Genomic DNA, 144,179 nt, shown 5'->3' with positions numbered 1-144,179 from the left:
CATGAGGGCAAACCTTCTGCCACCCTCCAGACTCTTTTTTAGAAACTCGTAGCCATAAACTCATTTCTCCTTTCCATTTCCCCCTTACTTTAGGTCAAACAGCATTTTAAAGTCATGGTATTTTATGTAGACATGGATATTCTGCTGATCCGCATTGAACCTTCCGTATAAGGTCATTTTCCAGTTGCATCATCAGTTGGTAGTTGATAGTGGTCCCTCGTTGCCAGGGAGGCTCATCCCCGGGTGTCATGTCCCACGCTGGGGGGAAGGCATTGCATTTACATGCTGAGTTTGGCTTCGAGACTGGCCACATTTGAGTAACATGAAGGCTGACAGAAGGAAATTCCCAGGCACAAAGTTGCTCTAAGCCTTGTTCTTATTTTGGGTTTATCAGCTCACAAGCATAGTCATTAGTATCAGGGGCTCACTGTTGAACCCTCACTCCCTCCCGGTCCCCACCACTGTACCTGGGAGACTGTCGCTGCTCCCCTAGGGACCACGACAGAGCACCACTGGCCAGGAACCCAGTACCCCCCCTACTGTGGTTTTTAATTGTTGCCACTATGAGTATATCCAAACATTACCATGCACCCTGGACATATGTTCTGTACAGCTCCCTGTCAGTCATATATCACCTGTCATTGGTATCCCATACCAGTATCCCTCCATTGCCATTGTTGAAACACTCTGTGATCCAGAACTCCCCGAAATTTGAAGCCCAATATAATGTCATGGTCCCTTACTAGGGAATGGCATATAGCGATGAGTTTAAAGGATAGATAAAGAACTTGGATAAAGTTAGATAAAGAACTTAGATAAAGAATGTTGACTTGAAAAAATTCCACATCCTATTTTTTTCTTTTTCTTTCTTTTTTTCCCCCCCCTCCCCCCCTAATTATTCAGCTTTTCTTCACAGGAGTCCTAGACCACAGCAATGTATATATATAATATACAGCACTCCCACACATCCACCACAAAACCTTTTCCCTTCCACAGTGATACTCTTACGCCCTATTCATATCATATTTACTTAAAGTGATGTACAGAGTCTGAGACATTAGCTTTCTAACAAGGTGACATCTGTGCTTACATTATGGTGCATACTTTAGGATACACAGTTCTTTACATTTTTAGTTATCCTATGTTTTACATTATGGTTTACATTATCAGTCTGTCATCTCCTATATGTTATGGTGTAATATTACATGTTTTATATCCATCCTTGTGTACTCTCAAGAAACTCCTCTCTTACCCCCCATTTACTTTGGTTCCACACATTTAACGTCCATTTTCCCTTCCACCTTGGTGCCCTCAGTGATAGCCAACCTCCGTTTCCTGAGGAGCCACTTCCAGAGATAGATGGAATAGTGTTCAGGGCCTAACTTGCTCAACTGCCCCAATGCCCTGGGAGCCACCCTTTCTCTCGAGGGATACAGTTCCCTCTATTGGATGGCATTAGTCCTCCCCAGGATGTGGGTCCACCCCCACTCTCACTACTTGGGTTTCTACCCCATGGTGTCACCTACTCTGGCAGAATGAGCATTTAGACATTCCCCAGGAGCCCGTCCTGCATCAGACCCTCCCCTCCGAGCATTCTAAACAGGTAACCCTCTTTATTATATTTTGATATGATTTTCTCGGCATTTTACTCTCCACCAACACCTGACCCTCTCCTGTGTTCGTATGCTACCCCTCCCTCCCCCCACTTTTGGGCAACGTTACCCATCCGTCCCTCCCCAGCCACCCTCAAACCCGCAAAGCCCCAAGCAAAGGCAACCCCTTGCCCCCCTTTTATCTCTTCTTTGTGTTCATACTTACCACCATCTCGTCTTAAATTCCACCCCTGCAGACATCGGCTCATATCCTTCCTCCACCCTCCGATTTCCTGCAAGCCTATCGTTCAGTCTCTTGCTATCTAGGGCAGCTTGTTTATTTCATATCATTGAGGTCATGTAGTATTTGTCCTTCAATGTCTGGGTTGCTTCACTCAACATAAGGTTCTCAAGATTCATCCATGTTATCACATGTGTTTGTAGTGTGTTTGTTCTTACAGCCGAGTAGTATTCCATTGTGTGTATATACCACATTTTATTGATCCACTCGTCTGTTGATGGGCATTTGGGTTGATTCCAACTTTTGGCAATAGTGAACAATGCTGCTATGAACATTGGTGTACATATATTGGTTTGTGTTCTTGTTTTCAGTTCTGCTGGGTATATTCCCAGCAGTGGTATTGCTGGGTCATATGGCAAATCTATGGCTAGTTTTTTGAGAAACCGCCATACTGTTCTCCAGAATGGTTGGATCCTTCTGCATTCCCACCAGCAGTGGATGAGTGTTCCCCTTCCTTCACATCCTCTCCAGCACTTGTATTCTTCTGTTTTTTCATAGCTGCCAATCTTATGGGTGTAAGATGGTATCTCATTGTGGTTTTGATTTGCATTTCCCTGATAACTAGAGATTTGGAACATTTTTTCATGTGCTTTCTTGCCATTTGTATTTCTTCTTCGGAGAAGTGTCTGTTTAAGTCTTTTTCCCATTTTTTAAATGGGTTGTTTATCTTTTTATTTTCAAGATATAGAATTCTTTATATATGCACGTTATAAGTTTCTTATCAGATATATGATTGCCAAATATTTTCTCCCACTGTGTGGGCTCCCTTTTTACTTTCTTGACAAACTCCTTTGAGGTGCAGAAGGCTTTAATTTTGAGGTAGTCCCATTTATCTATTAGTTCTTTTGCTGCTCGTGCTTTTGGTGAGATATTCATAAATACATTTCCTATTACAAGGTCCTGTAGATCTTTCCCTACACTGCTTTCTAAGGTTTTTATGGTCTTGGCTCTTATATTTAGGTCTTTGATCCATCTTGAGTTGATCTTTGTATAAGGTGTGAGATGGTAATCCTCTTTCATTCTTCTACATATGGCTATCCAGTTCTCCAGACACCATTTGTTGAATAGGCCACTCTCTCCCAGTTGAGAGGGTTTGGTGGCTTTATCGAATATTATGTGGCTGTATATGTGAGGTTCTATATCAGAGCTTTCAATTCTATTCCATTGGTCTATGTGTCTCTCCTTATGCCAATACCATGCTGTTTTCACCACCGTAGCTTTGTAGTATGTTTTGAAGTCAGGTAGTGTGATTCCTCCAATTTCATTTTTCTTTTTCAGTATGTCTTTGGCTATTCGGGGTCTCTTTCCTTTCCAAATAAATTTCATAGTTAGTTTTTCTAGTTCCTTAAAGAAGGCTGCATTGATTTTTATTGGGATTGCATTGAATGTGTAGATCAGTTTTGGTAGGATAGACATCTTAATAATATTCAGTCTTCCTATCCATGAACAAGGAATAGTCTTCCATTTATTTAGATCTTCTTTGATTTCCTTGAACAATCTTGTATAGTTCTCGGTGTATAAGTTCTTTACCTCTTTAGTTAAATTTATTCCTAAGTATTTGATTTTTTGATTTACTATTGTGAATGGTATTTGTTTCTTGATTTCCTCCTGATCTTGCTCATTATTGGTGTACAGAAATGCTACTGATTTTTGTGCATTGATCTTATAACCTGTGACTTTAGTAAACTCATTTATGAGTTCTAGAATCTTCGTTGTAGATCTCTCAGGGTTTTCTATGTATAGGATCATGTCATCTGCAAATAATGAAATTTTGACTTCTTCCTTTCCAATTTGAATGCCTTTTATTTCTGGTTCTTGCCTCAGTGCTCGAGCAAGTACTTCTAAGACAATGTTAAATAGGAGCAGAGACAGTGGGCATCCTTGTCTTGTTCCTGAGTTTAGAGGGAAGGAGTCTAGGATTTCTCCATTGTAAACAATATTGGCTTTAGGTTTTTCATATATACTCTTTATCATGTTCAAAAAATTCCCTTGTATTCCAATCTTTTGGAGTGTTTTTATCAAGAAAGGGTGCTGTATTTTGTCAAATGCTTTTTCTGCATCAATAGATATAATCATGTGATTTTTTTCCTTCAATCTGTTTATATGGTGTATTACGTTGATTGATTTTCTTATGTTAAACCATCCTTGCATACCTGGGATGAATCCCACTTGGTCGTGGTGTATAATACGTTTAATGTGTTGTTGAATACGATTAGCAAGTATTTTGTTAAGTATTTTTGCGTCTAGATTCATTAGAGAAATTGGTCTGTAATTTTCCTTTCTTGTGATGTCTTTGTTTGGCTTTGGTACTAGGGTAATGTTGGCATCGTAGAAGGAGTTGGGTAATGTTCTTTCTGTTTCAATTTTTTGGAATAGTTTCAGCAGGTTTGGTGTCAGTTCTTTCCGGAATGTTTTGTAGAATTCACCTGTGAAGCCATCTGGCCCTGGGCTCTTCTTAGTTGGGAGATTTTTAATAACTGATTCTATCTCTCTGCTTGTGATTGGTTTGTTAAGATCATCAATTTCTTCTTTTGCCAATATGGGCTGCTTATGTGTTTCTAGGAATTTGTCCATTTCCTCTAGATTGTCATTTTTGTTGGAATATAGTTTTTCAAATTATCCTCTTATGATAGTCTTTATTTCTGTGGGGTCAGTGGTGATATCGCCTTTCTCATTTCTTATTTTGTGTATTTGTATCTTCTCTCTTTTTTTCTTTGTTAGTGTTGCTAAAGGTTTGTCAATTTTGTTAATCTTCTCAAAAAACCAGCTCTTGGTCTTGTTTATCTGTTCAAGTGCTTTCTTATTTTCTATTTCATTTAGTTCTGCTCTTATCTTTGTTATTTCCTTCCTTCTTCTTCCTGTTGGGCTACTTTGTTGTTGTTTTTCTAATTCCTTTAAATGTGCAGTTAGTTCTTCAATTTTTGCTCTTTCTTCTTTTTTGATATATGAATTTATGGCTATAAACTTCCCTCTCAGTACTGCTTTTGCTGCATCCCATAAATTTTGGTATGTTGTGTTATCATTATCATTTGTTTCAAGGTAGTCATTGATTTCTTTTGAGATTTCCTCTTTGACCCACTGTTTTTCTAAGAGTGTGCTGTTTAATTTCCAAATCGTGGTGTGAAATCTGGGCTTCTGTCCCTTGCAAATCTCCAGCTTGACTCCACTGTGGTCAGAGATAATGTTTTGTATGATTTCAATCTTTCTGAATTCGTTCAGCCTTTCTTTGTGGCCTAGCATATGATCTATCTTGGAGAATGATCCATGTGCGCTTGAGAAAAATGTATATCCTGCTGTGTTTGGGTGTAGCGATCTATATATATCCATTAGATCCAGCTCCTCTAATATACTATTCAGATGTTTTGTTTCTTTGGTGATTCTCTTTTGAGATGTTCTGTCCAGAGTTGATAGTGGTGTATTAAAATCTCCCACTATAATTGTAGATGTATCTATTCTTTCACTTAGTTTTTCCAGCGTTTGCCTGACGTATTTAGAGGCACCCTTGTTAGGGGCATAGATATTTATGATTGTTCGATCTTCTTGACAGATTTTTCCTTTCACTAAAATGTAGTATCCTTCTTTGTCTCTCACAATTGTTTCACATTTCAAGTCTATTTTGTCTGATATTAATATAGCTACTCCTGCCTTTTTTTGGTTATTGTTAGCTTGTATGATTGTTTTCCAGCCATTCACTTTCAATCTCCATGAGTCTCTGGGTCTAAGATGTGTCTCTTGTAGACAGCATATGGATGGGTCATATTTCCTTATCCAATGTCCCAGTCTGAATCTTTTGATAGGTGAATTTAATCCATTGACATTCAGTGTTATTACTGTCAAGGAATTATTTGTGCTAGCCATATTTTGATTGGATTTGTGTTTGTCATATTTTGTTTGTATATATATTTTTTTGTCTTTTTTGTTATTGTTGTTGGTCTTATACTCTCCTCCAACTCTGCCTTTCCTGTTTTTTCCTTTGTTCCTGTAGAACTCCCTTTAGAATTTCTTGAAGGGGAGGTTTCTTGTTGGTATACTCTTTCAGTTTCTGTTTGTCTGCGAATATTTTGAACTCTCCATCATGTTTGAATGCTAATTTAGCTGGATAGAGTATTCTTGGTTGGAAATTTCTTTCCTTTAGTACCTTGACTATATCATACCACTGCCTTCTTGCCTCCATGGTTTCAGAAGAGAAATCAGCACTTAATCTAATTGAGCTTCCCTTGTATGTGATGGTTTTCTTTTCTCTTGCTGCTTTTAGGATTTTCTCTTTGTCTTGAGCATTGGATAATTTGACAAATATATGTCTTGGGGTGGGCCTGTTGGGGTTTATGACTTGTGGAGTGCGCTGTGCTTCTTGTATATGTACATCTGTCTCTTTCAGTAGATTTGGGAAGTTTTCAGCCATTATTTCCTGCAGCATTCCTTCTGACCCCTTTCCCTTCTCTTCACCTTCTGGAATGCCTATAATACGTATGTTTGAGCGTTTTGCATTGTCATTCAGGTCCCTAAATCCTAATTGGATTTTTTCTATCTTCTTATTGACCCCTTCTACTATCTGTTTGATTTCTGAAGTACTGTCTTCCACATCACTAATTCTCTGCTCTGTCTCTTCTAGTCTGCTGATATTTGCTGTAAGTGTATTTTTGATTTATTGAACTGTGGTGTTCATTCCCATCATATCTGTTATGTTTTTTCGTATGTCTGCAATTTCCCCTCCAAGTGATGTCTTCATGTTGTTAACCTCTTTCATTACTTCGTCAAATTTGTCGGTGATAAATGTTCTGAGATCTTTCATTGCTTGTGCCAAGTTTTGCTCCCCTTCATGATTATTGGTTTGTTGATTGGATTCAGCCATGTTTTCCTGATTACTGGTTTGGTTTGTAGATTTTTGTTGCTTTCTGGTCATCTCTTTATCTTGACGGATTTAATCAGTTCCTTAGCTTCTTTGTCTGCTCTTGGAGGTTAATTAGCTGTTATTTTTGCATAGGTGTTATATCTTCTCTTTGTCACTTTTTTCTTCTTATTCTAGTTTCTTGTTGTTGGTTAAGTTCACTTTAAAGGAAAGTATTAGTGTTGGGGGAAGGCAATTGTGTAAGCAAGGGAAAAGTGTAAGGTAATATTGGTGATATATGTTAGCAAAGCAAGAATATGAGATCTGGGAGGATGGAGGTTAGATTTATGTAAATTGTGTAGAGTTATAGCAGTAGGTAGAGTACCTATTATGAGGTAGGTGATTGAATATGGTAGGATTATGGTATGAGCTAAAAAGCTATTGATTTCGTGAGAGAGGGAAAGAGAAAAAAAAATGGTAATAGTTTCAAGAGTGGATAACAGACAGAAAACAAAACATAGGTATTAGAAGTTAAGACTTAGACCCTTCGTGGATCGAAGAAAGGGAGGTGGTAGGTGGATTATGGGAGAGCCAGTAGATGGTGGCGGGTATCAAGATGTAGGGGGAAGAGGATAGTGCAGGTAGACTAAATCAGTTCACACAGAAATGAGGCAGTGGAGGATGAGAAAACCCCAGCGAATGTGAGGTGTTTCCTGCCGCACCTATTTTATAATTGAGTTAAAATAAACTAAGTAGAATATGAGGGACAAGAGGGAGAGAGACAACAGAAAAAAAGAAAGAAAGAAAAAAAAAGAAAGTGGGGGGGAAGGGACGAGAGGAAGAAAGTAGAAGGGGATGGGCAAGGGGTGGGGAACAGATAGGGGAAAGAAAAAAAAAAAACAGATATGCACGACCCAGAATTAAAACACCCACTTCACAGCACCTACCACGAAAAAAAGCCTTAAATAACTGAGTAAAAGAAAGCCTTTGGGGGAGACGCTGTGAGAGAAGACTAGGGGATAATGCGGTGTTAGCAATCAGGAAATTGAAAAAAGTAAAGAATAAGTCAAAATGAAAATAAAAACAAAACAAAATGAAACGATAAGGAAAGAACGCCAACGTTGAAGGCTAGGGCATTTAAGGACCTCAGATGGACCTCAGTGCGTGATGGATTCAGGGATGGAAAGTCAGAGATATTGAGGTCTCAAGAGATGTGAGTCTCTGTGGTGTGGGCCACCAGATTTTAGGGAATTCAGACCTGGCAACCTCCAATCTGGTCTACAGGAAGCCTGGGAGCCCCGCAGTGTAATACACCCCTCTGGGATCCCCTCAGCTGGGTGCCAGCCTTAAGGGGGAAGTCAGATCCGCAAACTTTATTTTATGACTGAACCCTGCAATTCATTTACTTAGCTGGGCTCATTAGTATATTTCACTTCAGCTTTTAGACAGCTCCCGTCCTGTGATTCCAAACCTCTGCCACTAGAGGGCGCCTCTACACCGCAGCCACTTTGCTAGTACAGATCTGAAGCCCGGCCTGTGACGCCGAAAACAGATTCGAAAATCGGATTTCCCAAGCTTCGCAAAATATTCCCTAATCTGCTTCCAGACGTATCCCCCTCCCTTGCCGCAGCCTAATACAACTTTCCGATTACGTCTCTTTATTGCCTACAGCCTATTTGGGTCGGAGACCGGCTGCCGGGCTTTTGGGGGTGGGGCTTCAGGCGGAAGCACTATTGTTTATTTTCGCAATCACAAGTTTCTCCTGTTTCAAAACAAAGCACCATCTATCTTCCCAAATCCCACTGCAAAGGCGACCCGTCGCATCAACCCGTGCACAGCTCGCCCAGAGCTGGTGAACTCCTCGACAGCTCAGAGCCGTGTAAAAGCGGTGCCGCCGGGCTGGACCGCGACTCCCCCCACCCGCAGCAGGGAGGAGCCCGCGCGCTGGTCTCACCCACAGGCAATAGAACCCAAACTATATCTACTAGACCAATCCTCTCCGTTACCTTTCCACCCAATCGATGTCCAGGCACTTCTGCCCTGCAAAAGTCCCAAAAAAGCCCGGCTTTGGAGAGCCTGCAGCCGCGCCCAACCGTCTCCTCCCGGGACCTACCGCAAAGGCAAGTTCACTCAGCGACCATCTTGCCTCCCTGTTCAGGTTCACTTTAATGTTCATGATTAATGTAGGAAAAAATGGCAAATATTTTGTTCAGAGGAATGGAAAGAGTCATATTTATTATCCATTAACATAATATAGGAAATGAAATCCAGTCCTGGCTCCCAATGTATAAGCATAATAACATATATACACCAGCATTTCTTAATTAAATATATAGATGTAAATCATTGGAACAATCATTTTTATATGAATACAATATGTGAGTACAAGATTTACTTCATCACATTTAAGAACAGATCTGACCAGAAGGTAAGGTCTAGTATCATGAAATATCTAAGAAGTTTTGGACCCTAGGACTTTGAGTCCTGCAATCATGAGCAGTACCTGTGTTCCAGAACCAGTGATGCTTTTATGGCTTCCCTCCCTAAGAACATTTCCAGAGCTCCATTTAAATGTCTTTATTCTTGAGACTATAGACGGGAGTCAGCATGGGTGTGACCACAATGTACATCACCATGTCTGCTGCACTTGAATGTGTGTTGTATGAAGCAGCAGAACTAAATTACACTCCTAGGCTTATATGATAAAATAAGAAGACCATGATAGGTGAGGCGCACAATTGGAAAATGCTTTATATTACCCCCAAACTGATTAGAATGAATATAAGGACACAATCTTAGAGAATAAGAAAAGGATCCCAGCAAGAGGAACTCACCTACTACCCCAGCTGTGAAATGTATCATGTTATATTTAAGGAAGGTGTCAGAGCAGTCATTAGACCATCTGCTAAGTTCACAGAAAAATGGGGGTTTTCTGAGTGTGTGCAAAATAACAGCTGTAACACCATTAAGCTTTATAACAAGGAATGCAGGGGCCTCATGGCCCAGGGCCTCAAAATCAGCAGGACACATTGCTAGGAATTCATGATGATGGTGTAGTGTAGGGATGAGAAATGTCAAGATAGGCCAACACAACAAGGAGGAAGTTGTCCAACCCTATAAACACCATGGAAATGTACATATGGGTGAGGCAGTCTTTGTAAGTTACATCACTGCTCTGTTTATGCATATTCACTGACATCTTTGGTAGAGTTGTGGAGTTTAAACACCTGTCACAAAATGACAGTTTAGAAAGGGAGAAGAGCAAGGGCATGTGGAATTGGGAGTCAGTGATGACGAGAAGTTTCCCTTTCAATAAGAACAGATACATGGACAGGAATAGCCCAGTATGAAGGATTGTAATTCTGGTTCCTCTGAAAATCCCAGAAGAAATTCTGAAATTTTTGTATAATTGCCTGATTCCCTGTGGTTGCAGTTACCAAAAAGAATTAGAGAAAATAAATATCATGACTAATTTTTAAACAGTCTGGCATTATTAACTTTCCATAATTTACATTTGTAACTCAAGAAATTTCCATATTTTTTTATGGAACTGTTCCCCATCCTTAATTAATAATTCATGTCCTACTTTCAAAATATTCTTCTACTAGCCATGCATTCTAGGGTTTTTAAGAGAAATCCATTCATTTATTTGAGGAATGATTATTAGTGCTGATTTTGTGCCAGACACTGCCTAAGCTATGTGCATACAATGGACAAAAACAATGCTTGCAATCTGATAATGGAGAAAGAATGCTAGCTGATAAAATAATCGTACAATATTTCAGATGGTGACCAGTGCTCAGAGGGAAAGAAACCAGGAAAAAGAGTTAGTCAGCTGTTCCCCCTACCCCCCCAATTCCTTGGGCCATCTGACCCATCCTCCCAACCCTAGTCCCCTCAAGCCTGTAAAATCACAGCCAAAAGTATCCCTATGCCCCCATCTTATCCCTTCCATGTACAAATAATTACCTCCACTTTACCATAGATTTTACCCATTGTAAACTTTCTACACATTTCTCTTCTGTTACATTTACTGACCCTGTGTTTGTGCTGGGGTTGGAGTATATCCAGGAGACTTCAATCTCTGGACTAGCCAAGTGCCAGTTGGGCCCTGTGCCTCAGCAGACTTGCAGCTCCTACTCTCCTGTGTGTTGGAATTGCACATGTCAGCGAACAAGGAGGTGAAGATGGTCATCCACCACAGCGGGGAAACTAGAGTGCCTACAACTCCAAGCAGGAGAATTGAATCCATCAACCATGTAGGATCTAAGCCCCCTCTCAATATAGAGGTGGAATGGACATCACCATCCCAGGGTCCACAGGATGGCAGAATAAAATATCGATTAGAGTGAACTTACTGGTATTCAACTGTAGAACTAAAATGACTCTAGCAATTGAATAAATTGTATCATTAATGTGGAGACAGTGGCCAGAGTAGTTGCTGAGGGCAGGGAGAAGGAAGAAGAGATGTGATGTGGGGGCATTTTGGGGACGTGGAGTTCTCCTAAATGGTATTGCATGGACAGATGTTGGACATTATATATCCTGCCATAACCCACTGAATGTACTGGGGCAGAGTGTAAACTACTATGTAAATTATAATCCATGTGGTACAGTGGTGCTCCACAATGTATCCACCAAATGCAATGAATGTGCCACAATGAGGAAAGAGGTTGTGACACGGAAGGAGTGGAAGTGTAATGTGGGGTATGTGGGAACTTCTTAAATTTATTAATGTAACATTTTTGTCATCTATGTATCTTTTTAAAAAAAGACAATTTAAAAATTTAAAAAAAGAGTCAATAGGGTATGCTGTTTTCTTGCATGTTCAAGTGAAACCAGCAGATAAGATGTTATTTTAAGAAGATCTCAAGGAGGAGAAGGTTGGAGCCAAAAATAAAACAGGGATGGTGTGTGCAAGAAAAGGAATGCCAAGGTCAAATTCCCTAAAGACAGAGCTTGTTTCAGGATTCAAGGCCAACAAGAAAGATAGTAAGGTAGTGGGATGAGGAAGAGGAAGAATGGTCAGCAATGTTGAAGGATGAATTGACCTCATTAATGCTAAAACATCAAGACTCAGGAGTTGATTAAGTACATGAAGTGCCTCTTGCACTTTATTAATTTGGTTGCAAATAGCCACAAATAGTCACTCTTACTTCTGTCTATAGGTTTACATTTAGACTCTGTATTAGAGGACACAACTACTGGAATTTATTAGCTCATTTGCCCTGATCTATGATGCTATTGACCACTTAAGAAAACACACAAGGAGTTGATGTGGTTCAGTGGCTAAGCATCAGCTTCCCACATACAAGTTCCAGGGTTCAATCCCCAGCTCTGATACCGCAAAAAACCCAAAACACACAGAAACACAGAGGCATCCAAGAACACAGAGCATACAATGGCCCCTTGGGCCAAATTAACTCCATGCACTTCTCACCCCCAACTACATTGAGTTCTCTGGAAGTGAATACAATGTAAGTTGACACCAGATTGTTTTTTCCCAAAATAATTACAAATGATAAGTAAAAATTCCAGCTGTCATACCTCCCATGCACATGGAAACTAGGGTATTGATTCTGTTGTGGCCATTTTATACCATGTGTTTAAAAAAACTTAAAAGCTGATCAATAACCATAGGGAGGGAAGCAGACTTGGCCCAGTGGTTAGGGAGTCCATCTACCACATGGGAGGTCTGTGGTTCAAACCCCGGTCCTCCTTGACCCATGTGGAACTGGCCCACGCACAGTGCTGATGTGCCCAAGGAGTGCCGTGCCACGCAGGGGTGTCCCGCACGTAGGGGAGCCCCACACGCAAGGAATGCTCCCCATAAGGAGAGCTGCCCAGTGTGAAAGAAAGTGCAGCCTGCCCAGGAATGGCGCTGCACACACAGAGAGCTGACACAAGATGATGCAACAAAAAGAGACACAGATTCCCGTACTGCTGACAACAACAGAAGCGGACAAAAAACAAGAACATGCAGCAAATGGACACAGAGAACAGATGACTGTGTGGGGGGGAAGGAAAGAGAAATAAATGAAAAATAAATCTTTAAAAAAAAACAGTAGGGAGAGAGAACAATTAAATGGACATGAAGATAAAGAAAAATGTCAAGCTCAGGTCAAACTTCAGACTGTGATGAACAAAAGCTTGCTTTGTTCTGGCAGGATTCCAAAGTTACATTCTCTGGATATAAGATCTCTGGATATAAGATTCTCAGAAATATAAGATCAAAAGACAAAAGTAGTGATATGTTTTTTAGTATCATACTCCATAGAGATTGCACACTCCAAGAATAAAATAAGCAAATGGAATTCACCAACTTTTCACAAATGAGAATACAAGTATCACAAATGTGAGGAATTTTTTTACACTAGAAGTATTTTAAATTATGTTAAATGTAAAAATTCTGTGATCAGATAACTGAGGTTTTTTGTTTTTTTGTTTTTTTTAAGATTTATTTTTTATTCCCCTCCCCTCCCCCCCAGTTGTCTGCTCTCTGTGTCCATTCGCTATGTGTTCTTCTGTGACCACTTCTATCCTTATCAGCAGCATTGGGAATCTGTGTTTCTTTTTGTTGCATTACCTTGTGTCAGCTCTCCATGTGTGCAGCACCATTCTTGGGCAGGCTGCACTTTCTTTCACTCGGGGTGGCTCTCCTTATGGGGCGGGGCACACTCCTTGTGCGTGGGGCTCCCCTACATGGGGGACACCCCTGCCACGGCATGGTACTCCTTGTGCACATAAGCACTGTGCATGGGCCAGCTACACACGAGTCAAGGAGGCCCGGGGTTTGAACCGTGGACCTCCCGTGTGGTAGGCAGATGCCCTATCCATTGGGCCAAGTCCACTTCCCATAACTGAGGTTTTGAATCTCTGATTAAATGCATATTTTATAGTAAACATGGACAGGCAGGTAAACATTCTAACTTTTTTGTCTTGGAGCTTCCAGTTCTTTTTTTTAATATATATATTTATTTTTTTAAAGATATATAGATCATACAAAATGTTACCTTAAAAAAATATAAGAGGATCCAATATACTTCCATTCCCCACCCACCTTCCTCCCACATCACCAAGTTCTTTCATCAGTGTGGCAATTTATTGTATTTGATGAATACATTTTGGAGCATTACTACACAGTGTGGATTATACTTTATATTGTAGTTTACACTCTCTCCCAGTCCATTCAGTGGGTTATAGCAGGATATATGATGCCCTGCATCTATCCCTGCAATATCATTCAGGACAACTCCAAATCCAGAAAATGACCCCACATCACACTTCTTCTTCCCTATCCCTGCCCTCAGCAACTCCCGTGGCCACTGTTTCCACATCAATGACACAATTTCTTCCATTGCTAGAGTCACAATTGTTCTAAAGTAGAATACCTATAAGTCCACTCTAATCTGTATTTTATTCCTCCCTACTGAGGATGCTGGGATGGTGATGACCACACTGCCTTTAACTCAAGAGGGGGCTTAGATCCCACATGGGTTATGGATTGACTTCTCCTGCTTGCAGTTGTAGACTCTCTCAATTCCTGTTTGTTGTGGTTGACATCCCCACCTCCCTGTTAGCTGACATGGGCAGAGTTATAGGTTCTACAACTCTGCTGACGCTCATGGCCCAGACAGCACATAGTCCAGAGATGGAAGTCTCCCAAACATACACCAACCCAAATGCTAACCACAGGCTCAGTAAAAGTGACAGAAGAGGCATGTGTAGAGAGGTCACATCTGAGTCCAACTCCAACACACTCAGGGGCACAAATTCCAAAGTAGGACCCACTAACAAGGCACTAAATCCAGAGCCACGTGTCATAACCATAGGACCTAGAAGTCTCTGTAGTCCTCAGAAGCACCGCTACATGGAGTTGTATTTACTTGGCTCTCTCAGAGATCCTGCTGAGACAGGAACCCCTGTGATGACCTCCTGACTCACATTGAAGTCTCTTAGCCGTAAAAACTCATTTTCCTTTACCATTTCCCCCTTTTATTCAAGATCTTTTTCTAGTTGCATCACCAGCTGGTGATTGGAAGAAATCCCTTGGCACCAGGGAGGCTCATCCCTGGGAGTCATGTCCCATGCTAGGGGGAAGGTAATGCATTTGCAAGCTCAGTTTGACTTAGAGAGTGCCCACATTTGAGCAACATGGAGTCTCTCAGGAGGTAACTATTAGGCACCCTGCTGCTGTAGGCCTAGGTGAAATTTCAAGCACACAGGTTCCTTAGCATAGTCATAAGTATCAAGGGCCCATCACTGGACCATCCTTCTTCACTGGTCTTTGCCTTTGCACTTGGGGGATTGTTGCTGCTCCATTGGGGAGGGCAACAATGTTCCCTGGTATGGGAACTCAGCACTCTCTGTGTTGTCATGTGCAACTCTACCCATTATGTCAACACCCAACGAACATGAGAAGATATCTATATACCCTATATGCATGCCCTGAAGAACTCCCTTCATTCATCCCCCATCAATGTGCACCCCCATCAGTGCCCCTCCCCTGCCATAGTTGAACCCCTCTTTGATCCAAAACTTCTTAAAAATAAGTGTAATATGTAGCCAAATTCAACTGACAGGAAAATGAAATAATAATGATAGATTTAAAGATAAAAAGACAAAAAAAATTTTTTTAAAGAATCAGCAAGATGGTGGCAGTGTAAGAAGCTCCTAGAGTCAGTTCCTGCTACAGGGCAGTTAGCAAACACCCAGAGCTCTCTGGAACTAGCTGAAGCACCTGTTTGGGGGCCTCAGGACACCAGAAGAGCATCCAGCTACATCTTTGAAAGAGTGGAAGGAGACTGCCCATCTGCAGAGAAAACTCATAAGTAGAGTGCTCCAAGCCCCGGAGGCTGGTGCTCATCCTCCACTGGAGGCACAAGCCATCTCAGAAGCTGTTCTGTGGCTGGAATTGAAAGCTTCATTTCCCAAAAAAATAGGGGAGAAAGAGATGGTTGGGCACCAATTTCAGCTACTGATGAGTAAATTCAGCAGGCTACAGTATAATCCTGAGAACATCTAAAGTTTGAGCCAATTCAAATCAGAAAGAGGCTGGGAGCTGCCATCTTAACACTGCACCTTGCACGAGGGGAAGCAGGGCGGACTGAAAATCCCTGTGCTGGTGGGGACCAGCTTCCTTCCATCCAGATCATATTGCAGCTCGAGCCTAGGCCCCAGTGCTAATTCCAGCAGGGAGGAAGCTGCAGGGACCTGTGCCAGCCTCTCTGGGAAACTACCAGCCAAGGTGTGGAAGCCAGTGATTATCCTATTCTGGTGACATGACCTGCCCCAGGAGCTATTCTGTGGCTGGAATTGGAAGCTCCATTTCCCAGAAACAGGGGAGGAGGAGACAGTTGGCTGCTGATTTTGGCTACTGATTGGTAGACTTGGCTGGCTGGGATATAACCCTGGGAACAGCTGGGGTGTGAACCAGCCCCAGTCAGAAAGAGGCCAGTGGCTGCCATTTTGACTCCACCCCCAGCCTGAGGGGAAGCCAGGCTGACTGAAACCCTCAGTGTCAGCAGGAACCAGTTTCTTTCATGCAAATCAGCCTGCAGCCCTAGTCTAGGTTTCAGCCCACCTCTGGCAGGGAGGAGGCTGAGGAGCCCTGCACCAGCCTATACAGGTAACTGCAGGTAACTTTGGCTGGCATGGACTGAAAATCAGAAGTCTACTGGGGCAACTGCAGTCATCTTGGACCCACACTGCATAGATTGCTGCCCACACCTGCAGCTCCAGCCCTGCCACAGGCAGGGGAGAAAGGGATGTGAAGTGTCATCAGTCTCTCTGTGCAACTACAGTCTAGGGCTCCACTTGGATTATTCCACACAGCTGTGACTATGCCCCTACCCCTGGCAAAGGAGAGAGTTGGAAGAAGATTCATTGGTCTCTGGCACAATGACGGCAGCTTGAGCCTCCACAGCTTACAGCACCAACTACATGCTTGGCTCCTACTGCACAAACAGCAAGGGAGAAATGATGGGAAGCCCTAAACTAAAGAGAAAATCTGCATCCAGAAAAGATACTCCGGTAGCCAGATGCAAAGACACAAACAAGAAATTACCATCCACAAGAAACAGGAAGCTATGGCCCAGGTAAAGGAATACGATAAGCCTCCAGATGACATAAAGGAGTTGAGACAACTAATTATAGATGTTCAAACAAATCTCCTTAATAAATTCAATGAGATGGCTAAAGAGATTAAGGATATTAAGACCCTGGATGAGCACAAAGAAGAATTTGAAAACATGCACAAAAAAATAGATCTTATGGGAATGAAAAGTGCAATAAATGAAATTTAAAGAACATTGGAATCATATAATAGCAGATTTGAGGTGGTAGAAGAAAGGATTGGTGAGCTTGAAGAAATGGCCTCTGAAAGTGAACATACAAAAGAACAGATGAGGAAAAGAATGGAAAAATTGAACAAGGTCTCAGGGAACTAAATGATAGGAAAAGGCATGCAAACATATGTGTCATGGGTGTCCCACAAGGAGAAGAGGAGGGAAAAGGGGCAGGAGGAATATTTGAAGAAAAAATGGTAGAAAATTTCCCAATCCTATAGAAAGACATAGATATCCCTGTCCAAGAAGTACAATGTACTCTCATCCAAACAAATCCAAATAGACCAACTCCAAGAAATACTCATCAGAATGCCAAATGCCAAAGACAAAGAGAATTCTGAGAGCAGCAAGAGAAAAGAAATGCATAACATATAAGGGATATCCGAAAAGATTAAGTGCTGATCTCTCACCAGAAACCAAAGAGGCAAGAAGACAGTGGTATGATATATTTAAGATACCACAAGAGAAAAACTTCCAACCAAGAATCTTGTATCCAGCAAGACTGTCTTTCAAACATGAGGGTGAAATTAGATATTAACAGATAAACAGAAACTGAGAGAATTTCTAAGTAAGAGGCCAGAATTTCAGGAAATACTAAAGAGTGTGCTAGAGTCTGAAAAGAAAAGACAGGAGAGAGGGGCCTAAAAGAGAGTCTAGAAATGAAGATTATATCAATAAAGGTAACTAAAAGTGTCAAAAGAGTGGTGAAAATAAAATATGACAGATAAAACTCGAATAGTCAGAAATATAACCAACGATGTAAAGCACTTGTATTCAGAAAGCTGCAACTCAATGTTAAAACAATTTTGTAAAAAGCCCTAAATAACTGGAAGAACATTCCATTCTCATGGACTGGAAGACTAAATATCATTAAGATGTCAATTCTACTCAACTTGATATACAGATTTAATGCAATCCCAATAAAAATTCCACAGCATTAAAGAAAAAATTGAAGGTGGCGGACTTGGCCCAGTGGTTAGGGTGTCCATATACCAAATGGGGGGCCCACAGTTCAATCCCCGGGCCTCCTTAACCTGTGTGGAGCTGGCCCATGCACAGTGTTGATGCTCACAAGGAGTGCCGTGCCACTCAGGGGTGCCTCCCGCGTAGGGGAGCTCCATGCGCAAGGAGTGCACCCCGTAAGGAGAGCCACCCAGTGCAAAGGAAAGTGCAGCCTGCCCAGGAATGGTGCCACCCACACGGAGAACTGACACAGCAAGATGACACAACAAAAAGAAACACAGGTTCCCGTGCTGCTGACAACAGAAGTGGACAAAGAAGACGACGCAGCAAATAGACACAGAGAACAGACAACCAGGGGCAGGGAGGGGAAGGAGTGAGAAATAAATAATCTTAAAAAAAAAAAAAAGAGAAGAAAAAATTGAAAACAAGGTCATTACATTTATTTGGAAGGAAAAGGAGTCGTGAACAGCCAGAAACATCACAAAAAGGAAAGATGAACCCTCATCTCCAGACTTTAAATCATGATACCTACCTATAGTGGTAAAAACGGCAAGATACTGACCTAAAGACAGACACAATAGACAAATGGAACCAAAATGATGGCTCAGAAACAGACCTTCCAGGTATGGTCAAGTGATTTTTTTTTTTTTTTAATTTTTTTATTTTTTATTGACTTTGTAATAATATTACATTAAAAATATATATGTGAGGTCCCATTCAACCCCACCCCCCCACCCCCCCTCTCCCCCCCCCCCCAACAACACTCGTTCCCATCATCATGACACATCCATTGGATTTCAAACTCACACAGTTCGGGCAGAACAATCCATTCAACAAATGGTGCTGAAAGAATTGGATATCCATAGCTGAAAGAAGGAAAGAGGGCCCCTGTCTCACACCTTATCCAAAAATTAACTCAAAATGGATTTTAAAAAAATTAAAAATAAATCCAAGATCCATAAAACTTCTAGAAGAAATTATTGGAAAATATCTTCATGACCTGCTGGTAGGTGGTGGATTCTTAAAGGTGATAAGAGGACTGAGTGGACTATTGATGTTTAATGTATGTAGAAGTTTTAATTAGTTTTACTGTAAAAGTGTGGAAATGTATAGTGTGGATGGTAACACACAGTGAGTAACAGCTAGTTTATACGTGGGGATGTGGCTGAAAACAGTAGTCTAGGTATGTAAATGCCAATTGACACAATGCTAGAGAATAATCTAGGAACTGGATAGCACAGTAAACCAAGAGGTGGATGAGAATTGTTGTTGATGGTACAGATGCAAGAATGTTCTTTGTTAGCTAGAGCAGAAGTATATTACTACTGCAGGGTGTTGGGAATGTGGAGAAGCATGGGAAAAATACAGCTGGAGTTATCTGTGGACTGTGGTTAGTAGTAATAATATAATATTCTTGCATCTATGTGAAAGATGTACTGTGTTGATACTGAGGCAGTATGGAAAACATGAGCCAAATGTACGCTATGGACATGGTAACAATCAGATGATACTATTTTATCTGTAGCAAATGACACACCATATTGTGGTTTATTGATAGAGGAGTGTTGTTTGGGAATTCTCCACATGTGCATGATTGTTTTATAAGTTTAAAACTTCTGTCATAAAAAATATATTTTTAAAAAATAACAATAAGGTGGGTTGGGGTAAAACACACCAAATGTAAGATAAGGACTATGATTAGTAGTAAGATTTTGACAATATTCTTTCGACATGTGCTTGTTTCTGTTTTGTAAGTTCACAACTATTATTATACACTTATTGTTTATGTATGTGTATGTATGAGTGATATATTTCAATAATTTTTTTAAAAATGGGCAAGAGATTTGAACAGACTCTTCTCCAAAGAGGAAATACACATGGTTAAAATGCACATGAAAAGATCTTCAATATCACTAGCTATTAGGGAAATGCAAATCAAAACTACAATGAGATACCGTCTTACTCCCATTAGACTGGTGGCTATTGAAAAAATAGAGGACTACAAGTTTTGGAGAGGATGTGGAAGAATGAGAACCCTAATCCACTGCTGGTCAGAATGTGAAGGATCCAGCCATTCTGGAAGACAGTTTGTTGGTTCCTCATAAAACTAGCTATAGATTTGCCATATGACCCAGCAATTCCACTGCTGGGTATATACCCACTAGAACTGAAAACAAGGATATGAGCCATTATATGCACACCAATGCTCATAGCAGCACTATTCACTATTGCTAAAAGTTGGAATCAACCCAAATCCCCATCAACAGATGAATGGATAAACAAAATGTGATATATACACACAATGGAATACTTCTCAGCTATAAGAAATAATACAGTACTAACACATGGGATAACATGGATGATTCTTGAGGATTATGTTGAGTGAAGCAAGCCAGATACTGAAGGACAAATACTACATGGCCTCTCTGATATGAATTAAGCAAATCAAGCTGTCTAAGGCAGAGACTGTAAGATAGGCTTACAGGAAATAGTATGGGGGGGGGGGGAAGGAAGTGAACCAATGCCCATATGGGTGAAATCTGTGATAAAGTGGAGGTAAGTAGTAGAGCATGATTCAGATGGTCTAAGGAATTGGGAGGATATTGGGAAGAGCAGGTGAACATGGGAGATTGTTAAGTATGTGGATGAAGCTATAATGTTAAGAAAACTCTTTAGAAAATATAGCAAGGAAGTGTTACTGGTTTAAGGTGTTTTATGGGGGGCATCCAGCACAGGGTGCACATGGGGCAAACTTCTAGGAAGTTTGTGAGTACTCATCATGTCACAGTGTGTTTTATCAGTGGGTGGAGACCCACACAATGAGTGGGAAAGTGTTATACACCCATCCTGCGGAGGCCTGATAGTCTCAAACAGTGGGGAGGGTGTCTCTCAAGAGCATGTTGGCTCACAATTGGGAAGGACAGACTAATGCGCTAAGCCCTCAGTATTGTTGCAAGTATCCAGCAATCTTGTCCCTCAATCAGTGAAGCATGGTCATCACTGTGGACCCTGAAGGAAGGGGGTAAGAGGAATAAAATAGTTGGAAGAAGGGGTAACTGGGGGGGAATGGAGGTTTTTTGTATCATCCTACAATGATGGATACAGGTCTTAAACTTCACCAAAAATTTATAAAACTGTATAGTCTAAAATGTAAATCATAATGTAAACCTTAATGGAACCATGGTTGCTAGCTATTTTCCATATATATATGTTAGTTGCAGCAAATGTAATATCCACATGTAAAAATACCATAGCTGGGGAAGGGGTGAAAGTATTTGATGTTGGGTATATGGGGGTCCCCTATATTCTATATGTGACTTTACTGTGACCTAAAACTTTTTCGAAGATGAAAAAAAGAATGTAGACACTGAGGAAGAAATGGAAGAGATTGCCTTCCACTGTACAAACAGGGTAACACCTATTACAAGTGATGAAAGGCAAAACATGAAAAAAATTTAGCATATTATTCATTTTTAATACCCCAATTTATTTTTTACTTTATTTTAGTTTTTTTAAATTATTATGCATTCTATTTCTAATCTTTAAGCATTCTAACTCTTAACTCCTTCTCCTACATCATAGGTTTTATGGCTTTGTCATGTTAGGAGGTTGACAAAATAAATAAAAACCTATCAAAATTCTTTCCTATCAGTAAGTGACTAGTTTTCACTGGTGATAGATGAGGCTGATTTTTCTTACACTATCCAAATGTTTTTATCTTTCTTCACCTTCCTGTCCTCAGTTCCATGTTATTGTTTCATTTCCTTAATATGTCTCCCAGCAACTGTAAACCAAAGAAATCTTTAGATGATATTCACATGGACCCTGAGGGATCACAAAGGTAATCTTCAAATTCCATAATTAAAAGGAAACAATGTGGCTCAATCAATTGGGCTCCTGTCTACCATGTAGGTGGTCCAGGGTTCAATGCCCAGAGCCTCTTGGTGAGGGCAAGTAGGCCCACATGGTGACCTGACCCATGCAGAGTGCCAGCTCATGTGGGAATGTCACCCCATGCAGCAGTGTCAGCAGGTGGAGAGAGCTGGCACAGCAAGATGACACAAGAGACACAATGGAGATTAAATAAGAAGATGTAGCAGAACAAGGAGTTGAGGTGATGCAAGAGAGTAATCGCTTCTCTCCCTCTCCAGAAGGTCCCAGGATTGGTTCTCAGAGCCGCCTAATAAGAATACAAGCAGATGCAGAAGAATACACAGAGAGCAGACAATGTGGGGAATGGGGGAGTGGGGAAATAAAAAACTTTAAAAAAAGCCTCCATAATTGCCTTTATCAATGATAAGTGTTCTTCCATTGCTAGAATAATAAGTGGATAGTAAAATAATAAGAAGCCTACTTTAGTCCATTTTTCATTCCTCAATCTCGAGGATTTTAGAATGGTGATACCCACTCTGATTCTAATTAAGACAGGGCTTCATTGCCATTGGGAAGATGGATGGAGCTATCTTGCTTGCTGTTGCAGTCCCATCTCCTTGTTAGTTGTCCTTGTTGGGTCAAATGAACAGTAGACTAGGTGTTGCAACTCTGCTGAAATTCAGGGCTTTCCTGGCATATGGATGAACCAAAGTGTATGTCTCTGTGACACATATTTATCAAGTATATTGCTAATAGGGGTTCAAATAAAAGAGGCAGAAGAGCCATGCGTAAAGAAACTATAAATGAGTCTAACTCTGTTACACTGGGGAGAATAAATTCCAAAGTAGGGCCCACTGTCAGGGTGCAGAATTTCTGAGCTGTCTGCCCTCCTTATAGTTTCTTGACATCTCTAGAGCCTCCAGCAGCCCTGTTATCTGAGGCACTGTTTGCTGTGACAGTTAAAGAGATCCTGCTGAAACTTGCATAAGCTTAACCTCTGGAATGACTTCTGGAATTGCTTTGAATTCTCTTAGTCATAAAAACTCATTTGTATTTTGAGGAAAAAGAGAGGGAAGAATAGGTGTAACATGGGGCATTTTGGGACATTGAGTTTGTCCTGCATGGCATTACAGTGATAGACGTTGGTCACTGTATATTTTGTCATAACTTACAAAGTTGTCTGGGACAAAATGTAAACTAGATACAAACTGTAGTCCATTGTTAGTAACAATACTTCAATATGGGTGCATCAATTGTAGCCAATGTATCACACTAATGAAGGATATTGTTATTGTGGAAAAGCATGGGAGGGGGAGGGAGTGGTGCATACGGGAATCCCTTATATTTATTATATAACATTTATGTAATCTAAAGCTTCTTTAAAATTAAAAATTATTTTTGAAATACTACCTGTGATTCCCCACTGGACAATAAAGTCAAAACATCACTGCTTCAGTGCAAGCTTCACCTTCCTTGGCTGAGCTGCCAGTGCCCCTCACCCTGTGGTCTGCTTTCCTGAACACTGATGTGCAAGGAAATTGACTTTGTCCTTCAACAGACTTCCATAGTTTCCATACTATGTGAATTTATACAGTGTTCCACTTTGCGTCAGTCTGTCTGACAGCTCCATTTAGTATTTTTTTCACTGCCTTTCCTTCTGGAAACTCCAGCACTAATTCAGCCTCATCTGAAGTCATCTATATTTTGAAACTTATCCATAACTTCTGCATAGTAAGGTGACAAATCATTGCACAAACTTAATTTGGGATGTGGAGACTTGTCCTTGTGTTGCTTTTATGAACTCCAGTCTTCTCCCTGCTAGACTGAGTTCCTTAAGGAATGCAGCAATGTCCTATAATTTAGTTTTGGGCTAGCTTAAAATAGAAGCTGAATAAATATATATTGTGTGAATGAATGAAAGAAGGTAGTTTCACAGGTACTGGAAATGATGGAAGAAAATTAGCCCAGAAATATTAAATAGTTGTGAAGACATGCTAGGGACAAGTTGTCCACATTTGAAGATGCAAAATTATATGTGAGTCAAGAAAACATTTGACAAGAATTATAAAATAGAGTAAATAGCACACTGTAAGAAGTAGACTATCTCACTTATAGTACAGAAAAATTCAAAATCAATTCACGAATCTCTCTATTTAGCCATGTGTGTGTCTACATATGCATTCTGGGTAGCAAAATTAAATTTATTTCTTTTACTTTTATTTTTATTTGTAAAGAAGCTTTAGATTACATTTTTGAAGTTGAGGAAAGGTCAAAATTTTGGAAACCACTGTACTAAAGGCAAGGAAAGATTAAAAAGAAGACCTGGCTCTGCTAATTGGAAAAGGTCTTTGAATGGAGATACAATGGAAGAGCAAGCTTGGAGAGAGAACAGGCAGCCTGTGTGGGACCTGAGGCTCCTTTAGACTCAAGGGCCATGGACAGAGCAGGTGTTCTTGCTGCATCTGCCTTGTCATGATCTCCTCATCATTCCCTGATCTACCTGCTAGTCCTATGTCTGTACCATATTTATTTGATCACAACGGTTTTTATATGGGCCAATATAATTTGTAGTAAGTCACCATTTCACTTTTCTTGCATGATATTTTCTTCTGTTTAGTATTCTAGAGCATTGGGTTTGAATTTCTTCTTTTTTCCCCAGAGTTGCCAAAAACCTTAAATTTAAAAAAAAACAATATCTGTGAAGTGCAGTGAAGTACAATAAAATGAGGTATTCCTGTATATATCAGAATTTTTTGCATTTTCTATTTGTTACATATATATATTAACTTCTTTATTTTAAAGAAGTTTTAGATTGCCTAATTATTACATAAAAATATAGGGTGTTCCATATGCCTCCCCCTTCCATACTTTCCCACATTAACAACATTCTTCATTAGTGTGGTACATTTGTTAAAATTGATGAATACATATTGAAGAATTGCTACTAACCATGGATTATAGTTTACATTATACTTTACAATCTGTCCTGCAGAATTTTGTACATTATGACAAAATATATAATGACCTGTCCATCACTACAATGTCATGCAGAACACCTCCAATGTTCTGGAATAGCCCCGATATTACAACTATTATTCCCTCTCCCCTCAGAACCTCTGGCCGCCACTGCCTTTATATCAATGATAAACATTCTGCCATTGCTAGAATAATAATAAGTCTATAATGCAATAATAATACTTGAAAAATAAAGTGTATACACTCCAGTCCTGATTTTGTTCTTTTCCAACATGCAAGGTTCTTTCTGATCCACTGTCTGTAAAACCATGAATATGCCGCAACAATCTACGCTCTTAAACTAACTTTCTTCACAGGATTTATTGTCTCTCAGGTCATTTTGTCATACATACACTTATTAAACTTAACCTCTTACTACTCCAGGGTAATAGATGATCCAAATGAAGGGAGGACTGAACTGCTTTTTTCTCCTTTATGTCTTCCCAAAGGTAGATGAAAATATGGGCAGTCATATAAGCAGAAATTAAAGACAATATGAAATTATTAAATTAAAAATATCAGAGAATGACATGTACTAAATATAGTTGTTTCAAAACAACTTTATTTGACATAATTGAATGGAATATCTAAAAATAACTTCAGAAACAAAATAGAAAATAAAATGTTATTAAAACATAAAAATTAATAAATAAATACAGTGAAAAAGTCCTGAAAATATAAAGGCACACATACAAATACACATTTTAAAGTCAGGGACACAGTTATAATTTCCTCTCACATAAACATTTACAGATTAAGTTATCCTAATGTTTAAGAAAAGTCCATGGGTAGTTGAAAAGCAAGGAAGAATGCCTTCTATACAAATGTTGGACATTATATATCCTGCCATAACACACTGAATTACTGGGGGAGAGTGTAAACTACAATGTAAACTATAATCCATGTGGTGCAGCAGTGCTCCAAAAAGTATTCACCACATGCAATGAATGTGCCACAATGATGAAAGAGGTTGTTGATGTGGGAGGAGTGAGGTAGGGTGTGGGGAATATGGGAACCTTTTATATTTTTTAATGTAATATTTTTTGTGATCTATGCATTTTTGAAAAAGGTAATTAAATTTTAAAAAATTAAAATGATGGCAGATTGTGATGAAACTTTTAAAAATTCATTTAACCAAAAAAGGGAAAGATATAATTAGGAAACCAGAAGTATGAAAACAGATGCCAATACAATTTACAAAGTGCTTCCACAATAAAATGATTTTCTATTTGGAAAAGCAGTAAAATTAATTCAATATGCAACGCTGATTTAACTATGCAAAATTAATAAATTGTTTACTATTTCCCCAAGGACATCATAGAGACATAAAAAAACTTAATGTCAGACAACAGTCAGTGAAATAACCTGCAGTTTGTGCAGTTAAAAACAAGAATAAAAAATTCAGATCCAAAAATAAAAAGCAAAGACAAGAACAAAATTGTGCAATGAAGAAGAGACATGGTAAATAAATCCACATATATTTAATCTCACCATTAAAGACAAAAAGGCTAGGGAAATTTTAGGTATATCCCTTTCAATCCGTTAAATAAAATTAACAGTTTTCATGTGAAAACTCAAGCTGAGAGCTTCTGCCTCATGAACTTCTGTAGCAATGTAAAATCTACCCCATTGGACTCAATCTTTCCCAGTAATTCAGAAACATGCTCAAATATACCTCACTTTAAAATAAAAAATTAAATTTCCTCACTTCAATGTACCTCCCTTCACTCTGATATCCCCTTTCCCTAATTTCCTGAACTACCAACCTTTTAAACAAATGCTCTACTTTTCCTAGAGTCATTTTATACATACCATTTCACCTTCCTATTTTGGTTTCCATTCCCATCACTTAATTGTCAGCCAAGAAGGCTTTATTTTGAGTCTGATGGATATCTTTTTAACATACTAAATACTTTAATTAAGCATAATGATCTCTTGGCTCTGGGATAGACTGAACTGGCTCTCACATGACCTTAGGTAATACTTCTCACCTTGAAATCTCCCTCACCCTTTCCTGCAGCATCTTCTTGGCTCTCTGATTCAGTCAGAGAAAGGAAGGCATCTGAGAGAAAGTCCAAACTCCTCCCTGGAGAGTGGATGGTGGTACTGAAGCTCAATCTCCATACAAGACATCTGGGGGAAGGTCAGGAAAGAGTCTTTAAGTAGGTCTTAAGACCCCAAGAGAAACAAACACGATCTGTCCAGCCCAATGATGAACAAACTAAGGGACAATAGATGAGATATTTAAAGCTTCCCTACAGCATCTCATTAGTCAATTTCCTCCTGCTTCTTCAAATACTGAACCATTTCCCTGTGGGATTCAGGTATGGACAGAAAGAAAACTTTCCTTCTGATTGTGTTTCCAAGAGACCATGTTATGAGTCAGGTGAATCTTGTTTTTAGTATTCCTCTTCAGGACTCTCCTGCTTTCCACTTCTGTAACTTCCTAAAACCTTATCCCATCCTTCAAATTAAATTTTACTCCAAATTTTAAGACTCAGGATAATGGCTTAAATAGGTCCCTTTGATCTCAAAGCACTGACTTGGTTTTACAATACAGTCCTGTTGGTTTTCTTCAGAAAATATGTATTCCCTGCCATAAAGTGGATATCTGGTTTCATTTGATATAAAATAATGGACACTTCCAATCATGGCTTGATGATACTTTGCCAAAAAGTAGTAATGTCATGCTTACCACACAAATCAAGAACATCCATTTAATTCCTCATTTATGAAATATGTGTAATCACATAAATTGAATATAGATTTTTATGTACCATGAGTTACACACCTGATAGGGAATATCTTATTTGATTTTTAAGCAAGTCCATTCTACATTCACAGAAATATGTCTCAAAATTAAGTTATCTGCCCACATTTAAAACTGAGGAAAAGATGAAATTTTGGTAGAAACTTTGTCAAGATGTTTCCAATTCTTAGCTCTGGAATAGCACTCTCAAATATGTGTGACTTGGATCCCTGAGGTTTTTTATCAATGAAAGGGGATATTTATGATTGTCTCTACTGGCATGTGGTGGATAGAGGCCAGGATGCTGCTAAACATCCTATGACATACAGGATAACCTCCACCACAAAGTATTATCTAGTCCAAAATTTTAAAAAGACACCATGCTCTAGACCAAAACTTCTCTGCCTGAATATGCAGTAGAATCACCTGGCTCTTATTCAATGTTCTGGACAAAACTGGCCTGGCTCTTAGATTACCTCAGATAATAGTTCTTCCTTTGATTCTATCTCAGCATTTCCTGCAGCATCTTCTGGGCACTCTGACTCACCTGGATTGCATCTCTGTGTGGAATGTGTCTGAGTGAAAGCCCAAATATCTCCCTCAGTGGTGGATGGTGTCACTGAAGGTTATTCCCCATATAAGACAGTCATAAATAGTCAGAAATCAGTCCCCCAGCAGGACTTGAGACCCCATGAGAAACAAAATTTACCCATCCAGCCAAAGTTGCACCAGTTTTGGGAAAATAGCTTCCTTCTAGCATGTCATTAGGTGATTTCCTCCTGTTTCTCCAAATGCTGAGCCATCATTTCCCTGTGGGACACTGGTGTGGACAGAAAGAAAATTTCTCTCTTGATCCTCTGTTCCCAAAAGACCATATTATGAGGCAGGAGACTCCCATTTTTATTATTCTTCCCATGACGCTCCCACTTTCCAAATATCTAATCTTCTAGAAATTTATCCCATCCTTCTATTTTAGTTTACTCCAAAGTTTACAACTCAGGAACCCTTCTTGTCTAGGTCCCTTGGACCTCAAAACATTGACTTGTGAGAATACAGTTCTAGTTCTTGTGTCCAGAAAGTTTCTATTCTCTTCTTCAATAAACTGGATATGTGTTCATTTGATGTAAAACAATGCACACTACAATTCATGGTTTGATGAGCCTTTGCCAAAGCTATTAGCAATATCGTTCTTGTACAACAAATTCAGAGCTGTCATCTCATCCCTCATTTATGAAATATTTGTAATCAAAAGAACCATATTTAGACTCTTTTTTGAATGAAGACTTCTGCCTAGCACCTTATAGGGATAATCTCAGTTAATTTTTATGCATTCTACAATTGCAGAAATATGGCTCAAAAATTATGAGACCACAGTAATAAATAAAGGAAAAGATGGTGCCTTGACTGAAACTCTGTCAAATTGTTTCCTGCTCTTAGGGTCTGGAACACAGCATCAGTTTGGATGTTATCTGATGTTATCTGGCTATGTAGGTTATGTAGGGTGATATTTATGATAGTCTCAACTAGTGAGAGGGGTATACTCCTGGCATATGCTGATTAGAGACCAGACATTCTGCTAAACATCCTTCAGCCCACATCATGAAGCATTATCTAGTCCACAATTATAAGAAGTGCCAATATTGAGAAACCCTGCTCTACACCAGCACTTCCAAAACCAAATAGGCAGGAGAATCACCAGGCTGTCATTCAAACAGTTTCATTTCAGCAGGTCTCAGCTGAGCCCACAGGTTCTGTGTCTTTCACAATCACTTGGGTGATATTGATACATCATACCTGGGTCAGTGAATGATATGTCGATGGGCATTGCTGTCATATAGTTTGAGTAGATATTTTGGATTTTCTCCAACAAGAATCCATATTTTCTATCTTATGTGAGATTCTAGGTGCTCTGATGTTGGACTCAGCATTTCAGACTCTACCTTTACAGGTTTACTCAGCTGCTTCATTTCTTCTTTCCTAATGGGAAATGCCCCATTTAGGATGTTGCTTCCTTATCTTAGACCTGGGGGAAATGCAGCCTCCCTATGGATTTGATATGAGGATTAAGAATAGACTACTTTTAAAGCTTTTTGGAAACTGCCTGTTTCAGAGAAGATGCACATCAATAGCAGCTATTGTGACTACATCCCAGTTCAACATTTACTAAGCACTTTGTACCTCTTAAAGTTCTCCTGGAAAGTGAGTCTGGCTGTGCTTCACTCCTAGAAGACAGTAGGGTGTTGTCTCAGATGGGGAATTCCTCCAGCCCTCCCACTTAGATCACAGAGTCCAGGAAGTCAATGTTTTTAGGGTGAAAATTGGCCACCCAAAGCGACTAGATACTAAAACTTGAATAATGTAAGTGCTGATTTGTCTGGAGAAATGGTACTGTACTTGTGACTTAGCTGTGGATCTTGGCATGGATAATCAGAAAGGAATTTCAGTCCATTCACAAGTGTCATTACAAGAGGGAGGCATATGCAATCCACACAGAAGAGGAAAACACAGTGTCACCATGGAGACAGAGACTGGAGAGATGTAGCACAAAGCCACAGAATGCTGGCAGCCACCAGACACTGGAGGAGGAAGGAACAGATTTTCCCTTGATCTCTGAGGGATCCCAGTCCTGTCAACACCTTGATTTCAGCCCAGTGAAACTGATTTTGGACCTTTGGTCTCTATGGATATAACAGAAATATTTTTTAATCTTTTTCACCCCTCAAGTTTGAGGTAAACTGTTAAAGAAGTCAGACAGAACAAGTAAACCCCTTTCTCGTTATTGTTATACTCATGAACACAGTCTCTGAGTTCTTCACTTTAGCTCCAAGTAGCCACAGGAAGAATTTTAAGATTATTCCAGCATGTTTGCTTATGATCAACTCTGGGAATATCTGTAAGACTGTAGTTTTTCAGTCATTCAAATTGTTTCTCCTCCTTCAGTGTGAAACTGTAATGTTTATAATTCATAAACATGTGTTAATAACATATATAAATGTTTTATTCTCCTTTTCTCCCTCAGGTAGATCATTTTAACTTTTACTATTATTTATGTATATCCTTATGCTCTCTGATTTTGACTTGGTCATGTGGCACACTTTTTCCTATGGAATGTGACTAGATAAATAAAAGAAGTTGCAAATTTCCACCACTTCTCCAGCCTTTCCTTCCAGTCATGAGTTTGGGCATATCTCGCATAGGGGCTGCTCCCTGATCATGGGCCTGGAGCCATGCAACAACTTGGTCAGAATTACAGACAGTCTGCAGCATATATATACTGTGGGTGGGCAATAAATATATTGAAAGCCCCTTAAACTTGGGGGAGTTTCTGTTAGCACAGCAAAACTGACTAATACATTGCATTTGCAGGATAATTAAATTAATGATTAATCAGCAGCTGGAGAGATGACAGAATAAAGAATGCTAATGTCTCTATCTTCCAATGATTTGTATACAGGAATTCAAAACTCTCCAAAATAAAGTTTGAACCTTGAGCTTTAGAGAGTATTTTCCAATATAACCATGACTATATCCTTCTATTCTCCACATGCTGATTACAAATCTGTAAGAATGATGACAAGAATGATAATCAAATAATTACAAATACAAATTGTCATCTGAACTTAGACACTTCTTGCTATCCAAAATTCAATAGCTAATCAGGTATGACTAGCATGGAGTTACTTTTACTCTTCCCCCTACAACATATAAATTGCATTGACATTATATTATTTTCTTACATCCATTACCTCATTATCTCTCTCATTCTATATCTAAATCTCTCTGCCTCTCCCCTCCCCCCTTTCTTCCTCTTTCTTTCCCTCTCATTCTCCCTCTCTTTCTATCTATTCCTTCTGAAATCATTTTAAGATCATTGAAATAGTAAGAATGTAGAAATATTGAAAGTATATCAGTCCCACTGTAATATGAAAAGGCTAAGTAATCTATTAATTTTAGATATTTATTGAACCTGTTGGTGGGCTGAGGTTACAGAGTAACCCAACACACTGAAATCTAAAGAAATTTAGTGCTTCCCAAAAGAAATGAGTTGTGATGGATGGACTGCCTGGGAAGAGTGTGAAGGAGCACAGCTCCACTAAATAAGCAGACATGATTTCAGCTAAAATATTAGTGAATTACTAAAGACCTTACTGTGGTCTGTTGAGCAGGATGAAACAGAGTCTTGGACATTACTCCTCTGGACCCCATTACTAAAATTCATGTGGGTAAAAAGGGCTCTTGTCCCAGAACAAGGCAAAGAGATCCAGCAGCTGAGAGTTGGGAGGTGTGTAGGGAAGTCTCAGAAATGGTAAAGGGTCATGGGGATTAAGATAAAACACAGCATCAAATATAAAAGAGCATGTTCATATCCAAGGGTTGTTTGGGAGCCTACCAGCCTTGAATTTGCTGGTGTCAATGAACCCATTTGTGTGGATTTATCCTTTGGTGTGTGATGAGCACATGGGCATGAATGGGCACATGAGAGCCAATATCTGAGCAATTTCAGAGCTTGATTAACAAGGAAAAAGTGAAAAATAGATTTTGGTTAGCAGAAAAAGTTTCTTTTAGGGTCTTCTGGATGCTTAGACTTCCATTTCAAAATCATGAAAACTTTGAATGAGTTTAATCAGAAGAACATCACAAATACATTCATAACTGTGATCCAGTGTTAATAAATTATTTTGTATGTGATCTTGTGCATTGTTTGATACTACAATAAATGTAACTAACACACTGTGCCAGTTTGATATTATTTACTAATTCCAAAAGGAGATACAGATAATGTTTGCAAATGTGCCTCTTCCTCTGGGTATGATAAACTTTTATTGTATTAAATTTAAAAGTTTTGTGTTTACTTGATTATGTTAAGATTAGGACTTGATTCAGTCATGCCATTAGGGCATGCAGGGTTGAGTCCCCACCCCACTCTAGGGCTATATAAATGGTCACTCAATCAAGGAGAAAACAGAAGATGACACACAGAGAAAACACAGAGAGGAAGAGAGTTCCATAGATATGTCAGAGGAGAGAGCTTTGACCCCAGGGAGCCATTTGCCTGAAAGTTTTCAGCTGACCTTTTGAAGAGACCAGAGAAGCAGAGGCAGGAAAAAAAAAAAAAGCCCTACAGCCTACAGCTGAGATCAGAAAAACCTGGTTAGCCCCAGGTTTTTTTCCTTAAGAGAAAGAGGAAGGTTGAAGCCTTGCAGATATTGGCAGCCACCTTGCTTCAACACATGGCAACAGGCATTTGGTGAGGAAGTACCTTCAAATATCCTTGAGTTGAACTCTTTAGGATCTTGTAAATTTAAGCTTTTACCCCCAAATAAATACCCTTTATAAAAAACAATAGATTTCTGGTACTTTGTTTCAGCACCTCTTTGGCTGGCTAATACACACTTCATATATAGATAGAGATAAAGATATAGATATAGATATATAGTATTTTAAATTGAGATTTAACTAGGGAAGCACATGAGGTTCAAATGATTGGACTCCCATCTACCATATGGGAGGTCCAAGTTTCATTTCCTCAGGCTTCCTGGTGAAACAAGCTGGCTCACATAGTGAGCTGACTGAAATGACATGCTGGCTCACGTGGAGTGCTGGCCCACACAGGGGTGCTGGCCCATGTGGTAAGCTGGCCCAAGCAGAGAGGTAGTACAGCAGGATGGTGCAACAAAAACAGACACAGAGAGGAGAAAATAGGAGACACAGCAGACCAGGTAGCTGAGGTGCAAGAGATTGAGCACCTCTCTCATTCTCGAAGGTCCCAGGAGCAGTTCCCAGTGCTGCCTAAAGAGAAGACAAGAAGACACAGAAGAATGCACAGTAAATGGACACAGAGAACTGGCAACTAGCAACAAGAAAGACACTGAATGACAAAGTGTGTATAAAGTCAATCCCAGATAGGGTTGGGCAAATTTATATTTTTATTAAGATATCTTGTTCTAGCACCATTTAGCAAAATATTTCTTTCTTCCTTGAATTGTCTTTGTGTCTTTGAAGAATATCTGTTGAATAGGTATATGTGGGTCTACTCCCGTACTTTCCTGTTCTATTGATCTCTGTCTATTTTTTCACAATTAACACATTTCTTAATTATTGTAGTGTTGTAATAAGTCTTCAAATTAGGTTGTTTGAGAACACTAATTTTGCTCCTTTTAAAAATGTGATCTTATTTTATACCCTTTGCATTTCCATATATATATGTATATATATATATATATTCTAAAAGTGTTTATAATGTCTACCTACATAAAAACATACACCAATTTATATGAATTTCACTACAAGTATAAATCAATTTAGGTAGAACTGACAGTAAACAGTAGGGATTCTCCCAGTTTGTTAAGAAGATTTCAAATGAGAACCCCATGGTTCCTGCTCCCTGAGTATGGAAGTTGAACATTTGCATCTTTTGGGATCAGGTAGACCTGTAAAATTGATGCATTTCACTTTTATGATTGCATTACATTATATGACAATAGCAGGAATTTTTCCATTGTAATTAGGTATTAAATACATTCCCTTTGAGTTGATTAAAATAGAGTGTGACAAGACTGGGCCTAACCTTAAATTGCAAGCCCATAAGAGAGACCAGGTCCTTCCTGAAGGGTGAGTTTCAACACCTTGGAGAGATTCACCTGCTGGCCTTGAGCAAAACCTGTCGTGCAGTGAGAGGGACATATGGATAACACTTAAGATCTAGAATTTGATTGTGAGTCCCACCCTAGAGCCAGAAAAATAATAGGAACTCAGTTCTAATTAGGAACTGGAATTCTGCCAATAATTTAAGTGACCCTGGAAGAAAATCCACAGATTCAGATGAGAACATACCCTGTGGGTCTGTGGGCTTGTTTTGGCTGGAAAAACTGACCTGTGAAGGCTGTCTCTGTGGAAACCCTAATACCAAAATTAGCCCTACAGGTAAAAGCAGCTAAAGAAAATTAAAGGGGTGTTAGAATACCTAAAGGCATGACTCCACAGAAGAATAGGTTAGACATTTTGAAAGTACATTTTGTATATTCTGGGAATAAGCAAATAAATAAATATATGGTGAATAACTGAAAAAAACTAATTATAAGCCTTCTGGAGGATCTATGAGGGTAAGAAAACTCTCCTGTGGGTGAAATGAGTGGACAAATACTGCAACCTCAAAAATTATACCATATATTCAGAACAAGAATCACACGAAGAACTGAAAAAATTTAATTACCCATGAGCTACTATAAAAGTGAATATAAGTGGAACCAAGTATCAAAAGAGCTTTAACACAAAGCCAATAAACATGAAAGCCCTAAGCAAGAGAGAGAAACTGAACCCCCCAATAAACACATCAAGAATATCAGTCCACAGGAGCCACAGACATGAGCCACTAGAGAGATGACTCAGTATCACCCATTTTTGTCAAGGGAAAACACAGGCCAGAGAAATGGGGCACTCATCCCTGTCATGATGCTGGTCAGGAGTGGAGTAGGGACACTTGATACTAAACTGTTAATTCCCTGAGCCCTATCTTAGCCCAAAGAAATACTGAGCCCCAAGGCAGATGCACTTGCCTGCCCTGGATTGGGCATCTGGGAGGTTTTGGCCTGAAGTTTGTTACTGGTTGACAGGGATGGGGGCCCAAATCACAAGGCAGGTGGTAGTTACAGAGCAGTTGTTTGCTGTGAGTCTACCCGAAGATACAACTCAGGATTCCCTCAGAGGGTTTCACTTGAAGGAGTATTACTGGAGCCCAAGGGCTCTCCAGGCCACAGTACTCATGGTGACCAAGGCTCTGGTTGCACTTGGATGGCCTCTCACAGGCTGGAAGATACTGATGCCAAGGGAACCCTCAAGGGCACACCTTTTTCCTAACAGGTGACATTCACAGAGAGGACTTTATCTCAAGCAAAGGGTGGAACATAGGTAGGAAGTAAGTGCAATGTTCTAGGACATGCCAGGAAAGGACTGTGCTACAGACAGGAAGAGTCTGGGGACAATGTAGGGGACATGAGCACAGATTGACATCCTAAGGACTGATTAAAACAGAAGATTGAGATCCAGAACCTGGGATGGGGACTTCCCTTGGGTGGCCTACTCTGGCCACCTCAATCCATTGCTCTACAACACCAGCCCTATCTGTGTACATCAGGCTCTGACCCCCAAGGCAGGTAGTGATGATGCATTGACCATGTGATTGAACTGTGTGGCATTGGCATGGATGGAAGATGCCAGGTGCTCCTTGCCCTTCTTGTGGTGCTGGACCCAGATGGAGCCCAGACAATTAAAGGACACCATTTCTTGAACAGTTCCTGGGGAGGATGGGAGTGTCACCCAGTCATGTACCACCCAGATGCAGATTGCAATCCCCAAGCCATGGAACAGTGCTCTCATTTGTAGCTCTGCAGGATGAGGGTGTGACTTAACCTGGTGGGGTCTTCTGACTTTGGTTCTCTGCCCCTCAAGTTAACCAGTACATGTGAGGACAGGACACTTTCCTGGCAGGGAGATAAGTACTGTATCTCCCTCGAGTCCATCCTCACTCCTCCCATGCACTGGAGAAGGGTCCATACCCCACATGAGGAGGTAATAGCTTCTGCCCCTTCTGATATTTCCTCTGGTGTCTTACTTTTGTTCAAACATCCATCCTCTTTTGGGGCAACAACCAAGGACTTCATTTGTATGCCTGCCCTCATGTCCAGTATTCACCAGAGTCTAACACATTTTGAGGCTCTGGAGGTCTCCTGGATGGATGGGTGGGTAAGTCATGGACCAGGCTGCAGCTCTGAAAGCTCTCCTCTGCTTCCCAATGGGCAGGCCCCTGACAAGCCTTCATTTGTTCTCTCTATGATTAGTTTCCTGTGATCTACTAAAAAAAAATGGGGAGCATTAGAAACCTGCCACTTTAATCAGGATGGAGAATGGTGGATCTGTGATTTAGACTTAGGTCTCTGGACCCCAGTTCAGGGGTTGGCAAGTCTTGGAGAGCAGACTCCCAAGAAGATCCCCCCACCTCCACCCTGCTGAGCCCAGTTGCTCACCACATCCATCAGCGTCATCAGTTCTGGCTACCAGTTTGGGACGGAATGTCAGGAAGTGAGACATCACCTGACTCACCCCAATCTCCAGGGTCTCAGGTAAAGCACAGGAAGCCTCTTTAGGTGAACACTGGGTTGGCATAGATTTCAGACCCAGAGGTGGCAGTGGAGGTGAAATCATTCCTACCACCAGCTCTGGCACTGGCACTACTACTACTAGTGAAGTAACTGGCTCCAGCACTGTAGTCAGCAATGACACAACTTCTGGAGTTGACAGTGGTAATAGCAATGGAACTGCCTCCAGCCCTGGACATGGGGCCTCTGCTGGTGAAGTGGATGGCTCCAGATTAGAAGCCATCAATAACTACCTCTAGAGATAACAGTAGGGGTGGCATCAGAGTGTCTGCCAGTTTTGTAAATGATGTTACAGCTGGTGATGTTACAGGCTCCAGCTCTGGAGCCAGCAATGATGCAACCTCTGTCGGTAGCACTGGAGTCAGTACAAGAGATGCCTGTAGCTCTAGGGTAGGCAGGAGGACTGGTGCCACTGATGAAAATGGCACTGGAGGGTGGCCCTGAAGTGGTTTGTAACCTTGAGTCTGACATAGAGCAGGAAAAGGAAGAAGATGCAATAACAGGACTGGCTTTCAACGGGCCTTCCCAAATATAGGAATGATTGCATTGTCTGTACCAGCATCCACCCAAGCATGGCACCTCCAGGAAGTCTTGCCAGATTTCAAGCCCCAGGCTAATATTTTGAGTTAATCTTTACTATGGTCACTAAGACAACCTCTGGAGATTCCTTCAGGTGTGACCCAGACTCATCCCCTTCCTCCTGAGGCCCCACCCACTGGAACATGACCTCCATGAGGACAGGAGGCATTGTCTCTTCTCTGCTAATTGCACAGCACTGACACACAGTTGGAGCTTCATAAAAATGTGACCCATGAGGGACAAGAACCTGTCCTGCCACAGCCTGCCCTGGTTCCCCAGGTCCCCTCAAGCCGTTCTTTGTGCACTGAGGTCATGCCTCTTCCTATTCAACCATATTTGGAGCTCTTTCTGTTCCTGATACTGGTCTCCCACAGCCCCTCAGCAGCTAGGTTCCCAGGACTGAATATATATTGAGGAAAATTTATGAGCTGCTATTTCACCACACCTCCAGATCTGTGTCCCTGGCTTGTGGTGGGGTGGAGGGGCAAGCAGATCTGAGGTGGGCTTTTAGCTTCCAGGGGGCCCTCTGCACCCTGTGCACTAGAACCCTTCCAAAATTCTACTTGCATCCTGTCCTACTGCAGGGAATTGACCCTTAGCTTTTGTTCTCCAGTGGGAATCATGGGAGCCAGGGTTCTACTCAATGCAGAACCTCCTGTCAGCAGTCACAAACTACCCTTTCTGCTTGGGAAGAAGGAGGCCCTTACTCCTCAATCAAAGCTCACTCATTTTTTCAGACATTCCTGGCATTTTCCAAACCCATCACCAAAAATGTGGTCATCTATGTATCTAGAGGACATATGAGGGTACCACCTATAAATACTTGGGTGCATGTCCTGTTGCTTTTGTTTAGTGTTACTGCCTGACACCCTGACTAGTGGAGAAGCCCATGTATGCAGGGACTATTCCAGCTTTATTTAGAAAATTCAACTAAGGACCTTAGAAATTGCCTTCCTATAGGGATACATTCTAGATATTCACTGAATGAAGGAGACTTGAGCTGCACCATTCCTGACAAGTAATGCGGTCCCCAGCTCCTCTGCCAGCTGCCAGTGATTCTAGCTCAGACTACATCAAGTAATGAGCTGACATAAATGGACTCTCAAACTTCCATTCAGTGGGAATTCAGGACCCCTAAGGGCACTTTGAGGCAGAACTTTAAGTGGAGAGGGTATTACTAGTCAGGGACAATTCCTACCCACCAAACACCCTTTCTTCAGAGGAAGCACAAGAAAGCAACTTCAATGGCTCAGCCCATTTAGTATTGGTGAGAACCCCAGAAAATTGTTCCTGCTACCAACCCATTTTTCAGAGAAGCAGAGACTAGAGGCTTCAGTGCATCCACAGCTGGTGGGTGTAAGAGCCATCACTATGGAGGAAGGGCAGGTATTTAACTTAGAAACAGCTGTTCCAGCACATATTTGATGGAGTTGAAAGCCTGGTAATTTGTCAGGAAAATGTTTAAGTAGGTTTTGTCATCCTCCAGGATGGCAGGCACCAGGGGTTACATGAGCTTCTCCCCAGTGTCTACTTTGTCAGTGAGCACATGGGGGTTCTGGGCCTTCTTCAATGCTCCCTTGTTTCCATACTGGGAAGAGGAAGAGCAGAAGCACATGGTCAGCATTTGTCCCGTGAACTCCAGCAGCATGGAGCAGTGCAGACCTGTGTTGCCCAAGCCATCTGTGCCTTGAGGCAAGAAGTGGAACAGGAGTGCCTCTAACAGAACAAGTTTCTGGCCTCAAAAATAGCATTGATATAAGGGAAAATTTACATTGTTAGATTCTTCCCACCATTCTGGTAGCTGATGAGCAGTAGGACCTCCCTGTTTCACTGCCTGGAAAGACCATAATCCCCATGAGCCCTCATAAACCATCCCCTTCCTGAGATAAGGAATGCAAAAGTAGCTGCTTAGTGTCATGAAGATCAGAACTTGGAGCCATTCATGTTGGGAACACATGATATTCCCTCAGTCCTATGGGAGACATGGTCTGTTCCAGACATGGATGGAAAGGGTCTGCTCACATCTTATCCTCCCCACTTTGGATACAGTTCATAGAGAAGTCAGGATTATGAGAAAACCTTGGATTTCCAAACAACACAGTGATTTTTCTGTCTTTTTTATTTAAAGGGACTTCTGAGAATTTTCAGCTATGGTGATCCTTGCACCAACAAATGGACAAATGCCTGGAATGTATAGATGGGAGAAAGACCCCCACAGGGCCAAGAATCTGAACAGAAGCCTCAGGGAAGAGCAAAGCCAAATGGTTGGTTGGTGTGTTCCACCTCTAAAGGGACAATTGCAATGTAAAGCACCCAAGTGGAGTCATTTTCCCCTGCATCGGATTGGCCAAAATAAAAGAGAATGCTAACAGTTGAGTCTTGGGTTTACAGGGAACTGGACCTCTGAACTGTTTTGTTCAAGCTTGTTTGGCTCAAGCTGTTAAATTTCCCTATACATATGTGTGACCCAGCCATCACACTCTTGGCAGTCTATCCTGGCAGGCAAGGAGAGGGAACAGGTCATTAAGACACATGAAGATGTTCCCTGTCACACTGAGGAAATAACCTCAGAAAGGAATGTCTTCAAGACTTGAGAGCAGGGAGAGGCTGAACTGCTGTTATATGTAGCATCCTTATGGAATATTATTTAGCTGAATGAGACCCCTAATCCTGGACTGGAAAGTTCAAGGGGATGTGTTATGTTGGTGTGCATTTTATACATGCACATATCGTAAAGTGAACCCTTTAATAAAATGATTCCCTTTCCTTAAGAGTCAAGACCCCCTTTGAGACATGAAGATCTGTATGACTTAGGAAAGGTATGAAGGACAGTTCAGTCAACTGCTCAAGGGGACACCTGGGTTCAGGGAGTGATAATAAAAGCAAAAAAATTCAAGGTAACCTTGGCTTCAGTGACAGTTAAAACACTATTGGCATCTCTTTGCAGATATTCCTACAAATGGCTAAGAACAGGGCTTCCCAGAGAGACAAGGTAGGTGAGGGATGGAGACTCAGAAGCCCTTGGGAGTGGAACTGTGGGCCACATCAATGGCAAATCCATTAGAAGTTTCCAGAGGAAAGCACCATGTAGGATCCAGGCTGTCCAACCATCCCCAGGTGTCCCAGGATTCTGGTGTGGAGATGACACCCCATGTGTTCTCACCTAGATGCAGTACTGGCAGGGACCCTTGAGCTTCTCCTTGCTGACCGTCTGTATGGAACTCTGTAAACACAGTGCCCAATATCTAGGAAGGAGTTGTCAGGAGGCTGCCTGGTGATCACTGCAGGGGAGCCCACCATATTAACTCTGAACCAGATCAGGCACAGAAGAGTGTCTGAAAGCACTACAGCCCACTTCGATTGGGCACCAGGTCTAACATTAATAATGACCATTGACTCCCCAACCACCACTTGCCTTCCCACTAGTCATCCATGACTGATATATGAGCCCAAAGGGCTCACCATGTTTCCAAACTCTGACAACCTGGCTCCTGCCCAAGATAGTCCTGTTCCTCATGCTTCCCACACACTGAAAGGAGGGCGGATATGGGACTGTCCAGGTAGGGTGAAAGTAGTAGCATAACTTGAACTGGATGATGCTAGGCCACGCTATGTTACCTTTGTGAATATCCTGGTTAATGACCAATGTCTTCATGGTTGAGAACTGAGCCAATGTCTACATCAAGGAAAAAAGGTCATATTCCCAGTATTCCTGAGGCCAGTACTTCTGGATCAGGGGTTGCAGAAGGAGAGCATCTTGCTCTCTCAAGTGCCTCTGGCTAAGTGAGCAAGGTAGGGGGCTCTTTGTGGAATCTCAGGGCCTGGTTACCAGTATTCCAAGTTCTGTTGTGCTCTATCTCCAAGGGAGTGATGTCACCTCCAAAGAAGTGAGGTCACCACCATTACCTTCAGCCCTCATCAATAAGACCTATATGAAGTTTCCTCAGGACTATTGGCTCCTCATCCTCCTCCACCATGTCATCCTGTAAACTGGACAGAGCTTCATCTGCATATCCCTCCCCACAGTAAGAAGTGCTCAATGCAGACAGGATTCCTGGTATGAAGAGATAGAGCTGAATTCAAATCTGACTAGTACTTCTTTTCAATTTTGTAATTCTATTCTTGTCATTTTAACTCTCAGTGCCTCCCCAGTCTTCCCATCTACACAATGGGAATATGCTAGCTTCTAATTCCTTGGTCATCAAGTATATGTGAGATACTTACTGCAAAAGTCATGGGTTGATATCTCAGTAAGTAAAAGAAACTCATAGATGTAAGAATTATAAGAAGGGTTTCATAACATGAAATATTACACACAGCATGGCTGGGTGCTGGCTGTGTAATCTATTCATTTTCATGTCTTTCATGCCCATGAACTCTGTTATTTTCTATTCAGGTTTTCACTTTGTGCTCACTTGTTGTCTTCTTGATGTGCTTTATCTCTTTATTCATATTGTCTTTCAACTCATTTATTTGGTTTTGGAAATTTGTATGCATCTTGTTGATTATTTGTCTCAAACCCGGTGTCTTATCTAGGCTTTTAATATATTCCTTTGCTTGGGCCATTTCTTCCATTAACTTGGTATGGCTTATAGATTTTGGCTGATGTATAGAAATCTGGTTATGATAGTGAGTTTGCCCTGATGCTCAGTTTCATAGGATTTTAGTGGCAGGAGGCTGTGTTACTGTTGTTCTTTGATTCTTGGTTCAATATGTTCTGGGTTAACTCTTTTGTGTTTGTCTGTTTGTTCAGTTTTCATACCTCCAATGGTAATATTAAATTAACAAATAAAAATTATTAAAAGGGCTCCATTCAAATAGCCAAAAATAAATAAATAAATAAGCATTTATGTTAATATACAAAGCAGAGAGTCTGTTTTACCAAAATAGCTTTTGTAATGTAATCTTATTGTGTCCTGAAACTCTACAACAATTAATAGCCATTTGGGGTTTTTTAGAGTTACTGGAAACCCTTCATCCCTCATGTAGCTCAAATATGTATGTGTTAATCAGAAAAAGTTGTACATGGGAATGGAGGACCCCCCAGCAAGCTATTTTTTTTAAAGTAAAGAGTAATAGCACACACTCTAGCAGTAAAGGAGGTGGACCCTAACTAACCCTGTGAATTGGAAGTAGCCAGCACCAATATTAACTTTGGGTGAGATTTGTGACAAAGACAACATTCTAAGCAAGTACCCCTTAGGTTTTGGTCCCAATTGTGGAAAGGGGGCCAAATTATGATGTAGCCCCTTGAAAAAAAAGAAACAAAATATTGTGTAACATACCATGCTCCATTGCAAGTCCAGGGCTTAACCCAATAATATCCCATCACTCTTTAAACTGCCATCCCTATCCAAGGGTAAACTGTAAATACTAGAAACAAAACAGGAACAATGGACTGTTGTGGGTTGCCCACTGTGGAGAAGAAATCTATGGAAAGACATGTGAAACATATGTCAGCAATAACAGGTACCTGTCTATCATGTCCACATCCACTCCTCTAACACCCCTCTTGGAAATGTTAAAGCAGATACCCACTTGAAGATCTGTAAACTGTGCCATTGAAACCCAGAGGCAGCACAGGAAAAAGCAGACATTGTGGTTACCAGAATCTGTGGCAGCAGTTCCAGCTACCTGTTACTCACCAGCATCTCATGGACATCACCCATGACTGTCCATCATGCTCACTCCAATAACTGTAACAATTACCTCACCAGATGGAAAACACTGGCCAAGCACAAATTCCAGTAGCATGATGGCAAGTGGATTACATTGGTCCCATCCTGCTCTCAGCAGGGGCAAGGTATGCTTTCACTATCACAGACACTGCCAAGGAACTCTTGCAACCAGCAAGCTACTATTAAAGAGACTCCATTTACTGGTCACCTCACACAATCTTAGGCTATGAATCAGCATTTTGTTTAAACTTTCCATCTGCCTTATAAATCCACTAGTGTAGATCTTATAGAAAAAAATGAATAGCCTTTGAAAAGTGCAAGTAAAAAGCAATAAGGAATCTTTACAACAATGAATTAAGAAACTGTCTCTAGCCTTAACCTGTTTAAATTCAATACCTCAGGTTACAGCCCCTACTTCAATTGAAATGCTAATAGCAAGACCAATGCAATCATTGAGAATATGAACTAAAGGACCAGTAGCCCTATAGCCCAAAAGGGAAAATAATAATCATCTGTTGTTGCCTATGCCTCAAACCATACAAACTAGAAAAATGAGGTCATTTGGCTGTAGTGCTGGCCTATGCAGCCTTGCTGAATGGGAATCTTAAATCCATGGGAAATAGGAGTCACCCAAAATATTATTATAAAACCATAAGAAAATTTAATTGTATTTTAGTATTTGTAAATACCTTTACAGGATGAGTAGAAGCTTCTGCACAAAACATTATTCAATGGTAACTAAGTTCCTCCTCCAGGAAATCATCCCAAGGTTTGGATTGTCCCAAACAACTCAGTCAGAAATAATGAACCTGCTTTTTAAAAATTTATCCTATTTTTTATTTATTTCTCTCCCCTTCCCTGCCCCCCCCCAGTTGTCTGCTCTCTGTGTCCAATTGCTGTGTGTTCTTCTGTGTCCACTTATAATCATGTCAACAAGACTGGGAATCTGTGTCTCTTTTTGTTGCATCATCTTGCTGCATCAGCTCTCCATGTGTGCAGCGTCACTCCTGGGCAGTCTGTACTTTTTTCTGTGCTGCGCTGCTCTCCTTACAGGGCACATTCCTTGCATGGGGGCAGCAGGCCCTGGGTTTGAACCTTGGACCTCCTATGTGGTAAGTGGACACTCTATCCATTGAGCCAAATCCACTTCCCTGAACCTGATTTTATTTCAGCTGTGGTACAAGGTGTCAACCAATGTCTCAGAATGAAGTGAAAATTGCATGCGGCATGGAGATCTGAGTCATCAGGAAAAGTGGAAAAAATGAACTATACTTTAAAGAAAATCTTAAGTAAAAAATATTAAGAAAGACAGTTAGAATGGACAGAAGCAATTAACCAAGCTCTCCTTCAGGTTAGGATGACCCCTAGAAGAGGACTTGATTTAAGTCCTTTTAAGCTTATGTACAGAAGGCCCTTTCTAAGCAAACTGAGAGAAAAACCCAACCCACCAATAACATTGGATAGAGCCCTCAGTAGGTGGGCCTTGCAGTTGGGAAGGCTCCTCACCACCACGCATGCAAGTACAAATATGCACCAAAGTCATCCCACTAATCAGCCTCTCCACCTCTTCTTAGTAGGATATCAGGTTCTCTTAAAAGTTTGGAAAAAACAAACACCCTGAAGATCAGCTTAAGTCTAAATGGGAGGGACCTTACACAGTACTGTTAACCTCTCATTCTTTTCTTAGATTGCAGAGAATCAAGTCCTGGGTCCATTATGCCAGAGCAAAACCTTACTGCTTATGAGATCCAGCAAATGAAGGAAGTTCTGAGCAGAGATCACACCTGAAATGAAGTGTGAAGTGGAGCCAGCTGGGAGCCTATGTTTCCTATTCAGAAAGAAAACAAAAAACAGAAACAAAAACTCTAACAAATACTAATTCTGTTCTTTTACAGAATCTACCTATAACTATCACTGAGGGAAGATACTAATCATCCCTCACACTTCTTTTGCAAATCATCCAAAACTTCTACAATAAAACCAAGTGTTGGTACTGTGTAAATTTGCGCAATCAATATCAAGTAAAGTCTGGACCAGCTTACTAAGGAATGTTTCAGTTATTCTACACCTTGAAAGCAGGCCAGAACAGCCTATTTAAGTAAAATTCAACAGTCTTTTGTAAAAGCAGACCCCAAAACATGTAACACCTCAGGGGGGATTTAAAAGCCAATTGTTCCCCTTGCTTGAGAATCGCTGGAGCCACATCCTTGTACTTAGCCACCAGCCTCTCCAAAGAAGTGAGAGCATTAAGAAACTAAAAAACAAAGCAAATAACTTCATAATACATGGAAGTAATTTCTCCTCCTGGACCCGTCCAGCTTCACCAAGTGCCTGCTCCCCTTCATTAGTTATTATCTTAATTCTTTTGGCGATTGCATACGTGCTCATCCAATGCATACAATACTTATTTAAAAGCAATTGCAGGGAAGCAGACTTGGCCCAGTGGTTAGGGCATCCATCTACCACATGGGAGGTCCACAGTTCAAACCCTGGGCCTCCTTGACCCATGCAGAGCTGGCCCATGCACAGTGCTGATGCGTGCAAGGAGTGCCCTGCCACGCAGGGGTGTCCCCCACATAGGGAAGCCCCACACACAAGGAGTGCGCCCCATAAGGAGAGCCACCCAGCATGAAAGAAAGTGCAGCCTGCCCAAGAGTGGTGCCATACACATGGAGAGCTGACACAACAAGATGACGCAACAAAAAGAGACACAGATTCTCAGTTCCACTGATAAGGATAGAAGTGGTCAAAGAAGAACACACAGCGAATGGACACAGAGAGCAGACAAGGGGGGGGCGGGAGGAAGAGGAGAAAAATTAATTTTAAAAAAAGATGATACCTTCTTCCAGAAGACCAGTTGCCAGTGATCCTGGACTCCTCTGTCACATGGTGAGGCACATGGCAGCATCTGCTGGTCTCTTCCTTCTCTTTTAGGTTTCCTTGCTTTCAGCTTCTTGCTTCTGTGGCTTTCTCTCTCTTTTCATTCTCTTATAAAGGACTCTAGTAAGAGGATTGAGATCCATCTTGAATGAAGTGGGTCACATCTTGAGATCCTGATCACCAAAAGATCCTACTTACAATGGATCCACACCCACAGGAAAGGATTCACTTTAAGAACATAGTTTTCCAGAGTTATGTACAACTTCAGACCATCACAGGGCCCTACATGGAGTTAACGCAGCTCCACCTCCATTGTTCACCACCTTTCCCCTCCAGGACTCTCACTGTTGAGTGCCACTTAGAGAATGGACTTCTGAAAACAAATTACCTGAAACATGTCTATCCTTCTGAACATGCCTTTTACAGTCCAGTTTTCCTTATGAAGGAAGACTCTTTGCTTCTGATGATTTCCACTGCTATTGCTTCTAACTTATCTCCTGCCCAAAACTGCGGTCATTACCATTCAGCCATCCCTCTGTTGGGGGTGGCAGCACTACTCAACTCATTGAGTCATTTGGCCATGGTAGACATTTTCTTCCCTCATATATTTGCCTGGAGAACAAGAATAAACTATATCTAAGTCAGGGGTTCTTAGCTAGGGGTCCACTGACCCCCAAGGGGTCTGTGGAAAGATTTCAGGGGGGTCTGTGAGCTTGTATTGAAAATTCAAAAAACCATTATCCTTGCGGGGATGTGTTGGTGTGGGTGTGGCATATTTATTAAATAATACATAGTATAGTGTGGGCTTAGTAAGATATCCGTGGTTTTCCCTTGCCTGGCAAGGGGGTCCATGGAATAGAAAAGGTTGAGAACCCCTGATCTAAGTTTTCTCCTACTAAAAGGAAGATTTATTTGCTCAAAAGTCTTGTGTATAAAATAAAGATGTCCCAAGTAGGTACACTTACTTTTAAAAATTATTTTTTATTGGTACATATTAATAAAGTATACTTCAATCACATGTTCTGCAGTAACTATATCATTATTTTGCTAAACGTTACCATTTTTCCATGTGCCTGATATGGGAGGCCTGTTTTATATAAGAGACTGGCCACTGGAATCAGCTTAACTTCATACAAGTTGAGGCTTTACCTCTTATCTCCTTTATGCAAGCCTCTCTGGTGCCTCAGCTGTCCCTTCTATCGAATGGGACTGACTAGCCCAAGCCCTGACTTCCCTATTTGTCTGGGAAGCAATGAAACAATATATGGGCAGCACTCAGAAAAGCGTGAGCCACCATTCTCCACCGCTCTTTCTACCTATCCCTTCCCCTGCCTCCTTTTCTTCTCTACAGAAACCCAGAAACCTGGGGTAACCCTGATCTCCCACTGGAGACACACCTCATTGGATTTATTTTTAATTAGAGAAGTTGTAAGTTTACAGAAAAATCATGCAGAAAACAGAGTTGCTACATACTCACCACCACTCACTGAATTTTCCCTCCTTAAGAGGGATAAGCCCCGCTTCGATCTGGAACAGACTAGCACGTTCCCTTTGGGCTTTATCAGCCAATTCTGATTAGCACAACCTGGACATCTCTCACCTGGCTGGGCCGAAGTAGTGATGTCCTAAGAACCTAAACAGCTTGGCTTTGGCTGGAGGCCTCCACAGCACAGTATTTTGACTCTTTTCTTGTTTCACCACCGGGTGGTGATCTTTCCCAGCGAATGGTTAAATGCTTCCTCTTTTTCAATCAGTTGAACCTGCAACCACTGACTCAGACTCTGTTACCCAGGTTATATAGCCTACCCTGCTGTCTTCCTGGACTAAGCACATCATCTGGTGCTTTTATCTGAAAACTTTGCTGACGTGGATGGGGGTGGTGCCAGAGGTGTTTCTGTGTACTAGTGGCTTCTGTGGAACAGGTGTTGTCTGCATTTTCTGTCTTGCTAGTCTGACTCCTTCAGGATATTTTGGTTAAAGCAGGGGTTCTTAACCTTTTTTGTTCCACGGACCCCTTTGCCAGTCAGGTGAAAACTACCGACCCCTTCTCAGAATGTAGCAGGAGACTGTAGAACTCAACTAGCGTCAGGTCTAACAACGACCATAACTTCCAAGTATGGACGAGCAAAAGTGATTTTTTGAGATATCAATAACTGTAAATATGATATGAAATGAATACTACTGTCATTTATTGCATGCATTCCTAAGTGAAGGAAATGCTAATTTCAGTTAGAGGTCAGCAAAAGTAAAGATTAGTTGATTTTTTTTTTTCCATTCACTTCACGGACCCCCTGAAATCTCTCCATGAACCCCTTGGAGGTCTGTGGACCCCTGGCTAAGAACTCCTTGGGAAGCAGATGTGACCCAAGCAGTTGGGTGCCCACTCCCACATAGGAGGTCCTGGGTTTGGCTCTCAGTACCTCCTATAGAAGATGAGCATACACAACGAGCAGAGTCAGTGAACAAAGACAAAGAGCAGGCAGACAAGGGAGCCATCATGGGGGCAGGGAGTTTGAGGGAGCAGGCTTTTCCCCAGGAGTGGGGCATATTTTTTGTCTGATGGTGTTTCCAGGTTGCTGGCTTCTGGGATACATGAGACAAACCCCTCACCATAATTTATCACCACATTAGTCCTTGGAACCTGAGGTCCCTAGCTAGTCTGCCTTCTCTCCACCTTTCAGAATCTTATATACAATGTCCAGGGGTTTTATTTGTACTTAGCAAGGCGAAAATGGAAAAATTATATTTGCTCCATTTTCCCAGGAGTGGAAGTCTCAGTTGTGTATTTAGAAAGGGCTTGCTGGGTGGAATGTGGTTTTGATGGGAAGCAAAGGGGGCTGCAGGGGACTAATTAGGAGGCATTGCAAGAGTCCACATGAAATGATGAGGACACCAGACATGGATGAGTACTGGATGAGAGCTGAGTGGGACTGAGTGAAATATTCAGGTTAAAGAGAGACAGGAAAGAGAAATTAAAGTAAGTCATAATGTGCTGGACAGATGTTTGCAACTGGCATTCAAAGTGGTCAATTATAGAATAGAACTACTTCAAGTCCAATTTCTTTTGTCTGGTACAAGTGCAGATTTGCAATTTATCAAGGATGAAACAGGCACATACTTTTGAACTAGTGGGTCTCTATAATTTGTGGGAAATAGAGAACTATCCTTTTTAAAAATGAGGACCCAACCAAACAGGACCCTACCTGTTGCATCTTTAAGGTTAAACACAACCAGCAAGCATCAGAAGCAAATAGAATATTATTTTGAAATGTTCCGAAATAGAGATTCTTCAAGCTCCTTACATTTTTAATTTAGTTAAGTCTGTATCTTATAAGACTTTGGTTTTGTTGGACTTGAATAAGGATATTTAATTTTGCTTTATTACTTAGTTAAACAAAGAGGCCTGTGGACATCATAATATAATGTAAGAACAACAGAGAAAGTAAAACATAGGCACCACACCAATGCTAAGTGCCAGTAATAGGGAGGGATATGGGGTAGAGGGGTTCTCTTTTTGGGGTAATGAAAATATCCTAAAACTGATTGTGGTGATGAATGCACAACTATCTGATTATATATATTGAGAGCATTGATTTTACACTTTGGATAGATTGTATGGTATGTGAATATATCTTAACAAAATTGCTTTTAAAAAAGTAAAATGTCATAAGAAAATTATATTTTATGTGTGGTTTCAGTAAAGGAAACACATTTGAGACTTTAAATATTTAACTCCTGCAGGTGAATTGGTTTATTACATTTTTTTCCCTAGAAAAATCTTGCTTTGTTGACATCTTTCCATTTTTTAAACTTTTTAAAATCACATAATCATCCTTACTCTCTAAGTGTGTAAGTTAGGGTGTGTTCAGTTATGAGTAACAGAAATACTGATGAACAATGGTTCAAGGACACATATTTTACTTGATTAAAAAGCCCAACAACTTGCAGTTCCTGGGTTGTTGGAGAAACTGAGGCACAGTGGCCTCTTAAGGAGAGACGTGCTGTCTCCATGCTAGTGCTGTCTCCATGGCTATGCTTGCAACCTAAGGAATGTGGTAATTAAGAGTTCCCAGCAAATGGGATGAAGCTGTTAAAGTCTGAAAGAAAAGATGAGCACATACTTTTTGTAGTGAATAGAACACTTAGACTTTGTACCTTGAGATAAGATTTTTTAAAATTCCTTAGACTATGGGTAATGCTGATAGTTAATATGTGTTGCTCCTTAATGTCACATATGGCACGCTATGTTTGTGCTATGTTACGTGCTTATTGGCACATAGGCTACGTATGCCTGCTTCTTGGCACGTACACTGGGGTATATAAAGAGCCCCTTGTAAACAATAAAGTTGTCTGAGGAGTCATTACTCGCAGACCCCCTAATCCCAGCTCTCTCGTTCTTTCTCTTTGTTTCCTTTTCCCTTTTCTCTTTCTTTCATTCCCGATACCCTTCAGGTCCAAATCTCCAGCACTGGGTTAATGCAGAAGCTTAGTGATATCATCTGGCACCTGGGACTCTCCATCCTCTGCCATTCTCAGCAGGTTGGCTTTTGTTTTCCAGTGTGTTTCCTCATGATCACAGGATGGTTTTCATCAGTGCAAACATCACAGCCTCTCCTGGCCAGTTAAGAGACAGAAAGGAAGGCAGGGAAAAAAGGACTTACTCCTCATATGCTTCTTTCTCAGCAGAGTGGAAAGTCTTTCTCAGCGGTCACAGGGGAACATTCCCTGGTCCTGCAGGAACTATGCCTGCAGGAGGATTGAGGTACCCTACTTGGTAAAGACCACACTATCCATGATGGACTTAGACCAGGGTGTCTCACCAGGAGTTCCCACCCAAGGGGTACTGGAAATGGAAGTGTGGGCACTTTCACTTGTCACAAGCCTAGAGATGTGCTATTGGCATTTGGTGGGGTGACCTGGGAATGTTGAATGTTCTAAAATGCGCACAACACTTTTACACACAAAAAAAAATTTGTCTTAACCCAAAATACCAGTACCACTCATGGTAAGAAACGTTGGCTTCTTTCAGCCACAATTGATCCCCTGGTTGAAGATATTATGACTCAAACAAAATCAAGGGGCTGTTAGCAAGGAAGAGGAGAAGCATGGCTGGCTGGTGGGCTGGCTCCCAGCAGGGTCTGCCACAAGGAAGGCTGGGAGACTGTGACAATGCTTAGTCATAATGGCACACTGAATCCTTTACAGAAAGCTGCTGCTCTTTTCATTGAATGGGTGGCTGGGGGAAGAAATTACAGAGATTAAATAGGGGAATTTTCTTCAAAGGTTTCCTTTATTTTTCCTAAGGAAGTAATTTCCAAGGCTCTGGATTAGCCTTTTTCCAAGAACAAATGACTCTGAGATATCCATACCTGTTATCTCTGCTGACCAATGGATGTTCCCTGCCTCTAACAGGAGCTCAGGATATTTAAAGCCCCTAGGGAGGCATAATTTGGGAGATTAAAATCTCCCTTGTAGACCCTGTACTCAGTACAATGTGGCAGGTATCTAGTAAATGCTTCTAGGGTTATGATGAAAATACTAATTTAAAACAAAACAAAGTCTGGAAAATTGTTCAGCATTATGTTCAAGGAGGTGGGTACAATGAAATAGGATATTTAAAATTATAAGTATGTGAAAATTATGATAGAAATCTAACCAAACTATTTTTTAAAATGTTTTAGCATGCTAGTGCTAGTGTTGTAGAATTTGAGAGAGGTTCAATTATTTGTGTATAGAAAGTCCAGGACTCAGGAATGATTTTGAGAAGGAAAAATGGTTTATTGATGGCTGGCCAGACAGTATCCTGCTGTCATGGCTCCACTTAGCATGTTCTTCACACAGTGAGCAAGTCACAGCATTGCTGATCCTAGAGAGAGTTTCCAGTATTTTAACAGCCTAGTGCATAATGCTCTCTGGCACTATGGAACAGTGCCAGTCTGGAGGCAATATTCATTGTACACTTGGCTGTACTGAGTCATCATTAGCTGCTGCAGGAGCTTGAAACTGCAATGTAGATTCCATCGACTTCAGGGGCAGAACCAGAGGCTGATACAGCAAATATTTCTAATTGAGGGGTCAGTGACCAGCCTAGCCAATAACTCACATGGAGAGGCAACCTGTAATGCACAAGAGAGTTTGACAATGTTAAAGTTCATACCTTGTTTTTATATATATTTTAAACAACTTAATGCAACACATCATATTAAATGACTGTTTACTTATACAATTTTACCGTTAAGATAATAGTAGGCATTTTACTTCAGTAATAGAGGGAAAAAACTATTTTTCATTGTTAAAATGAAAACAGAAGATTCTCAATAGAATCAAGATAACTTTTTATTACCATTTGCTTAAATATGCACCTTGTGATGGCCTTCAGACAGGTTTTATTATCACGAAGTTATTCTTTGCCACCAAAGTAATCCAAGTTTTTAGTTAACAATGACTTTTAGAACTAGAACTATTTGAACATTTTCAGTTTGGAAGATGTTTTACAAACTTTTTATAATTGACACAACCACATTGACTAGTTACTTTATGTTTAAATAAACTTATTAAATTATAATTACTAACCAAAAATTTTTATTTTATTTATTTAAGAGAGCATATCTACAACCTTTCTTTTTTAGCTTAATTTCATTAATGTGAACTTACAATTTCCATTCCTCTAAAGATTTTGTACATATAATGTTAATTTATTTAATGGGTATTTTATAAATGAAGGGCAATTATACCCAAGCTAAATAAAATTGGAACCATTATAGTTATGCAAGGAACATTCTCTTTTTTTCCTTTAATTGCTAGGGAGGGAGGCTGATCACCTCCTGAGAGAACCCTAGTAGCCACAGAAAATTGGGGGGAAGCTGTTCTCTCTAGGTCTGGAAAAAGGAAAATACTGGGGAAAAGCCTGGTGTTTTGGGTTTGTCTAACTGCATGTTAGAATCTGGTACTGGTCTTATATCCACTGAAGGAGTGGAGGCTTGATTTTAATAGGAAGAATGTTTATAGGTTCGAGTCCTAACATCCTGGAAATTGGTCTGGATTTAAAAAAAAACACTTGGTTACAGGAAAATGGGTTAGCTTTTCTAGTGAAGCTTGGTCTGGGTGTAAAGTTAAACAGTGAAAAAGGTCTAGCTGGAATCTTTTGTTATGGTGCTGAATTGGGAATTAATTGTCTTTATACAAGATGTTAATGTTAAGTGTTCTCTCTAAGGTTTGTGATGGCTGTGGGGGCAGCCATGCTGAAATATATATATATATATTATATATATATATTTATCTTGTATATATATATATAACTTGTGGGTCAGATTAGTGACGTTTGTGCTTCTATCTGTGTCAGCTCAATGCTGGTGTTGGAGCTGTGTGGTTATGTAAAGTGGTGAAATTTAGTTGAACTGGAACACTCCCTTGCCATTGATAATTTAGCACCACATGAAATTTCTAATACCCAGTAATCTTTTACCTAAAGGTGTTTCTTTTTTTTACTTTGTTTTTTGTTATTTAGGAGGTATCAGGGATCGAAACCGAGACCTCATACATGGGAGGCAGGCACTCAATCACTGAGCTACATCTGCTCCCTGTATATTGGTTTTGGCTGTTCTGTATCTTGTTGACATTCCTTCATTAGCCTAGGGAATCCTTTAGCATTCTGGCACAACAAAATGCTTTCCTTGCCCCCAAACTAGAATCATTCAATTTTCCAAGGAACTCTGGATCTTTTAGTAGGAAATGGAAATTAGAAACCAAAATCTGGGTGTAGGTGTTTCATTGTTACTGAAGCATGACAAACTATCCTGGTTTGCCTGGGACTTTTCCAGTTTCAGGAGTAAAAATACAGCATCCTGAGCAAATTGGGACAGTTAGTCACTTTACTGCTTCTAGGCCATTGAAGTGCACAGAACTAGGAAATATATTTAAAATCCTATGGTCTAGTTGATATTTCCAATTTAAACTTAATATCAGAGTTTTTCTGATGTTTGATTTTGTACTTGGATCTCATTTTCTCTTCCACTGAGAGTCTTTCTACATAATAACTTTAAAAAGCCTTATTTGTGTTATCCTATGATGTAGTTTTAAACCGCAGTAACAATGTTACATTAGTTATAAACCACTGAGTACAGTTGAAGATTCCTTTCCCTTTTTTAAATTTTTAAAAAGATTTTTTTATTTATTTCTCTCCCTCCCCCCCCCCAACAGTCTGCTCTCTGTGTCCATTCACTGTGTGTTCTTCTGTGTCCACTTGTATTCTTGTCAGCAGCATGGGAATCTGTTTCTTTTTGTTGCATCATCTTGTTGTGTCAGCTCTTTGTGTATTCGGTGCCATTCCTGGGCAGGCTGCACTTTCTTTTCTGCTGGGCAGCTCTCCTTATAGGGCGCACTCTTGCACATGGGGCTCCCCATGCGGGAGACACCCCTGTGTGGCCTGGCACTCCTTGCACACATCAGCACTGAGCATGGGCCAGCTCACTACATGGGTCAGGAGGCCCTGGGTGGTAGAAAGACGTTCTATCAGTTCAGCCAAATCTGCCTCCCTATACTTTTTACTCTAGTCTGTTGTCCACCTTTTGGTACATTTCCCTGATATTCAGTATTTAGGACAGACTTAATAAATTGATTAGCACTTACTTCGTATCTGTTTGTGTACTCCCTAGCACAGTCAGCTAGACACACATAAGTGTTCCTCCAATTATTTATTTTGCTCCATTATTCCTGAGTTTTATAATTAGGAATGGTGTATTGTTTACACATCATAAAAGTGGAACATAATGATGCCCCTCAGAATGTAGCCTGAATCTTTGTCTCCACCCCAAATTCCTGCTGATTCCATCACAAGTACCATTTCATCAGGCTCCTCCTGCTGCTTCTGCCCTTCTCCCACCCCATTATACTCTTATCTTCCAGCCCACTTTACAGGTAGAGATTCTGGGATAAAATCCAAACTTATTCAGCCCCACCAAGGCCCTATGTGATCTGCCTTAGCCCTTAGTCTTCAGTTACAACCCCAGTCACTCTTCCCCACTCCCTACTGTTTCTTGAACTGTTGAACTGCTTTCCCCCTTCTGGGCAATGACAGATAGAGGCCTTTTTATATTTTGTCAAAACCTATAAATTATAAAATGCAAAGACTAAATTACAGGTCTTGGAGAGTAGCAAAGCTTTAGGATTTGTGTACATTAATTGAAAAAAAATGTCCAACACTAATATAAGATGTTATTGATAGGGGAAAATATAAGAGGGGGATAGGATGGGTTATATGTGAATGCCCTCTCCTTTCATTGTACATTTCTGTGACCTAAAATTTCTTTAAAAATAAAATTTATATGAAAATAAAAGCTCATTTATAAAGTGTAGCATATTTGAAGCAGTCTTGTTATATATATTCACAAGGAATCTTCTGACCATTCTGTATAGTTTTAAGGAGTGGGAGAAGGAACTCTCTAATTTTTTGCTCTGTTGTTTTTTCCTTGTTTTCTAAGAAATACATTTATATTTATCATAAAGAAACCAACTGCTTGACATTTTTGAGTTCCAACACAATAATCATTTTACAACATCCAAGGAAATGGAATTATTGAAATACCTATACTAAAGAAATATACATGTGTAAAGTACTACCCTAGAAATCATAGTAATATCAAAGTTCAATAAGTACATCAGTAAAATGGCAGCAGTTAATCTCAAATGAGATCCATCAAAACTACTTTTAAAGAGCAAAAACCCAGGCAGAAACTTTCCTGTAGTTGAGGACGGGCAGAATCAGCAGCTATGAAAACTGAATCAAACCTTGAGGCTGAAGATTGCAGTTTGAACTTCAGGTGCAAGAGGGCCATTTAGGAATACCTGGGGCTTCAACTGTATTCTCACCAATATTTCCCTGATGGAATCATTTACCACTTTTAGCTCCTTGAGCTTTCTCTCAGTGGACAGAACTTTCAGTCTCCTTTCTTGAACTTTTGACTCGTAGAACATAATCTGGTTGTGAAAAAAGGAATTGGTGCAGTCCAATTCTGTGTCCATGTCTTCAGCCATCTTCTTATACAGGTTTTGCTTCTGGTACATGAAGTTCATTTTTTTATATATGTCACAAAGTTTCTTCTCTGTTTCTGTGCAGTAAGATCCCTCCTCCATTGCATTTCTCTCAAGTTGCAGCACATGTTTTTGATGAACCTCAGAAAGTATTTGAAGTTCCATCTGAAGTTTTTCAATCTTCTTTTCCAGGTGTGAATTTTCTGATTGTGAAGATGCTTGCTGATTCTGCAGTTTTTATGTGCTCGGTAATCTCTTCAGTCCTTCAAGTTTCTTCACATACTTTGTTGAATGCTTTTAGTTTTTCTCCTTCCAGCCTTTTAGAGGAAACATTTAAGTTCACAATATGAATAAGTTTGTTCCAGTCAATTGCTGATGAATAGACTAGGTGTTCTCCATTTTCTGATTCTCTCTTTTTGTCAAATTCCATGTTGTCATCACCCATATAAGTTGTTCTTAAGTGGTCAGGGAAAATTATCACCTTCAGCAAGATTTCAGTGAGAGATTCGATGTGTCTGTCTTTATCCTGCACAGCCTCTTTCATGTTTGCATTGGGGTAGTCAAGTACTTTTATCTCTTCCCTCATTTCTTGCTCCCTTTGCTTCAATCCCACCATATTCTGGGCCATGATTTGTAGATTTTCCTGAAGGTGAGTGTTTCCCTCCACACCATATCTTTTCTTTTGAAATTGTTCTCCATTCAACTGAGAAACTTCTAAGGTCTTTTTTGCATTCATCATAAAGGATTGAAGGGTTTGTGCTGGCTTTGGGAGTCACTGAGTCTGTTCTTGAAGGCAAGCGATCATTATTCCATGAGATAAAAGTTGAGGCCTCCTACTTCGCTGTTCATTTTCAAACAGGTCATCAATATCATTCTCAAGTGAAGAGTTGTTTAGGTGTTGATCGACTGCTGACAAACACAGAGTCAGTAATGTCTTAGGCTCAGCCTCTACCACAGAAGACTCAATAGCTCCATTGACTGATGTCATGAGGGTAGTTTTCTCACAGACTTGATATTTTTCAGTAGCAGCAAAAATACATTTGGCTAGCTCATTATGCCTCCTTTCAGTATGAAGGCACTTCACTATCAGAATAATGGTGACTGTACATACCAGAAAGTCCCCAGGAAACCCAAGGAGCACTGGAAGTTGTCTCAGGCTTTTAGACAATATCAGCCAAGCACCACAAAGCTGCTCCAATGCCAGTTGGAAACAGACTTTGGTGGCTATCAGCAGGCTCTGCATGGTTCAGAGGTCAGCACAGCTCTGCCTGTGAGCAACAGTATCCTCTTAGCCACAAATGATGGTGCAGAATCCTGTGGAGGGTTCCGTCTCAAAAGAAAACAAATGCCTGGCAACCAGGACCCACTGTCAGTTGGGCAGGGAGGGAGGGGAACCAGCAAGGTTGTCTAAAACAGGGCTTTCTAACTTTGTCCTTTTTGTACACATAGTGTTAAATTGTACTATGCATTGAAGAAAGAGGTGTTGAGTGATGGCAGGGAAAGTTGACCAGCTCATGCCCTCTGGTCTGCCTGCCTCTGACCTTGGCCTACAGCAAACAGAGAGAGGATTCAAAAGTGCCATGACCTCACCCCTCACCTGCACAAGAGCATGACAGGGACACACATCAATAGATGTACCTGTGTCTATAACCCTAAGTGTGCTTATTCTCCTGCCTAAGAGTTTCCATCTGCCCTTGGGTAGTATGGTCCTGCCTAGAAGGGTCAAAGCAACCTCACTCTTGGCCTAGAGTAGCCAACATCTACAGTTTAGATGTTCCAATTCCTATGAAAACAAAACTAAGATTTTACACTATAGAGAATACAGAGTATTAAATCATCAGTCTCTTCACCTGAACTGGAGAGTTTGAACTCAGTCATTTTTAGAGTTCCATAGTGCCATAAAATTCAATGGAACGTATCCTTCTCATTCATGGTGACAATTTGGTGTCCTGGATTCAGATCCTGGTTCAGATCCTGGTTCCTTCTCTGCTCTAGCATCCCCATCACTCAGAAAATGTTTGGATCTTAAAGTTTTGGTGAACTCTAATAATCAATAGGCCCAGACGCTGTTCAGATAGTTGAAGTAACCCAACTTCAAACAAAGAACATGCAACAGATTAAGTGTTTTAAGTCATTTAAGGGAAGACCATGAGAGTTTAAATGAAAATTATTTGACCCTGAAATAATAATAAAATTGGACTTCTCCCAGCAAATTCCTGTCCCATGAATTGGAACCATTCCAGACATTTAGTGACTCTTTTAATTTCAACCAATCCATCAAAGGGAGTTACCAAGGATTGAACCCAAGACCTCCTGCATGGCAAGCAGGCACGCAATGAGCTACAACTGCTCTCCTACCTTTTGCTTCTTGGTATCCAGAGCCTTGCCAAATTTTTTCCCCACTCAGGCAAAATTCTCTAAAACAATATTAAAGTAGGGCTGTCTACTTTATTTACAACAATTGGCACCTGGTAAATTCAAGATATCTTTGATAAATGAATGAAAAGGTTGAAAAGTAGAGTTGTGATTTATGATTTTGTGTACCTCTTTATGTTTATATTTTTACTATGGGAATTTTAGGTGGTTATTCAGGAGATTATGACAAAAAGCATTTCATATGAATTAGAAACTAAGGTTTAATTTTTCTTAGTAAGCATTCCTAAATATCATGCCTCAGTGACAGGAGATCATTAAATTTATAAATATTGATGGAAGACAGCATTTCTATCATGCCTGTATTTGCAATTTTTGAAATATGTTCTTTATGCTAATAGAAGAGAGAATTACTTTATTGAATCTTCAGTTTTGAGATGTGTTTGTGTAATAGAAAATTCTTGCTCAGAGGACTGTAGTATTCTGATTTTCAGGGACTTAGTAATTTTTCTTACTGTGGTTAAGGCTTCAATATCAGTTTTGTTTTGTTTTTTAAGATTAATTTTTTTTTAAATTTTCCCCCCTTCTCCTCCTCCTGCCCTGTTTTTGCTGTCTGTGTTGTCTTCTCTTCTCATTTTCTCTCCTCTAGGATTCACTGGGATTTGATCCTGGAGACTCCTGATGTGGAGAGAGGTTCCCTGTCAATTGCACCACCTCAGTTCCTGGTTTCTGCTACACTTCACCTTGATTCTCCCCTTGTCTCTCTTTTTTGATGCATCATCATCTTGCTGCATGACTCGCTTGCACAGGGCACTGGCTCACCATGTGGGTACTCATGCAGGCACTGGCTTGACACACAGGCAAACCACCAGGAGGGCTCAGGGATCGAACCCAGGTCCTCCCATATGGTAGGCAGAAGCTCTATCATGTAAGCCGCATCCACTTCCCTCAGTTACAATTTATCAGTTCTCATAATTTATTTACATGTTATTCAGAAATTAGCAGCATGTAGACAGCATATTTTTCATCCATTCTTTGGCAGATGGGATTATGAGAGTAAATATTTCTCTAATAGAACTTCTTTAAGTTTTGTTCTTCTTCCATTTAATTTGAAATGTCTGTGAGAACTGTCTTCAATATTTGCTTGTCTGATTAATATATTTTTATCCTATAATTAGGATAAAACAATTAAAAGTATGAGATTGTGAAATTACAACTATATATTTTCCTTAAAAGTTTTTAAAAAATAACATTTTAATAATGTTTTTTCTAATTTTTAATGTACCTTATAATGAAAGAATAAACTTCATTAAATTAAAAAAAAGAAGTAAGAAAAAGCTCTCCCTCCCCTGCTTTTTCCAGTTTTTTGGTATTCTGTCAAGTCAGGCAAGGGCAGAGGACTTTTTAGCAGGGTCTCACCAAAAGTATCAACTAACAGACTTGGATCTCAGTCATAAGATCTCAGGAGAGAAAAATAAAATAAATTAAAATTTAAAAAACAAAACAAGAAAAAGAAAAGCCAGATCTCAGGAGAAATCAGTTTGGACAGGTACAGTCTTAAAATTACATGGAATTTCTATGGAGCTTCTTGGTGCCCCTTATTCCAAGCATTCCTGGATGGGGGGGTCTCTTTCTGGAGGTGACTGATGACCATGGCTCCTTTCCTCATGTGGTCCTGCCATCTCAGCACATGCTTCCCAGGGTTGCTGCCAGAAGTGAGTCTCCACTCACTTCTGGGAGTGGCCCTTCTTTACAGCTGAATTTCCCACCTTTTATTCCGTTAAACCATAGGAAACATAACAAGTGTTGTAGAGGATGTGGAGGAATAGGAATTTGCAGCAATGTAAAATGATGGATTTCTTGGGGAAGACAGTTTTATGGTTCTTTAGCAAGCAAAGTAGAGAATTACCACATGATCTGGCAATGCCACTACTAGGTTCATAACCCAAAGAATTGATAGCCATGACTTAAACAGATGTTTGCACACTGAGGTTCATAGTTGCATTATTCACAATTGCCAAAATATGGATGTAACCCAAGGGACCATCAAACAATGAATAGATATTTAAAATGTGATATAGAAATACAATGGAATCTTATTATATTCAGCTGTAAAAAGGATAGTTCACTGAAATAAGCCAGACACAAAAGGAGAAATATTATATTATCTCACTTTTTGAAATAATTAGAATAACCACACTAATCGAGTCAGAATGTAGAGTGTTCATTACTGGGGGTTTGTCACAAAGAATGAGAAATTAAGGTTTAAAACATAGAGTTCTATTTGGAATGATGGAAATGTTTTTGGTAATTGATGATAGTGATGGCAGCACAGCATTGCGAATGTCATTAGGAGCTTAAAGGAGGACATGTTAGATTGTATGCAAGGTAACTGAATGAAAATTAAAAAAAAAAAACACCCGTGGAATTTCACTACATGGCTTAGATATGGTAAACACTTTAGTTAATAACACTTTATTTAATAACACTTTAGTTAATAACACTTATAAAAATATGCTATCATCCACTATACTGTTCCACACCAGTACAAAATGTTAATAGGATAGTATATGGCAATTCTGTATTTTACGTATGTTTGTTCTATAAATCTACAAACCTCTAATAAAGGAAAGTATCTTATCTTGTTCATATATAATTTTGCTGGCTCCTTTTTTCCCCCATTATCCTTTAGCACTTAATCATATTTTACAAAGTTTTATCTAAAGTCTTTCTCTGGTATGTCCAAATTCTAGGCTTTTCTTTTGAGGTTTTTAAATGCTTTCATTTGTTTATTTGAATTGCCCATCAATAATTTTGTCTTTGAATGTCCTGTAATATTTTGTTATACACTGGCTATTTTAATATTTTAATGTGTTACCCCTGGAATTTAGTCCCTGACTTCTCTGTTCCTTAAGCTTGACTGCAGTTTCTGTTATGTGAGATTTCTTTGAATGCCTGGAGCTCATAACAGCAATAAATAAATAAATAAATAAATAAATAAATAAATAATAAATAAATAAATAACTCTCCCACTTTGCAGACATGATTGAGTATTCTCCTTCAGAATTTAGCCAGCCTAACAATTATTCTAAAGAATAGCTTGAGGTGAATGTGTAGGACCATCTGTGGTCTTTTCTTACCATGTGACTTGTACTCATCATGCACACATGACCTTATGATTACACCTGTTATAGAGATCCACATGCCCCTTCTCAACCCAGAAAGTGTATTACCTCTTGTTTTGATGCTCTATTAAATATTTTCAACTCAGTAATTCTTTGTTCCAGTTATCTAAAAGTTTATTTTCTTTAACCAGTTGGTTTACCTGTAAGCTACTTCTGCCAATTTTGGTTGTTGCCCAAAACTTCTATATGGAGAATGGAACTCTGGAACATCTCATTCCTCCACCTTGGTGATGTGGAAAGGTGGGAACACTTATTTATTGTTGGTGGAAATATCAAATGGTACAGCCACTGTGAAGGACTATTTGGCAGTTTCTAAAGGAGTTGAATATAGATTTGCCACATGACCTGGCCATACCACTATTGGTTCTATACCCAGAAGAACTGAGAACAATGATACAAACACCTGCACACAGATGTTATCCATGACTGCCAAAAGGTATAAACAACCAGGTGTCCATTAGCCAACGAATGGATAAACAAACTGTGGTGTATTCACATGATGGAACAGTATGCAGCTATAAGAAGAAATGAAGTCATAAGGCTCTTGACAACACAGATGAACCTGGAAGACCTTATTTTGAGTGAAGCAAGACAGACAGAAAAGGACAAATACTGTATGAATGCACTAATATGAACTAAATATATTGTGTGACCTTGTAGGCTTAATAACTTGAATATGGGTCACCAGAAAATAGAATGATGTTAGAGAATAGAAAGCTGATGGTTAACGTGCAGTTTTGGTGAAAAGGATGTGTGTTAGACTTTGGAAATGAACAGAAAAAGTTGAAAGTCCAACATAATATTTGCAACTAGCAGTACTATGTGGGTATGAAGTGGTTTAAAGGGAAAGTCTAAGGTGTATATTACTAAAAGGAATGCTAAAAAATGTAATATGGGACTATATAGTAAAATAAAACTGCATGTGAATAATGAATATGGATAAAATTGCACACTTATGACTTTCTTTGAAATTGAACAAATGTATTTTAATACTACAAGATGTTAATATCAGATGAAAAAAAATGATCTTAAGTGAAAGAAACCAGACAGAAAGTACTATGTATTATATGATTAAAATGTAAATACACAGCAGTTTATAAAGATGAAGTTAGGTTAGTGACTATGTAGAGCTTGGGAAAGTCCACTAAAGAGTGGAATTTTTCTTTTTGGAGGAATGAAATTGGTCAAAAATTTTTTCTGGTGATGAATGCATGACAGTGAGAATATACAAAAACCCATTGAGGAGGAAGCGGATTTGGCCCAGTGGATAGGGCATCTGTCTACCACATGGGAGGTCCATGGTTCAAACCTGGGCCTCCTCGACCCATGTGGAGCCATCCCACATGCAGTGCTGATGCACACAAGGAGTGCCGTGCCATGTAGGGGTGCCCCCCACATAGGGGAGCCCCACATGCAAGGAGTGTGCCCCATAAGGAGAGCTGCCCAGCAAAAAAGAAAGTGCAGCCTGTCCAAGAATGGCACTGCACACATGGAGACCTGATACAACAACTGAGTTAGTAGGTGGAATTAGATGGATAAAATTTCCTGGAATGTACTTTTTAGGAGCAATGTTTCCCTAACTCGTTGAGCAGTGTTTTGTGTTTTTTTTTAATTTTTATAAATTTGAAATGAAGTTTTAAAAAATAGTAGAATTATAATAGTATTTTCTAATCAATTTTAACAAAGGTACTGCACTAATACAAAATGTTAAAAATGGGAGCACGTATATGGGAATTTCTTCTGCATGATCTTTCTGGAAATCTACAGTCTCTCTAATAAAAAAAATGTTTAAAACAAAAGAAAAACATCTCATTATTTTCCTGGGAGCAATGAATTAGTAAGAATTGAGAAAGGGACAAAATTTGCAGGACACTAGTAAGTGCCTATGGTGAAGGGTGACATATGAGTTTCCAATATTTTGAAGGTGAGACTTAAAAACTTCAAGATAAGTCCCAAAAATGCAGTTGGTTTCACAGGAAGAAAATAAACTACATTTTAGACATATTACATCAGACCCAAAGAAGGGACATTCATGTAAAGCTACCAAAGGGAAAAGGTGGATTTCAATTAAATTGATGAAAAGCCAATGCTTAAATTGCAGTTTTGGGGATAACTATAAAAAGTACATGTAAATGTGGGTAAGTAAAAGGGATCTCCAAAGGGGGAAAGATTGGAAGGGGAAAAAGCAAAGGTAAAAAGTGTTAACCACTAATAACAAACTGAGAATATGAAGGAAGTATAAAAAAAGTAGAAGGGAGTGGATGTGGCTCAATCAGTTGGGCACCTGCCTCCCAAATGGGAGGTCCTAGTTTCAGTTCCTGGTTCATCCTAAAGAAGATGAGCAGACACAATGAGCAGACACAGTGAGCACACAAGCAGACAGATGAGGGAGCCATCTTGGGGATGAGAAAAGGAGAAATAAGGTCTCAAGAGGATATGAACCAGGGGGCTACAGAAATCAAGAAAGAGCAAAGGTTCAGGAAGAACACATGTCACAGCGATTGAAGGGACTTTTTATGACTTTGAAAGCCTGTGAATTACCATTTGGAGGAACAGTGCAGTAAAGTGTCAAGAAACGCTAGATTTTGAATCAGTGTTTGACTCTTAATCCATTACAACTATAGAATATTTTCACCAAAAAATAATACATAGATATAGATAGATGGATGACCAAAACTTCCAGTGCATAAAGTAAGTTTTATTGGATCATATCAAGGATCAATATTGTAACCTAGGGATACTTATTTATTCTAACACAATTTTTCCAATAGTAAAATTCCAAGTCCTATAAACTCATGAGCATCCAGTAAACAACCACAAAAACTCCATTGCCTAGAAAGGAGAAGAACTCAGACACATTCGGGGTGGTATTGAAGCAGGCTAGTAAGATAGGGAATCAATACACAGATATGGAACCTGTCAAGAAGTCCATGTGGACAGTAATAACCCCAAGATGGCTGCTGGAAGACCCTCCCCAAGATTCTGCATTCAGAACAAAGACTTCTTCTGGAAGCCAGGAGAAGCCCCAGATATTCCCCAAGGACTTTATCATTGGGCCCTCGTGGGAGATTGATGGGTGGGGTAAACAATCAAAACAGCAAACAACTGGAAATCCTCCCTACCATTAGCAAAGGAGTGAAATAATTAATAGTTCAAAGAGCGAGCACCTGTGGACACCTGTTCCTGCCCTCTGCATACACCTCTTGTCATTTTTCCTCTGCCACACAAGTAAAACCTGGGCATTTATAATCTATAATGGGAAACTGTAGTTATTTTCTCCCATTACTCATCCCTCCTTGCCTGCATAAATTGGTGGCCTAACTCATCCGATGTGCTCTTAAAATTCATTTCTGCACCATAGTCAAGAATCTAGAAAAAATCCAGTAATAGTATGACCCTGATCTTAAGATATCATTGGGGGAGAAGGGTTGGAGTCCTGCTGGACCAGGCTGTTTCAGGTGCTTACAGGGCAGGAGGTGTCTGTACATTGATTTCGTGGGACTGTGACAGAGGAGATTCTTGCAAGAGGTAGAATTTTGGGTCTCTTTCACAGAGGTTGGGGTTGTGGGCAGGACCCTTCCCCTGGGGCTGGTGGCCCAGTGGCAGCAATTCCTGAAGGCTTTGCTGAACTGGGGAGTTCCCAAGCCCTGAGTGGGCTGTTTTGGGGGCTTACAGGGTGGGAGGTGTCTGGAAGTCGATTTGGTGAGACAGTTTCAGAGGATATTCTTGTGAAAGGTGGAATTTTGGGTTTCTGACATGGAGGTCAGAGGTTCTGGGTGGAGCCCACCCCCCAGGGTTGGTGGCCAGGATGCAGCAATCAATGGGATCTTTGTTGTGTGGGGTGTTCCCAAACCCTGAGTGGACTGTTTCAGGGGCTTGCAGGGCAGGAAGTGTCTGTATGTCGATTTGGTGAGACAATGACAGAAGAGATTCTTGCAAGAGGTGGAACTTTCAGTTTCTGACATGGAGGTCAGAAGTTCTAGGTGGAACCCTTCCCCCTAGGGCTGGCAGCCCATCCACAGTGGTCCCTGAAATCGTTGTTGTGCAGTGGTGCTCCCAAACCCTGAGTGGGTTGTTTCGGGGGCTTGAAGGGCAGGAGGTGTCTGGATGTCGATTTGGTGAGACAGTGACAGAAGAGATTCTTGTGAGAGGTGGAATTTTGGGTTTCTGACATGGAGGTCAGAGGTTGTGGGTGGGAAACCTCCCCCTAGGGCTGGCGCCCAACTGCGGGGATCCATGAAGGCTGTCTTGTGCTGCAGTGCTCCCAGGCCTCCTGTTAACCAGATGTGTGGTTCCCAGGTCTGTGTCCTCTAAACCCTGGTGGCTCACACTCCAGAGTCTCACACACCTTGAGTCTGTAATATCACAGACTTCCCATCCCTGAACCCACCATGCCCTGAGGTCCATCTGAGGTCCTTGATTACTCTAGTCTCAGCACTTGTGTTTGTTTGGGGTTTTCTTTGTTTTTTTCTTTTGTTTTGTTTTGTTTTGTTGTCTTGGTTCTTAGTATTGCATTGTCTTCTGGTCTTTTCTCCCATTTTATCCCCCAAGGTCGTTTTCATTTATTTAGTTTTTTTTTTTCTTTTTCTTGCTTGTTTCCCCACCTTTTCTTTGCCCATCCCATTTCCTCTTCTCTTTCTTTCTTCTTTTCTCTCTTTTTCTTCTTACTTTATTTTCTTTATATAATAGGTGTTGCAGGGAGCACTTCACATTTGCTGTGTTTCCTCATCCTCCATTTCCTCTTTTCTGTGTGTATTGATTTTGGCCACTTACACTATCTGCTTTCCCCCACATCTTTCTATCCTCCATTATCTACTGTCTCTCTTACATTTCACCTCCCTTTCTTTGACCCCCAAATTGTCTCACTTTTTATTTCTAATACCTTTGTTTTGTTTTCTATCTTTTATTCACTCTTGATGTTATTGTCTTTCTTTTCTCTTTCCCTCTCTCATGAAAACACTGGCTTTTTAATTCATACTGTATTCCACACCATATTCAGTTAACTGTCTCATTATAGGTACTCTACTTACTGCTATAACTCTACATAACTTACATGAGTCTAATATCCATTCTCCTAGATGTCACATTGTTGCTCTGTTAACATTTATTACCAATACTACTTTATATATTTTCTTTTCTTACTCATTTTGCTTTCCCTGGCCAAAATATTTTCCTTCAAAATGAACTTAGCCAGAAACAAGAAAATAGAGTAAGAAGAACAAAGTAACAAAGAGAAGACATAACATTTATGCACAAACAACAAATAATTAATCCCCTAGATTAGACAAAGAAGCTAAGGAACTGATTAAACCCATCAAGGTAAAATGATGACCAGACAGCAACAAAAAACTACAAACCAAACCAATAATCAGGAAAACATGGCTGAATTCAATGAACAAACTAAAAACCAGGAAGGGGAGCAGAACATTGGACAAGTAATTAAAGATCTCAAAACATATATTAGAGACCAACTTAATGAAGTAAAAGAAGAGAATAACAGTATGAAGAAAACATGATGGAATAGAGGAGAGTATGGGCCATGATGTGAACCAATGTATATGAGGTGCAGAGGTGCCCAAAGATGTACTTACCAAATCCAATGGATGTGTCATGATGATGGGAACGAGTGTTGTTGGGGGGGGGGGAGAGGGGGGGGTGGGGGGGTGGGGTTGAATGGGACCTCACATATATATTTTTAATGTAATATTATTACAAAGTCAATAAAAAATAAAAAAATTAAAAAAAAAAAAAAAAAAAAAAGAAAACACTTGGAGAGGAAATTGCAGACATATGCAAAAGGATAACAGATATGATGCTGATGAAAACCAGAGTTCAAGAAATCAAAAATACACTCTCAGCAAATAGCAGCAGATTAGAAGAGGCAGAGGAGAGAATTAGCGACATGGAAGACAGTACATTTGAAATCAAACAGTAGAACTGATTGATAAAAAGATAGGAAAAATCCAGCTAGGACTTAGGGACTTGAATGACAATGCAAAATGCACAACCATGAGTATTATAGGCATCCCAGAAGGAGAAGAGAAGGGAAAGGGGACAGAAGAGGTGTTGGAGGAAACAATGGCTGAAAACTTCCCAAATATACCGAGAGACATGGATGTACATGTCCAGGAAGCACAACACACCCCAAACACCATAAATCCCAACAGGCCCACCCCAAGACATATACTTGTAAAATTATCCAATGCTCAAGACAAAGAGAAATTCTAAAAGCAGCAAGAGAAAAGAAAACCATCACATACAAGGGAGGCGCCATAAGATTAAGTGCTGATTTCTCATCTGAAACTATGGAGGCAAGAAGGCAATGGTATGATATAGTCAAAGTACTAAAAGAAAAAGATTTACAACCAAGAATATTCAACCCAGCTAAACTAGCATTCAAAAATGATGGAGAGTTCAAAATATTCAGATAAACAGAAATTAAAAGAGTGTGCCAATAAGAACCCTGCCCTTAAAGAAATACTAAAGGGATTTTTGCAGGAAGAAAGGAAAAAACAGGAGAGACAGAGTTGGAGGAGAGTGTAAGAGCAACAAAAAAGACAAAAAGAGCAGGATAAAAACAAACAAAATATGACAAACACAAGTCTAAACAAAATATAGCTAACATAAATAATTCCTAGAAAGTAATAACACTGAATGTCAATGGATTAAACTCACCTGTCAAAAGATTCAGGCTGGGAGATTGGATAAGGAAATATGACCTATCTATATGCTGTCTACAAGAAACGCATCTTAGACCCAGGGATTCATGGAGGGTGAAAGTGAATGGTTGGAAAACAATCTTACAAGCAAACAATAAACAAAAAAAGGCAGGAGTAGCTATATTAATATCAGACAAAATAGACTTTAAATGCAAAACAATTGACAAAGAGACAAAGAAGGATACTACATATTAGTGAAAGGGATACTCTTTCAAGAAGAATAAACAATCATAAATATTTATGCTCCTAACAAAGGTGCCTCCAAATATGTGAGGCAAACACTGGGAAAAATAAGTGAAAGCATAGATGTCTCTACAAATATAGTGGGAGTCTTTAATACAACACTATCAACATTGGACAGAACATCACAAAAGAGAATCAAAAAAGAAACAAAAACTTTGAACAGTATATTAGAGGAGCTGGATCTAATAGACATATACAGATCATTACACCCGAATACAGCAGGATATACTTTTTCTCAAGTGCACATGGATCATTCTCCAAGATAGACCATATGCTAGGCCACAAAGAAAGGCTCAGTGAATTCAGAAAGATTGAAATCATACAAAATATTATCTCTGACCACAGTGGAGTGAAGCTGGAAATCTGCAAGGGCCAGAGGCCCAGATTTCACACCAAGATATGGAAATTAAACAGCACACTCTTAGAAAAACAGTGGCTCAAAGAGGAAAGCTCAAAAGAAATTAATAAATACCTTGAAACTAATGAAAATGATAACAAAACATACCAAAACTTATGGGATGCAGCAAAAGTAGTACTGAATGGGACATTTGTAGCCATAAATTCATACATCAAAAAAGAAGAAAGAGCAAAAATTGAAGACTAACTGCACATTTGAAAGAATTAGTAAAAAAAAAAAAACAACAACAAAGTAACCCCAAAGGAAGAAGAAAGAAAGAAGTAACAAAGATAAGAGCAGAACTAAATGAAATAGAAAATAAGAAAGCACTTGAAAAGATAAACAAAACCAAGAGCTGGTTCTTTGAGAAGATCAATAAAATTGACAAACCCTTAGCTAGGCCAACAAATGAAAAAAGAGAGAAGATGCAAATACACAAAATAAGAAATGAGAAAGGACATATCACCACTGACCCCTCAGAAATAAAGACTATCATAAGAGCATATTTTCAAAAAAATGACATCTTAGAGGAAATTGACAAATTCCTAGAAACACATAAGTAGCCTATATTGAAGAAAAAAGAAATTGAAGATAGCAACAAACCAATCACAAGTAAAGAGATAGAAGCAGTCATTAAAACCTCCCAAGTGAGAGGAGCCCAGGGCCAGACGGTTTCACAGGTGAATTCTGCAAAACATTCTGGAAAGAACTAACACCAATCCTGCTGAAACTCTTCCAAGAAATTGAAACAGAAGGAACATTTCTTAACTCATTTTATGATGCCAACATTACCCTAGTACCAAAGCCAAACAAAGACACCACAAGAAAGGAAAATTTCAGACCAATTACTCTAATGAAACTAGACACAAAAATACTCAACAAAACATTTGCTAACCGTATTCAACAACACATTAAACGAATTATACACCATGACCAAGTGGGATTCATTCTGGGTATGCAAGGATGGTTCAATATAAGAAAATCAATCAATATAATACACCATATAAACAGATTGAAGGAAAAAAATCACATAACTATATCTATAGATGCAGAAAAAGCATTTGACAAAATACAGCACCCTTTCTTGATAAAAACATTGCAAAAGAGCAGAATACGAGAAAATTTTCTGAACATGATAAAGAGTATATATGAAAAATCCACAGCCAACATTGTTTACAATGGTGAAATCCTAAAATCCTTCCCTCTAAGATCAGGAACAAGATAAGGATGCCCACTCTCTCCTCTTCTATTTAACATTGTCTTAGTACTTGCTTGAGCACTGAGATAAGAACCAGATATAAAAGACATTCAAATTGGAAAGGAAGAAGTCAAAATTTCATTATTTGTAGATGACATGATCCTATACATAGAAAACCCTGAGAGGTCTACAACAAAGCTTCTAGAACTCATTAATGAGTTTAGTAAAGTCACAGGTTATAAGATCAATACGCAAAAATCAGTAGCATTTCTATACACCAATAATGAGCAAACTCAGGAGGAAATCAAGAAACAAATACCATTTACAATAGTAAATAAAAAAATCAAATACCTAGGAATAAATTTAACTAAAGATATAAAAAACTTATACACAGAGAACTACACAACACTGTTCAAGGAAATCAAAGAAGATCTAAATAAATGGAAGAATATTCCCTGTTCATGGAAAGGAAGACTAAATATTATTAAGGTGTCTACCTTCCAAAGCTGATCTACACATTCAATGCAATCCCAATAAAAATCAGCATTCTTTAAGGATCTAGAAAAACTAGCTAGGAAATTTATTTGGAAAGGAAAGAGGCCCTGAATATCCAAAGACATATTGACAAAGAAAAACGAAATTGGAGGAATCACACTACCTGACTTCAAAACCTATTACAAAGCTACAGTAGTGAAAACAGCATGGTATTGGCACAAAGAGAGACATACAGACCAATGGAACCGAATTGAGAGTGCTGATATAGATCCTCATATATATAGTCATATAATATTTGATAAAGCCACCAAACCCTCTCAACTGGGAGAGAATGGCCTATTCAACAAATGGTGCCTGGAGAACTGGACATCCATATGTAAAAGAATGAAAGAGGATTATCATCTCACACCTTATATAAAAATCAACTCAAGATGGATCAAAGGCCTAAATACAAGAGCCAAGACCATAAAGACTTTGGAAAGCAGCTTAGGGAAACATATACAAGACCTTGTAATAAGAAATGGCTTCATGAACTTCACACCAAAGGTGGAGCAGCAAAAGAACAAATAGATAATTGGGACTTCCTCAGAATTAAAGCCTTCTGCACCTCAAAGGAGTTTGTCAAGAAAGCGAAAAGAGAGCCTACACAATGGGAGAAAATATTTGGTAACCATATATCTGATAGGAGACTTACAACCTGCATATAAAAAGAACTCCTATATCTTGAAAATAGAAAGACAAACAACCCATTTAAAAAATGGGAAAAAGATTTAAACAGACACTTCTCCAAAGAAGAAATACAAATGGCTAAAAAGCACATGAAAAAAGGCTCCAAATCTCTACCTATCAGGGAAATGCAAATCAAAACTACAATGAGATACCATCTTACTCCCATAAGATTGGCAGCTATGAAAAAAACAGAAGACTACAATTGCTGGAGAGGATGTGGAGGAATGGGAACACTCATCCACTGCTGGTGGGAATGCAGAAGGGTCCAACCATTCTGGAGGACAGTTTGGCGGTTTCTCAAAAACTAGCCATAGATTTGCCATATGACCAAACATATTCCACTGCTGGGTATACACCCAGGAGAACTGAAAACAAGGACACAATCCAATATATGCACACCAATGTTCATAACAGCATTGTTCACTATTGCCAAAAGTTGGAATCAACCCAAATGCCCATCAACAGATGAATGGATAAATAAAATGTGGTATATCCATACAATGGAATACTACTCAGCTTAAAAATCAAATACACTAAAAACACATGTGATAACATGGATGAATCTTGAGAACCTTATGTTGAATGAAGCAACCCAGGCATTGAAGGACAAATACTACATGACCTCAATGATATGAAATAAGTAAACCAATCTGCCTCAGAGAGCTAGAGACTGGATGATAGGCTTAAAGGAAATTGGGGAGTAGAGGAAGGATGTAAGCTGACACCTACATGGGTGAAATCTGGTAAGTATTTGTACAAGGAAGGGATGAAATGAGGGCATAGGGTTTCCTTTGGGTGGGGCTTTGGGTGGGCTTGTGGGGGGCTAGGGATGGGAGGATGGGTAATATTGCCCAAGAAATTGGGAGGAGGGTGGGGCAACATACGAACATAGGAGATTGTCAGGTATTTGGTTGAGAGTATAATGCTGAGAAAACTTTTTCAAAAATATAATAAAGAAAGCTACCTGTTTAAGATGCTTAAAGAGGATAATCTGATGCAGAACAGGCTTCTAGGGAGTGAGTGTTCATTTTGTCATAGTGGGTTATATCATTGGATAGAGACCCATATAATGAGAGTGAAGGTATACCCACGTCTTGGGGAAGACTGATGCCCTCAAATAGAGGGAATTGTGACTTTCAAAAGAAATGGTGGCTCCCAGAGCATTAGGGTAGTTGAGCATGTCAAGCCCTCAACATTGTTGCAAGTATCTCTGAACATGGCCCTTCAAGCAATGATGATTGACTGTCACTGTGGGCCCTAAAGGGAGGGGGAAAGAGGTATTTAATAGATGGAACCAATGTAACTGTATGGGCAATAGAAGTGTTCCATAAGAGTATGCAAGGATGGATATTAGACATGTTAAATTACACCAAAAATATGTAGGGGCTGATAGGCTAAAATATAAATCACCATGTAAAACATAAGATAAATAAAAATTTAGAAAATTGTATAGTCTAAAATATTAAACACAAATGTTACCTTGTTTGAAAACTATTGACTCAATATCTGTACATCAGTTTCAGTAAATATAGTATGAATATGTCAAAAGATTATTGCTGTGGAAGGGAAAAGGTTTTATGTTTGATATGTGGGAGTACTGTATATTGTATATGTGAATTACTGTGATCTAAAACTTTTGTGAAGATAAGCTCAATAATTAGAAAAGAAAAGAAAAAGATAGGACATAGACAGTGAGGAAAAGATGGAAGTAATTGCCCTGCCAATTTGCATACAGGGCAACACTTATTGCAGTGATGGAAGGCAAAACATCAAAAACAAAGCTTTTTCATTTTTTAATTTTTTGATACCCCAATTTATTTTTACCTTAATTTTTCTATATGAATATGTATTCTATATCTAACCTTTAAACTCATCACTATATTCCATTTTACTATTAATGGAACCTGGCAATATATTGGGCTTCACTTTTGAAGAAGTTTTGGATCACAGAGATGTTTAACAATGGCAGGGGAGGAATACTGGTGTGGGATGTTATTGACAGAGGACACATGGTTGGCGGGGAGTTCTACAGGGCATATATCCAGGGTACATAAAAATGTTTGGATATTTTCATAGCGGATACAATTAAAAACAACAACTGAGGGAGTGCTGAGTTCCTAGCCAGGGGAGCTCTATCACAGTCCCTAAAGGAATAGCAACAATTCCCCAAGCGCAATGGCAAAGACAAAAAAGAATGAAGGTCCAACAATGAGCCCTGGATACTAATGACTATGCTTGTGAGCCTGTGCACTTGAAATAGGAACATGGTCTAGAGCTGCAGGGTGCCTAAGAGTTACCTCCTGAGAGCCTCCATGTTGCTCAAATGTTGCCAGTCTCAAAGCCAAACTCTGTATGTAAATGTGTTGTCTTCCCCCCAGCGTGGGACACAACTCCCAGGGACAAGCCTCCCTGGTGCCGAGGGATTACTACCAAGTACCAGCTGATGATGTCACTAGAAAATGACCTTGAATAAAAGGGTCAACTAGGACCAGCAGAATATCTCAATCTACACATAATACCAGGAGTTAAAAATGCTTTTTGACCTGAATCAAAGAGGGAAATGGAAAGGACAAATGAGTTTATATGGCAATCGAGAGGAGGGAGCCAAATTAGAAAAACACAAAGGAGATGAAGCTAAAGCCTCCCTCCTTGCAGCTGTGCTTAGAGTCCATTCTCAAAAACCCCATCCCTCTTCTTCCCTGGGGCCACCGCCTGGACTCTGCTTTAAATGTGGGAAGTAAGGACACTGGGCACATGCTGGTTCTTCTGAGGGCTACGGAGACCCACAGATTCTATGGTCATGGGAGATGGAGTTCAGTGCCATGTCAGTTGGCCCTACTTTGGAGTTTGTGTTTTTGTGTGATGGAGCTGGACTCAGATGTGATCTTTGTTCACAAGCCTCTCCTGTTACTTTTACCGGAACTGTAGTTGGTGCTGGGGTTTAATATATACCCAGGGGATCTGAATCTCTGGACTGACCATGTGATAGCCAGGCGCTGAGCCTCAACAGACTTCGGCTCCTACACTCTGGTTTATTGGACTTACCCCACTCAGCTAACATGGAATTGAAGGTCAGCCACCACACCAGAGAGCCAAGAGTGCCTATAGCTGAAAGCAGGAGGATTGTATCCAGCATCCATGTGGAATCTAAGGCCCCTCTTGATATAGAAGTGGAGTGGACACAACCATTCCAAGGTCCACAGGATGGAGGAATAGAGTATGGATTAGAGTGGACTTACTGATATTCTATTCATGAACTATTGTGATACTAATTGAAGAAAATGTGGCATATGTGTGGAGAAAGTGGTCATGGTGGCCGCTGCGGGTAGGGAATGGGAGGAAGAGATGAGATGTGGGGGCATTTTCAGGACTTGGAGTTGTCCTGGGTGGTGCTGCAGGGACAGTTAACGGACATTTTATGTCCTCCCATGGCCCACTAGTTGGAATGTGGGAGAGTGTGGGCTATGATGTGGAGCATTGACCATGAGGTACAGTGGTGCTCAGAGATGTATTCACCAAATGCAGTGAATGTCTCATGATATGGAGGAGGTGTTATGGAGGAGGAGTGGGGTGAAGGGGGTGGGGGTATAAGGGGACCTCATATTTTTTTTTAATGTAATATTAAAAAAAATAAAGACAAAAAAAAAAGAGCCACGTGGGAGCCAAAGATGAGGATGGAGAGTAAAAAAGAAACTAGGCAATGGACAGAGCTGCATGTCATGCTAAGTAATATGGACATTTATTTAACTGTAGATCAATGGTTTTCCAAGTTTTCTTCTCAGTACCAGAACCTATATATACATTTTTTAAATGGTACCTGGGGATTACTAATAAATAAAATAAATAACATCAGAAGAAAAAATCAGATGTCAGGGAAGCTGCTGTGGCTCAGTGATGTGCAGAACTTTCCACAGATGAGGTCATGGTTCAATCCGGGATGGCCAGTACCTAAATATATATATATATATATATATATATATAAACTACAAAACAAAGACCATCAAGAAAACCGCACTGCTTCATGTTTAATTTTAAAAACACACCAGGACTGGTTTCCACGTGCCAGGACATCCAGGCTGCCGCCCCACGGGAGCAGGAGCCCAGGAGCAGCATGGACTCCGCCCCAAGGCTCGGTGGAGGGCACGTTCTCACCCGCGGTCTCCATGGGTTCTGGACTCTGGACCCACAGCCTGTGGCTGCAGCGCCACCAAAAAACAAAACAGACGAAAAACCTGACAGGAACTCTCCACAGCCTTCAGGCCGCAGCCACCCCTGGCGCTGCCGCCTCAGCTCCGGCTAATGCGACCCTCTACCCCCTGCAGTTGTCCTGGGGGAGGGGGCGGGGGGATGGACGTGACTCCTCCCTAGGGGGAGGAAGGGGAGGGGAGGGGGAAAATGAGAACCTGACGGGGCGGGGCCTCTGTGGGGCTGAGGACTGAGCTCAGTTCAAACACTGAGGATGGAAGAGCTCCTGAACGGGCTTGGGTCAAAGTCCAAAAAAGTCAAACTGTCTTTATGCCAGTCTGAGCACTTTTAGTGCTACTACATACCTCAAAGTGAGTGGTAAGATAATAAAAACTCCCAATTCAGTTATTAAAAAATACCATGAAAAGAAAAGAATTTTAGCCAATCAGTTCAAAAAGTAAATTGTTTATGGGCCATGCAGACAAAACCGGGCTTGACACATACAGGTCACCAACTTGGAACGGTTATTCCTGCTTTGATCCCTCAATCAAAATCTCAGGCTTTTTTTTACAGTACTTCTGAAACATAGTTTTTAAAATCCCAGTTGTGGTTTTTTCAGTGGCCCTAATGGTTTATAGGTATATAATCAATTTCAAAAATTCTTCAGGCCCCCAAAAAATTGTATTGAAAATTTCAGTTTCTTATAGATTTCCTAAAACTCTACTCTTAAAAAAAAGTTTTACACCAGTAATGTGAATGTTTAAAACAAGCATAGTGCTTTTATATATGCTTTCTCTAGAACACCCTAGCAGAGCTGTTTGAAGTAGAAATCCTTGGCCACTAATATGTTAGAAATGAAAATTACAGGGAAGACAGATTTTAACAATCATGATCTAATTTTGCTAATCTAAAGAGCAAATGTAGAATTGTAATAGGTACATAAAATAAAACCAATGTCCAAAATGCATATTAGCAAGTTAGGAGAAAATTTTAATTTTATTTGGCAATTTTATTTTCAAGTTCACTTTTTCGTTACATACTGTGTAATATACTTTACAAATCATCTTGGGAATTACAGACCAAGATTTCTAAAATCTCATTTTTTTATTAAGAAGCCAGTAAAATAATCTGATTAAAATACCCCAACAAATGGAAAGAAAAAACAGTCAAAAGACCCACCGTCAACTATTAAATCAATGATTTGCATTGTGTCCTAGGGTAGGACACAATTGTTAAAAGGTAATTGCCTGCTATTTTTTTAAGGAGTTACCAGGAATTATACTAAGAACCTCATATTTCTGAAGCAGGTGCTCAACCACTTGAACTACATCCTCTCCCCATAATTTCTACTTTTAAATGTAGCTTGAAGCAAGAAAATCCACCAAATCGATCAATACATTTCATGTACAGAAATAACACTTTTTGGGTAACCACATATTTCCATATTTTAAGTCAGCATTTTATATTCTTAGAATTCTATTCCAAACTTATTTTCCATAAATCTCTTGACTCTGTTCAACACCTAGGGTTTACTACATTTAAAAAAATTGTGAATACTTTGTTTTTGGAGAAACTTGAAGTGCATTTCTAAAATGTAGAATAAAAAGACCTTACAAGTATTTTTATTGGGTGATTTTTTTGCTTTTTTGTAGGGTATATTTATAATATCTTACTTTCCCAGCAAAGCATAACTTTATAAATAACATGACTAAAAAGACATTTTTTTAATTATTTATTTATTTATTTATTTATTTTAATTACATTATGAAAAATATGAGGTCCCATTCAACCCCACCGCCCCCGCCCCCCACTCCCCCCACAGCAACACTCTCTCCCATCATCATGACACATCCATTGCACCTGGTAAGTTCATCTCTGAGCATCACTGCACCCCATAGTCAATGGTCCACATCGTAGCCCAGACTCTCTCACGTTCCATCCAGTGGGCCCTGGGGGGATCTATAATGTCCCGTAATTGTCCGTGAAGCACTATCCAGGACAACTCCATGTCCCGAAAACGCCTCCACATCTCATCTCTTCCTCCCGTTCCCCACACCCAGCAGCCACCATGGCTACCATTCCCACACCCATTCCACATTTTCTCTGTGGACATTGGATTGGTTGTGTCCATTGCACATCTATGTCAAGTGAGGGCTTAGATTCCATATGGGTACTGGATGCACTCCTCCCGCTTCCAGTTGTAGACACTCTAGGCTCCATGTTGTGGTGGTTGACCTTCTTCAACTCCATGTTAGCTGAGTGGAGTAAGTCCAATAAATCAAAGTGTAGGAGCTGAAGTCTGTTGAGGCTCTGGGCCTGGGTGTCATATTATCAGTCCAGAGATTCGAATCCCCTACATATATCTTAAACCCAGCACCGACTACAATTCCAATAAAGTAGCATGCAAGTCTTGTGAAAAGAGATCCCCTCTGAGTCCAATTCCATCACGCAGAAACACCAGCTCCAAAGAAGGGCTATCTGTCATGGCAGTGAACCCCTTCTGCCATGACCATAGAACCCGTGGGTCTCTTTATCCTTCAAAAGAACCAATACCTGGGGTTGTATCTACCTTATCTGTCTCTTAGACTCTGTTCAGTTGTACATAGGGGTATTCCTTCTGACAACCTCCAGACTCTTTTTTAGAGACTCACAGCCTTATAATCTCATTTCTCCTTTCCATTTCCCCCTTACATTAGGTCAAACAGCTTCCCGAAGTCATGTCATTATATGTAGACAGGTATATTCTGCTGTTCCACATTGAATCTTTAATTCAAGGTCATTCTCTAGTTGCTTCTTCAGCTGGTATGTGGTAGTGATCCCTCGGTGCCAGGGAGGCTCATCCCCGGGTGTCATGTCCCACGCTGGGGGGAATGCATCGCATCTACACGCTGAGTTTGGCTGTGAGAGTGGCCACATTTGAGTAACATGCAGGCTGTCAGGAGGAAACCCCCAGGCACAATGCTACTCTAGGCCTTGTTCTTATTGCAGGTGTATAGGCTCAAAAGTGTAACCATTAGTATCACGAGCCCACTGTTGGGCTCTCCTTCCTTCCTGGTTCTTGCCATTGCACCTGGAGGATTGCCGCTGCTCTCCCAGGGCCCACAACAGTGACCCCCCGGCCAGGAGCCCAGAACCCCCCCAGCTGTTGTTTTTGTTTCCACTATGAGTATATATAGACATTACCATATACCCTGGGCATATGCCCTGTATAACTCCCTGTCAACCATATATATCCTGTCAATAACATCCCATATCAGTATTCCTCCGCTGCCATTGTTGAACCACTCTGTGATCCAAAACTTCCCGTAAAGTGAATCCCAACATAATGTCAGCTTCAGAAGAGTCTTAGATCACCGAAATTCATATATACAATATACAGTATTTCCCCAGATCCACCATAAAACCTTTTCCCTTGCACAGCAATAATCTTTTTTTTTTTTTTACTTTTTTTTTTATTGACTTTGTAATAATATTACATTAAAAATATATATGTGAGGTCCCATTCAACCCCACCCCCCCACCCCACTCTCCCACCCCCCCCCCAACAACACTCGTTCCCATCATCATGACACATCCATTGGATTTGGTAAGTACATCTTTGGGCACCTCTGCACCTCATAGACAATGGTTCACATCATGGCCCATACTCTCCTCCATTCCATCCAGTGGGCCCTGTGAGGATTTACAATGTCCGGTGATTACCTCTGAAGCACCATCAGGGGCAGCTCCATGTCCCAAAGACGCCTCCACCTCTCATCTCTTCCTGCCTTTCCCCATACCCATCGTCCACCATGTCCACTTTTCCCAATCCAATGCCACCTCTTCTATGTGGACATTGGATTGGTTGTGTCCATTGCACCTCTATGTCAAGAGGAGGCTCAGATTCCACCTGGATGCTGGATGCAATCCTCCCATTTTCAGTTGTAATCACTCTAGGCTCCATGGTGTGGTGGTTGTCCTTCTTCAACTCCATCTTAGCTGAGTGTGGTAAGTCCAATAGATCAGATTGTAGGTGCTGGAGTCTGTTGAGGCTCAGGACCTGGCTATCACATTGTCAGTCCAGAGATTCAAATCCCCTAAATATATCTTAAACCCCAACATTAACTGCACCTCCAGCACATTAGCATGAAAGTCTTATGAAGGGAGATCCCATTTGAGTCCAGTTTCATCACACATAAACACCATTTCCAAAGAGGGGCCATCTGCCCTGGTAGTTAACCCCATCGGCCATGACCATAACTCCCATGGGTCTCTTTAGCCCTCAAAGGAACCAATATCTGGGGGTTGTATCTGCTTTATCTGTCTCTCTGACTCTGCTCAGTTGTGCATGAGGGAAATCCTTCTGCCAGCCTCCAGACTCTTTTTTAGAAACTCGTAGCCATATAAACTCATTTCTCCTTTCCATTTCCCCCTTACTTTAGGTCAAACAGCATTTTAAAGTCATGGTATTTTATGTAGACATGGATATTCTGCTGATCCGCATTGAACCTTCCATATAAGGTCATTTTCCAGTTGCATCATCAGTTGGTAGTTGATAGTGGTCCCTCGTTGCCAGGGAGGCTCATCCCTGGGTGTCATGTCCCACGCTGGGGGGAAGGCATTGCATTTACATGCTGAGTTTGGCTTCGAGACTGGCCACATTTGAGTAACATGAAGGCTGACAGGAGGAAATTCCCAGGCACAATGTTGCTCTAGGCCTTGTTCTTATTTTAGGTTTATCAGCTCACAAGCATAGTCATTAGCGTAATGGGCTCACTGTTGAACCCTCACTCCCTCCCGGTCCCCGCCACTGTACCTGGGAGACTGTCGCTGCTCCCCTAGGGACCACGACAGAGCACCACTGGCCAGGAACCCAGTACCCACCCTGCTGTGGTTTTTAATTGTTGCCACTATGAGTATATCCAATCATTACCATGCACCCTGGACATATGTTCTGTACAGCTCCCTGTCAGCCATATATCACCTGTCATTGGTATCCCATACCAGTATCCCTCCATTGCCATTGTTGAAACACTCTGTGATCCAGAACTCCCCGAAATTTGAAGCCCAATATAATGTCATGGTCCCTTACTAGGGAATGGCATATAGCGATGGGTTTAAAGGATAGATAAAGAACTTGGATAAAGTTAGATAAAGAGCTTAGATAAAGAATGTTGCCTTGAAAAAATTCCACATCCTATCTTTTTCTCTTTTTTTTTCCCCCCCCCTAATTATTCAGCTTTTCTTCACAGGAGTCCTAGACCACAGCAATGTATATATATAATATACAGCACTCCCACACATCCACCAGAAAACCTTTTCCCTTCCACAGTGATACTCTTACACCCTATTCATATCATATTTACTTAAAGTGATGTACAGAGTCTGAGACATTAGCTTTCTAACAAGGTGACATCTGTGCTTACATTATGGTGCATACTTTAGGATACACAGTTCTTTACATTTTTAGTTATCCTATGTTTTACATTATGGTTTACATTATCAGTCTGTCATCTCCTATATGTTATGGTGTAATATTGCATGTTTTATATCCATCCTTGTGTACTCTCAAGAAACTCCTCTCTTACCCCCCATTTACTTTGGTTCCACACATTTAACGTCCATTTTCCCTTCCACCTTGGTGCCCACAGTGACAGCCAACCTCCGTTTCCTGAGGAGCCACTTCCAGAGATAGATGGAATAGTGTTCAGGGCCTAACTTGCTCAACTGCCCCAATGCCCTGGGAGCCACCCTTTCTCTCGAGGGATACAGTTCCCTCTATTTGATGGCATTAGTCCTCCCCAGGATGTGGGTCCACCCCCACTCTCACTACTTGGGTTTCTACCCCATGGTGTCACCCACTCTGGCAGAATGAGCATTTAGACATTCCCCAGGAGCCCGTCCTGCATCAGACCCTCCCCTCCGAGCATTCTAAACAGGTAACCCTCTTTATTATATTTTGATATGATTTTCTCGGCATTTTACTCTCCACCAACACCTGACCCTCTCCTGTGTTCGTATGCTACCCCTCCCTCCCCCCACTTTTGGGCAACATTACCCATCCGTCCCTCCCCAGCCACCCTCAAACCCGCAAAGCCCCAACCAAAGGCACCCCCTTGCCCCCCTTTTATCTCTTCTTTGTGTTCATACTTACCACCATCTCGTCTTAAATTCCACCCCTGCAGACATCGGCTCATATCCTTCCTCCACCCTCCGATTTCCTGTAAGCCTATCGTTCAGTCTCTTGCTATCTAGGGCAGCTTGTTTATTTCATATCATTGAGGTCATGTAGTATTTGTCCTTCAATGTCTGGGTTGCTTCACTCAACATAAGGTTCTCAAGATTCATCCATGTTATCATATGTGTTTGTAGTGTGTTTGTTCTTACAGCCGAGTAGTATTCCATTGTGTGTATATACCACATTTTATTGATCCACTCATCTGTTGATTGGCATTTGGGTTGATTTCAACTTTTGGCAGTAGTGAACAATGCTGCTATGAACATTGGTGTACATATATCGGTTTGTGTCCTTGTTTTCAGTTCTACTGGGTATATACCCAGCAGTGGTATTGCTGGGTCATATGGCAAATCTATGGCTAGTTTTTTGAGAAACCACCATACTGTCCTCCAGAATGGTTGGATCCTTCTGCATTCCCACCAGCAGTGGATGAGTGTTCCTCTTCCTTCACATCCTCTCCAGCACTTGTATTCTTCTGTTTTTTTCATAGCTGCCAATCTTATGGGTGTAAGATCTTATCTCATTGTAGTTTTGATTTGCATTTCCCTGATAGCTAGAGATTTGGAACATTTTTTTCATGTGCTTTCTTGCCATTTGTATTTCTTCTTCGGAGAAGTGTCTGTTTAAGTCTTTTTCCCATTTTTTAAATGGGTTGTTTATCTTTTTATTTTCAAGATATAGGAGTTCTTTATATATGCAAGTTATAAGTTTCTTATCAGATATATGATTGCCAAATATTTTCTCCCACTGTGTGGGCTCCCTTTTTACTTTCTTGACAAACTCCTTTGAGGTGCAGAAGGCTTTAATTTTGAGGAAGTCCCATTTATCTATTAGTTCTTTTGCTGCTCGTGCTTTTGGTGAGATATTCATAAATCTATTTCCTATTACAAGGTCCTGTAGATGTTTCCCTACACTGCTTTCTAAGGTTTTTATGGTCTTGGCTCTTATATTTAGGTCTTTGATCCATCTTGAGTTGATCTTTGTATAAGGTGTGAGATGGTAATCCTCTTTCATTCTTCTACATATGGCTATCCAGTTCTCCAGACACCATTTGTTGAATAGGCCACTCTCTCCCAGTTGAGAGGGTTTGGTGGCTTTATCGAATATTATGTGGTTGTATATGTGAGGTTCTATATCAGAGCTTTCAATTCGATTCCATTGGTCTATGTGTCTCTCCTTATGCCAATACCATGCTGTTTTCACCACCGTAGCTTTATAGTATGTTTTGAAGTCAGGTAGTGTGATTCCTCCAATTTCGTTTTTCTTTTTCAGTATGTCTTTGGCTATTCGGGGTCTCATTCCTTTCCAAATAAATTTCATAGTTAGTTTTTCTAGTTCCTTAAAGAACGCTGCGTTGATTTTTATTGGGATTGCATTGAATGTGTAGATCAGTTTTGGTAGGATAGACATCTTAATAATGTTCAGTCTTCCTATCCATGAACAAGGAATAGTCTTCCATTTATTTAGGTCTTCTTTGATTTCCTTGAACAATCTTGTATAGTTCTCGGTGTATAAGTTCTTTACCTCTTTAGTTAAATTTATTCCTAAGTATTTGATTTTTTTATTTACTATTGTGAATGGTATTTCTTTCTTGATTTCCTCCTGATCTTGCTCATTATTGGTGTACAGAAATGCTACTGATTTTTGCGCATTGATCTTATAACCTGTGACTTTACTAAACTCATTTATGAGTTCTAGAATCTTCGTTGTAGATCTCTCAGGGTTTTCTATGTATAGAATCATGTCATCTGCAAATAATGAAATTTTGACTTCTTCCTTTCCAATTTGAATGCCTTTTATTTCTGGTTCTTGCCTCAGTGCTCGAGCAAGTACTTCTAAGACAATGTTAAATAGGAGCGGAGACAGTGGGCATCCTTGTCTTGTTCCTGAGTTTAGAGGGAAGGAGTCTAGGATTTCTCCATTGTAAACAATATTGGCTTTAGGTTTTTCATATATACTCTTTATCATGTTCAAAAAATTCCCTTGTATTCCAATCTTTTGGAGTGTTTTTATCAAGAAAGGGTGCTGTATTTTGTCAAATGCTTTTTCTGCATCAATAGATATAATCATGTGATTTTTTTCCTTCAATCTGTTTATATGGTGTATTACGTTGATTGATTTTCTTATGTTGAACCATCCTTGCATACCTGGGATGAATCCCACTTGGTCGTGGTGTATAATACGTTTAATGTGTTGTTGAATACGATTAGCAAGTATTTTGTTAAGTATTTTTGTGTCTAGGTTCATTAGAGAAATTGGTCTGTAATTTTCCTTTCTTGTGATGTCTTTGTTTGGCTTTGGTACTAGGGTAATGTTGGCATCATAGAAGGAGTCGGGTAATGTTCTTTCTGTTTCGATGGTTTGGAATAGTTTCAGCAGGATTGGTGTCAGTTCTTTCCGGAATGTTTTGTAGAATTCACCTGTGAAGCCATCTGGCCCTGGGCTCTTCTTAGTTGGGAGATTTTTAATAACTGATTCTATCTCTCTGCTTGTGATTGGTTTGTTAAGATCATCAATTTCTTCTTTTGTCAATATGGGCTGCTTATGTGTTTCTAGGAATTTGTCCATTTCCTCTAGATTGTCATTTTTGTTGGAATATAGTTTTTCAAAATATCCTCTTATGATAGTCTTTATTTCTGTGGGGTCAGTGGTGATATCGCCTTTCTCATTTCTTATTTTGTGTATTTGCATCTTCTCTCTTTTTTTCTTTGTTAGTGTTGCTAAAGGTTTGTCAATTTTGTTAATCTTCTCAAAAAACCAGCTCTTGGTCTTGTTTATCTGTTCAAGTGCTTTCTTATTTTCTATTTCGTTTAGTTCTGCTCTTATCTTTGTTATTTCCTTCCTTCTTCTTCCTGTTGGGTTACTTTGTTGTTGTTTTTCTAAGTCCTTCAAATGTGCAGTTAGTTCTTCAATTTTTGCTCTTTCTTCTTTTTTGATATATGAATTTATGGCTATAAACTTCCCTCTCAGTACTGCTTTTGCTGCATCCCATAAATTTTGGTATGTTGTGTTATCATTATCATTTGTTTCAAGGTAGTCATTGATTTCTTTTGAGATTTCCTCTTTGACCCACTGTTTTTCTAAGAGTGTGCTGTTTAATTTCCAAATCGTGGTGTGAAATCTGGGCTTCTGTCCCTTGCAAATCTCCAGCTTGACTCCACTGTGGTCAGAGATAATGTTTTGTATGATTTCAATCTTTCTGAATTCGTTCAGCCTTTCTTTGTGGCCTAGCATATGATCTATCTTGGAGAATGATCCATGTGCGCTTGAGAAAAATGTATATCCTGCTGTGTTTGGGTGTAGCGATCTATATATGTCTATTAAGTCGAGCTCCTCTAATATACTATTCAGATGTTTTGTTTCTTTGGTGATTCTCTTTTGAGATGTTCTGTCCAGAGTTGATAGTGGTGTATTAAAATCCCCCACTATAATTGTAGATGTATCTATTCTTTCACTTAGTTTTTCCAGCGTTTGCCTGACATATTTAGAGGCACCCTTGTTAGGGGCATAGATATTTATGATTGTTCAATCTTCTTGACAGATTTTCCCTTTGACTAAAATGTAGTATCCTTCTTTGTCTCTCACAATTGTTTCACATTTAAAGTCTATTTTGTCTGATATTAATATAGCTACTCCTGCCTTTTTTTGGTTATTGTTAGCTTGTATGATTGTTTTCCAGCCATTCACTTTCAATTTCCATGCGTCTCTGGGTCTAAGATGTGTCTCTTGTAGACAGCATATGGATGGGTCATATTTCCTTATCCAATGTCCCAGTCTGAATCTTTTGATAGGTGAGTTTAATCCATTGACATTCAGTGTTATTACTATCATGGAATTATTTGTGTTAGCCATATTTTGATTGGATTTGTGTTTGTCATATTTTGTTTGTATATTTTTTTTGTCTTTTTTGTTCTTGTCGTTGGTCTTATACTCTCCTCCAACTTTGCCTTTCCTGTTTTTTCCTTTCTTCCTGCAGAACTCCCTTTAGAATTTCTTGAAGGGGAGGTTTCTTGTTGGTATACTCTTTCAGTTTCTGTTTGTCTGCGAATATTTTGAACTCTCCATCATGTTTGAATGCTAGTTTAGCTGGATAGAGTATTCTTGGTTGGAAATTTTTTTCCTTTAGTACCTTGACTATATCATACCACTGTCTTCTTGCCTCCATGGTTTCAGAAGAGAAATCAGCACTTATTCTAATTGAGCTTCCCTTGTATGTGATGGTTTTCTTTTCTCTTGCTGCTTTTAGGATTTTCTCTTTGTCTTGAGCATTGGATAATTTGACAAGTATATGTCTTGTGGTGGGCCTGTTGGGGTTTATGACTTGTGGAGTGCGCTGTGCTTCTTGGATATGTACATCTGTCTCTTTCAGTAGATTTGGGAAGTTTTCAGCCATTATTTCCTGCAACACTCCTTCTGACCCCTTTCCCTTCTCTTCACCTTCTGGAATGCCTATAATACGTATGTTTGAGCGTTTTGCATTGTCATTCAGGTCCCTAAATCCTAATTGGATTTTTTCTATCTTCTTATTAACCCCTTCTACTATCTCTTTGATTTCTGATGTACTGTCTTCCACATCACTAATTCTCTGCTCTGTCTCTTCTAGTCTGCTGATATTTGCTGCCAGTGTATTTTTGATTTCTTGAACTGTGGTGTTCATTCCCATTATATCTGTTATGTTTTTGCATATGTCTGCAATTTCCCCTCCAAGTGATGTCTTCATGTTGTTAACCTCTTTCATTACTGCATCAAATTTGTCGGTGATAAATGTTCTGAGATCTTTCATTGCTTGTGCCAAGTTTTGCTCCCCTTCGTGATTATTGGTTTGTTGATTGGATTCAGCCATGTTTTCCTGATTACTGGTTTGGTTTGTAGATTTTTGTTGCTTTCTGGTCATCTCTTTATCTTGACGGATTTAATCAGTTCCTTAGCTTCTTTGTCTGCTCTTGGAGGTTAATTAGTTGTTATTTTTGCATAGGTGTTATATCTTCTCTTTGTCACTTTTTTCTTATTCTAGTTACTTGTTGTTGGTTAAGCTCACTTTAGAGGAAAGTATTAGTGTTGGGGAAAGGCAATTGTGTAAGCAAGGGAAAAGTGTAAAGTAGTATTGGTGATGTATGTTAACAAAGCAAGAATATGAGATCTGGGAGGATGGAGGTTAGATTCGTGTAGATTGTATAGAGTTATAGCTGTAGGTAGAGTACCTTTTATGAAGTAGATGACTGAATTTGGGAGGAATATGGTATGAACTACACAGCTATTGTTTTCATGAGAGAGGGAAAAAGAAAAGGAAGGTAATAGTTTCAAGAGTGGATAACAGACAGAAAACAGAACAAAGGTATTAGAAATTAAGAGTTTGACACTTTGTGGATCAAAGAACGGGAGGTGGGGTGTGGAATATAGGAGAGACAGTAGATGATAGTGGATATCAAGATGCAGGGGAAGGGGGATAGTGTAGGTAGCCTAAATCAGTTCACACAGAAATGAGACAGTGGAGGATGGGAAAACCCAGCAAATGTGAGGTGTTCCCTGTAGCACCTATTGTATACTTGAATTAAAATAAAATAAGTGGAAGATGAGGGACAAGAGGGAAAGAGAAAACAAAAAAACAAAAAAACTAATTATAATAAAGAAAAAAAGAAAGACAAGAAGAAAGGAAGAAAGAAAAAGAGGATGGGCAAACGGTGGGGAACGGATAGGGGAAAGACAGATACAGGTATACATGTTTCACAATTGCAACACTATCTAAAACAACAACTTCCCCCCGCTTTGCCCTAAAACCCCCCGTCTGTCTGCCCAAATGGGTCTGCAAGCACCTCCCTTCCCACAAACCCCCAATAGGCCGCCGAGGGCCCACGAACTCCCCAGTACTGCAGATGCTACAAAAAAAAAAAAAAAAAAAAAACAAAGAACAGAAACCGAGGAGGGGGCAAGATGGCGGCTGAGTGAACATCCCTGTTAGGGTCTTCTGCAGGGAGTCGGCTGGGCGGCGTTGGAGACTCTTTGGGACCGGATTGTTTCAGGATTTTAGCTGGTCCGGAGGTGTCTGGACATCGATTTGGAGGGAAGGTAACAGAGAGGATTCGTCTGTGAAATATACACGGAGATCCCAGCTACCTGTAGAGGATTCCCTCCTTGGGTAGGCGGAGACGAGGCATCTAGCCCCGCTCGGTGGGGCTGAGCCAGGCCGGGCCGCAGCGGCAGATGCCGGAGCCGGGCCGGGCTGCACCGGCGGTGAGCGGGGCCGGGCGGGGCCGAGCCAGGCCGAGTTGGGCCGCGGTAGCGTTTGGAGCCGGGCGGGGCCGGTTCAGGCCCCGGCTGCGGGCCGCGGTAGCGTTTGGAGCCGGGCGTGGCCGGTTCAGGCCCTGGCTGCGGGCCGCGGTAGCGTTTGGAGCCGGGCGGGGCCGGTTCAGGCCCCGGCTGTGGGCCGCGGTAGCGTTTGGAGCCGGGCGGGGCCGGGTCAGGCCGCGGCGGGTACGGAGCCGGGCAGGGCCGGTCCAGGCCGCGGTGGCGGGAGGTGGACGCCGGAGCCGGCTGGGCCGCTGTAGCGAGCGGAGCTGGGCGGAGCCAGGCCAGGCCAGGCCAAGGCAGCGTGAGGAGCCGGGCAGAGCCGGTCCAAGCCTCCGCGGCGGGCGGAGCGGGGCCTGCGGAGGGGTGTCTGTTGTTTTTTTTTTTTAATTTATTTTACTTAATTTTTTTTTTTTTTTTTGAGCATCTGCAGTACTGGGGAGTTCGTGGGCCCTGGGCGGCCTATTGGGGGTTTGTGGGAAGGGAGGTGCTTGCAGACCCATTTGGGCAGACAGACGGGGTTTTTAGGGCAAAGCGGGGGGAAGTTGTTGTTTTAGATAGTGTTGCAATTGTGACATGTGTGTACCTGTATCTCTCTTCTCCCTATCCGTTCCCCACCGTTTGCCCATCCTCTTTTTCTTTCTTCCTTTCTTCTTGCCTTTCTTTTTTCTTTATTATAATTAGTTTGTGTTTTTTTTTTTTTTTTTTTTCGGTTTTCTCTTTCCCTCTTGTCCCTCATCTTCCACTTATTTTTACTTTAATTCAAGTATACAATAGGTGCTACAGGGAACACCTCACATTTGCTGGGTTTTCCCATCCTCCACTGCCTCATTTCTGTGTGAACTGATTTAGGCTACCTACACTATCCCCCTTCCCCTGCATCTTGATATCCACTATCATCTACTGTCTCTCCTATATTCCACCCCCCACCTCCCGTTCTTTGATCCACAAAGTGTCTAACTCTTAATTTCTAATACCTTTGTTCTGTTTTCTGTCTATTATCCACTCTTGAAACTATTACCTTTCTTTTCTTTTTCCCTCTCTCATGAAAACAATAGCTGTGTAGTTCATACCATATTCCTCCCAAATTCAGTCATCTACTTCATAAAAGGTACTCTACCTACAGCTATAACTCTATACAATCTACATGAATCTAACCTCCATCCTTCCAGATCTCATATTCTTGCTTTATTAACATACATCACCAATACAACTTTACACTTTTCCCTTGCTTACACAATTGCCTTTCCCCAACACTAATACTTTCCTCTAAAATGAACTTAAGCAACAACAAGTAACTAGAATAAGAAGAAAAAAGTGACAAAGAGAAGATATAACACCTGTGCAAAAATAACAACTAATTAACCTCCAAGAGCAGACAAAGAGCTAAGGAACTGATTAAATTCGTCAAAATAAAGAGATGACCAGAAAGCAACAAAAATCTACGAACCAAACCAATAATCAGGAAAACATGGCTGAATCCAATCAACAAACCAATAATCACGAAGGGGAGTAAAACTTGGCACAAGCAATGAAAGATCTCAGAACATTTATCACTGACAAATTTGATGCAGTAATGAAAGAGGTTAACAACATGAAGACATCACTTGGAGGGGAAATTGCAGACATACGCAAAAACATAACAAATATGATGGGAATGAACACCACAGATCAAGAAATCAAAAATACACTGGCAGCAAATATCAGCAGACTAGAAGAGACAGAGCAGAGAATTAGTGATGTGGAAGACAGTACATCAGAAATCAAACAGATAATAGAAGGGGTCAATAAGAAGATAGAAAAAATCCAATTAGGATTTAGGGACCTGAATGACAATGCAAAACGCTCAAACATACGTATTATAGGCATTCCAGAAGGTGAAGAGAAGGGAAAGGGGTCAGAAAGAGTGTTGCAGGAAATAATGGCTGAAAACTTCCCAAATCTACTGAAAGAGACAGATGTACATATCCAAGAAGCACAGTGCACTCCACAAGTCATAAACCCCAACAGGCCCACCCCAAGACATATACTTGTCAAATTATCCAATGCTCAAGACAAAGAGAAAATCCTAAAAGCAGCAAGAGAAAAGAGAACCATCACATACAAGGGAAGCTCAATTAGATTAAGTGCTGATTTTTCTTCTGCAACCATGGAGGCAAGAAAACAGTGGTATGATATAGTCAAGGTACTAAGGGAAAGAAATTTCCAACCAAGAATACTTTATCCAGCTAAACTAGCATTCAAATATGATGGAGAGTTCAAAATATTTACAGACAAACAGAAACTGAAAGAGTATACCAACAAGAAACCTCCCCTTCAAGAAATTCTAAAGGGAGTGCTGCAGGAAGAAAGGAAAAAACAGGAAAGGCAAAGTTGGAGGAGAGTATAAGACCAACAACAACAACAAAAAAGACAAAAAAATATATACAAACAAAATATGACAAACACAAATCCAATCAAAGTATGGCTAACACAAATAATTCCTTGATAGTAATAACACTGAATGTCAATGGATTAAACTCACCTATCAAAAGATTCAGACTGGGACATTGGATAAGGAAATATGACCCATCCATATGCTGTCTACAAGAGACACATCTTAGACCCAGAGACGCATGGAGATTGAAAGTGAAAGGCTGGAAAACAATCATACAAGCTAACAATAACCAAAAAAAGGCAGGAGTAGCTATATTAATATCAGACAAAATAGACTTTAAATGTGAAACAATTGTGAGAGACAAAGAAGGATACTACATTTTAGTCCAAGGGAAAATCTGTCAAGAATATCGAACAATCATAAATATCTATGCCCCTAACAAGGGTGCCTCTAAATACATCAGGCAAACGCTGGAAAAACTAAGTGAAAGAATAGATACATCTACAATTATAGTGGGGGATTTTAATACACCACTATCAACTCTGGACAGAACATCTCAAAAGAGATTCACCAAAGAAACAAAACATCTGAATAGTATATTAGACGAGCTCGATCTAATAGACATATATAGATCGCTACACCCAAACACAGCAGGATATACATTTTTCTCAAGCGCACATGGATCATTCTCCAAGATAGATCATATGCTAGGCCACAAAGAAAGGCTGAACGAATTCAGAAAGATTGAAATCATACAAAACATTATCTCTGACCACAGTGGAGTCAAGCTGGAGATTTGCAAGGGAAAGAAGCCCAGATTTCACACCACGATTTGGAAATTAAACAACACACTCTTAGAAAAACAGTGGGTCAAAGAGGAAATCTCAAAAGAAATCAATGACTACCTTGAAACAAATGATAATGATAACACAACATACCAAAATTTATGGGATGCAGCAAAAGCAGTACTGAGAGGGAAGTTTATAACCATAAATTCATATATCAAAAAAGAAGAAAGAGCAAAAATTGAAGAACTAAATGCACATTTGAAGGAATTAGAAAAACAACAACAAAGTAACCCAACAGGAAGAAGAAGGAAGGAAATAACAAAGATAAGAGCAGAACTAAACGAAATAGAAAATAAGAAAGCACTTGAACAGATAAACAAGACCAAGAGCTGGTTTTTTGAGAAGATTAACAAAATTGACAAACCTTTAGCAACACTAACAAAGAAAAAAAGAGAGAAGATGCAAATACACAAAATAAGAAATGAGAAAGGCGATATCACCACTGACCCCACAGAAATAAAGACTATCATAAGAGGATATTTTGAAAAACTATATTCCAACAAAAATGACAATCTAGAGGAAATGGACAAATTCCTAGAAACACATAAGCAGCCCATATTGACAAAAGAAGAAATTGATGATCTTAACAAACCAATCACAAGCAGAGAGATAGAATCAGTTATTAAAAATCTCCCAACTAAGAAGAGCCCAGGGCCAGATGGCTTCACAGGTGAATTCTACAAAACATTCCGGAAAGAACTGACACCAATCCTGCTGAAACTATTCCAAACCATCGAAACAGAAAGAACATTACCCGACTCCTTCTATGATGCCAACATTACCCTAGTACCAAAGCCAAACAAAGACATCACAAGAAAGGAAAATTACAGACCAATTTCTCTAATGAACCTAGACGCAAAAATACTTAACAAAATACTTGCTAATCGTATTCAACAACACATTAAATGAATTATACACCACGACCAAGTGGGATTCATCCCAGGTATGCAAGGATGGTTCAACATAAGAAAATCAATCAACGTAATACACCATATAAACAGATTGAAGGAAAAAAATCACATGATTATATCTATTGATGCAGAAAAAGCATTTGACAAAATACAGCACCCTTTCTTGATAAAAACACTCCAAATGATTGGAATACAAGGGAATTTTTTGAACATGATAAAGAGTATATATGAAAAACCTAAAGCCAATATTGTTTACAATGGAGAAATCCTAGACTCCTTCCCTCTAAACTCAGGAACAAGACAAGGATGCCCACTGTCACCGCTCCTATTTAACATTGTCTTAGAAGTACTTGCTCGAGCACTGAGGCAAGAACCAGAAATAAAAGGCATTCAAATTGGAAAGGAAGAAGTCAAAATTTCATTATTTGCAGATGACATGATCCTATACATAGAAAACCCTGAGAGATCTACAACGAAGATTCTAGAACTCATAAATGAGTTTAGTAAAGTCACAGGTTATAAGATCAATGCGCAAAAATCAGTAGCATTTCTGTACACCAATAATGAGCAAGATCAGGAGGAAATCAAGAAACAAATACCATTCACAATAGTAAATAAAAAAATCAAATACTTAGGAATAAATTTAACTAAAGAGGTAAAGAACTTATACACTGAGAACTATACAAGATTGTTCAAGGAAATCAAAGAAGACCTAAATAAATGGAAGACTATTCCTTGTTCATGGATAGGAAGACTGAACATTATTAAGATGTCTATCCTACCAAAATTGATCTACACATTCAATGCAATCCCAATAAAAATCAATGCAGCCTTCTTTAAGGAACTAGAAAAACTAACTATGAAATTTATTTGGAAAGGAAAGAGACCCCGAATAGCCAAAGACATACTGAAAAAGAAAAACGAAATTGGAGGAATCACACTACCTGACTTCAAAACATACTATAAAGCTACGGTGGTGAAAACAGCATGGTATTGGCATAAGGAGAGACATATAGACCAATGGAATCGAATTGAAAGCTCTGATATAGAACCTCACATATACAACCACATAATATTCGATAAAGCCACCAAACCCTCTCAACTGGGAGAGAGTGGCCTATTCAACAAATGGTGTCTGGAGAACTGGATAGCCATATGTAGAAGAATGAAAGAGGATTACCATCTCACACCTTATACAAAGATCAACTCAAGATGGATCAAAGACCTAAATATAAGAGCCAAGACCATAAAAACCTTAGAAAGCAGTGTAGGGAAACATCTACAGGACCTTTTAATAGGTAATGGATTTATGAATATCTCACCAAAAGCACGAGCAGCAAAAGAACTAATAGATAAATGGGACTTCCTCAAAATTAAAGCCTTCTGCACCTCAAAGGAGTTTGTCAAGAAAGTAAAAAGGGAGCCCACACAGTGGGAGAAAATATTTGGCAATCATATATCTGATAAGAAACTTATAACTTGCATATATAAAGAACTCCTATATCTTGAAAATAAAAAGATAAACAACCCATTTAAAAAATGGGAAAAAGACTTAAACAGACACTTCTCCGAAGAAGAAATACAAATGGCAAGAAAGCACATGAAAAAATGTTCCAAATCTCTAGCTATCAGGGAAATGCAAATCAAAACCACAATGAGATACCATCTTACACCCATAAGATTGGCAGCTATGAAAAAAACAGAAGAATACAAGTGCTGGAGAGGATGTGAAGGAAGGGGAACACTCATCCACTGCTGGTGGGAATGCAGAAGGATCCAACCATTCTGGAGAACAGTATGGCAGTTTCTCAAAAAACTAGCCATAGATTTGCCATATGACCGAGCAATTCCACTGCTGGGAATATACCCAGCAGAACTGAAAACAAGAACACAAACCAATATATGTACACCAATGTTCATAGCAGCATTGTTCACTATTGCCAAAAGTTGGAATCAACCCAAATGCCCATCAACAGATGAGTGGATCAATAAAATGTGGTATATACACACAATGGAATACTACTCGGCTGTAAGAACAAACACACTACAAACACATGGGATAACATGGATGAATCTTGAGAACCTTATGTTGAGTGAAGCAACCCAGACATTGAAGGACAAATACTACATGACCTCAATGATATGAAATAAACAAGCTGCCCTAGATAGCAAGAGACTGAACGATAGGCTTGCAGGAAATCGGAGGGTGGAGGAAGGATATGAGCCGATGTCTGCAGGGGTGGAATTTAAGACGAGATGGTGGTAAGTATGAACACAAAGAAGAGATAAAAGGGGGGCAAGGGGTTGCCTTTGCTTGGGGCTTTGCGGGTTTGAGGGTGGCTGGGGAGGGACGGATGGGTAACGTTGTCCAAAAGTGGGGGGAGGGAGGGGTAGCATACGAACCAGGAGAGGGTCAGGTGTTGGTGGAGAGTAAAATGCCGAGAAAATCATATCAAAATATAATAAAGAGGGTTACCTGTTTAGAATGCTCGGAGGGGAGGGTCTGATGCAGGACGGGCTCCTGGGGAATGTCTAAATGCTCATTCTGCCAGAGTGGGTGACACCATGGGGTAGAAATCCAAGTAGTGAGAGTGGGGGTGGACCCACATCCTGGGGAGGACTAATGCCATCCAATAGAGGGAACTGTATCCCTCGAGAGAAAGGGTGGCTCCCAGGGCATTGGGGCAGTTGAGCAAGTTAGGCCCTGAACACTATTCCATCTATCTCTGGAAGTGGCTCCTCAGGAAACGGAGGTTGGCTATCACTGAGGGCACCAAGGTGGAAGGGAAAATGGACGTTAAAGGTGTGGAACCAAAGTAAATGGGGGGTAAGAGAGGAGTTTCTTGAGAGTACACAAAGATGGATATAAAACATGTAATATTACACCATAACATATAGGAGATGACAGACTGATAATGTAAACCATAATGTAAAACATAGGATAACTAAAAATGTAAAGAACTGTGTATCCTAAAGTATGCACCATAATGTAAGCACAGATGTCACCTTGTTAGAAAGCTAATGTCTCAGACTCTGTACATCACTTTAAGTAAATATGATATGAATAGGGCGTAAGAGTATTACTGTGGAAGGGAAAAGGTTTTCTGGTGGATGTGTGGGAGTGCTGTATATTATATATATACATTGCTGTGGTCTAGGACTCCTGTGAAGAAAAGCTGAATAATTAGGGGGGGGGGGGAAAAAAAAAAAGAAAAAAATAGGATGTGGAATTTTTTCAAGTCAACATTCCTTATCTAAGTTCTTTATCTAACTTTATCCAAGTTCTTTATCTATCCTTTAAACTCATCGCTATATGCCATTCCCTAGTAAGGGACCATGACATTATATTGGGCTTCAAATTTCGGGGAGTTCTGGATCACAGAGTGTTTCAACAATGGCAATGGAGGGATACTGGTATGGGATACCAATGACAGGTGATATATGACTGACAGGGAGCTGTACAGAACATATGTCCAGGGTGCATGGTAATGTTTGGATATACTCATAGTGGCAACAATTAAAAACCACAGTAGGGGGGGTACTGGGTTCCTGGCCAGTGGTGCTCTGTCGTGGTCCCTAGGGGAGCAGCGACAGTCTCCCAGGTACAGTGGTGGGGACCGGGAGGGAGTGAGGCTTCAACAGTGAGCCCCAGATGCTAATGACTATGCTTGTGAGCTGATAAACCCAAAATAAGAACAAGGCCTAGAGCAACTTTGTGCCTGGGAATTTCCTCCTGTCAGCCTTCATGTTACTCAAATGTGGCCAGTCTCGAAGCCAAACTCAGCATGTAAATGCAATGCCTTCCCCCCAGCGCGGGACATGATACCCGGGGATGAGCCTCCCTGGCAACGAGGGACCACTATCAACTACCAACTGATGATGCAACTGGAAAATGACCTTATACGGAAGGTTCAATGCGGATCAGCAGAATATCCATGTCTACATATAATAACATGACTTTAAAATGCTGTTTGACCTAAAGTAAGGGGGAAATGGAAAGGAGAAATGAGTTTATATGGCTACGAGTTTCTAAAAAAGAGTCTGGAGGCTGGCAGAAAGTTTGCCCTCATGCACAACTGAGCAGAGTCAGAGAGACAGATAAAGCAGATACAACCCCCAGATATTGGTTCCTTTGAGGGCTAAAGAGACCCATGGGAGTTATGGTCATGGCCGATGGGGTTAACTACCAGGGCAGATGGCCCCTCTTTGGAAATGGTGTTTATGTGTGATGAATCTGGACTCAGATGGGATCTCCCTCCATAAGACTTTCATGCTAATGTGCTGGAGGTGCAGTTAATGTTGGGGTTTAAGATATATTTAGGGGATTTGAATCTCTGGACTGACAATGTGATAGCCAGATCCTGAGCCTCAACAGACTCCAGCACCTACAATCTGATTTATTGGACTTACCACACTCAGCTAAGATGGAGTTGAAGAAGGACAACCACCACACCATGGAGCCTAGAGTGATTACAACTGAAAATGGGAGGATTGCATCCAGCATCCAGGTGGAATCTGAGCCTCCTCTTGACATAGAGGTGCAATGGACACAACCAATCCAATGTCCACATAGAAGAGGTGGCATTGGATTGGGAAAAGTGGACATAATGGACAAAGGGTATGGGGAAAGGCAGGAAGAGATGAGAGGTGGAGGCGTCTTCGGGACATGGAGCTGCCCTGGATGGTGCTTCAGAGGTAATCACCGGACATTGTAAATCCTCACAGGGCCCACTTGATGGAATAGAGGAGAGTATGGGCCATGATGTGAACCAATGCATATGAGGTGCAGAGGTGCCCAAAGATGTACTTACCAAATCCAATGGATGTGTCATGATGATGGGAATGAGTGTTGTTGGGGGGGGGAGAGGGGGGGTGGGGGGGTGGGGTTGAATGGGACCTCACATATATATTTTTAATGTAATATTATTACAAAGTCAATAAAAAATAAAAAAATTAAAAAAAAAAAAAAAAAAGAACAGAAACCCCTCCGCAGGCCCGGCTCCGCCCGCCGCTGCCCGCCGCGGAGGCCTGGACCAGCTCTGCCCGGCTCCTTACGCCGCCGCGGCCTGGCCTGGCTCCGCCCGGCTCCGCTCGCTACAGCGGCCCAGCCGGCTCCCGCATCCACCTCCTGCCGCCGCGGCCTGGACCGGCCCCGCCCGGCTCCGTACACCGCCGCGGCCCGACCCGGCTCCGCCCGGCTCCGCTCGCTACAGCGGCCCAGCCCAGCTCCGGCGTCCGCCTCTCGCCGCCGCGTCCTGGACTGGCCCCGCCCGGCTCCGTACGCCGCTGCGGCCCGGCCCGGCTACGCCCGGCTCCGCTCGCTAGAGCGGCCCAGGCCCGGCTCCGGTGTCCACCGCCCGCCGCTGCAGCCTGAACCGGCCCCGCCCGGCTCCGCACGCCGCCGCCGGCGCAGCCCGGCCCGGCTCCAGCGTCCGCCGCTGCGGCCCGGCCTGGCTCAGCCCCACCGAGCGGGGCTAGATGCCTCGTCTCCGCCTACCCAAGGAGGGAATCCTCTACAGGTAGCTGGGATCTCCGTGTATATTTCACAGACGGACCCTCTCTGTTACCTTCCCTCCAAATCAATGTCCAGACACCTCCGGACCAGCAAAAATCCTGAAACAATCCGGTCCCAAAGAGTCTCCAACGCCGCCCAGCTGATTCCCTGCAGAAGACCCTAACAGGGATGTTCACTCAGCCGCCATCTTGCCCCCTCTCCGCAATAATCTTTTAACTTATTCATATCATATTTCCTGAAACTGATGTACAGATTCCAACACTTTAGTTTTCAAACAAGGTGACATTTGTGCTTACTATGTGGTCCATATTTTAGGCTGTACAGTTTTCTAAATTTTTTAGTTATCCTATGTTTTGTCTTATGGTTTTCATTATTAGTCTGTCGTCCCCTATATGTTTTTGGTGTAATATTAGCTGTTTTATATTCATCCTCGTGTACTCTCACATAACTCCTCTTTTGCCCCCTTATTTACCTTTGTTCCATCCATTCCACATCCATTTAAAAATACATTTTTAAGCCTTAAAATATTAGTTTGTTTAGTCAACAAGTTTTCTTGTGTTCTTTACTTTCATAAAGGTCTCCAGGAGATGCCAGTATTAATCAATGTAATGAAAAGAGAAGAGGGATACAAAGAGGGATAGGCTATTTTCTAGCCTCTATAACTTTCCATCTGTGTACATTTAATACAATTAAAAATAAAATGAAATAAAGAACAATGAAATAAAATATGAATATAATTAAAAGAGGGAAATGTTAGGTTGTATGTATGGTAACAATATTTTTTTCTTTTTTGCCTTTTTTTTCATAATTTAAAAAAAAAATCATGGTAGTACACTACACAAATAGTGAACCCTAAGTTAAACCATGAACTTTAATTGATAGTACAATCATAAAAATGTGCTTTCCTCAAATGTAACAAATGTTCCATACCCAAGCAAGGAGTTGGTGGTGGGGTGGTACTGGGAATCCTGTATTTTATACATGATTGTTCTGAAAACCCATAAAATCTCTAATAAAGGGGGAAAAAGAATCTCTCTGCACAGATACACATGCACATATATGTACACACGTGTGAGCACACATGCACATGCACACTCCCTGATATGCATGATGCATGTGCGCACGTGCATAGAAACACACACACCTCCTCCTCTTCACTTCCACCTTCAGACCATGTCCTCTTCTGACCCTACCTGCCACCTTCCCTAGTGCCTTTCAGGGAGCCCTTGCCACTGAGCAGTTTGGGTAGAGGAGGCTGCTCTTGTCACCCCTCCCTGCACAGAACAGTTCTGTCCTCAGGTCCTGCTCTTCTCCTATCCCAGGTGCTCCACCAGGCCTTCACCAGGACTGCAGAAGTTTATCCTGCTGACAGAAGGCCAGATGGCCAAGCCATGGGGGAGCCAGGGGCACAAATGAGAGAGGGGGACAGAATTCAAGGAGGAGACACAACAGGCTTAAAAGAGGAGAGACCCACATATTGTGTAGCATGAACTGTCCAGATCCCTCTGGAGGCCCTTAGATCCCTGGACCAAACAGGCCCATTTGGCATCTCCTTCTCACCATTCACTGGGATGTTCTCATTCTCACCACACCAGCGGCCTAGACCCCTGCACCAGTTTTAGAATGGAAGAGGGTCTTAAATACCTAACTGATTGTCAAAAAACATCACTGTTATATAAGCTCATTGTTACTAAACAGAGGGGAGCATTAGACAACCATTCATGGCCTAATTCTTTTGGCCAAAACTTCAGTAGTTGGGTAGAGTCTCTATTTGTAGAGCTTAGTGACCATGTCTAGACCTCTTGACACAAGGCCAAGCAAAAAAATCCACTCACCTTTGGGCTGTGAAGGTATTAATCATGGACACATCTGAGTAGAAAACTTTCTGTTGGACTTTATATAAGGAAGATCTGACTAGTGGTCATTGGGGAGTATGTCTTTTGGCCAGTTTATCTGTAATGGAATATTAAAAGGAATGGATGTATAGAAATTGTCCAGTTAGGATAGAAATATGCATAGGGTCTTAAAAAGGAATGATGTTTCGATACAATATGTAACAATATGGATGAACCTTGAAGACATTATATTATGTAAAATAAGCCAGACATAAAAGGACGAATATAGTATGATCTCACTGATATGAAGTGATTAGAATAAGCAAACCCATAGACACAACTTAGAATGCTGGTTACCAGGGGAAGGGGTGGGGAAAGATCATTGGAAAATAAGGTGTAAATTGTGGCAGGACTTGGCCCCATCCCTAGCCCCCATAGTAGCCACAACCTGCAGAAGCTGCAAGTTTATTATTAACCTGCCTTGTTGTGGAAGTGCAACCAGCCATTTACTCAGAAGGAGCCATGTCCCATGACATAGAACAGAACCCCATCCTGAGCCTAAATGTGCAGATACAGTTCATTTACTCACAAGAATAGACAAAGAAGCTACATGACCCCACCAACCCCTCCCACACCCCTAGCACTCACTGCCCCTACCCCACCACCCCCTAGGATCCCTACAGGCCCCTGAGTCTTACCCAAGTCCCAACCCACTCCCACTGACTAAGCATGTTCCCACCTATTGATGTACTGTATAAATTCATAACTGCCCCTGCCAGGAGTGGGCTGAAGTTTCTCTTCAGACCCCCTCCATTGGGAGAGCTTCCTAATAAATCCTTGCCTGCAATCGCTGGTCTCTGCATCCCAATTTTCTCATCCAACATCTAACATACAGTGCCAAACCCTGGAATCTGGGAAGAGGAGACCCCCACCACCCTACCTTGCAACCTGAGAAGCAATGAGCAGCAGCAGCTCACTCAGGCTTACTCCCAGATCCTGGTTGGTGAGAATGTTGCCTGATCTTGGAAAGAGGAAGTAATGGGCAGTGGAAACTTGCCTGGGCTTACTCCTCAATCCTTATCCTGCAACCCTTGGTCCTTTCACCCTCTCCTGGGACTCCCCAGATTGAAGCCCAGAGATGCTTGGAAGTGCACTGAGGCTGGCAGATTAGTGAGAGACCTACCCTTGCCACAGCTGTAACTCCATCCCACACCAGACTCTTATTACCAGCTGGGTGAGTTAAGGGAATTCTCCTCTGAGGGATCCTGTTCTTTCTCCCATTGTTTTAGATAATTCTGCAAATCCTAGCTAGGTCAGTGATCCTCTCCATTTTGGGGTCCATGGCAGGTGCCTGACCTGCATCCCCAGAAGCCCCTCAGGAATCAGAGACATCTGATCCTGGGTGTGGACTTTCTGCTGATAAGGTTCTCTGACTAACTCAGGGACACCTGACTTGCTCTGTTAACCTTTAAGAGTCTCTGACCTCATCCCAGCTTCTGAAAATGGGAAGCACTCCTTCAGCTCCTTCAAAACTACACCATTGGGCTGCCTCCTTCAGAACCTTAAAACCTTATATCCTGAAGGAGATATTAGACCCAAGAAATTTATCTATTACTCCACTACAATTTGGCCTCAATACAAATTGGAACATGAAAGTCAGTGGCTGGAACACAGTACCTTTGACATACAGATCCTTAGAGATCTGAAAAACTTCATCCAACACAATGGCAAGTGGCTAGAGATCCTTTATGTTCAGACTTTCCTATTTCTCTGAAATCATCCTTCCCTCTGTCAGTGTGTTCCTTTTACCAAATCCTACTGCTCAGTCAGAAAGCTTCTCATAAGATACCCTCACCTAAAGACTCTTCCAATTTTGATTCATCTGAACACACTCTCCCTCCTCCATATCATTCATCAGCATCCCCTTCTGAGCCTCCAACCTCACCTAACTCAGGCTGTCCACCTCCATCCCCTCCCTTGGCTTCTACCTCCTTTTCTCCCCCTCCTCTTGTTCCCATGGAATGCCTCCCTCCACCCCACAAACTGAGTCACTCTCAGCCCCTCTACTTCCCCTTAGGAATTGGCAGAAGTTGAAAGAATCATCTGAATATATGTTCCTATCTCACTCTTAGATCTTAGTGAGAAAGAAGAGTGATTAGGCTCCTTCTCAAAAAATCCTGCTACATACATTAAAGAATTCCAACACCTCACTCACTTCTATGATTTCACATATCAGGGTGTCTATGACATCATAACTTCTACTGATGTGGGCTGTGGGTGGGAGGCTGTTCTTCCCTTCATAGGTAACCTAAGTGGTCTGTGTCCTGACTTGTGGTTGTGGGATGATAAGAGGCTGCAGTCCTGCCCATGGTGACCATGGCAATGACTCCAGTCCCAGGAAACAGTTTAGCAATGCAAACTCTATAAACTTTAAATATTCAGGGAAAATGCAAACCAAATGTGCTAAAAGCTTATCTAGAATGTATGTATGAAGTCCATGCTAAACACTTACCTAGGGTGTGGAAGATGTATGTTAATTCAAGCCTACTGAACACTGAAACAACGATTTGGCCCTTCCTCTGTATAAAAGGAACTCAAAAATCTTTTTTGGGGCTCGGGTTTGAAACAGAAAGCTCCTGAGTCTGGCCAGCCATCAATAAATCATTTTTTCCTTCTCAAAATTATTCCTGACTCCCAGCCTTTCTATACGCAAATAATAGAACCTCTCTCATCTTTTACAACATTTTGGGGGGCTCTCCCAGGATTGCAAATGAAGACCAGAGATGGTAGAATTTTGCTGCCCCTTTCAGATCCCTGAGGGAGCTGGGAGGCCTTGGGTGAACCCTAATCATCAGGGTGCCCCTGGATTAAATTTAATTCAGAAAAGATGTGGGCTCCATGTGAGGCTTTCTGATGAAAATCAAGGGCAATAGAAGGTCTGAAGGAAAATTCTGGAAACAAAAAAGAACTCTGGATGTGGAGGAGGGTAAGACTCCCCAGGGAGCATAGTCAGGAGAACACAAGCTTTAATTACTAGGGTGGGAGGCTGACCTCCCAAGAGAGGACCCTGGTACCTCCAGAAATTTGGGGGGAAGCTGTTCTCTTTAGATCTGGAAAAAGGAGAAAAAACAAGGGAAAGCCTAGTGTTTTGGGTTTGTCTAACTGCATGTTAGAATCTAGTACTGGTTTTATCTCCATTGAAAGAGTGGAGGCTTGATTATGATGGGAAAGGATGTTTATAGGTTTGAGTCCTAATGTCCTGGAAATTGGTCTGGATTTTGAAAAACTTGATTACAGGAAAATGGATCCATTTTTCTAGTGACGCTTAGTCTGGGTGTAAAGTTAAACAATGAAAAAGGTCTAGCTGGAATCTTTTGTTAAGGTGCTGAATTGCGAATGAATTCACTTTATATCAGATGTTAATGTTAAGTGTTCTCTCTTTCTAAGGTTTGTGATGGCTGTGGGGGCAGCAGTGCTGAAAAAGATATATATAGAACTTGTGGGTCAGATTAGTGATCTTTATGCTTCTATCTGTGTCAGCTCAATGCTGGTGTTGGAGTTGTGTGGTTATGTAAAGTGGTGGAATTTGAGCTGGAGCCCTCCCTTGCCATTGGCAAGGGGGTGAATTGATTAGGGGGCAAAACTGAAGAGTCTGGATGTTTGTGCATGCTCTGCTGTCTTGTCTCTGGTCCACCCCTTTGCCCAGACTTGAGGGCCATCTGTGTCCATGCCACACACCTGGGTTTGCTGGGGTTGGTCCCAGTCAGGGTGGCTGCGTTCCTGGGAGGGGCACTGAATTTGAGTAGGTTCTTTCCACCCATTTTGACAGAAAGCTGGAAAGGGGGGAGTGGCTTGCCCCTTTCCAGTGAGTCCACACCTTCTATTAATAAGCCATATTCCTATTTGATTACTGTGCACACAACTGCCTGGAAGGGGGGAGGTGAAGGGGATGAAAAGTAGGATCAAAATAAATGCAATAAAGTTCCCTCCCTGGGGTGTCAAAGGCCAAAATAAATTTGCCCAGTTTCTTCTGCTTTTCCAAATTTCTCTCTCTCTCTCTCTCTCTCTCAGATTATGTAGAAATGCTTTGAAATGTTTTAGAACTGTAAAATTATAGACCTCTAATCACTTGATAACCTTTTTAATGGTCTGGCTGGGAACATCAGGGTTGTAAAACTACAGAGGAAAAATCTGTGTTTGGCTTTTGTCAGTTGCTGGCACCTAAGAATTCACTGTAAAAAAGTAGTTTAAAAATGAATGTTTAAATGCCAATACTCTCTTGCTGGTGAATTAAATGCATAACTTGCAGATGAGAATTTGTTCTGTCACTAGGAAAAGGTAGAACTTCACAGGATTATTACTAATAAAATTCTTGTAGCTTAATTAATAAATGTATCCAATTCACCTTAAGGTTAAAACTGAATGAAAATGGTAACTAAGAATGAAAATCATTTATAAATGCATTTATATTATAAAACAGCAGAAGGATAATAACTGAAAATATAACTGGGTGAAAAGATTATTGTAAGTGTAAATTCTAAACTAACCTTACCTTGGTTTATGGTCACTTCAAGCCTAGCCTCACCCCTTGCCTTTGTTTATGGTTATTTCATAACAGCGTCTGCCCCTATAGTCCAGGGAAAGGCAGACATGAGACATCCCTGTCTCCTGTCCTATTGGTATTAGTAACCCTGCTTCTCTCATAAAATTCAAAGTAAAATATAAGGTTCTGAAACAAAAGAAAATGGTGCTAAAGCATTGGGAACATTTTGGTTACAAGCCATTATTTAAGAAACAAAATTCTTGTGCAAAACTGCATGTGATCATAATGCAAATTTAGAAAAACTTTCAGGAGTCTTTGAAATGTTTTGCACTCACATTTATTTTGTAAAAATGAAAGTTTTAAGTAAGTAAGTTATGTTTCTGTGTAAACCTATTCATGTCTGCATATTTGCTCAAATTGTTGGGGTTAAATATGCAGTTATATAAGTAATATATATTTCTGGAACCCAAATTGAACTAAACAGTATAGAAAATAATGCAAATTTTAAGTAACATCAATGAGTTGTGTTTCTGTGTCTAACTCTTTGTGTCTGCCCATTTGCTCAGTGTATATCTTCATACATCAAGATGATAATATCAAATTAACAAATGAAAATTCTTAGAAGAGCTCTATTCAAATTATTAAAAATTAAATATGCAGTTATATATGTGAATAAATATTCCTGGAGCCCAAATTAGAGTAAGCAGGATAGAAAGGTCATATAGAAATCTGATTATAGGAACTATTGGGAAAGGGCCTTCTCTTTGCAAAAGCTTTGAGGGTGGGACTAGGTGTGGCAGGTTAAACCTATGTACTAAGCTGGGGAATTAAAAATCAGTTTACCCTATAATTTCCCAGTTTAAACTTTTGACAGTCTTAAAATAAGAGTGGTCAGTGGTTCTGTTGCCAAATTTCAGTAAGTAAAGGAAGGTCCATAAAAACTATGGAAAGATCTTTCCTGAATTATGATTAAACAAATTATGCATTTGTAATGTGTTTTTGGAACCTGGTAGTCAGTATCCTTTTAAATTATTCACAGTTTCAGAACATAAACAAAGAAAAGAAGTTTTAACTTCCCATGGGGAAAGGAGGGAGAGTATTCCTTGCATAGACTATAATGGTTTCAATTTTATTTAGCTTGGGTGTAATCTCTCTTAGTTTATAAAATACCCATTAAATAAATTAACATTATATGTATGAAATCTTTGTAGTAATGAATATTGTAAGTTCATATTAATGAAATTAAGCTAAAGAAAAAATTGTAGATATGCTCTCTAAAATAAAAAAACTTATTTGGTTGTTAATTGTAATTTAGTAAGTTTATTTAAATGTAAGGTAACTAGTCTATATGGTTGTGGTCAATTATAAAAAGTTTGTAAAAACATCTTCTAGACTGAAAACATTTAAATGGTTCTAGTTCTAGAAGTCATTATTAACTAAAAACCTGCATTAGTATTGGTAGCAAAGAATAACTTTGTGATAATAAAACATGTCTGAAGGCCACCGCAAGGTACATATTTAAGTAAATGATAATGAAAAGTTATCTTGATTATACAGAGAAATCTTCTCTTTTCATTTTAACAATGAAAAGTAGTTTTTTTTAATTACTAAAGTAAAATAACTACTATTATCTCCATGGTGAAACTGTACTGATGTGGACTATATAGGTGGGAGGCTGTTCATCCCTTCATAGATAACCTAAGCTGTCTGTCCCGACTTGTGGGTGTGGGACAGTAAGAAGCTGCAGTCCTGCCCTTGGTGACCATGGCAACAACTCCAGTCCCGGGAGGCAATTTAGCAAGGCAAACTCTATATACATACCAGTCAGTCCAGGGAAACTCTGATGGTGGTGATGCCCAAACTTAAGGGAACTTGGACTTGGCCTCGAGTGGGAAATACAATATAGCCTGTGCATAAATTCAAAATCATCTAATACTGTATCAAAGTGTGCCTAGTCTCTAGAAATCCAGTTAAGTGATATGGGCTTCGAATGTTCAGAAAGGATGTAAGACTGAATGTGTATTCAAGGTTGCATCCAGACAGAATGTGGGCAAGATGCTAATTCAAGCTCACCTGAGGTGTGGGCAATATGTTAATTCAAAATCTACCTGGTACTCAGGCAAAGACTTAACTAACAAAAAAATAGTTTCCTTGATAAAAGCACCATTTGACTCCTCACCCTGTATAAAAGGAACTCGAAAATCTTGTTCGGGGCTCAGGTTTGAAATAGAAAGCTCCTGAGTCCAGCCAGTCATCAATAAACCATTTTTCCTTCTCAAAATCATTCCTGAGTCCTGGCCTTTCTATATGAAAATAATTGAACCTCTCTCAACTTCTACAACAAGAGGAGGAAGCCAAATTAGAAAAACACAAAGGAGATCAAGGGAAAGCCTCCCTACATGCTGCTGCTCTCAGATTCAATTCTTAAAAACCTCATCCCTCTTTCCTGTGGCCACCACCCAGACCCTGCTTTAAATGTGGGAAGGAAGGACACTGGGCACACACATGCCCTAATTCAAGACCCCTGCTGAGATATTGTCTGGTGTGCTGATTTAAGGCCATTGGAAGTCAGATTTTCCCAAAAACCCAGTTTGTGGGAAAATCCCTTCAACATGCCTTACTGACCTAGACCTTAAATCATCTTCCCTTCCTGATCTACAAAAAATAACAGCAGAAGACTGATGGGTCCCAGGTTTAGAGAGGCCCCACATCTCCATCAATTAAGTCCTAACTGAGGGTTATCATCAAGGTTGGAGGTAAGCTGATCTCCTTTTTAACTGACACAGAGGCCATGCATTTGGTCCTTTCAGAACATTCAGGACCTTTACCATCTTCCTCAATCTCTTTTGTGAGAGCTGAAGTTTTCCTTCCTCTCTCTTAATTACACACCCCCTTCCTTGCACTATAGAAAATCACACACTCTCACATCAATTCCTAGTTATACCATTGTTGTAGAATTTGAGAGTGGTTCAATTATTTGCGTATAGAAAGGCCCGGACTCAGGAATGATTTTGAGAAAGAAAAATGCTTTATTGAAGGCCAGCTGGACTCAGGAGCTTTCTGTTTCAAACCTGAGCCCTGAACAAGATTTTCAAGTTCCTTTTATACAGGATAAGGGCTAAATCATTCTTTGTTTCAGTGCTCAATAGGTTTGAATTAGCATATATCTTCCACATCCTGTGTAAGCTTTTAGCATGGACCTTATACATTCTAGATAAGCTTTTAGCACATTTGGTTTGCATTTTCCTTGAATATTTAAAGTTTTTAGAGTTTGCATTGCTAAACTGTTTCCTGGGACAGGAGCCATTACCATGGTCACCAAGGGCAGGACTGCAGCCTCTTACCGTCCCACACCCACAAGTCAGGACAGACAGTTTAGGTTAAGGTTATCTCTGAAGAGACAAAGAGCCTCCCACCCATAGCCCACATCATTTTCCCCCATTATGCCAAAGTTTAACTTGCTAAGCTTTGGCATAATTATTGTTAGAGCTATTAGGTGGGTGGCTGTTTGTTGTTTTGACTGATTACTTTACTTATCAATTTTCAGTGTAGCATCCAGGAGTTTTCATTCTAGACAGCATATTCCTGGGGCGGGGGCCCCCCTGCAGTCATCTTGGGGCCACCGGCACTCACGTGGATTTCCAGTTAGACTCCAGATCCATCTATTAATTTTGTTTTACCCTTAAAGAGTTTACACCTTTAATCTTAAAAGGGTGCTGAAGGGAGATGATCTCTATTCTGTAACTGCTTCCTGCTGGCCATGGGCTGTAGTCATTGCCTAACAAGGTGTAAAACTCTATTTTATTTTAATTGGAGGAAGATGGATCTGGCATTCTGTATGAAGTTGGATGAAGTTTTTATATGGTTAATAAGATGTTCACTCTGAAAGAAACAAACTTAATTAAAATTTTGGAATACCCATTTTTAAAAGAGGATATTGGATTACAGAGGTAGAAAAGGTTATATGCTTATAAAGGTGGTGCCCCTTTTTAAAAGCTGGTGGGAATAGTATATATATATATTTTTTTTCTTTAAATTATTTTGAGAGAGAAATTGCAATAGATACTTAGCTTTGTTTTGAAGACACATTTCAGACTGTTTAATAATTGGCACGCATGTTCTGTTAGATGCTCCTGGTGAACTGGCACCTTTTGGACAGTTGGTTTCATTCAGGATTAATGCACTAAGATGGAAATTTTCTTAGTTTTTAGCTGTGGGAGTGATCAGAACTACAGAATAAAGGTTTTTTACATTTTTGTTTTAATTGTACAATTTCTGGTAATTTTGACTGTTCGATAGGTTACTCATTATTAGCAAGCAAGTCTCATTTTTGATACATAGTACAGTACACTACAATAGTAAGTTGACTGAGCCTGGCTAAGACCATTGCCTTATTTTATAGACATGTTTATTAATTATTTAGAAAATAAAGTTACCAGGAATTTAACATGTCTAATATACTTTTGCACTTGATCCAAAATAGAAAAGATAATGTTATAATTATTAGGCATATATTTAGTACAGGATAAAAGTACAGCACTTTAATATTAATTAACGTATTACTTAATCATAAGGATTCTGAGTTGCAATTAATAGATTTAAGTTTCAGATTTGTAATAATTTACATGTTATTTCTCCATGGGAGCAGGCCATAATGCCAATTGTGTTCAAGTTTTACTTACAGTATCCTGGTATCATGGCTCCATTTAGCATGTTCTTTACACAGTGAGCAAGTCGCAGCATCCTTGATCTTAGAGAGGTTTTCCAGTATTCTACTAGCCTGGTGCATAGTGCTCTCTGGCACCATGGAAAAGTGCCAGTCTGGAGGTGATATCCATTGTACACTTGGCTGTACTGAGTCATCATTGGCTGCTGCAGGAGCTTGAAACTGCAATGTAGTTTCCATCGACTTCAGAGGCAGAACCAGAGGCTGATATAGCAAATATTTCTAATTGAAGGGTCAGTGACCAGCCTAGCCAATAACTCACATGGAGAGGCAACCTGTAATGTATTCAAGGCCTGGTTTGAATGCACAAGAGAGTTTGACAATGTTAAAGTTTATTACTTGTTTATATATATATTTTAAACAATTTAATGCAACACAACATATATCAAATGACTGTTTACTTATGCAATTTTACTATTAAGATAATAGTAGGTATTTTACTTTAGTAATAAAGGGAAAAACCTATTTTTCATTGTTAAAATGAAAACAGAAGATTCCCAATAAAATCAAGATAACTTTTTGTTACCATTTACTTAAATGTGCATCTTGTGGTGGCCTTCAGACAGGTTTTATTATCACGAAGTTAATTTTTGCCACCAATACTAATCCAAATATTTAGTTAACAATGACAATTAGAACTAGAACTATTTAAACATTTTCAGTTTGGAAGATGTTTTACAAACTCTTTATAATTGACTACAACCACACTGACTGCTTACCTTATGTTTAAATAAAATTATTAAATTACAATTACTAACCAAAGAAATTTACTTTATTTATTTAAGAGAGCATATCTACATTTTTTCTTCTTTAGCTTAATTTCATTAACATGAACTTACAATTTTCATTACTCTAAAGATTTTATACATATAATTTTAATTTATTTAATGGGCATTTTATAAACAAAGGGAGATTACTCCCAAGCTAAATAAAATTGAAACCATTATAGTTATGAAGGAATGTTCTTTTTTTTTCCTTACAGGAAGCTGAAAACTTCTTTTCTTCATTTAAGTTATGAAAATGAATAATTTTTAAAAGCATACTGACCACCAGGTTTCAAAACACATTACAAAATTACCTAATTTGTTTAATCATAATCCAGGAATGTTTTCTCCATAGTTTTTATGGACTTTTCTTTACTTACTGAAATTTGTCAACAGAGCCACTAATTACCTTTATTTTATGGCTGTCTAAAGGTTTAAACTGGGAAATTACAAGGCAAACTGATTCTTAATTCCCCAGCCTAGTAGATAGGCTTAATCTGCCACACCTAGTCCTGCCCTCAAAGCTCTTGCAAAGAAGAGGCCCCTTTTCCAATAGTTCCTATAATCAGTTTTTATATGACTTTCCCATCCTGCCTAGTCTAATTTGGAGTCCAGGAATATTATTCACATATATAACTGCATATTTAATTTTAACAATTTGAATCAAGATCTTTTATTTTTTTAAATTTATTTATTTATTTTTTATTGACTTTGTAATAATATTACATTAAAAAATATATATATATGAGGTCCCATTGAACCCTACCACCCCCACCCCACCTCTCCTCCCCCAAGCAACACTCCCTCCCATCATCATGACACATCCATTGCATTTGGCAAGTACATCTCTGGGCACCCCCGCACCCCATGGTCAACGGTCCACACCATGGCCCACACTCTCCCCCATTCCATCCAGTGGGCCCTGTGAGGATTTACAATGTCCGGTGATTGCCCCTGAAGCACCATCCAGGGCAGCTCCATGTCCCAAAGACGCCTCCACCTCTCATCTCTTCCTGCCTTTCCCCATACCCATCAGCCATCATGTCCACTTTTCTCAATCCAATGCCACCTTTTCTATGTGGACATTGGATTGGTTGTGTCCATTGCACCTCTATGTCAAGAGGAGGCTCAGATTCCACATGGATGCTGGATGCAATCCTCCCACTTTCAGTTGTAATCACTCTAGGCTCCATGGTGTGGTGGTTGTCCTTCTTCAACTCCATCTTAGCTGAGTGTGGTGAGCCCAATAAGTCAGATTGTAGGTGCTGGAGTCTGTTGAGGCTCAGTACCTGGCTATCACATTGTCAGTCCAGAGTGAATCAAGATCTTTTAAGAAGTTTCATTTGTTATTTTGATATTATCATCCTGATGATGTATGAAGACATACACTGAGCAAATGGGCAGAAACAAGGAGTTAGGCACAGAAACGCAACTCATTGATGTTACTTATAATATGCATAATTTTATATACTGTCTAGCTTAATTTGGGTTCCAGAAATATATAGTACTTATATAACTGCATATTTAACCTCAACGATTTGGGCAAATATGCAGACATGACTAGTTTGACACAAAAAACATAAATTTAGTTACTTAAAAGTTCCATTTTTTTAACAAAATAAAGTGTGACTGCAAAACCTTTCAAAGACTTCTGAAACCTTTTTTTAAAAATTTGCACTATGACTGTGCAGTTTTGCACAAGAATTTTGTTTCTTAACTAATGGCGTGTAAACAAAATGTTCGCAATGCTTTAGCATCATTTTCTTTTGCTTCAAGACCTTACATTTTACCTTGAATTTAGCATAATTTTGATAAGCAACAAGATTAATTTTATGTATATTTACTGAGGCTATTTGAAGCCTCAGGGAGACAAACTGGTTTCTCTCATGAATTGCACTTTTAAGAACACTGACAGTCAAGACAGGAGACTTTCTTTTTTTTTTTCCCCAGTCCTTGGGAGATAATAAAACAACAGTGATCATTTAACCCCAAGGGCTAAGAATTCCACCAGGCAGCAATTTAGTTTACACATGGATTCATGAGAGAAAGCAGGGTTACTAATACAACTAGGACAGGAGACAGGGATGTTCCCAAGTAGCTCTTTCCCTGGACTATAGGGGCAGAAGCTGTTATGAAATAACCATAGGCAAAGGCAAGGGGTGAGGCTAGGCTTGAAGTAACCATAAACGAAGGTAAGGTTAGTTTAGGATTTACATTTACAATAATAGTTTCAGGCTAAATTTACCCAGTTATTTCAGTTATTATCTTTCCACTGTTTTATAATATAAATGCATCTATAAATGATCTTAACTCTTAGTTACAGTTTTTATTAATTTTTTTAACCTTAAGGTGAATTGAATACCTTTATTAATTAAACTACAAGAATTTAATTAGTAACAATTCTGTGAAGTCATGCCTTTTCTTAGTAATGGAACAAATTCTCACCTGCAAGTTCTGCATTTAATTCAACAGCAAGAGAGTGTTGGTATTTAAAGATTCATTTTAAACTACATTTTTACCTTTTTACCATGAATTCTTAGGCACCAGCAACTGACAGAAGCTGAACATAGATTTCAAAGTAGCATTTCATTCCTTTTTTTTCCCCTCTGTAGTCTCACAACCCTGAAGTTTTCAGCCAGACCATTGAAATGGCTGTCAAGTGATTAGAGGTCTATTGTTTCAAGTGATAGCCTCCTTTCTTCAGACAAGTTTACAGTTTTAAAACATTCCAAAGTATTTCTACAGTCTTACAAAGAGAGAGAGATTCAGAAAAGTAAAGAACCTGGGCAGAATGCAAATGTATTTTGGCCTTCAACACCCTAGGGAGGGAACTTTACCACATTTATTTTGATCTTGCTTTTCATCATCTTCACCTCCCCCCCTTCCAAGGCAGTAGGGCACACAGTGGTTAAATAGAAATGCAGTTTATGAATAGAAGGTGTGGACTCACTGGAAAGGGGCAAGCTGCTCCCCCCTTTCCAGCTTTCTGCCAAAATGGGCAGACAGAACCTATTCAAATTCAGCACCCCCACAGGGACCCAGCCACCCTGACTGGTGCAGCCCCAACAAACCTGGGTGCATGACATGGACACAGATGGCCTCCAAGCCCTGGCAAAGGGAACCAGAGATGAGGCAGCAGATCACGTGCAAACATCCAGACTCTGCAAACATCCAGACTCCACAAACATCCAGACTCCACAAACATCCAGACTCCATAGTTTTGCCCCATAATTAATTCACCCCCTTGCCAATGGCAAGGGAGGGTTCCAGCTCAACTAAATTCCATGACTTTACATAACCACACAACTCCAACACCAGCATTGAGCTGACACAGATAGAAGCACAAAGGTCACTAATCTGACCCACAAGTTATATATATATATATTTTTTTTTGGCATGTCTGCCCCCACAGCCATCACAAACCTTAGAGAGAACACTTAACATTAACATCTTGTATAAGGACAATTCATTCGCAATTCAGCACCATAACAAAAGATTCCAGCTAGACCTTTTTCACTGTTTAACTTTACACCCAGACCAAGCTTCACTAGAAAAGCTGATCCGTTTTCCTGTAACCAAGTTTTTTTAAAATCCAGACCAATTTCCAGGATATTAGGACTCGAACCTATAAACATTCTTCCTATTAAAATCAAGCCTCCACTCCGTCAGTGGATATAAGACCAGTACCAGATTCCAACATGCAGTTAGACAAACCCAAAACACTAAGCTTTTTCCCTGTTTTTCTCCAGGACATTAGAACTCAAACCTATAAATAGTCCTTCCTATTAAAATCAAGCCTCCACGCCTTTGGTGGATATAAGACCAGTACCAGATTCTAACATGCATTTAGACAAACCCAAAACACCAGGTTTTTCCCCAGATTTTTTCCTTTTTCCAGACCTAGAGAGAATGGCTTCCCACAATTTTGGGGGGCTACTAGGCTTCTCTTGGGAGGTGATCAGCCTCCCTTCCTAGCAATTAAAGCAAGGTTCTCCAGACTGTGCTCACCCAGGGAGTCTTACCTTCTTCCATGTTTGGAATTCTTTTGCATTCCCAGAATCTTTCTCTTCAGACCTCCCAGTGCCCTTGATTTTTGTCAGGAAGATTCTGGTGGAGCCCACATCTTTTCTGGATTAAATTTAATCCAGGGATGCCCAGATTTGGGGTTCACCTGAGTCCTCCCAGCTTTCTCTGGGATTTGGAAGGGGCAGCAAAATGCTACCATCTCTGACCTTTGTTTACAATCCCAGGAGAGCCCCCAAAAATGTTATAGAATTTGAGAGAGGTTCAATTATTTGTGTATAGAAAGGCCAGGACTCAGGAATGATTTTGAGAAAGAAAAATAATTTCTTGATGGCTGGCAGGACTCGGGAGCTTTCTGTTTCAAACCCGAGCCCCGAACAAGATTTTCAAGTTCTTTTTATACAGGTTAAGAGCTAAATCTTTCTTTGTTTCAGTGCTCAATAGGTTTGAATGAGCATATATATTCCACATCCTATGTAAGCTTTTAGCATGGACCTTATACATTCTAGATAAGCTTTTAGCACATTTGGTTTGCATTTTCCTTGAATATTTAAAATTTATAGAGTTTGCATTGCTAAACTGTTTCCTGGAGTCATTGCCATGGTCACCAGGGGCAGGACTACAGCCTCTTACCATCCCACACCCACAAGTCAGGACAGATGGTTTAGGTTAAGGTTATCTCTGAAGAGACAAAGAGCCTCCCACCCATAGTCCACATCACCATCATGCCCCTCCCCACTCTTAGGATGACACATTCTATCTAACCTGCACTTCTGTATCTCCTTCTCACTACCCTCCCCCCAAGCTAGCTTCCTTCTCCTTGTGTCCCCAGTCCCAGCCTTAACTCCTACTTCCCCTCTTATCCACATTCCTCCTATCTTACAACAGGAAGTAAGCCCCCAAGTCTGAAACACCAACTCTCCCCCAATAGCCTCACACCTCTCCCCTGTAAGAATTATATTCCCCAATATCCTCTCCTTAGGTGCCAAGCATGGACTTAAACCCACAATTGACAAATTTTGTACTACAGAGCTGTTATGCTCCACCAAATCTCCATTCAATACACTTATCCTAGCTTTTAAAAATCCTAATGGCAGTTATCATCTAGCACAAGACCTAAGAGGTATCAATGAGAAAGCCCAGCCTATAGTCTCCTTAGTCCCCAAACTCTATAGCCTCTTATCAGATAGCCCTTCCCAAACCACACATTACATAGTAATAAAAAATTACAGAAGCCAATCCTGACTCTCCTATTCCCCCTCATATTTTTCTTCACCTTAAAAAGTTATACTAATACCCCTAATAGCCCCACTAATAATTTTTCTCCTTATGTGTGGCCTTTGTCTTCTACAGCTCCTCTCCTGATTCATCCACTGAGTTGTTCAAACAACCACCCAAGAATATGTGAATGGGGTCTTCCTGTTATGAGAACAATCAATAACTACCTCAAGATGCAAAACCCCAGCAGCTGAGCCATAGAGAAGGAAACTCCCTATGCCCCCTGACAGCAGGAAGCAGCCAGAATTAGTCGATATCCCCTTTCCTCCACCCTTCATGTGTGAGCCTGGCTGTCCACCCTTAAACCTACTTTTTTTTTCTAAACCTGGGAATGATAGGACTAGTTGCCATCCCTATTCCCCATAACAGCCACAACTTGCAGAAGCTCCAAGTTTATTATTAGCCATGACATAAAATAACCCCCCATTCAGAGCCTATGTGTCCAGATACAGTTCATTTCCTCACAAGAATAGACAAAGAAGCCACATGATCCACCAACCTCTCTCACATCCCTAGAATTCTCTGCCCCTAGCTCACCACCCCTAGCCATTCCTATAGGCCCTCAGGACTTATCTAAACCCAAACCCACTCCCACTAACTAAGCATGTTCCCACTTACAGATGTACTGTATAAATTCATAACTGCCTCTGCCAGGGGTGGGCTGAAGTTTCTCCTCAGACCTCTGCCATGCTGCCAGGGGGAGGCTGAGGTTTATTCTTCAGACCTCCTCCATTGGGAGAGCTTCCCAATAATCTTTGCCTGCAGTCGCTAGTCTCCACATCCCAATTGTCTCACCCTGACATCTAACAATGGTTATATTTGATAAAGTATAAACATTGATATATACTGATGAACTAAAACCATGTAAAAGTAAGTAATAAAATAACCAACTCAGAATTTAGATAGGTTGTTTTGAATTTAAGGATTGGAAATTTAGAATACAGAAAAATCAAACATACACTGAAAAGTAGATTCAAAGATGGGCCTCATATTCACAACTAAAATGGATGTCTTAGCAATGCATTTAAAATTTGCATTAACCCATTTAGCCACAGGCAGAGTTGTATATATCTTGAGACCTCCCCATAAGATGCCATTGTGTCTATGAAACGCAGATCATGAGAAGCAAGCACTCTAAAAAGTGTGAATTGAATTGGCAGCTGAATTATGAGAAGAGGGTAGAAGGGGACACATTGAGCTTTTCATGTCCAGATCCTCTCTGAAGTTTACCACCAGATAATTCACCCAACCTCTATGGAGAGAACTAAAAGATGAAGCATGAAACTAAGAGCATTTATGGAAAATGGTACTTGAAACTGGAGGAGTGGGAAAGATGATTTCCAACTTACAAGATCAGTTCAATGTATTGAAATATCCTGAGAAAGAACAAATATAATTATTTTGAAAAGCTAAAAAATTACAGCTCTAAGTTCTATGCTAATTTCGGGAGGTAAATAAAAATGATGTTAGGGTAAAATAAAGAAGTGGACAAAGATAAACCCCATTTTAGCCAAATCTAAGATGAAATTTTTTCTCATTTTAATATCTCTGAAATAAATATATCTGGTATCTTAAATTTAGGTATTTCTTTGTACTGGCATAGGTCATTAAACAGCATTTTGCTCCTTTAGGGATATATAAAATAATACACCTTACAATGACTGGCATCTTAGATTGAAGGAATCATGATTTTCAATTAAAAAAGTTCAGTGCAGCCCTAGTAGAAGGTACACTTGATATGATATATCCTTTCCTTTAAAATTAACCAAATATTTATGGCAAAAACAAATTAGTTAATTTGAAAAGAGTCATAATTCAACACAAAATATATGTCTGCTCCTCATAGCCACAAGGGAATTAATTCAAGGGAAAATTGTTTTAGTGGAATATAAATGAAAGATAATTGCAGAACACAGAAATATCTGGCCTACATATATATTTTCTACTAGTACTTCTCAAAGAAGCCTTTTAGAAATGCAAATTACCTTGGCCCACACCAGGCATACTGAACCAGAATTGCTGGAGTGGGTTGCCTGAATATAAATTGTATTGAACTCCTTAAGTGATTTCTAGGCTTGCTTAGAGAAACACAGGGAACTGCAATTTAAACTCCAGTTCTCCAACTTCATTCCTTGCAGTCAGAGAGGAAAGTCACAATGCTTTGTGTTGGAGAAAATATGGCTCTTACTGGGACATGGAGACTGATTGACCGTAAGTAAAGAATTTTATTGAGAAGCTCTCCCAATGGAGGGGTCTGAAGAACAAACTTCAGTCCCACCACCAGCATGGTGGGGGTGTGAAGAGAGACTTCAGCACACTCCTGGAAGGGCGGGACTTGAATTTATACAGAATTTTCCTAGGTGGGGAAATGATAGTTAGTGGGAGGGGGGTTGAGGTTCTGAATGAGGTAGTGGGAGTTGAGGGAGTCTGTGGCTTCTTGGAATGCTTGCAGGAGCAAGTGTTTCTTTTGATCTGTAAGGTTTTAAAGGGTTTGTAAATAATGAAGGTTTCTGTCTCCATCTCCCTCTGATATGCAGGTAGAGATGATGTGGGCTATGGGTGGGAGGCTGTTCGTCCCTTCATAGATAACCTAAGCAGTCTGTGACCTGACCTGTGGGTGTGGGGATGGTAATAGGCTGCAGTCCTGCCCTTGGTGACCATGGCAACAACTCCAGTCCTGGAGAAACAGTTTAGCAATGCAAACTCTATAAACTAAATATTCAGGAAAAATGCAAACCAAATGTGCTAAAAGCTTATCTAGAATGTATGAAGTCCATGCTGAAAACTTACCTAGGATATGGAAGATATGTGCTAATTCAAACCTATTGAGCACTGAAACAAAGAACAATTTAGCCCTTACTCTGTATAAAAGGAACTTGAAAATCTTGTTCAGGGCTCGGGTTTGAAACAGAAAGCTCCCGAGTTCCGCCGACCATCAAGAAATCATTTTTCCTTCTCAAAATCATTCCTGAGTCCTGGCCTTTCCATATGCAAATAATTGAACCTCTCAACTTCTACAACAGAGGTAGTAAAGATTTCCATCTCCCTCTGATATGCAGCTAGTGAATATATCTATCTCCCTTTACTCCTGTCTCTATGGGGTTCCTTTGTTTAACCTGTGGGAAAGTGCCACATGGGGGAGGAGGTTTACCTTTTTCCCAATGCATATCAGGGGAAACTGAGGTATGGCTTGTTAGTTATTGCAAACTTCTAACACTTTGAGATTATGGCTGGGAAAGTTTCACAGAGAGAAAATAGTGAGATAAAGCATGGAAAATAAAAATCAGGATTTGAATGGGGCAGAAATGAGAAAAACTCTGAGATTGGATGTCCTCTGTCTCTGTATTTGGAGTTGTTAATTAAACAATGTCAAGAAACTAGTTTGAGTTTTAGATGGTCAGTTCACAGGTGTCTCATACATTATTCCAAAGGAAGGGATTGTGAGCAGAGAAATAATGATGGAAGATCATGATGGAAGTGTGTAACTGGTAAATAATTGAGTCAAAAATGGCCCCTGTGTTTGGATTGTTTGTTGTTCAGTTCTTCACAGCAGCCTGGGGCATGTTAACCCCCCCAAAAAAAAACCCACCCCAATGTGAAACCCAATTCCTTACACAATCAGTTGGCTAAAAATAGTCCAAATAAGTGTTTCTTTTCCATTTAGAGCTGATCTGCTTTTGCATACCCTTCAAAACTGCATCCAAAATCTGCTAGCCATAGAAAATGTAGAATCCTACTGGTATAAATTCTGTGCCTGGGAAATCTCTGACCCCAAGGCACCCCAACCTTCTGATTCTCAGACATCACCTTAAGTGTTAAACCTCCCCTCAATTGCCCTCTTCCCCTTTTGATGGTCATCGCAGCATCTGGAAGGTCTAGTGTGAAGTATCACCCCTCCCTGGCAGCCTGGTCCTGTGCAATCCGATAAATTTTTGTGTGTTAGTGCCATCTAATGGTCAAATGTCTTAATCAGCTCTGAAGACCTCAAAGGTGAACATACTACAGTCATGAAATGAGGATTAAGTTTAATCTGCTATAAGGGCTGTGCATCTGAAGTCCAAGTTAAAAAGAAAATCATGGGAAACAGACATGGCTCAATCAATTGGGCTCCCATCTACCATATAGGAGGTCCAGTGTTCAATGCCAGGGCCTTCTGGTGAGGGAAAGCTGGCCCACACAGAGTGCCAGCTCATGCAGGGAATGTCACCCTACACAGGAGTGCTGCCCTGCATGGGAATGTTGTCCCACACAAGAAAGCTGCTCCATGCAGGAGTGCTGGCCAATGCAGAGAACTGGCATGGCAAGATGATGCAACAAGAGACACAGAGAGAAAATAAGAAGACATAGCAGAACAGGGAGCAGAAGTGGCACAAGAGAGTAATTGCCTCTCTCCCATTCTGAAAGGTCCCAGGATCGCTTTCCAGAGCTGCCTAATGAGAATACAAGCAGACACAGAATACACAGCAAATGAACACAGAAAGCAGACAATGGGGGGAATGAGGGGCAGAAATAAATAAAATGAATCCTTTTAAAAATTGATTTAAGAAAAAGAATTTCAGAACACATAAAAGGCCATGTCAAATTGTTGAAACAATTTTTTCCCCCAAAATCAACACAGATCAGCAGAAAATAAGGGAATGGAGGCTATTTGACAAGAAAGAATTTGGCAGAAAACATTGTAACAATTCAGGGTAAAATTATTAAAGTGAAATAAAGCTTGGTTTTAATCTCTTTCCCCCTCCTTATATCATGCCTAACTTTGGAAAAACTGCAATGGTATAACAATTTAAAGGACAATAGAAATATGTGAATTAATTTATAATGTACATATTCTTGGAACCCAAAACCATAACACATGGCAGTGTATTCCACACACAGAAACCAAAATTACACAAGTTAAAGATGACCGTTGCTGAAACATAGATTTTTGAAATGTGTATCAATATGATGTTAGAAATAAATAAGTTCAAATCCCCAAATGGAATGTCTACATTGGTAAATGAAATTTAATTATGTAGGTACACAATATCAAGAAAACAAAAGCTGTCCCAAGAGAGCTGACCCAGCCAGCTTGGGGTAAGTAAGGGAGTAGCCAGGATCCAGAGCCTTCTGATTTCAGAGCAGGCATCTTCGGGGGACCTGGCACACCTGCAGAATTCCAGGCCTGTTCACAGTCAGGAAAATGCTGCTCCATCAACTCTGTTTTGGACCCGGGGACACAGAGTGTATGGGGTTCAGAAGTCACCAGCAAGTGCCTTTTTATGCTCTTCTTGCTTTTCATAGTTCTACAGCCAGGGAGAAACTGGGTGAGGATATTAATACTAGGAGAAAATTTCTCGGGAAGGCAAGTCCTGATATTAACCTAAAAATCCAAGGATCTTGGATCCAATTATCCAAAGTTAAGTTTGTATTGATGAAAGATTGGATTACAGTGTTAAAATATTTTAATGGGCCGGGAGGAAAATACCACTGCTAGTGCAGGTGTCTCCAAGCAAGTGAATGCTTAGGGAATGCATAATGTTATAGTTTGGATGTGACTGAGGTCCCAGCAGGGAGAGTTGCATTGTTCTTAATTCAGGATTTCACTGTCACACTTTTGTATCTTTCATTCAGATTGCTACATTCAAAGGTCCTCAGAATGTGTATGCAAATGTTAACTGCAAGAAGCTAATATTTCAGGCTCCAGAAGTAGACTGGGTTAAAGAGCAATTTTTCATTTTCTTCATGAGTGACCCTCAGCAAGTTATCTAGATTTCATCATCTATTTAATGGAAGCCAAATTTGCTTTCAATTCACAAGATCATTTTTATATTTTTGGAAAATAAAAGTTAATTCTTCCTCAACAAACTTTCAATACCTACTCTCCAGTTCATTGGACTCATCCAGGACAGCTAACAAGAAATAGATGACTGACAATGACAATCTCAAGGAACAGAGAGAGTCTGCAACTGTGAACAAGAAATTCCCATACATCTGTCCTATGGGACCTAAGCCTTCTCTCAATTAGAGGTACAGATGGCATCATGATCACAGAATCCTCAAGATTGGGGAATGGATGATGGACTAGGGTAGACTTAGAGTTGGTCTACTGTAGACGTGTGATCCTAGCAAAGAAAGAAATTTATCATGGATGCGGAGACAGTGGCCAATGGACATTCTGAGGGGAGGGAGAGAGAGAAATAGGTGGAATTTGGGGGCATTTTATGACTTGGGAATTATCCTGACTGACATTTCAGTGACAGACACAAGCCATTGTATACCATGTAATAACTTGCAGAAATGAATGGGAGAGAGTGTCAACTACAATGTAAACTATAATCATCATTTAGTGGCAATGCTCCATGATGTGCTCATCAGTTTTGACAAATGTACCACACTAATGATGTTTCTGATGTGGGAAAATGTGGGAGGGCTAGGGAGTGGGGCATATGGGAATCCCATATATTTTTTGTGTAACATTTATGTAATCTGTTTATTTTTTTAAAATAAAAAGAATATCTAAAAAGTTAATGGTAAGATAATAATGCTAATTTTCATCATTATTGATATTATCTTGGATGGAAACATGACCTTAATGAGAACAATGAACATTCTTTCTGCAAGTGGATTGATTTTTTTTTTCATTTTCATATCATGACCACAGTGAAATTGCATTGTAATACCTACCTCTTCATCCATGTCAAACATTCCATGGACAAAAGCATCAATGGAGAAAAATACACATTTCTGAGACTTCTGGGAAGATGGGAAGTTATTGGACTCTCATCTCCCAGAAAAATAGCTAGAGGACAGAAATGGCATGGACAAAATGTTCTAGGGTTTTGGAAAGTAGGGGAAATCTGGACACTATCCAGAAGAGAGAGGGGCCAAGGAAAATAATCTCAACAGCAAAATTTTCAGTTAGAGCTGCAGCTGCAGCTGCTGATGCCTTCCCCACTCTGTAGACAATTTTGAATTCTCAGGACTCAGGTCCATGGCTACTGACAAAGGGAGCCAAAAGGGTCCTCCTCCCCAGGAAATGGGAAAGAGAAGGATGCAGCCTTCTGACTCCACTGACTCCACTTTTGGACCACAAATATGGTCTTCTCTGTCCCAGGAGCCCTTCCAGGCTAGGAGGGGTCACACCATTGTTTGCCTTGGGACTTGCATGGGATTAAGGAGATGTGACCCTTTTGATCTCCCCTCTACTGACCAGGACTGGTTTTTTGGACACAGAGGGGAGTGGAACTATTTCTTACCCAGGAAAAGAGAGGGGGCTGCCAGTAAAGGTTTGAGAATAACTTTTGAGAATGTTTGAATTATGAATCTCTTAGCTTCCAGGCAGGAGCCTCTGTCACATTGATCAAGTCTAAGTTGCTTTAAAATCACTCTGACCAGGCTTTGAACTGAGAGGGCCGCCAAAGAATGCCCTATGCTGGCAGACCAAGGAAGTGCATGTGAAGAAATTAAAAGTAACTAAAAGAGGATTTTTTTCTGTCTTCTTTTCCAAGGCCCTTGGAAGAATGTCTGAAACCCATAACTAAGTCTAAGACTCAGATTTGAGCAACTAATAGGGACAATCATAAAGAACCAGAACAGATTGAACCAAGAATCAAAGAACAACAGTAACACAGCTCCTCACCACTACAACCTTGTAAAAGAGAGAAATTGAGCATCAGAGTAAACTCACCATCATAATCAGATGCCTAGACATCAGCAAAAGATTACAAACTATACCAAGAAAATTGAAGAAATGGCCTAAGCAAAAGGATATATCAAACTCCAAATGAGACATAGGATCTCTCAAATTAGGATTCATACAAATTTATAAAATCAAATTAATGCATTGAAAGACAGTATGGCTAAAGAGAAAAAGAACATCAAGGAGAAACTGAGTGAGTGCAAAGAAGAATATGAAAAGCTAAATAGAAAAATAACAGAGTTCATGGAAATTAAAAACATGGGAATGATTGGATCCCACAGCCAGCACCCAGTCCTGTTGTGTGTGGTATTCCATGTTGTGAAACACTCTGTCTTTTAATTATTACATCTCTGTGTTTTACCTTTTGAAACATCAGTCCAGGTCTTTTACATTTATTATCTCACATACACTTGATGACCCATGAATTAGAAGCTTGAATATTCTCCACTGTGCAGATGCAGAGAATGGGGTGGTGCTGAGAGGTACCCAGAGAGCCCTAATGCTGAGCAAGGCCTCTGATGACCACCAGAAACAACAGAAATGAGTGAGAAAGGAGACTCTGAGTCCGAGCTTCATGGCTGGGATATTGGTGCTGGAGCCAACATCTCATTCTATAAAATGGAGAGTAGCATGAGAGTGGGAGCCACTGGCAGGTGGTTAGTGCCTGTCCTCAGGGCCAGTAAGGGGACTTTACAGGTTACAGGGAGCCAGACTGCTAGGAGCAGGGACACCCACCCTGCAATCCCCCTGCAGTCCCAGGAGTGTGTGTGTGAGCTGGATGCAGGGCCCACTAAGGTCCTGCCAGCTGACTAAAAATCATCCACACAGCACTTCACAAAAGACCCACATGGTCTCCCAGGACTGGCTGAGTGATGATGTGATCCTGCTTGAGCTGTTTCAGGAAACTACAGAGCAGGAGGTGTCTGGATTTCGATCTGGAGAGACTGGGACAAATTTAGTCCTTCCTCAAGGTAAAACTGGGGGTTTCTAACACTGAACTCAGAAGCTGTGGGAAGGTAAATCCCTTCCCCCTAGAGTAAAGGGCTGCAACTTTCCCTGAGAACTACAGGTCACATGGCAGAGTTTCTAAGCCCTATGTTCCCCTAAACACATGAGCCCTAAGCCCATGTTCCCTGAAACCCCACAACCCACATCTCACAGACCCACATACCCCAAGTCCACATTCTCCTGGGGCTCTGTTTCCCAAACCCAGTACTCCTGGAAATATGGCATTGCCCAAGCCCACCAGGCTAACTCCAGGAGTGGGAGGATTTAGGTGGGAGGTGCTGAGGGGCCCAAAGAGTACAGATTCAATTTTCTGGACCCCACCCCATTTACTGAGTTTGGAGGAGCATACCAGCTGACTTGGGGAGAGCCCAGGAAGAGAAGAGAGGCAAATCTGCTGAAAGAGCCTGATTTACCTAAATGCCTTGGGATAGGAAACTTGGTCTGGGAGATGATGGAGTCAGAAAATTAACTAGCCCCTCTGTAGCACCCCTAAGGGAGAGGGACAGTAAATTGTGCTTTGCAGGCTTACAAAAGCATATTTAGAGTTCCTGGCAAGGGGTGGGTGCTCTCTCTCAAGAAATTAAGAGACATTATTTTCTGAGGTGAGTTGGTTCACCAGGGACCCATTTGAATCTACAGGAGCCCTCACACAGCCTATGGCTCTGGGAGAGAGGGAAGTGAGGAAGGGAGAAACGGAGAAGGTCAGACTCCTAAGCAGTCTGTTCAATTGCAAAAAGGATTCTTTCCTTGAGGACTTATCTGATCTTTCTTATTGGCTTGTTTTCTTGTTTTTCCTTCCTCTTTATCCCTCCACAGGCCTTTTTTCTTTCTCTTTTTCTTGCTTGCATTTTGTTCCTTTTCCTCCCCCCCCTTTTTTTCTTCTTTTCTCTCTTTGTTTTACATTAGGTGCTGCAAGCAACAAGTCTTTGCTGGGCTTCCTTGTCCTCAATTTCCTACTTCCTGTTTGTACTGATTTTGGCTACCAACTCTATCCCCTTTCCTTTACACCTTTCTATCCTCCATCATTTATTGTTTCTCTTACATCCAACCTCTTTTTGTTTAGCCCCCAATATTTCTGACTTTTGATTTCTAATATCTCTATTCTGTTTTCTATCTCTTATTTACTCTTTATATTATTGTTCTTCCTTTTCTCTTTACCTCTCTCCAGACCACACTGGCCTTTTAATTCATACTATATTCCTCCCCATATTCAGTTTACTATCTCATTATAGGTACTCCACATTTTTACTGTTATAACCCCACAAAGATTATATGAGTTCAATATCCATTCTCCTAGATCTCACATAGTTCTTCTGTTAATATTCACTATCAATACTATTATTATCTTTTTCTTTTCTTACCCCTTTTGCTTTCACTGGCCCTAATATTTTCCTTCAAGGGAACTTAGCAAACAACAAAAAAATAGAATAAGAACAAAGTGACAAAGGGAAGACTTAACACACACACAAAAACAACAAATTGAACCCTGACATGAAAAAATGAATCAACTGAATAAACCCATCTAGATACAATGGTGACCAGACAGCAACAAAAAACTACAAACCATGCTGATAACCAGGAAAACATGAACCAATCCAATGAACAAACTAAAAACCAGGAAGAGGAGTGGAACACCAAACAACTAATTAAAGCTCTCAAAACATGTATCATTTCACCAATTTAGTGAAAGGAAAGAAGAGATTAAGGATACTAAGAAAACACTTGGAGAGCATACCGAAGAAATTGTAATCATGCACAAAAAGATAACTGATATGATGAGGATGAACAGTACAATCTAAGAAATCAAAGATACACTCTCAGCAAATAACAGCAGATTTGAAGAAGCAGAGGAAAAAGTTACTGATTTGGAAGACAGTGCACCTGAAATCAAAGAGATAGTAGAATTGATCAATAAAAAGATAGAAAAAATCCAGCAGGTCCATAGGGACCTGAATGACAATGCAAACTCACAAACATAGGCAGTATAGGCATCCCAGAAGGAGAAGGGAAAGGGGACAGGAGGACTGTTGGAGAAAATAATGGCTGAAAACTTCCCAAACCTATTGAGGGAGATGGATGTACATGTCCAGGAAGCACAACATACACCAAACAGCATAAATCCAAACAGACATACCCCAAGACATATGCTTGTCAAATTATCCAATGCTCAAGACAAAGAGAAAATACAAAAAGCAGCAAGAGAAAAGAGAACCATCACATACAAGGGGGCTTCATAAGATTAAGTTCTGATCTCTCATCTGAAAACATGGAGGCAAGAAGGCAGTGGTATGACATAGTCAAGGTACTGAAATAAAAGAATTTCCAACCAAGAATACTCTCTCCAGCAAAGCTTGCATTCAAAAGTGATGGGGAGTTCATAATATTCACAGATAAACAGAAACTAAAAGAGTATGCCAACAGGAAACCTGCCCTTCAAGAAATTCTGATGGTAATTCTACAGAAGGAAAGAAAAAATACAGGAGAGACAGAGTTAGAGGAGAGTGTAAGAACAACTAAAATAACCAAAAGAGATGAAAAAAATCAAACAACATATGACAAACAAAAATCCAAAGAAAATATTGCTGATAAAAGTATTCCTTGACAGTAATAACACTGAATGTCAATGGATTAAACTCACCTGTTAAGAGACACAGATGGAAAGATTGGATAAAGAAATATGACCCACCTATATACTGTCTACAAGAAGCACATCTTAGACCCAGAGATTCAAGGCGATTGAAAGTGAATGGCTGGGAAACAATCTACAGGCAAACAATAACCAAAAAAAGGGCAAAAAGAGCTATATTAATATTAGATAAAATAGACTTTAAATGCAAAACTATGTTGAGAGACAAAGATGGGCACTACATATAACTGAAAGGGATAATCTTTTAAGAAGAAACAACAATCATAAATATTTATACCCCTAACAAGATTGCCTCCACATATGTGAGGCAAACACTGCAAAAATTAAGGGAAGGAATAGATGCGTCAACAATTATAATGGGGGACTTTAACACACCACTGTCACCATTGGACAGAACATCTCAAAAGAGAATCAATAAAGAAACAAAGACTTTGAACAATATGTAAGAGGATCAGGACCTAATAGGCGTATACAGAACATTACACCCAAATACAGCAGGATGTACATTCTTCTCATGTGCACATGGATCATTCTCCAAGATAGACCACATGCTAGACCCCAAAGAAAGTCTCAATGAATTCAGAAATATTGAAATCATACAAAACAATTTCTCTGACCACATGGGAAGGAAACTGGAAATCTGCAAGGGCTAGAGACCCAGATTTGGCACCAAGATATGGAAGTTAAACAACACACTCTTAGAAAAACAGTGGGTCAAGGAAGAAATCTCAACAGAAATCAATAACTAAACTTGAAACTAATGAAAATGATAACACAACATATTAAAACATATGGGATGTAGCAAAACCTGTACTGCAAGGGAAATTCATAGCCATAAATTCATACAACAAAAAAGAAGAGCTAAAATTGAAGAATTAACTGCACAATTGGAGGGATTAGTAAAAAACAACAACAAACTAACCCCAAAGGAAGAAGAAAGAAAGAACAAAGACCAGAGCAGAACTAAATAAAATTGAAAATAAGAAAGTGCTTGAAAAAATAAACAAAACAAAGAGCTGGTTCTTTGAGAAGATCCATAAAATTGACAAACCCTTGGCTAAACTAACAACGAAAAAAAGAAAGAAGATGCAAATACACAAAATAAGAAATGAGAAAGAGGATATCACCACTGACCCTGCTGAAATAAAGACTATCATAAGAGGATACTTTGAAAAGCTATATTAAAACAAGAAAGACAATTTAGAGGAAATGGACAAATTCCTAGAAACACATAAGCAGCCCATATTGATGAAAGAAGAAATCAATGATCTCAACAAACCAATCACAAGTAAAGAGATAGAAACAGTCATTTAAAACCTCCCAACTAAGACTAGCCCTGAGCTAGATGGTTTCACAGGTGAATTCTATCAAACATCCTGCAAAGTAATAACACCAATCTTGCTTAAACTTATCCAAAAAATCGGAAAAGAAGGAGCATTGCCTACTCATTTTATGATGCCAACACTACCCTAATACCAAAGCCAAAGCCATCACAAGACAGGAAAATTACAAACCAATTTCTCTAATAAGCATGCAAAAATCCTCACCAAAATATTGGTTAATCATATTCAACAACACATTAAATGAATTATACACCATGACCAAGTGGGTTTCATTCCTGGCTTACAAGGATGGTTCAACGTAAGAAAAACAATTAATGTTATACACCACATAAGAGATTGAAGGAAGAAAAACACATGATCATATCTATAGATGTAGAAAAAGCATTTGATAAAATACAACACACTTTCTTGATAAAAACACTGCAAAAAATAGGAATAGAAGGAAACTTTCTGAACATGATATAGGGTATATATGAAAAACCCACAGTTAATATCATTTACAATGGTGAAATTCTAAAATTTTTCCTTCTATGATCAGGAACAAGGCAAGGATGCCCACTATCAGCCCTTCTATTTAACATTGTGTTTTCTCGAGCACTTAGGTAAGAACCAAATATAAAAGGGATCTAAATAGGAAAGGAGAAGTCAAAATTTCACTATTTGCAGATGACATGATCTTATACATAGAAAGCCCTGAGAAATCTACCAAAAACTTCTAGAACTTATAAATGAGTTCAGAAAAGTGACAGGTTATAAGACCAATGCACAAAAATCAATGGCATTTCTGTACAGTGATGATAAGCAATCTGAGGAGGAAATCAAGAAACAAATACTATTTACAATAGTAAATTTAAAAATCAAATTCCCAGGAATAACTTTAACTAAAGAGATAAAAGACTTATACACAGAATACTACACAACACTGTTCAAGGAAATCAAAGAAGACCTAAAGAAAATGAAGAATATTCCCTGCTCATGAACAGGAAGATTAAATATTATTAAGATGTCTATCCTACCAAAACTGACCAACAGATTCAATGCAACTCCAATAAAAATCAACACAGCCTTTTTAAATGAACTAGAAAAACTATGAAATTTATATGGAAAGGAAAGAGGTCCTGAATAGCCAAAGACATATTGAAAAAGAAAAATGAAACTGGAGGAATCACACTGCCTGTCTCAAAACATATTACAAAGCTACAGTAGTGAAAACAGCATGGTATTGGCACAAGGATAGACACACTGACCAAAGGAACTGAATTGAGAGTTCTGATATAGATCCTCATATAAACAATCATTGGATATTCAACAAGGCCATCAAACCCACTCAACTGGGAGAGAATGACCTCTCCAACAAATGGTGCCTAGAAAGTTCAATATCCATATGCAAAAGAAGGAAAGAAGATTACCATCTCACACCCTATACAAAAACCAACTCAAGATGGATCAAAGACCTAAATATAAGAGCCAAGACCATAAAGATCTTAGAAAATAAGGGAAGCATCTACAGGACCTTGTAATTGGAAATGGCTTCATGAATTTCACACTCAAAGCACAAGTAGCAAAAGAACAAATGGATAAATGGGACTTCCTCAAAGTTAATGCATTTTGCACCTCAAAGGAATTTGTCAAGAAAATGAAAAGAAAACCTACCCAATGGGAGAATATATTTATTAACCCTATATCTGATAGGAGACTTATATCCTGCATATATAAAGAACTCCTATATCTCAAAAATAAAAAGACAAGCAACCCATTTGAAAAATGGACAAAAGACCTGGACAGATACTTCTCCAAAGAAGAAATACAAATGGCTAAAAAGCACATGAAAAAAATGCTCAAAATCACTAACTATTAGGGAAATGCAAATCAAAACTACAATGAGTTACCATTTTACTCCCATAAGACTGGGAGCTATCAAAAAAACAGAATACTACAAGTGCTGGAGAGGATGTGCAGGAATGGGAACACTCATCCACTGCTGGTGGGAATGCAGAAGGATCCAGCCATTCTGGAGGACAGTTTGGCCATTTCTCAAAAAGTTAGCTATAGATTTGCCATATGATCCAGTAATCCCACTGCTAGGTAAATACCCATAGGAACTGAAAACAAGGACAGAAACAGATATAGGCACTCCCATGTTCATAGCAGCATTATTCCCTATTGCCAAAATTTGGAATCAACCCAAATGCATGTATGGATGAATTAATAAATAAAATGTGGTATATACATACAATGGAATACTACTCAGCTATAAGAAAGAACACACTACAAACACACGTGATAACATGGATGAATCTTGAGGACCTTATGTTGAGTGAAGCAAGCCAGGCTTTGCAGGACAGATACTACATGACTTCTCTGAAATGAAACAAGCAAACCAAGCTGTCTCAGAGTACTAGAGACTGAAAGATAGGCTTAAAGGAATTGGGGGGGGGAGGGAAAGGAAGTTTGCGAGCTGATACTTACATGGGTGAAGCCTATGATAAGCTATAGGTAAGTATTTGTATGGGAAAGAGATAAGATGGGGGCATAGTGATGCCATTGGGTGGAAATTTGAGAACTTGAGGTAGGCTAGGGTTGGGAGGATAGGTCAGATGGCCCAAGGAACTGGGGGGAAGACCAGGGGGGGACAGTTGAATATGAGAGAATCTCAGGTTGAAACTATAAGATTGAGAAAACTCTTTAGAAAATATAATAAGGATTACATGTTTAAGGTGCTTAAGGGGGCATCTGGTGCAGGGGCCAGCTGCTAGGGAGTGTGTGAGTGCTCAGTTTGTCATGGTGTGTTAAATCATTGGGTGGAGACCTTACAATGAGTATGAAGGTGTACCAACATCCTGGAGAGACCTGATGTTCTCAAACAGAGAGAATTGTGTCCCTTGAGAGAATCGGTGGTTCCCAATGGGTTAGGTAGGGTAGTCTAGTATGTGAAACCCTCAGCATTGCTGCAAGTATCTGTAAATCTGGTCCCCCAAGTAATGAAGATTGATTGTCACTGTGGGCCCCGAGGGGAGGAGGAGAGGGGTAAAGAATAGATGGAAGCATTGTAACTAAGGGGCAGTGGAAGTGCTCCACAAGATCATGTGATGATGGATATAGGACATATTAACATACACCAAAAATGTATAAACTAAAATGTAAATCATAATGTAAAATATAAGGAAATGAAAAATTTAGAAATTTGTACAGTCTAAAACATAAACCACAGTGTAAACCAAAATGGAACCATGTTTGAAAGCTGTGTTTCAAAATCTCTGCTTCAGCTGCAGCAAATGTAAACATGAACATGTAAAAAGATCACTGCCGGAGAAGAGGGAAAGGGTTTGATATTGGATATATGGAAGTCCCCTATATTGTATATGTGAATTACTGTAATTTAAAACTCTTTTGAAGACAAAATTAAAAATTAGAAAAAAACATTTTTTTAAAGAATGGATGTAGACACTGAGAAAGAAATGAAAGAAAGTGCCTTGCCACTGTACATACAGGGAACACCTATTACAGTGAAGAAAGGCAAAATGTTAAAAACAAACCTTTAAAATATTGTTCATTTTTATTAATACACCAATTTATTTTTACTTTATCTTAGTGTTTCTAAATTAGTTTGTATACTTCTAATCTTTAAACCCATCACTATATTTCATTTTTCTATTAATTGAATTTGGCAATATATAGTCTTCATTGTTGAAGAAGTTTTGGACCACAGAGAGGTTCAACTGCAGCAGGGAAGAAACACTGGTGTGAGGTGTTATTGATGGGGGGCACATGGTTGGGAGGGAGTTCTCCAGGGCATGTATATAGGGGACATAAAACTGTTTGGACATATGTTAGATATTTTCAGAGTAGCTACAGTTACAAATGACAACTGAGGGAGTGCTGAGTTCCTAGCCAGAGGAGCTCTATCACATTCCTCAATGGAACAACTGCAAACCCTCAAGTGCAATGGCAAAGACCAACAAAGGATTTTCCAACAATGAGCTCTTGATCCTGGTGACTATGCTCACGAGACAGTGTGCCTGAAATATGAACTATGCCTAAAGCTGTAGGGTGCCTAAGAGTTACCTCCTGAGAGCCTCCATATTGATCAAATGTGGCCCCTCTCTAAGCCAAACTCAGCAAGTAAATGCATTACATTCCCCACAGTGTGGGACATGACTTCCAGAGATAAGCCTCCCTGACACTGGGGGATTACTACCGAGCACCAGCTGGTGATGTAACTAGAAAAAGACCTTGAATAAAAGGGTCAATACAGACCAGCAGAATATCTTAGCCTACATGTAGGATCATGTTTTAAAAACTGCTTTTTGACTTTGAATAAAGAGGAAATGGCAAAGACAAATGAGTTTATATGGCTAAGATTCTTCAAAAAAGATTCAGGAGATCATTAGAGGAGTCATGCTTATGCACTCCTCAGGAGGACCCCAGAAACAGCCAACGTGGATACAACCCCAGGTACTGGTTCTCCTAAGGCTATGGAGACCCACAGGGATATGGTCATAGCAGATAGCTCTGGAATTCAGTACCATGTCAGTGGGCCCTACTTTGGAATTTGTGTCCTTGAGTGTGATGGAGCTGGACTCAGATGTGACCTTTCTACACGTCTCCTCTGTCACTTTTACTGAACCTTTGGTTGGTGCTAGGGTTGGTGTATACTCAGGAGACTTGAATCTCTGGAGACTGTCCATGTTCCATCTGGGCCCTGAGCCTCAGTAGAGTTGCAACTCCTACTCTCTGGTTCATTGGACTTACACAGGTCAGCTAACAGGGAGGTGAAGATGGTCAACCACCATACCAGGGAACTGAGAGTGCCTACAACTGCAAGCAGGAGAATTGCATCCATCATTCATGTGTAATCTAAACCCCCTCTCAATATAGAGGTGGAGGGGACATCACCATCCCAGGCCAAAGAATGGAGAAATAAAATATGGATTAGAGTGGACTTAACTGATATTCTACTATAAAACTATTGTGACTACTAATGGAAGAAATTGTATCATTGATGGGGAGAAAGTGACCACAGTAGTTGCTGAGGGCAGGGAGAGGGAAGAAGAGATGTGATGAGGGGGCATTTTGGGGACTTGGAATTGTCCTAAATGATACAGGGTCAGATGCTGGACATTATATATCCTACCAGAGTGTGAAGTAGGGGGTAAATTATTATCCACATGGTGCAGCAGTGCTCCAAAATGTGTTCACTGAGTGCGATGAGTGTGCCACAATGATGGAGTAGTTTGTTGATGTGGAAGGAGTGTGGTAGGGGATGGGAGGTATATGGGAACCTCTTATGTATTTTATAATGTAACCTTTTTTGTGATGGATGTATCTTTAAAAATACAATTTACAAAATGATGGGGGTGGGGTGTGGGTTAATGGGAACCTCATGGTTTTTAATGTAACGTTCCATGTGATCTATTAACTTTAATTTTTTTTAAGTATTATTTTTTAAAAATGGAGACATTCTCTGAGTGCCCGTGAGGGGACCCCTAACAAGATTGACTTCCCCCCACACAGCCTGATGGTTGGCCCCTCCTCCTTTCTTCCCTCCATCTCACCCTTACACCAGGGAGATCCTCTGAACCCTCTTGTCATCTGCTTCCGTAACCCTGTCAGAAAGGAGGGGGCAGGGGTAAAAGATGAAGCAGAGGGAGGATGCCACACTTCTCTTCAACCAGGGCTCAGGATGTGCTGCTGGCCTCCTGGTCCATCCTCACCCTGAACATCTTCCTAGCTAGTCTCTTAGGGTTGCATCTGCAGACCATCATGGGAGGGGCAAGTTATTTCAGTGTGCCCTGCATTTTCAATCTCTCCATGTCCATCAGACAGAGCATCTGCCTGGCTTGGGTTGGCCTCAAGTCCCAAGTAACATTTGGGCACAGAGTGAGTGGTGGCAGAGGACTGGGTGTATCAAAACTGACTGCTTCTGTGAGCAGGACACTTTGGCATGGAAGGACTGTTAGAAAAGGTGACATGTTCATGTGCTCCATGAAACCCAACACTCACACCTGACAGCCTTGTCTGTAATTCTGGGGAGATATGGGACTGGTCTGGACCTGTCCTAAGAAAAGACCTGGGGTGCTATCAGAGTAGGCCATTGCAGAGGTGATGTGGAGTGGCTGGTTGGGGCTGAGGTTCTTCCCACCCACAATGGACTGAACACCTGCTCCCAGTCTAACACAACAAATAGTCAGGAACCCCAGCAGATGGGATCAGCACAGACTCCCAGAGGGGTGGGAAAGGAAACTAGGGCAATGAACCCAAACCTGCCAGGGACAGATCCCAGGCCTACAGTTCTGTCTCACCTCTCACTGACCCTTGATCTTTGGCAAACCTCTTTTCCTATCTGTAATATTTCTTTGAGTCTCCATTTAGGAGACTTGATGCAGTCAGTGCCTGGATTATTGGGGGCAAGCAGGGGGCCCAAGATGCACTCAAATATTTGCAAACTTGCTACTAAAGGCTATCTATCCCATTCCCCAAATATTTGAGAAGTGACTACCATGGGCTGATGCTATTTGCAGCACTGAGCCAAATTTTGGGAACCTAGCAGATAGAAGTTCTGCCCACCTCGGATATACAGTCTAGTCATGGTATCCAAAAGTAGCACTAGATACCATCAGCAGGAGGTACCTGCAGTGAGATGTGACACCATCAGAGGCTCCTCATGACATGGACATACCTTCCCTCACTGGGACCAGCAAGGTGCATACCATCCCCCATCCAAGAAAGTGAGGGCCTATGGGTTAGGAGAGAGGGTCTCCCCTTAGCACAGAGGAAGATAGGAATGAGTAGGTTCAGATAGGGAGGGGCTGGGCATAGCTCCAGGCTCAGCACAACCTATGATGTCCACTGGAGGGCAGGGCTGAAGTCAAAGTAAGTTGTGTCTGGAATGCTGGAGTGCTGGATACAGAGGGGACTCTGGGGCTCAGAATCAGTCCATGAGAGAACCAGTCCTTAGCACAGTCCCATCTCTGTTCCACTTCCCCCCACTACCACTCCATAAGCCACAGATCTGAATAAGAGCTGTACTGATCAACCTGCAACAGACCAACCTTGGACCTCAGTCAAGCGTGCTCCATAAATGGGGGTTACAGTACTGTACATCTGGTCTTTGGGAGCACACTGGCAGTGAGAAGAAGAGACCCACACATGGCATGCCGAGAATGAGGCAGCACCTTGGGGTACATGCTATGGATTGAGGGTTCATGAGGTTTCAGTATAGGCTGAAGCAGGATGGCAGACTCATTTTGCTCATGGGTCAGGTATTTATGAAGCTCCTAGTATGTGCTAGTGCCTAGACATCATCATCAAAACAACCCATCTCTTCTTTCATGAAGTTCCAATAGGAGGAGGCAGGGGGATGATATAGAAATAATAGACTTTGCTGAAGATAGGAAGAGTTCATCAGACCACAGGTAAAGAAAATCTTACAATTGAGGCTCTTTCAAGCTTCCTACTTGAGTCCCAGTCAGCCAGTGCTAACAGGCCAAGTGGGGTTGGGGAAGGGAAATGCTGTCTTCTGGACTGGCAAGTACAGACACGGGAATCTAGCCTCCAAGGGGTTACCATTTTATGGCCTTATGAAATGCAAGCCATTCCTCTCATGTGCAACCTGTCCATCTACCCCAGCACCATTTCATCCTTCCTGGGCACCTGGCTGGCCTAGACCTCAGTGTATTTCTTGCAGCCTTCAGACCTTCCCTGTCCCAAGCAGCCGATAGCCTATATGTAGCTCACCATACCTGTCTTGCTACTGCACCACCATGCCCTCCTTTTATCCTGCTCAGCTGGACCTGGATTCCCCTGAGTCAGAAACAGAGAATAAGGTGGACTGGGACTGGGTTCCTATGTGCATGTGGGGATGGGGATGGACGTGGCTCACACAATGAGGAACCTCCAGAGATGACCTTTGTCCAGGAGCAAAGCTCATTCTCAGACAACTCAACAGGGCTATTGCAGTCTGTGGAAATATCTGGAGTTGAGTGAGGTTATTGGGCCAGGACAAAACTTGACCAGTAGTCAGTTCTGTGCCTTTCCATCAACCTTTCCACCCTGGGCAGAACTGGCCACCATAGCACCAGCACAGTGCAAAGGAAGACACTGGGGTAGGCCTTCTCCCCATGGGCTTGGTGGGGGTAGACATGGATCCACTAAGCTTATTCAGTTCTGGGTTGTTTAGGCTGTCCCCATGATCATCCTTGTAACCCCCAACATGCAGTGCAACTCTCCACCAGAAAGCTTCCTGTTCTGTTCATAACAGGCTCCCCAGGATGCTGCCTCTACCCCAATGCCAGTGTAACTGAGACAGTCTTTACCTGGAAAAAGGACATGTGTTTGCACATCTTAGAGCCCCCTCTTTTGTCGGCCTGCATTGCTTATCTCTTTTTTAATATAATTTTAAAGTTTTTAAAAAGATACTTAGATTACATAAATGTTACGTAAAAAATACTGCAAATTCCAATATGTCCTGCTCCCTACTCACACACACAATTTTCCACACTAACAACATCCTTCATTAGTGTGGCGCTTTTGTTACAATTGATGAACACATTTGGAGCATTGCCACTAAACATGGATTATGGTTTACATTGTAGTTTACATTCTTTCTTGCACAGTTTTTAAATTATAAGATATACAATGACCTGTACCTGTCATTGCAATGTCAGGATGATCCCCAAGTTCCCAAAATGCCCCCACATTTCACCTATGTTTCCTTGTCCCTCCCTCCAGAACCTCTGCCTCTGCATCCATGACAAAATTCTTCCATTGCTAGAATCACAATAAGTCTATAGTAGAACATCTGTAAGCCCACTCTAGTCCATCTTTCATTCCCCAATCCTGAGGATTCTGGGATGGTGATGCCCACTCCACCTCCAATTGAGAGGGGGTTTAGATCCCATGGCACAGATGGATGAAACTACCTTGTTTGCAGTTGCAGCCTCTCTCTGTTCCTCGGGATGATTCTGGTCCATCATCAGCTCCTTGGTATTAGTTGTCCTGGGTGAGTCCAATGAACTGGAGAATAAGTGTTGCAACTCTGTTGAGATTCAAGGCCCAACTGGCATATGACAGCCCAAAGATTTAAGTCTGTTCATACACCTATCAACTCTTTACTAACTACAGGTTTAAATAGAAGAGGTAGAAACACCATGAGTAGAAAAACTACAACTGAGTCCATCTTGTCACACTGGTGAACATAAATTTCAAAGTAGGGCCAACTGGCAGGATGCCAAACTCCTGAGCTGTCTGCCCTGCCTATAGTTTCTGGGCATTTCCAGAGCCCTCAGGAGCCCCACTATTTGAGGCAAAATTTACTTTGGCAGTCAATGCAATCCTGTTGAGACCTGCTTAAGCATAACTTCTGGAATGACATCCTACTTCACTTTGAAGTCTCTTAGCCAATAAGTTAATTTTCCTCCTTTTGGTCGAGGTCTTTGTTCAGTTGCATTGCTAATTGGTGCTTGGTAATAATCCCTCAGTACCAGGAAAGCTAATCCCTGGAAATCATGTCCCAGATTGGGGGGGAGGTAATGCATTTATATGCTGAGTTTGACTTAGAGAGAGGCCACATTTGCTTAACAAGGAGTTTCTCAGGAGGGAACTCTTAGGCACCTTAGAATACTAGACTAAGTTTCAATTTCAAAAGTAAAGGCTCATAAGTACAGTCATCAATATCAAGGGTTCATCAATGGTCCATCCTCCTTCACTAGTCACTTCCCCTGAACTCAGGGGATTCTTGCTGTCCCACTAGAGAATATGGCAGAATTGCCCATAATGGGAATTTGATATTCTTTCAGTTATTGTGTGAATCTCCACCCACAGTAACAATGTCCCATGAAAAATTGAACACATCAATATGCCTTTTAAGTATGCCCCAGGTGAACCTCCTCCCATGCATCACCCATCACTGAAATCCTGCACCAATCATCCTCCCCTGCCACAGTTGTAAACCTTTTGTGATCCAAAACTTCTTCAGAAATAAGGCCAACAAATTAACCAAATACAATTAATAAGAAAAAGAAATGATAGTTTTTAAAATAACAAATAAAATACAAAAGTTTCAAAAAAGAATAATAAAGAGTAATGGAAAATATAAAATTTTAAAAATTGAAATTGTCTTTCATCACTGTAAGATGTGTTGTCTTGTATGTACAGTGAAATTTTTTTCATTTATTCCCCCAATGTCCTTTTTTCTTCATTTTGTCTTTAAAGAAGATTTAGATTACAGAAAAGTCACCTATAGAACATAGGGGATTCCCATATATGCACCATCTTCTCCCTTTTCTTCTTTCCCTTAATAATATTTTATACATGGATGGTACACTTTTTACACTTGATGTACAAATATTGAAAAAATATTCGTAACCATGCTCAATGATTTACATTGTAGTTTACATTTCAGACTATACACTTTTATAAATTTTGAGGAAATTTAACATGTCCTATATCCATCATGTACATACCTAGATTTGTTTATCCATTCATCTTTTGACGGACATTTAGGTTGTTTCCAACTTTTGGCAACTGTGAATAATGCTGCTATGAACATTGATGTGCATGTAGCTGTTCAGGTTCCTGCTTTCAATTTTTCTGAGTATATACCCAGCAGTGGGATTACTGGATCATATGGCAGTTCTTTAGTTCATTGCTCTTCTCTTAACAAATCCACCTATGTTGGATTTGTCTTCAAGACTGTGCCCAGAGAACAATTCCTTGGAGTCATCTACAAAACTCAAACTTTGGGATCAGCTTGACCTAGACTCTCCACATTAGTTAATGGGAACCACTTGACTCTAATTCTAATTATAATGGGAAGTCATTGGAAGGTTTCATGCCAGAGAGTGGTCATACCTGACTTTCATTTAATTTCAGCCTCTTCATGTTGCGGAATAAGAAATGAGACCAAGAAGAAAATTGTCTTTTACAAAATCACTGAGCCAGCACCCAGCCCTGTTGTGTGTGGGATTTTATGCTGTGAATCACTGCCTCTTATAATTCCTCCATCTATGAGTTTCTTTTACCTATGGAGACAGCAGCCCATGAATTTTACAGCTATTATTTCATATATACTGGATGACCCAGGAGTAAGAAGCTAGAATGCTCCCCTTTGTGTAGGTGGGGAGACTGTGGAGGTGCTGAGAGGTAAAATAACAAGACCAGGGTCAAATAACTGACAAGAAGTAGTAGCCAGGTTTGAATATATCTTTATCTCATCAGGCCAGGAGTCCTGTCTTTATCCAACCCTTCTCAGGTAGCTGTTGGGAGGGATATGTTTATGAAATCCTGTCAAGTTTGTAGGATAACATGATTGAGAATGAGTAGGCAGCAGTCCTGAGAGGACTTCATGGAGATCTTATCTTTTGAGTGCTGTCAAGTCAGGGTGGGGACCTCCTCACCTCATTGAAGGTGACATCACTACCTTGGAGATAGAGCACAACAGAATCTGAACCCTGGTTACAAGGCACTAAGATTCCACAGAGAGCACCCTACCCAGCTCATTTAGCCTGAGATGCTTGAAAGAACAAGATGTTTTCCTATTGTATTCCTAGGTCCAGAAATACTGGCCTCAAGAATATTTGGAATAAGACCTTTTGCATCAATGTAGATGTTGGCTTAGTCCTCAGCCAGGAAGCCATTGATCGGGAGATTTCCAAAGGTAACAGTGTGGCCCAGGGTCATCCAATTCAAGTCATGCCACCAATTTCATCCTACATGGGCAGCCCCAATCCTCCTTTCTTTCAATGTGCAGAAGGGATGAGAAACAGAACCATCTTGGGCAGGAACAGTTTTCCAGGGTATGGAAACATGGTGGGCCCTTTGGGTTCACATGTCTGTTCATGAGTAAATGGTGGGAGGCAAGTGGTGGTGGAGTAGGTAATGGTCACTATTAATTAAAGACCTGGGGCCCATTCCAAGTGGGGTGGTGGTGCATTTAGACTCCCTTCTGTGCCCAATCTGGGTCACAAAGTTAGTATGGGATGCTCATCCTGTGTCAATTGCTGGCAGCCTCTTGAAACCTCCTACCTGGTTACTAGGCACTGTCTTTACAGAGTTCCACACAGAAGTTTGGCAAGGAGCAGTTCAAGGTTCCCTGCCAGTGCTTCATCTGGGTGAGAGCATGTGGGATATCATGTCCTCACAAGTTTTCTGAGACAAACAGGGAAGGCCAGATGGCCCATATCCTAACTGGCACCTTCCTATGGAGCCCTCTCATGGATTTTCCATCTGTGTGACCCACAGTCCCATTCCCCAAAAACTTCTGAGCCGCCATCCCTCACCCATCTACCACCATGGGAAGCCCAGTTCATGGCCAGGCAGAAAATACCTTGTAATAGTCAGCCAAAGGGGTGCTGATGCAAATATCAGAAATCTGTTGGTGTTTATATTACATACATATGGTTTTATATATTATATTATGTTATGTTATGTTACGTTACGTTATGTTACATTATGTTATTATATTTTACATATTATATTATATAATAGAGGATATTTATTTGGGGTAGAAGCTTACAGTTACCAAGCCATAAAACATTAAGATACTTCCCTCAACCAGAGTCAGTTGCCACATGTTGATGCAAGATGTCCTCAAGGGTCCAGTCTTCTTCCTCTTAAGGCTCTGTGGTTACAGCTTCTTCCAATATCATGGGTAGACTGGGATGTCTCATCTCTCTCCTGGGGCTCATTTCTCTCTGAGCTCAGTTGTTCTGTTCTCTCCACAATGTCAGCTGTAAACTATCAGGTTCCATAAGCTTTGTCTCTCTCTCTGGTGCTTGATTCTCTCAGGGCTCAGCTGCTCTGTGCTCTTTCATGTGTTTACTTCCTGGAATCTGACTCAAAACTCTGACTTTCTTCTCTGCCATATAGTTTGCTCTGTGACTCCCTGCCTCCTAGGGGACTCAATGTCCTACTGACATGGCCCAAGTAAAGCCCTAACCATAATCTAATCATGCCTAGAGGAACAGAACAGTTTACAAACATAATCCAATATCTATTTTTGGAACTCATAAACAATGCCAAACTGGTACATCACTGTTAACACATTTGTAGAAGCATCTGAAAAGAGATGCCAATATTGTTTTAAATGCCACTGAAGCCAAGATTACCTTTGCATTTTGTTGTTTTTTAAAAATTTTCACTCCCTGAACCCAGGTGTTCCCTGAAGCAAGCAACACCTTCTCTAAGCTATACAGCCCTTCATGTCTCAATGGTGTTTTTGACTCTTAAGGAAATGGGCTAATTTTATGACTCAAATACACTCACTTCATTACATGTGCATGTGCAAAATGTACACTCACATAACATATTCCTTTGAGTTTTCCAGTCCAGTAATAGTGGCCTCATTGAGCTGAATAATATTCCAGAAGGGAGGCTGCATATAGCAGTGGTTCAGCCTCACCCTGCTCTCAGATCTTGAAGGGATTCCTTCCTGGAACCATTTCCTCAGAGCTGCAGTGAACCTCTTACATGCATCCTAATTATCTCTTCCCCTCCCTGCCTGCCAGAATTGACTTTCCAGGAATGTGATGGATGGTTCATATACCTACATAGGGAAATTTGACCACTTTTAGCCAGTTCCCTACATCCCACCAGGCCTGGCTGTTAGTATTTTCTTTCATTCTTGGCAATCTGGTGTCAGGGGAAAATGGCACCACTTGGGTGCTTTGTATTGCAATTGTCCCATGAGAGGTGGAGCCTTACCAATCAGCACTTCTTCAAGGCTTCTGTTCAGAGCTATGCCATGTAGGGGTCATTCTCCCACCTGGAGACTTCTGGCAACTGCCCATTTCCTGGAGCAGGGATCACCAGGGCTGCAAATTCTCAGAAGTCCCTTTAATTGAAATGAGTATTAAATCAATGTGTTGCTTGGAAACTAAAGTTGTTCTCATAATTTCAGATTTCTCCTTACACTGCATCCAAAGTGGGGAAAATGAGATGTAAGCAGACCCTTTCCTTCCATGTTTGGAGCAGACCATGCCTCCCATGAGGGAATATCACATGGCCCTAATGTGAATGGCTCTGAGTTTTGACTTGTGTGACCTGAGCAGCCACTTGAGGATTCCTTAGCTCAGGAATTTGGTGATTAGTGAGGATTCATGGGGACCATGGTCTTTCCAGGCAGTTAAACAGGGAGGTCCTACTGCTCATCAGCTCAAGAATAACAGGAAAGGTCTAATAATATAATTATTCTCACATGTCAATTCTACTTTTGAGACCAGGAATTTGTTCTACAGGCACTCCTGCCCCATTTCTTGCCCCAAGGTACAGAGGGCTTGGGGTAAGACATTTGCACCACCCTAAGTTTTTAGGATTCATGGGACAAATGCTGACCATGTGCTCCTGCTCTTCCCCTACCCAGTGTGGAAACAAGTTAGCAGAAAAGAGGGCCCAGAACAGTCATGTGCTCACTGATACAGTGGGTACTGGGAGAAGCTTGTGAAGCCCCTGGTGCCTACCATTATGGAGGGTGACCTAGCCTACCTAAACATCTTCCTCACAAATTACTGGGCCTTCACCTTCATCAAAGAGGTCCTGGAACAGCTGCTTATAAGGTGAGTGCCTGCCCTTTCTACACAGTGTGGCTCTGGACCCCATCAGCTGATGTTTCTGGGGGACATCACTGCAGCCTGTAGCCTCAGTTTGCTCCTCTGAAAAGGCAGGTGGTGGCAACAACAACTTCCTGGGGTCGTCATCAAGACTAAAATGAGTTGAGCCATTAAAGATGCTCCCTTGTGCCTGTTCCATGGAAAGGGTGTTTGACAGGTTGGGCTTGTCCAAATGCAGTAATTTCCTTCCACTTGAAGAAGTTCTGCCTCAAAGTGACCTTTGGAAACCTAAATTCCCATGGAAAGGAAGTTTGTGATTCCAACTATATTGATCTCTAACATGAAATAGCCAGAGATAGGATCACTGGCAGCTGGCAGAGGAGCCAAGGACCCAATTACTTTTCAGGGATGGTGCACCTCAGTTCTCTTTCATTCTACAAATATCTAGGGAGTGTCTCGTATGTGCAGACACTTTCTAAGGCCCTTAGCTGACTTCACTCAACAAAACTAGTAAAGACCCTACACATCTGGGCTTCCCTTTTAGTTGGATAGTCAGGTAACAACACTAGACAATAGCAACAAAAGATGCACCCAGGTATTTATAGGTGACACCCTCATGTCTCCTCCAGATATGGAGATGACAGCACTTTTGGTGATAGTGAAACAGGCTAGTAACATAGGGAAGTAATAGATGGATCTGGAACCTGACAGTCCACATGGACATTGGTAACCCACAGGGTGGCTGCTGGAGGACCCCCACCCCTGAGATTCTGCTCTGCAGAACACAGACTCCTTTCTAAGAACAAGGAAAAGCCTGGATGTTCCCTAGAAACTTTATTATTGGGTCTTCACTAAGAGATTGATAGGTGTGGTAATCAATCAAAGCAGCAAACAGCTGGAAGCTCCCCCCCCCCCCCGCCATTAGCAAAGGGGTGGAATAATTAACAGTTTAAAAGCCAGGCACAAACTGGAGTGCAGGTGCTTGTGCGCTCACTCACGCGCTTGCTCTTTTGTCCTGCTCTTTTGCCTGTGGACCTGTGCTGCCCTCTAAGCACCACTGTCACAGTTTTTTCCTCTGTCATGTGGCAATGCAAGTAAACCTGGGAATTTATAATCTATAATGGGGAATTGTAGCTTGTAAATCAGCCCTCTTTATCCCTTTTCATCCCCTTCCTCTCTACCTGGGACCCCTGCTCTGTTATTTTCTCCCATTTCTCTTACCTCCCTACCTGAATAAATTACTGGTCTAACTCACCCAGTGTGCTTTTGAATTCATTTCTGCAGCATAGCCAATAACCTAGATAAAATCCCTTAACAATAGGGCTGAAGAATGCCAAAAATGTCTGAAAAAGTGAGTGAGCTCTGATTGAATAGTGAGGACCTCTTTCTTCCCAGGTAGAATGTGGAAGTGTGGGGATGGCATGAGAAATGGAGCAGAACCCTGGCTGCCATGAACAGAGGCCAGGGGAGAATTCCTGTAGTAAGACAGGATGCAAAGAGCATTGTGGAAGGTTTCTAGTGCACAGGGTGTAGAGGGCTCCCTGGAGGCTCTGAGTCTACCTAATTTCCACCCCATATCTGCTTGCCACTCCAGCCCACCACACACCAGGGACCCAGATCTGAAGGTGTGGTGAGATAGCAGATCTGTTTCAATACTCAGTCCTGTGAACCTAGCTATTAGAGGATTGGTGCACTGGGTCCATACCCTTTGGGAGGCCAGTGCCAGGGGCAAGAAGAGCCCCAAACTTGGATTGCAGAGGAAAAGGTATTACCTCAGTGCATGATAACAGATTGTTGGGTCACAAGGCCCAGGGCAGGCTGTGGCAAGAAGACAGTCTCTTGTCCTTCATGGGTTAGATTTTTATGAAGCTAAATATGTGTGCCAGAGTTGTTCAATTAGCAGAGCAGACAAAATACTTCCTGTCCAGAGTATGGGGGCTCAAGGAAGACAGAGAACTATGACAAGAGGGTAATAATCAGAGGGCAGTGTGGGCAATGGCCATTCTTCTTGCTGTGCTCTTTGTCCACCCCTAGCACCATCTCCTGCATCCTGTGCACCAGGCTGGATGAGTACCCAGAGGATTTCTTACAGCCACCAGACTTTCCATGCCTCAAGCAGC

Source organism: Dasypus novemcinctus, chromosome 28 (assembly GCF_030445035.2).
Source record: "Dasypus novemcinctus isolate mDasNov1 chromosome 28, mDasNov1.1.hap2, whole genome shotgun sequence".
NCBI lineage: Eukaryota > Metazoa > Chordata > Mammalia > Cingulata > Dasypodidae > Dasypus > Dasypus novemcinctus.
Note: the sequence above shows the minus strand (reverse complement) of the source record.